The following is a 144,179-nucleotide window of genomic DNA, read 5'->3' as shown; positions in this document are numbered from 1 at the left end:
TCTATTCTTCTTCTTTTCGACAAAAGACAATAGAACCCATTGTAATCAGTCATGTTGTCTAGACTGGATGCAGTGCAAGACACAACAAAATCCTGATGCCTTGTTCTATTTATGACGTACTCCAAGAACTCGCAATACTTCTCATAGGAAGAACAAATGGATTTGCACTGGTCTCGTCCAGTGTAGACGGCTTCTAGCTGTCTTGCGTTTTTGACCGTTGTGCAACGTCTCACAGCTTTTTCAATGTGTCGTGCTCCAGACCCAGCCTTCTTTTCCATTATTCAGCGTTGCGTCTCTCTGTAGTTGGACACAAGCCTATTACGCGAGTGATGTGTTGTTAAGAGCAAACACGTGTTCTGTTTGATCATCTGTTATGCCTGTCACTCAGACGTCATAAAGATGATGTCAGATTGAACAGATAGTGAAACTAAAGCGATTCTCCTCTCGCGGGCGGATGAAGACAATGGCGCAGCGTTTAAAGATCACTTCAGATGACTGACATCACATGATTTATCGATATTTTGCTGCTGATGTGTGAATGGTCTATTATCTGGTAAAAAGCTAGAATGCCGTTGCTTGTGTGAACAGCACAATTTGATGGTAATTTACCGGTATTGCTGTGTGAAAGGTGCTATTGACTGAATGATCAGATTTCAAACTCCAGCTGTCAAAATTCAAATTTAAACTGCTAGAAGCCCATTAGACTAAATTAAGCTGCCATTTCTAAGCCATATAAACTCATTTTAAGCTTCCATTCTATCTAATATTTTCTATCCAAAAAAAATCTATAAATTAAGAGAAAAAAATCTAGTGTTGGGGTAACAGTTTAGGATCCAGGACCAGTAGTGAAAAAAGAAGAACAAGAGTCAGGAGTTAGATTAATTAAAGAAAATTTTACTGAAGAATAGTTTGCAGTTTCATCAGCAGAAGCCAGCGTCAGAGTCTCTCGTGGAATCGCAGGCCAGACTCTACCTTATGGAGATTTTTGCCCACCAGTTATACTGTTTACAAGGACATTGATTACATAAACAATAACAGATGGCCTAAGCCTTGATTGGCTACAGAGACCTAAAAGCCTAAACATTTGTCACACATGTATAGATATGCCGGAATGGCGTAGTTTAGTCAGGATGCTTGTCGCAAAACCCCTCCCAGATGGGTAAGATTGGCCTTGGACCCCGTAAAGGGTGCCTGCATTTCGGGAGGGGGGTCAGGCCCAGATCAGATAGCTCCAACAAACCTGCACAGAACATGTGAAACGCACACACATACAAGCACTAGGGTATCGCAATCTAGTCAAATGTCAGTGGAGTCTGACCTTTTATCAAGAGAACACGCAATACCCAAAACACAGATACAGCCATAGCTGTCCTTCACCAGAGAGAGACATACGCGGCTGGAGGTCAGAACAGCAGCTGAGGAGACTAGATTTAAAACTTCAAAATCATCATCCTTAAACTAAATATGTAAAAGTATAAAATCACACAGAATTACAATCATCTTTAAACTCAATATATGAAAGCAGAGAAAGAGATACATAGATTCATTATCCTTGATTATTCAGGTTATGGAAATAATAAAAAGAAACATTGAGAAGGATAGGTGTATAAAAGAAGAGACACAGGTATCTGACCTGCCCCTTCACTAGCTTTTAGAAGTACTAAACTAAAACTAATTCAAACCTTCAAACTTAAAGCTGTTAAAACTACTTCAAACTTTCCTGCTTTCCTCAAAGTTTGTCTACAAACTTTTCTCTTTAGTTTATTTAGATTCTCTCAGTGAAAGAGAACAAAGAGAAGATGGGAAGAAAAATAGAGACAGAAGAATAGTGCCACAATGCCGAGATTACACTATTAGGTACCACTCTTAAATTTCACCTCAACACCAATTCCAACTAATTCAAATGCAGAACAATTTACTATAACTATTTTTTTAAAGGTGCACGATGTAACTTTTCTGTCCGATAGAGGTCGCCCATTCAAAACAAAGGCGCATTTTAATGGAGCAATTGTTAATAAGATTAACACAACACACGCTTCACGAGCAGCGGGACTTTTATTATGCCACAGTCGCCGACAGTTAGATACATCTGAGTGTGTTGAAAATGATGTTATGACGTTACTCTGTGCGTTCACTCGGCGGCTGCTATGACACGTGTTCACACTGCAGTAAGAGTAAAGCGTTTATGCAAAATAAAAACAGAAACCGAGGGAAACGCAGATATGATGCAATTGACAGGCGACTCCCTCGCACGTCCCGGTTCCTTGGTTAAAATAGCAATTTTTCACAATTTACAAATAGTTGGAAACATTTGGGATATTGTAAGTACTCGACTGAACAAAATATATAACACTGGCCTATTGGTTTTTGGATATTTTACTGCAAAGATTTTTCACATTGCAGCTTTAAGTCATTAAAATAATAAATTAAAAATGTATTCTTAATATTATTAATTATTTAAACATTGCTTCAGAATTACTGTTAATTAGCATTAAAGTAATAAACAAAGAAATGCATTAGCAGGAACAAAACAACTAGAGCTTTTTTTCATTATAGAGGGTTTATTGAAGCAGTTAAAGGGATCCAGACAGGAACCGTGAGACAACTGAGACAACAGATAACTGACTGAACATGAATCAAGGTGGGCATTTTGACCAAGTAATATCATACTGTGAGACAAGCCAACTGTCAGTCAAACACTCTGAATGACTGAATTACTACTGATACTGGTAATGTTAGAAACTTTACAGATTTACTATTGTCAATTGTCAACACTATCAGACGAACATCCCTGATGAAAACTGATGTTGTCTCTATCATTCACGTTATACTTTAAGCTGGTGTTTTCAGCAGGAATTCTTTTATGTTTAAGTCTATGAAGCACTTTGTGTTTTTGTTTGTTTGTGGTACATCACCATTGTGTTCTTGATCAAACTCTGACTCTCAGGAACTGAACCTGTAACGAAAGACACTGTGGATAAAACTGGCAACAAAATACCAAATATGTGTTATTTATTGTATTTAAATTGCAATATATTGTTGTTTTTTATGTTCTATACTTGTTACTGGCTGCTGTGCTAGCACTTTAACTGTTATTAAGTATCTGAGATTTGTCTGAACAAAAAAGACATTCATTTTGCAAATCTCTGTTTGTAAGGTTCATCATGTTTCAGTTACTCGTTCAAAGAGTTCATTGTCTGCCTACAGAACATCAGATCTCACTGAACTCTTGAGTGTTCAGCATGTAGCAACTGAGGCGAAATCAGACACATAATCGCTGTACTAATATGTTTTAAATGCTTGTGCTTAGAAACAGACTCTCCCCCAACACAACAGAGAAAGACCCTGGGTTACCCTGGAAACAATCAGATAAGACGTTTTATGACTCAAAAGAATGTGGCCATGGGAAAGACACAAAGCCTTTAAAACACACGCTTTTGCCTTAAGGTATAGACAAACCGTCTATAAATGAACATGCACCCCAGGACATTGTATGTACACATATAACTGTATTGTAAAGTGTCCGTTGTATTGTCTTTTATGTATGTCTTATGAACAACTTACTATTTCATGTAACCTCATATATGTTGTGTCTCTTATCAAATTAATGCTCGCTTCACGACTTACACTTTCATGTATGTCATGTCCTTGTAGGATTAATTAGAGTATAAATGGGCACAGACCCTTTGATTTTATGCTTGAAACAAAGAGCCATAAATTTCCCGCTTGGAAATCCCAACAATCTCATTGGTCAAGTCTACCTCAGGAGGGTGTGACCACTCCCAGACTATAAAAAGAGATATCTCAGATTCCCTCCTTCTCTTCTTTTTTCCCTGGCTGAAACAACACCTCATCTCGGCCAGCCGGCCTACCGGCCAGATAAGGCCTCCACACACAGCCTCACGTGTGTGTGTGTGTGTGGGACAGAAAACCATCCTGCGGCCGTATATCTGGACGCCTTCCTGGGCAAATGCAAGTAGTGTACTAAGAAATACAAGTCGCTGTGTAGTTAGAAAAACTGTAAAGTTTATCAAAGACGGTTCTTCCCAAGGTTTCGACTCGTTGCATAACTTCATCCATCTGTTCTGACTCTTTTCCCTCCAACCACTTTAACCTTACCTCTTGTCATGTATGTATTGTGTATGTCATGTATGTCTTCTGTTAGTTTTAGTCTTGTTCCGTGATTTAGCTATTAAAGTTTGTGCACAATATATGTTTGGTCCTGACTTCCTGCCTGCAAACAAATTGTCCCTAAAATGATTGATCTTGCTATGCGCTCTAAGCGCTTGCGTAAATTCAAAGAAATAATTATTTTTCTGTAGCCATGAAAAATATCCTTTTCTTAGAATTAATTAATACTGAACGTTCATAGGAACTGATTGATTGATTGATTGATTGTAATGTTAATGTAGCTACATCAAGTTAATATTTAACTTATTCAAATATTCATAATTACTCATTATGAATAATCATAAGTTATGAATAATTATTAATATTTCCCCTCAGAGCTAATTCGCTACAAACAGCAGGATTTAGAAGTGTTGTGCACTTTTATTATACCTCAGTGAAGACAAAACTTGCACTTTAAGTGGATTTTAAGACCTTTTTTGTTTGTTTTCTTTAACTTTTCAACTGCCAAGGAAATGTGCTTTAAAATTTTAGCCCATAAAAACACTTATTTTCTGGAAAATGGAAAGAAACGTGAAAGGTCTTTTGTATGTTCATGTGATTAATTACATTAAACAGATCAGATTCAATCATAACTGCTGGAATCTGTGAGTTTGTTATCAGAAATAAGCGAACTAAGCTAATCATTTATAGAGCGACCGACTCCGTACTTTCTGATGGAGTAAATGTTCACTTTTAATACACTGTAAAAAATCTAACTCACAAACATTTTGACCATGATAATGTTTTAGTTAACTGGACAATTAAATGCAAAAAAGTTGGCTTAACTGGTCAAAATAAGTTGGTTCAACAATTGTTGGACCAACCTAGCATTAATTGTAAATTTGATTTGTAAATGCAAGTTAACAAGCATACAAGTTGCAACAACTTAACAATGCATTCTGGGCGCATCATGCAAAAGTCATCCATGGCACCCAGAATGCATTGCGGTATGAAGCATGTAACCATTGTTGAGATTTATAGGCTGATTCTTGATGTCTGTGTGAGAAAATCTCAAAGGAGGTCAAAGTGCTTAATGTACAATCGGTTTTAAACCTTAGTCAACTATTTTGATTAAAAACATATTTGATCTTTTCTAGAATCACAATAACAAAAAAAAGCTAATAATTTATTGCTCATATTAAACTCATAAAATCTGTGAATTAAGCCACTACACAATGATTATATTCTTATCATCAAGCAGCTGACAGCATTTGATTATCTTTTCTTGCCAAACATTAAAAAGTCGTCAAACTGCCCACCTAAAGAAAACACTCATCACCATGATGGTGACATAAAAAAATTAAAAAAAATAAAAAACTTAGTCAGCTGAACAAAACATCTTAAATTGGGAGACATGTGACCTTACTCAGTTAATTGAGTTAAGTGAACTACTTTATTTAACATTTGAGTAAACTCAAAAAAGCTGTGCAGCAAGTTGCCTTACAATTTTAAGTTATGTCAACTTTTCTTTTTTTACAGTGTACTTTAGGATCCAGAGCTGGACAGAAAGTTTTTTACTTGAGTAGCTACTGTACTTAAGTACGCTTTACTTTACTTGAGTATTCTTATTTTCTGGAAACTTATGACTTTAACTGACAGACAGCCAATCAGTAATCCCTCTTGTAGTGTCATGTGAGGTTTCTGAACACTGATCAGTTTATAGCAAAATGGAAGAAGACGGTTCCTCTGCACAGTGTGCGCAACCATGGCCATACTTAGAAAGTATGTTTCAGTTTTCTGAAAAGATTAAAGGTCAGTTTCATTGGCAACACTTGATGCATGTCTCATAAAATGTTAAGAAATGTAAACATCTGGGAGAACAGGAGCAGGCATATTGATGAATCTGAAAAAGCATGATGATGTGAAAGAGCTCAGTTTAGTCCAGTTCACTGTGCGCACACAGAAAGCTGCCTCTCAGATGCCAGCGCATGAGTACTGAATAGAGCTCTCTTTCACGTCTTTTTGCACTTGAACAGACCAATACACACAAAAACGATGTTAATATGCCTTGGTGAGTATTCCCTTTTGGCGAGTATTCACATAAACAAAGTTGATTGTCTTAAGTGAACGTAAACAGTTGGGAGAATATCGAATTAGGTGTGCAAACATTTATTCGGCAAAGTGACAGCTTTGTAACTTTCAGTGGTGGAGGAAGTACTGAATCTCAGGACTTAAGTAAAAGTACAAATACCCAGAGATATATTTACTTTAGTAAAGGTAGAAGTACCACAATGACAACCCTACTTGAGTAAAAAGTACCTGATTTTAAATGTACTTTAAGTATTAAAAGTACTTGCATAACAATTTATTATCTTAATGTCTATTCTAATAATAATTTTTTAAAAAAATACAGTATGGGCTGTGGCCTTTTAATTAAGTTAGGTTTGGGTTAATGTAATTGTGCTTACCATCTGTGGCCCATTTTACATTCTGACTTACAATTCTGGTTATCTATCAGGGTGATCTGCAGAGTTAAATATTATTATTCTGAAACAATATTCTCACCAGTGTTCAATCAGCTTTATTTTTACCTTTTATGAAGGGTATTCTCCCCCAATCTTATTAAATATAAGATAGGGTAGAGTGGGGGAAAACGCCCCCCACCAGTTTTTCCCAAAATAACCACTAGAGGGAGTCAAGATACAGTTTCACTGTTGCTATGCACTATGTTTGACAACGGGGATAAACAAATCTCCTTGGAGAAGCTGACACCAGCTACGTATTTGAAGAGAAGACGATTACATGGTAAATGCTATAATTTTCAGATATTAGTAAACAAGTGTTTAAGAGAATATTGTTCTGCAGGATATCACAGTGATGTATGATAGATGAGTAGTGAAGTCTGTAGTTTGAGAGGATATGTTATTTATAAGGAATATAATTATATTTAAAAATTTTACTTTTTAAAAAAAAAGTCATAGCTTGTGGGGTAAAACGCCCCCAGGGGGAATAGTTTCTCTCTATCATAATTTCTATACTAACATATTTCTGTCTATCAAATCCTTTGTTTTACACTTAATGCAGTATAACTAGGTGGTAAAATCAAAATATTTGAACAAAATAAAATAAAAAATACCTCAAGTGAGCATTAGGCTAGCTTGATAGCACAGTTAGCTCACTGATGGAAGATGGTTAGGTGACCCAATGATAAAACAGTGGCTTTTAATGCATTTATTGAATATATTTCACTACATAAATATACAAATTTATAAGTTTAATATTTATTTTGCATGACTTAGTTATATGTATAAATTTAAATGTTAAAAAATTGGATATGTTGGACATTCCTCAAATAAATATTAATATATATAGGCCTATACATGTTGATACATTACTTGCCTTTTAGTTTTAGAGATTTAAAATTAGTCTGTTAATTTTGCTGTTGATCTATGAAGCAAACTGGTTGGTAAGAAAGGGGGCATTTTACCCCACCGCTGGGGCAAAACGCCCCCTTTGTACAAAAATATTTTCAGTCAAAATACTAATTAATTATGAAGGCTGAGCAATTTTAATATTTGGTGAATAACTCCTGCCATAGTCACTCAAAACCGGGATGGCTATTCTAGTCACATTTATGTTTTGTTTCACTGTAATGTCACATTTTATAAAGGGGGGCGTTTCCCCCACTCTACCCTATGCTTCAGCTTTGCTTTTATTTTCTTACATTTTATCAATATGTTAAATTAGAAGAAGACAATACCTGATAGCACACTTCTCGGAGACGTCTATTCGATGTGCGTGTTTACATCTGGAAGACGTATTTTTTAGAGTGTTTGCTCATCTGCAATACGTCTATTTGACGTTTCCTGTCAGATGTCAAATAGACGTTTAAACAATGTCTTTAAGATGTTTATGATTTAGAATGTATGTAACTGACATCTTAAAGACGTCTATCAGATGTTTGCAAAAAGCTTTACAGATTAAGTGATCTGTAACAGACATCTTGCAGTCGTGTGCTATCTGGGTATAGGGCTGATACCAATCAAATTAAATATTGGAAAGAATGTTTAAACATGAAACTAAACTGCCATTAGGTGGCGGCAGGTCTTAATGAGTGAATCATTGAGTCGATTCGTTCAAACAGCTGATTTGTTCAGGAATGAGGCGTTTATGAACAGGTCATTGAATCTTTGATTCAACCGCTGAATCAATCACGTCAGTTTCGCGCCAGCCATCCGTCCATAGTATACCCTAATCAAACACACCTGAACAGCTAATCAGGGTCTTCAAGATTAGACCTCATTGGATGTTTAAAACGCGGTTTCGCTTTAAAATCCCCCTGACCCTCTAATTCAACGCATTTCCCCTCAGATTTGTGAGGTCGCTGGTTGAGAAGATGGCAGCTAGACTCTTCTGCTCGTTCATTGTGGTTTTATTGTGTTCCTCTGTATGCTGGAGCGTTAAAGCAGTGAAGGGTAAGTTACTCTAAAATTAGTTACATCTTCAATAGTGCAGGCTAATTCGATTACTGTACAAATTACTCCCTCCAAAAAGTAATTACTTTCTAAACACTATCAACCTCGACTAGTTAAGTGATTCAAGGATAGACATGAAACTGCTTTTAATTAATAAAATAAATAATATAAAATATTCTTATTAACTGACCAAAGTATTACAAATGCTACAGGATGCAAATGAAACATAAATACATGCATTTTAAAGTTAGACTTTAAATTAGAAATGTTAATTCCACTATTGTATTATGTAATAGTTCTTCAGTCTAAACGCAGTATTTAGTTCACTTGCATCAGAAGTAACTAATTAAATTACAGAAAAAATAAGAGTAATCCCTTACTTTTACTCTTCCCTTGAAAAAGTATTAAATTACAGTGACTAATTAGGTTTATTTTGAATGCAGGGAGTCATTCAGTGATCTGTTTTGTTATTCTTGTCTAGGAAAAAGGAAAGGAAAGCTTCAAAGCGATGACCTGGGACTAGGACTGTGTGTCGAGTTGTGTTCCCAGGACAGTGACTGTCCGAACGATGAGAAATGCTACAGCAATGGATGTGGACATCAGTGTATGCCTACAGGTATTTATATTTTAAAGGGTAACTAAACCCTAAACCAACTTTTTTTAGTTAATGATCTGTAATACTGGGGCTTTATTAATGCTGTTCATTGATTCAAGTAAATGTTTTGACATTTGAGTATAAAGTGTTTTTAATTCTATAAAATATGGTGTAAAACCGCCAAAGTGTTGCCCTCTTAAGGTTGAACGGTGGCTACTGCAGTTGAATTTTCCTATTGGACGTTGTGGTACATCGTGACGTAGGATGGTACCTCCAACGGCTCACTATCCGCGCCCCTGGCACGAGCTCACCACGCCCTCAGAAATGTTTCCCCCAATCACATGATGAGAACGGCTTTACTCCAGTATGAACTGTCATATTACATGAAGTGGAAACATTATGAATGAAACTCACTTGACACATGCTTTAACATTGTATTGAAGAAAATGCGGTTAAATAATGAAGTTGTCAGTACACGTCAGGCTTTTCTTGCGATTTTATTGCCGCCCGTCATGTGTACAGAATTTTCATACATGAGACGCGCTTTCAAACCCTGACACGCAAGTGGTTGCCGCGGACGCAGATAGATTAGGTCAGTTCTCTTGCGCGGCTGCTTCACTAGCATCGTCGGCATCGGGAGTTAACGCAGTTTGAGCAGCGGCTCGCATTGATAAGGCTCCGGGTTTGTGTCTACAGACAATCCACCCTCCTCCACTTCAGGTGAAGGTAGGAGAATGAGCGCTCTGTTGCAAAGCTGGCGTCACTCCAGTCATTCTCCATCTTTGCGACTCGCGAGTCTGACAGCTGTCAATCAATCCGTCACTGTGGGTCTCAGGTGCACACCCTCCGCTCAGCCCCGCCCTCGGTTCATCCCCTCTGTGTCCGCTGGGCTCTGCCCACTTTTCCAGCATTTTTTGAAAATTGCCGGTGGGTGGAGTTAAGCTCTGAGCAGGGGTTTAGTTACCCTTTAATATAATAGTGTGTGGGTTATTGCAAATGCAGCTTGTCTGTGAGGCACGACTCTGTGATTGGATTAAAACACTTTAGTCAACATTTTCCTAAATGCTGCTCCAAGCTCATGTGCATTTGAAAACCTCATGTCAAATCTTTCCAAACATTAGAAGCATTTATGAACCTTGTCCAACAAAAGACAACATTTAAAACCATGTTTTTAATCTAAACTCTCTTCATAATGACAGTTGAGCATCCTTCTGTGAGATGATGTGGCGTCTTGCACCAAATAAGGCACAACGTTTCATAGTATTCTATACAGTGATTTTAAGGTTATGTTGATTAGCATTGAAGTTTAAGGCCCGCCCCATCGCCCCAATGACGGCTTGAGATTAGCGGGTGAAGGGTTCTTGCACATTGGGTTTTTTTTCCGCGGGGCAAAGTAATTTAATTCCAATTTACCTTTATCTGACTCCATTTTATCATGACCTCAAATTTAGGTTAGAATGCTGATTGGTTATTTGGTCATTTGTATAACAATTTAACTACACATTTGATTGATTGGTTTAACTCTTATTGAAATCATTCATTCAGTTTTCAGAGTTGCACAGGGTCCTTGCACCGGCCGTTATGCGTTCACAAACTCTCCAGTGCGATCATTAACCAGAGGTCGTGACTAAGGCGATTTAACATGCCGCCCATGCTTGCTATTGTTAAAAAAGTACCCAATGTAGCCCCTACAGTCGCCTATATAACGTAAAGTTGAAACCGTAACCAGAGGCTATGGACAGCACCATAAAATAATGCTGTATTATCTAAATAGTATTTTATCTGGCCCCCTATAATGCGACTGCATGACAACTTAAAGTCGAGCAGTTTAGTCAGAAATCTAGAATCTCGCCAGATGTGCCCCATGCTCCATACAATTGGAGATTTAGTGTGTACTTGACCCTGGTTGCAGCTTCGCGGTAACAAAGGATGCATCATAATGCACTAAAATCAATTTCAGAGCAAGTCAGAATAAATCAAATATAACAATGTATCATTAGTCAGGTAAATGTATCTGTAGTTATGTTTAATCTTCTTTTTATTCAGCTACAGTGATGGTATGATTCCATGGGGATTTCCTGGAGTGACGTGTGCTATCATACTTATGCATGAGCGCCCTCTGGCTCTCAGATTGAGCAGCATTTACTACTCAGAGCCGTGCTTCACTAAAGCTGTGCATAAAAATAAAAAAATCACAGCCTTTGCCAAATCGCGTGCAGTTTAATTGATTAATGATGCGGCCCTATAGTGAGTTATTCAGTGATCTGCTATTATACAAACGCATGACAGGGGAACCAAAGCCAGGAGTGTGTCCAAAAATCAAACCTGGAGTAGATGGAGTGTGTGTAGAGAGGTGTTCCAATGACCGTGACTGTCCGAAAGCTGAGAAATGCTGCAGCAATGGATGTGGACATAAATGTACAGCTCCATATGAAGGTATGTTCTACTGATGCATGGGTCAGTAACCCCTCAATATATAATATAATATAAATCCCATACTGGCAAAAAGTCAGAATATGCACAGGATAATTCTCACTGACTGACAGATCCGACACACACAAACAAAGGCTCTTCGGACACGCACAGAATTACAGTACTTCAAAATATCTGTCTTAGCGAGTTTTAACGCAAACATTATCTGTTATGTCTTAATTGAACGTTTGGTTAATTGTTGTGGAAAACCATCTGTGCAACATTTATTTTAGATCTCTGCTGTACAGTAGGTCTTAATATATTGGCTATAGTCAGATTCATTAATGTTAATCAATCAATTGTGTATCAGGAAAAAAGTTGAATTTTTTTTCCTATAGATATTTGGTTTTGACTTGATGTGCTAAATTTGGTGTTATTACCAGGGATTTTAAGGTGTGGTTGCTACATTTTTGAAGGGGTTTTTAAGAGACTGAAAATAACACCATTATGAAAATTTGCTCATGACTCATTTTGCCAGCTCGGGTCACATGTATGTTTTAAATGCCGAGGCATTCAGTGATATGCTGTTCTACAAACACATGACAGAGAAACCAAAGCCAGGAGTGTGTCCAAAAATCAAACCTGAAGAAGATGGAATGTGTGCAGAGATGTGTTCCCATGACAGTGACTGTCCGAAAGATGAGAAATGCTGCAGCAATGGATGTGGACATACATGTACAGCTCCATATAAAGGTATGTTATACTGATGCATGGGTCCGGTTTGTTTTTCCCCCATTAGAGAACGAGGCATTCAGTGATCTGGTTTCTCTGTGTTTGTATATCAGCAAAGCCAGGAGTGTGTCCAAAAATCAAACCTGGAGAAGTAGGACTGTGTGCAGAGATGTGTTCCCATGACAGCGACTGTCCGAAAGATGAGAAATGCTGCAGCAATGGATGTGGACATCAGTGTATGCCTACAGGTAATTATATTTTAATATAATAGTGTGTGGGTTATTGCAAATGCAGCTTGTCTGTGAAGCACGACTGTGTTTGGATTAAAACACTTTAGTCAACACTTTCCTAAATGCTGCTCCAAGCACATGTGCTCATGTGCATTTGAAAACCTCATGTCAAATCTTTCCAAACATTAGAAGCATTTATGCAAAAGACAACATTTAAGACCATGTTTTTAATCTAAACTCTCTTCATAATGACAGTTGAGCATCCTTCTGTGAGATGATGTGGCGTCTTGCACCAAATAAGGCACAACGTTTCATAGTATTCTATACAGTGATTTAAGGTTATGTTGATTAGCATTGAAGTTTAAGGCCCGCCCCATCGCCCCAATGACTGCTTGAGATTAGCGGGTGAAGGGTTCTTGCACATTGGTTTTTTTTTTTCAGCGGGGCAAAGTAATTTAATTCCAATTTACCTTTATCTGACTCCATTTTATCATGACCTCAAATTTAGGTTAGAATGCTGATTGGTTATTTGGTCATTTGTATAACAATTTAACTACACATTTGATTGATTGGTTTAACTCTTATTGAAATCATTCATTCAGTTTTCAGAGTTGCACAGGGTCCTTGCACCGGCCGTTATGCGTTCACAAACTCTCCAGTGCGATCATTAACCAGAGGTCGTGACTAAGGCGATTTAACATGCCGCCCATGCTTGCTATTGTGAAAAAAGTACCCAATGTAGCCCCTACAGTCGCCTATATAACGTAAAGTTGAAACCGTAACCAGAGGCTATGGACAGCACCATAAAATAATGCTGTATTATCTAAATAGTATTTTATCTGGCCCCCTATAATGCGACTGCATGACAACTTAAAGTTGAGCAGTTTAGTCAGAAATCTAGAATCTCGCCAGATGTGCCTCATGCTTCATACAATTGGAGATTTAGTGTGTACTTGACCCTGGTTGCAGCTTCGCGGTAACAAAGGATGCATCATAATGCACTAAAATCAATAATTTCAGAGCAAGTCAGAATAAATCAAATATAACAATGTATCATTAGTCAGGTAAATGTATCTGTAGTTATGTTTAATCTTCTGTTTATTCAGCTACAGTGATGGTATGATTCCATGGGGATTTCCTGGAGTGACGTGTGCTATCATACTTCTGCATGAGCGCCCTCTGGCTCTCAGATTGAGCAGCATTTACTACTCAGAGCCGTGCTTCACTAACAAGCTGTGCATAAAAATAAAAAAATCACAGCCTTTGCCAAATCGCGTGCAGTTTAATTGATTAATGATGCGGCCCTATAGTGAGTTATTCAGTGATCTGCTATTATACAAACACATGACAGGGGAACCAAAGCCAGGAGTGTGTCCAAAAATCAAACCTGGAGTAGATGGAGTGTGTGTAGAGAGGTGTTCCAATGACCGTGACTGTCCGAAAGCTGAGAAATGCTGCAGCAATGGATGTGGACATAAATGTACAGCTCCATATAAAGGTATGTTATACTGATGCATGGGTCAGGTGTTTGTTTTTCCCCCATTAGAGAACGAGGCATTCAGTGATGTGGTTTCTCTGTGTTTGTATATCAGCAAAGCCAGGAGTGTGTCCAAACAAATTCCCTGTGCTTGGATTGTGTTCCAAGTTGTGTGTCGATGACAGTGACTGTCCGAAAGCTGAGAAATGCTGCAGCAATGGATGTGTACGTAAATGTGTAGCTCCATATAAAGGTATGTTCTACTGATGCATGGGTCAGGTTTGTTTTTCTCCTATTACAGAGAACGAGGCATTCAGTGACGTGGTTTCACTGTGTTTGTATATCAGCAAAGCCAGGAGTGTGTCCAAAAAAATTCCCTGTACCTGGATTGTGTATTAAGTTGTGTGTCGATGACACTGACTGTCTGAAAGCTGAGAAATGCTGCAGCAATGGATGTGTACTTAAATGTGTTGCTCCAAAATGAAGGTATTTGTTAAATTCTCACACACACTTTGTCTTCAGTATTTTATCTCAATAGTACCTGAATTTGGCCCATGGCACCATTTCAAGCACGTGGCTTTACAAAATAAAGATGAATAGAGGGTATGCACGAGACATCACTGTCAGCCGGAGTGACTGCGGTTACACCCCTCTGAGAGGCCGGATTGGTTTACAGCGTGAATGCCGTGAAAAACACAAAACGAGGCCCGGCGCCAGAGGGTTGGGGTGAGATCGGGGGAGGCTTGACCACGGACCCCATGGCATCCCTGTGCCCCGCTCCGAACCGAGGGAGAAGGACTTGATGATGGTGTGTAATTTTCTCGCTCAGACCACTGCTGCTTCTGCTACTGATTGCTTTTAGATGGAAAAGCTGCCCATAACTGCTGGTCTAGGGTCGGATTTCTTCGTAATTGAGTGAACGAGTAGGCAAAAGGTCCTGTGTGTATCTGTCTTTGCGCTTGTCAAATGATTACCTTTCCAGTGTTTTCACTTCAGTGAGTAATGTAGCCAATCACAGACATGTTTGATTTCTAAAACGCAATGGCCAATCACAGGTTATGAAGGTAGAATCCTTTCACCGCTGGAGTTTTTGTCCAGTGTTGAGTTTTGCACGCTCGCCAATCCTCTCTAAGTGTAGACATGATGTAAATAAGAGATTCATTGTGACGTCGCTTCACAGATTAATATAACGGAACTGTGAGATCGCGTTCATTGAATGAGTGACCGCTTTTAGTGATTATAAAGGGAGCGATCTTTGTGCTGTCTAGGCGATATAAAAAAAAAATAATGACTAGGCCTATAATGTATTCAGAATTTGAATAAAATGTTTGGTTTCCATTCTTGACACGCGGCCACACGCTTCAATACATAGACCCATATCTGCACATGCGGTATTCACTCTCGAAACTTATGACTGACAGTGATTTGAATATTATAATCAGGCTCATAAATGTCAGGAAACATAATTCCTGGCTGCATGTCAATATCCATGATCTTTGGTATATTGTAAAGAACACAATATCGAGCCCAAACTTTAGTTTAAACTGATAACCGTCTGTTTTACTCGTGTTTTCCTCTATTAAATCCACTCATGCAGCCGCTCTTCTGCCACTCAGTCCGGCTGAGGGGGTTTGTGCCGGCGGGACAATGGTGTCAATGCATACCCTCTATAATGCATTTCTATAAAAATGTTTTGTGCTCTCAATCTGAGATTGAATGCCGATATATGGACCGACTAAAGCTGTGTATCTGTATCCCTGCAGTGAAGCCTGGTGACCGTCTCAATCCGATTGTGTGCCGAGAACCGTTGCCATGATGTGTTGCCCTGGACAATGCATGCAGTTAACAGTGCTGATTTAACCATCAGAGAGTCCTAAGGAGACTGATTGAGGTCTTGCTTTCACCAAATAAATAGTTTATATCTTATGTGTTTGTTTTTTTTTGTTTTTAAATACTATCCAATACAAGAATACATCGCTGTTTGGATTTAATTTGGCAAATGCTTATGACTCCGTGATTGGACCATTATTGCAGTGATTTTTATAACCTCCTGCTGGAGCAGACTTTACAGAGTGCTGGACTCTTGCATTATCAACATTAGATCTGGGGTCTTTTCTTCGTACGTCGCTCTTCTTGGATTGTTTGGTTCTTAGATGCTTCTTCTGGGGCCAATACCATGAAGCTGGTTTTGGTGGCTAGCCAGGTATGTTTCAGTTTAGTTTGTGCCATCTCTGGGTTTTAAGGACCATGAAATTGGTTTGGATTTTAGCAGTGTTCATTGCCACAGTAACTGTAAACAAGCAGCTTATTTCATGTAAACGGGATTAGATTGCAATTTAAGTGGCGTTGATACTTAAAATTTGTCCCAACCACTGCTACTTTATTACAAGAGTTCCTTACTGAATTGGGGGCAATAATATAAAAATGTATTTGTAAATGTTTTGTATAATACTATAGACTTGATTGAGAGATTTATTTTTGCTAGAATTACTTTAATGTTATTGCAATCTTAAACACATGCTGCTGTACAGTTAATCTGAGCTGTGCATTAAAATAATTTGAGTGGTGACGGATATTATGGGATGGCTTGATGCAGTGCAGAGATGCGTAGAGAACTTGATCTTGACCCTAAAGAAACTTTACTGTCACGTTACAAATCTGCTTCAAATTGAATTAAAAATTAAATTAATTGCGACGTACAACATAGAAATAAAAATGTAAAGGGTGTACAAATACTATAAAATCGTGAATGTAAATAATTGGGAATCATGTCTAATAAACAAAAATAATCTGTTATAATTTATGCTGGTTTGGCTGTTTCCTTATAAAAGTCCAGAAATTCATTGGGGTTTGTGTAATTTGTCAAGGTTTTTTTGCTTTTGCCAGGTGGCTTTATTAATATGATGTCATTACATTGCCTTGACGCCAGCCAATCGCTGATTTACTGATTGTGGTTTCAAGTATCGATGCATCTGCCCTCTTCAGGGAACACAAGAATCTCCATAATCTCATAACTTAATCCAGATATTTGAATCCAATCCGCAAATTTATTAGAAGAACCAAATTAGCCAGAGATCAGTTATCACGATTAAAAGATCTGGGATATGTCAATCTCGGATGTCAACTTTATTTATATAGCGAGTTTAACAATACAGATTGTTTCAAAGCAGCTTTACAATGTTAAACAGGAAAATAATGCAACAATTTTATTCAGCCGTGTAGCCATTCTGGAGAAAATTGTATCTTTTTAAATTATCATAGTGACAGTGTGGGCTTTATAAACTAAATTACTGCTCTAATTACTGATCTATGGTTAATTTAGTTTAATAATTAGATTTCGATATTTAGTTGAAAAATTTAGGATGTATTAAGTGAGGTTTGAAGAACGGACCCCTCTGCTCTGGAGCAGGTTATTTTCTGGACAAGAGATTCAAACTAAATTTGGACCAATCAGCTGTGTGCAAAGTGACACCTCTGATGAAAGAAAGTCACTCCCTGAGTTTCTGCTCCAAATTAAAGGCCACTACATAGCAGATGATTTTTAAAGACAATATTGTCTGGCTTTTAGCAAAGCCTATAATTTTGTTTTATTTAAACATTTTATGTAATTATTATACCCATAATCCGTTACACATGTACAGTTTTAGTTGATCGATTATTAAGCACTTGGGTTAAATGAATATAAATATAGCCTATAAAGGTTATATAGATAAGCTTTAGAATCAGTAGATAAAGCTATAAAAATGACTGCATACATGACTACTTTTACTTGCACTGATATAGCAAGAATTTTTTTTTCTTTTAGTTGTCCCCTTTCATATACAGCTCTCTTCTTCTGGCTGTAAATTTGTTTAACTTGTTTTTCAATCTTGTAATATTCTGCAGAAGAGAGAAGTGAAATGCACTGCTTCTCTCGTTCACTTTTCCACAGCATGATGATGATCAGCTTCATCAACAAAGCCTGATTGGTTTGGTTTTGTCAACTCGAAACTAATCCTGTAAACCCAAGTTTGTTAAACTATCATCATGGTACAGGCCCCTGGTGTCCACTTACGAGGACATAAAATATAGGCTAATTAAAAAAATCCATGGCTGCGTTCGAAACCGCATACTTCCCTACTATATAGTATGTAAAAAGCAGTAGGCGAGCGAGTAGTATTCCTGAATCCTAGTATTCATAAAAGAATAGGCGAGAACTACTGGGATTTTGGACTATATTTCTTGCGAGATTCGGATGTGGGTATACTAATGTTGTTTGAATATGCCTACTGCGGTATGTGAATAGAGTAGCATGTTTGAAACCTCAGTAATCATAAAAGAGTAGGTGTCAAGTTCCCGGATGGTCTACTGCTTCTGGCCAGATTGTGAAGCACTCAGTCGGATACTTTTCTATCCCTGCCTTCACATGAGGCCACAGGAAAGGATACGTCAGGCGGAGAAAAGCAGTGCAGGTGTTTTCAAATGTGAGAATTACAAACCAAAATCACGGTCCCTTGAGTTAAAATGGCATTTGTTGAGCTGCTGTAGAGTAAAGCTGTATAGCTAACAGGGAAGCTCCATTGACACGTCTCCCAAGTGGATTTACATAAACCCATTGGCGGCTGGTCAATAGAGGGCGCTGGGGTGCCGCCCCCATCAAAATTCCAGAAATATACATGTATACAAAAATGAAATAAAAATAAAATAGTTTACTCATACGATGTGCTGGCTGTTAGTAAGAGCCTCAGCATTAAATAAAAACTGGCTTTGATCGGTTAACTTTATGTTCTTCAATGTTTCATGCAGTTTCATGCGCGAGGGACGCCAGACAAATGGATGTCTATCTGAGTCTAAAAATATACAGGCAGCATGTGACCTGAAGCTGGTCTCTAATTGGTTCTTAAAGATCCTCCTCCGGACGCAGGTCGCTGCGTCCCTGGCGAATCAGAATTGGATGCGTGTTATTTTATCCAATCTGATTGGTTCTCGTCACCTGTCATTCAACTTTCCGCTCTTGGCCACTAAGGCGAAAGTGCGCGGGCGACACAGTCACTCCGACTCCGCCAAAACCTTGTTATGGATGATCACTTTCGTAGAGATGGCAGCAGTTAAACCAAATTCTATCGCAAGGCGTTCGCTGGAAGAAAACAAAAGGTACACTAACGACTGCACATCTAAAGACCCCTTTGTCAAGCTCCTGAAGTTTGCGGACGACACCACAGTCATCGGCCTCATCCGGGACGGAGACGAGTTTGCTTACAGACAGGAGGCTAAAGAGCTGGCTGTCTGGTGTAGTCATAACAACTTGGAGCTTAACACGCTCAAAACAATGGAGATGATCGTGGACTTCAGGAGAAACCCCCCACTCACCATCATGGACAGAACTGTAAAAACAGTGGAGTCATTCAGGTTCCTGGGCACCACCATCTCTCAGGACCTGAAGTGGGACATTCACATTGCCTCCATTGGGAAAAAAGCCCAACAGAGGTTGTACTTCCTCTGCCAACTGAGGAAGTTCAATCTGCCACAGGAACTGCTGAAACGGTTTTATTCTGCCGTCATTGAATCCATCCTATGCACTTCAATTACCGTCTGGTACAGCTCAGCTACCAGATCTGACCTCAGGAGACTACAGAGGGTAGTGCGGTCTGCTGAGCGAATCACTGGTACAACCCTCCCCACTCTACAAGATCTGTACTTATCCAGAGTACGTAAAAGGGCTGGCAAAATCTCTCTGGACCCCTCTCATCCAGCACACTCCTTCTTCGAACTGTTGCCATCTGGTCGACGCTACAGAGCCCTTAGCACCAGAACGACCAGGCACAGGAACAGTTTCTTCCCTCAGGCAATCCATCTCATGAACAGTTCACAATAAACGAGAAACACACACACACACACACACAGAGAATTGTACATTCCTTTTATTCACTTATTTTTAACACACTTATTTACATCACTAATTTAATCCTAAAATATGTGTACATAGTATGTTGCTTATATAATTTATTTTTATTGGGTCTATGCTATTTTGCACATTGTCTGTATTTTTGTATATTGTTATTTTTATTATCTGTGTCTTGTCACTGTCATTCTGTGCACTGTGGAGCTTCTGTCACTACAACAAATTCCTAGTATGTGTAAACATACCTGGCAATAAAGCTCATTCTGATTCTGAAAAGGATACCGAACCGGCTTTCCTGTAGCTCAAACAGTAGAGCATGGTGCTAGCAACGCCAAGGTCATGGGTTCGATTCCCAGGGAAAGGAAGAACTGACAAAATGTGTAAAATGTGTACCTTAAATGCAATGTAAATGGACCAACGCGATTTACAAATCCAGCCGCAGGCCAGTGCCAGAGGACGCAGCTGCACTCGGAGCTTCACGTGCTTGTCATGAGAAGCGTAGGTGGCTGGATGGATGTGTTGTTAGCAATGCCCTTTATTGCTTTCCCTGTCTTTTATTTCTAAGTGTCGGTACTGAAGTTTTGTGGACAACAACGGGGGTAAGAGACCTCAAATATCTAACTGAACAATGCAAACGTCATAACACTACTGAGATGACTGACTTTAATCAGAGAGTCATTGAGAAATTTGCTGGCCAGAAAGAAAGGAGAGCAAAATTTATGTTCAAATAGTCAACATGCTAGTCTGTTGTTTCTGTTTTTCCTTTCCTCATTCAATTATATGTGGGAAATGAACGTGCAAAAAGATAAAAGTGAAGACACTGTAAACATCTGTTTAAATCTTAAGTTGTATTTTATTGCAGCACTTTTCTGATTCTTGATGTCTGTGCATTTGCTGTAGAGCTTCTGTTGTGGAGGAGGGCCTGCAAGGCAAGGTAACGGCGGCATGTGTGGGGAAAATAGGAAAACTTGAAACAAAATATAAAGGAAGATAATTATGCTACTTCTAATACAGAAATCAAATGGCATTGTGCTGTTAAAATGACTGCTTTTGTATTATGTTTGTGTATTTTTGTAGGATCTGAAATGTCTGCAGATGGGTGTGAGAGTCCCAGAGTCAGCGAGAGCTTCTAAAAAGAGACTATAGTGCACTTATTACAGGGACGAGCTCCTGGAGTAAAGAGCCTTGCTCAAGGACACGTGTTGATGTTGTGCGCTAGTTTGAGTTATAGTTCAGTAATGGCGGCGGAGAAAGATGCGAGCGAAGCCATTCATTCCATTGTGGCACCGCTGCCGAATATCCAGAAGTTAAAGCCGGAGCAAGAACAATCTTTGAGTTTTGTTGGTGGCCATGATGTTGTGGCCCTCCTCCCCACGGGGTTCGGGAAAAGTTTGATTTTTCCAGCTCGCTCCGTTAGTGGTGAAGGAGTTGGCTGAAGCCCTATTCGGACAGTCATTTTTGTCATTCTAGTCGGAAGGTATTGTCATCATTTACATAGTCAGTGATTTTATTGCCGTCCGTCTCCCACCACCTGCGTAAAAAATCCTTGGCCGAATTACCTACTGTTTTAGACACACACCAAGGTCGTGTGGTCATTTAATTGCTGTCCGAATCCACATCTGAGTTTTCAAGAATGTATAACTTCAAAATTCATAGGTCAGTGTTTTAGGTCAGTGGTAGTGTGCCGTGTTCTTTGTGGCATGTTGTCTTGAAACACGTCTGAATTTGGAGCTTGTCCTCCGACGTCATCTTCGTTATCAGAGGTTTCATTCTGCTCGACCATGAGATGGGAACCTTTTGAAGAACGAGGAATTTCTTGTAATGCATCTTCCTGAACGACTTGCCCTCACCATTGACCCTTTGACCGTGATTACTTTGTAGGGTTTTATTTAATATGGAGTCGTCAACTTTCCTTTAAAGGGTTGTCGGCAGAGCACATCACCTGCCTTGATACTGGATTCTTTCGCTCCGTTCCAAAGATCTGTTTATCTTTTCATTTGTTGCTTCGCAACATGATCAGTGTCGCTGAGTTCAGTTTTTAGCTCGTCCTGTGGATTTGAAGGTAATGTGGTGTTGATCTTTCTACCAAATAGTAGTTCTGCTGGTGGTTTTTGGGTGGTGTTGCTCTGTCATTTCTCAGGAAGCTATACAGGCACTGCTTCCATGGTTTACCTTCTGCATTGGTGGTCATGACTGTCTTTTTAAGTGTTCTTATGAACCGTTCTACTTCTCCGTTTGCTTAAGGCCAGTACGGGGCCATCTTTCTGTGTTTGAAACCAAGATAGGAACCGAAATCTGCAAAACGGTGGGCCATTATCAGTTTTGACTATTCTGGGTATGCCAAAAGTTGAGAATATTTTGTCCAGTTTGGGAATTACGGCAGTGGCTGCAGTAGACTTGACTATCTCCACTTCTGGGTATCTGGAATGATCATCAAGTAGTCACCAGAAGGAAAAAGGCCAGTAAAATCCACAGAGACTTCTGACCATGGTTCTCTTGGTAGATCAGACATCTTAAGGGGTTCTGTATGATGCTGGACCGTGGCTGCTTGACATGTGAACACTACACCGCACATGTTCTACCACTCTTGCTTCAAGGTTGTGGGGTTCAGGGGGCCGTCATTGTGGTCTTCCTCATCCTCTGGATCAACGATGTTCCTGTTGAGAAGAGCAGCAATGAGGGACATGATGGACGGAAAAGACAGACGAAGGTGTTCACGGTGGTCAATCAAAATAAAGCCGCAGAATTGGCACAGCTGTGTTGAGACGGCAGCAGATGTGGGCTTCACCGGCTGTAAATGTGTGATAGTTTGTTAGAACAATAAGTTTGAATAAAGCTTTGTTTCATTCCAGACTTGTCTGACAATAAAGTATTATCATATGTGTTGTTGACTTCTATTAATTTATTGTGATGTTTACTTTTACTCATTTATTCATGTTTCCTATTGTTGTCAGTAAATAAAATATTTTATTAACTCGTGCTTTAATTCATTGCTTGACTGAAAATTGATATGTATTTACATTGGCAGCATTTAGTACTTCTACTTAAGTGTGGTGCTTAAAGAGCACTTCAACTTCTACTCAAGTCACTTTTTTGATAAGGAACTTGTACTTTTACTCAAGTCTGTGTCTCTAGTGCTTTATAGATCTCTGAAAATGAAACCTACTTTCAGACATACAATATAGAACTAGTGTGCAGCTATTAAAAGTAGCCTACTGGTTCATTATTTGGTAACCTTTCTAAACAAATAAGTTATGTTTGGTAAAGTTTATGCTCAGAAAGACACAGATCAAACTGAATATCTAGAACTGAAGAAGAAGATGTGTGACTGTGAGGTTTGTTCCCGCCCATTTCAATCAAACGCAGTATCGCGTCAGCAATCCATACCCTAATCAAACACACCTGAACAGCTAATCAGGGTCTTCAAGATTACACCTCATTGGATGTTTAAAACGCGGTTTCGCTTTAAAATCCCCCTGACCCTCTAATTCAGCGCATTTTCCCTCAGAGTTCATTGTGAGATCGCTGGTTGAGAAGATGGCGGCTCTGGTTGAGAAGATGGCGGCTCGACTGTTCTGCTCGTTGACTGTGGTTTTATTGTGTCTCTCTGTATGCTGTAGCGGAAGCGCAGTGTTGGGTAAGTTACTCGAAAAAAGTTATGAATTACTAGTTACTAATTACATCTTCAATAGTGTAATTAGATTACTGTACAAACTACTCTCTCCAAAAAGTAATTAATTACTTTCTAAACCCTATATCAACCTCGACTAGTTAAGTGATTCAAGGATGAAACGGCTCTTTTAATTAATTCAAAAATAAAATAAAACTACACTTATTCTTATTAACTGACCCAAGTATTACAAATGCTACAGGATGCAAAGGAAACATAAACACATGCATTTTTAATGTTAGACTTTAAATCTTCCACTATTGTATTATATGTAATAGTTCTTCAGCCTAAACACAGTAATTTAGTGCAATTACATTAGAAGTACCTAATTAAATTACAGAGAAATTAAGAGTAATCCCTACTTCCTTTGAAAATATCAAATTCCAGTAACTAGTTACACCCAACACTGTCTAAGAGTCGCAGAAGAAAGATTCACAGGTAAGATCAGAACATTAGTTTGTGAAATATACAGTACAAATGTCCAGTGAATGATAGTTCTAAGTAGTAATTGGTTTTATTTATTTTCTGTTGTACAAGAAAAAACACAATGATGAAGATGGGTGTATATATCTCACACAGTACATTAGGAAAGTAGTATTCACAGCACTTCACTTTTCCCACATTTTATGTTACAGACTTATTCCAAAATGTATTCATTTATTTTTCCTCAATTCTAAAAAGTGAAGTGCTGTGAATACTTTCCGGATGCACTTTATACACACAGCGTTTATTTTAATCAAGAGGTGCATTCCTTTTTGGGTCAAGATCATGTATTGACGATGCAAGAGTCCAGCACTCTGTCAAATCACCTCCAGCACAACCCAAAGACTCAATGCATTTAAGGTCTGGACTCTGAGGGGCCGATTCATGTGTGAAAATGATCCTTCATGCTCCTCAACTATTCTTTCACAGTTTGAGCTGATGAGTCTTGACTTTGTCATCCTGGAATATGACCATGATGTGTCTTCCATGGTGGTTTAAGAAATGAAAAGCAACACTCCATCAATTAGGGTTAGAAGAACTGTTGCCAAACATATAACCTGCTAGAAACACAATCACTGCAGTGATTCAATCATTGTCTCAGTATTTGCCAATTTAAATCCAAACAGCGACTTTTGTCTGACCTGTTGTGGAAATTCTCAATCCGTTTATCTGACTTCACCACGGACAATTCAAAACCATATTATTAGTCAGGTAAATGTATGTAGTTTAATCCGTGTGTCAATCTTCTGTTTATTCAGCTACAGTGATGGTATGATGCCATAGGGATTTCTTGGAATGACATGCTATCATCCTTCTGCGTGAGCGCCCTCTGGCTCAGATTGAGCAGCATTTACTACTCAGAGCCTTGCTTCACTAATAAGCTGCGCATAAAAATCCCAGCCTTTGCCAAATCACGTGCAGTTTAATTGATTAATGGTGCGGCCCTATAGTGAGTAATTCAGCATTCAGTGATCTTGTTTTTTCTGTGTATTTGTATAACAGCAAATCCAGGAGTGTGTCCAAACAAATTCCCTGTACTCGGATTGTGTGCCGAGTTGTGTGCCGACGACAGAGACTGTCCGAAAGCTGAGAAATGCTGCAGCAATGGATGTGTTCGTAAATGTACAGCTCCATATAAAGGTATGTTATACTGATGCATGGGTCAGGTGGTGTCCCCCCCCCCCCCCCCCCCCCATTACAGAGAACGAGACATTCAGCTGCATTCAGTGACCGGTTTCTCTGTATAACAGCAAAGCCAGGAGTGTGTCCAAACAAATTCCCTGTACTTGGATTGTGTGCCGAGTTGTGTGTCGACGACAGTGACTGTCTGAAAGCTGAGAAATGCTGCAGCAATGGATGTGTACGTAAATGTGTAGCTCCATCTGAAGGTATGTTCTACTGATGCATGGGTCAGTAACCCCTCAATAGATAATATCCCATGCTGGCAAAAAATTGGAATATGCACGGGATAATTCTGACTGACAGATCTGACACACGAAAACATTGTCTTAAATTAACGTTTGGTTAACTGTTGTGGAAAACCATCTGATGTGTAACATTTATTTTAGTACAGTAGGTCTTCATATATAGACTGTCAGTTTCATTAATATTAATCAAACAATTGTTTATCTGCAAAAGTTAAACTTTTTCCTATAGAGATTTTGTATTGACTTGATGTGTTATTACCAGGGAGTTTAAGGTGTGGTTGCTACATTTTGAAGGGGTTTTTTATAGAGACTGAAAATAAAACCATTTTGAAAATTTGCTCGTGACTCATTTTGCCAGCTCGGGTCACATGTATGTTTTAATTGCTGAGAGGCATTCAGTGATATGCTGTTCTACAAACACATGACAGAGAAACCAAAGCCAGGAGTGTGTCCAAAAAACAAACCTGGAGTAGTAGGAGTGTGTGCAGAGATGTGTTCCTATGACAGCGACTGTCCGAAAGATGAGAAATGCTGCAGCAATGGATGTGGACATGCATGTACAGCTCCATATAAAGGTATGTTATACTGATGCATGGGTCCTGTGGGTTCCAGACATTCAGCATTCGGTGATCTGGTTTCTCTGTGTGTTTGTGTAACAGCAAAGCCAGGAGTGTGTCCAAACAAATTCCCTGTACTTGGATTGTGTGCTGAGTTGTGTGTCGACGACAGAGACTGTCCGAAAGCTGAGAAATGCTGCAGCACTGGATGTGTACGTAAATGTACACGTCCATATAAAGGTATGTTATACTGATGCATGGATCAGGTGTTTGTTTTCCTCCAATTACAGAGAACGAGACATTCAGCATTCAGTGATCTGGTTTCTGTTTGTATAACAGCAAAGCCAGGAGTGTGTCCAAAGAAATTCCCTGTACTTGGATTGTGTGATGAGTTGTGTGTTGATGACAGCGACTGTCTGAAAGCTGAGAAATGCTGCAGCAATAGATGTGGACATACATGTACAGCTCCAAAATAAAGGTATTTGTTATATTCACACACTTTATCCTGTAGTACCTAAATTTGGCCCATGGCACCATTTCATGCACGTGGCTTTACAAAATAAAGATGAATAGAAGGTATGCAAGTGACTGCCGTTACACCCCTCTGAGTGGCAAAAAGACTGAGAGGCTGCATTGGTTTACAGTGTGAATGCCACAAAACGAGGCCCGGCGCCAGAGGGGGGGGAATCGGGAGGCTTGTCCACGGACCCCATGGACATCCCTGTGCCCCCCTCCGGACCGAGGGAGAAGGACTTTATGGCGTGTAATTTTCTCACTCGGACCACTGCTGCTTCTGCTACTGATTGCTTTTAGATGGAAAAGTTTTCTTCGTAATCGCATATTAGTGAACAGGAGTAGGCGAAAGATCCTGGGTGTGTCTGTTTGCGCTCGTTAAATGATAACATTTCCAGCGTGTTTTCACTTCAGTGAGTAATGTAGCCAATCACAGACATGTTTGTTGATTTCTAAAACGCAATGGCCAATCACAGGTGATGAAGGTAGAATCCTTTCACCGCTGGAGTTTTTGTCCAGTGTTGAGTTCTGCACGCTCGCCAATCCTCTCTAAGTGTAGACATGATGTAAATAAAAGATTCATTGTGCCGTCGCTTCACAGATTAATATAACGGAACTGTGTGAGATCGCGTTAATTGAATGAGTGACAGCTTTTAGTGATTATAAAGGGAGCGCTCTTTGTGCTGTCTAGGCGATATAAAAAAAAATATTAATTGGCCTATTAAGTAGATTTAGAATTTGAATAAAACATTTGTTTCCATTCTTGACAAGCGGCCACACGCTTCAATACATAGACCCAAATCTGCATATACATGTGGGATTCACTCTTGAAACTGTTTACTGACAGTGATTTGAATATTATAATCAGGCTCATAAATGTCAGGAAACATGATTCCTGGCTGCATGTCAATATCCATGATCACTGGATCTTTGGTAAGTTGTAAAGAACACTATGGAGCCCAACCTTTAGTTTAAACTGATAACCGTCTGTTTTACTCGTGTTTTCCTCTATTAAATCCACTCATGCAGCCGCTCTTCTGCCACTCAGTCCGGCTGAGGGGGTTTGTGCCGGCGGGACAATGGCGTCGATGCATACCCTCTATATAATATTTGGAATACAACTCGCTCTAGAAGCAAAATGTTTTGTGCTCTGTATCTGCGATTGAATGCTGATATATGGACTGACTAAAGCTGTGTATCTGTATCCCTGCAGTGAAGCCTGGTGACCGTCTCAATCCGATTGTGTGCCAAGAACCGTTGTCATGATGACTGTGTTGCCCTGGACAATGCATGCAGTTAACAGTGCTGATTTAACCATCAGAAAGTCCTCAGGAGATTGATTGAGGTCTTACTTTCAGTAAATAAATCTCATAGTTTATCTTCTGTGTTTGTTTTGTTTAATACAATACACATCGCTGTTTGGATTTAATTTGGCAAATGCTTAAAAAAAAAAAAGAGTCGATGATTGGAATTTTTTTTTATTTTATTTTTTTTTTTACCTCAAACTTTAATACTGTCACTGCTTCAATGAATTAAAAATTACATTGTGCAAAAACATTTTGGCAGGTAAATGTAATCACTAGCCTGACCGGGCCTGTAAAAAAATAGTATTAGTATTTACAACTGTCACTTTGACAACATCATCCACACTAAAACCCTAAAATTATTTTAAACAGTTTTACAGCTCATATATATATATATATATATATATATATATATATATATATATATATATATATATATATATATATATATATATATATAATTTGTGGTGTTCTTAATAAATAACTAATTTCTGCTTCTAAACCTCAATATTCCCATTCACTTGTAAGTGGATCAAACTCCATTTTTGGGAAAATGAGGGACGACTCATTTTTGCTTTGTGTGCATGTGTTGATCACTATATTAATGTGTGTGTGTATAGGGTGAATGGACTTTTTTTTTTTTTCAAGTCATCACAATGGCAAAAAGTGTCACAATCAACCTGAATTCACCACTATAAATCTATCCCACAAATGATCTACTCACCATGGACCGAAACATTGAGTGTTGCTGCAGTTCTGTAGTTTAGAGTCCAGCATGTTCAGCCAATCCTGATTTGTTCCGGAGTTAATCAGCTGTTTAAAAGAATCGTTTGAATGAAGAACTCAATAACTCACTCATTAAGACAATGACTTGCCTGTTTAAGTTTCATATTTAGAGTATTTCATGTTTATTTTCTTTAATGCTTTAAAAACATTAACCTCAGAGAATTATTTGTGCAGTTTCAGTGTTAATGTATCTACAGTGATCAAAATTAGAGAACAATTTAAAAGCACTTAGTACTGTTAATCTTCATTGGTTGGAATTTAAAGGAATGTTAGGATGAATGAAGGGGTAGACGGGTGGATGTATGGGTGTAGACGGTACCAGAGCATCAAAGCTCGCTCCACCAGAATGCTCAACAGCTTTGTCCCCAAGGCTGTGAGAGCCCTGAACTCAAATCACACCCACCCACCTCTGAAAACATGCACTGTCTCAACTCTGCCCCCAAACGCCCCAACCCTACCACATTTCATGGCAAACAAAAAATTGTGCAATTCTGAGAGTGCTACACTTAGGTGAGTGGGCCTTACAAACCAGCTGTAACACACACTCTCTGTGCTGACGCTTTCTACAATCATACAAAAAAAATGTCTGTTTACGTGCTCATGCACTGAAAATCATCTTGCACTGTTCCCCAGCCAGCTGCTTGCTTTACAATGTTTCCCTTTGCACATGTACAGTTTATGTGAAAGTATTTGTATATTTTTATGTATGGGTAAATATTTTTATAAAGTAAATTTAAAGTTAGACTCCCTCAGTATATTAGTTGTGTATAGGTTTATATTGTCTGTATGTAGCACCGTGGTCCTACGAGCCACGACATTTCGTTCCACTGTATGTCACAACATGTAGCGGAATGACAAAGCTCAACTTGAACTTGAACTGTATGGATGGGTTTCTGTTTTGAACCCACGTGATGAATCGGCATCCAAACTGCACAATTCATCTGATGCACGACTGCGAACATTTTCCATCATGTGTTGCGTTCATCCAGTCAATGACACTGACACAGCAAATATGCAAATAAGAACTTTATTTACTGGATGGATGGGATGGGTGGATGGACACTGCAAATAAGAACTTTATTTACAAAACTGCTGATGCTGCTTGATATGGCAAACTGGTATTTCTTACTACAGTGTACATATTTATCTGTTGATGCCTTCAGCATACGATGACATCAAGGGTCGACATATTCTGAGATCTCTTGTCAGTGTTTCCCTCAGATAAGAAACCAATTTGTGGGGGGTGGGTATTTGGGGTTTGGTGGTTGGTGATTGGCACTAATTTTGATCTTGATTCAGTATCAATACATATGTATATAGCCTACTGTACATATAGGGAAAAATAAGTTTGCCTTTTTAGCACTATTTTAAACTTTTCTTGGGTTAAATTATATTTGCTCGCATTCATTAATATTCACTTGTGTGTGCTTATATAAGTATCATTAAAAAATATTAGGATGTAACGTTTTAAAATTTCACATTTAAAAAATCTACGGCTTGATCATGTCTAAATGTCCAAATATGTATTCAAATGCAAAACCTAAAAATAAGTAAGCAGTTATGATCTGCAATACTTTTTTGAGCAACTAGATACATGTATATTTATTAAAGAGCTTATAGTGGATAAACCATGGCATTACAAATGAAATGTATTATTTTTCCAGCCACAAAATGACTCTAATTTGCCTCTTTGCATTGGAATTCTCTATTTTAACCTTAATTACACTAATTGTAATATAAATAAGAAAAATATTAGAAGAAAAATATTTTAATTCATTAAATGGTCATTAATGGACCATAATTATTGCACAAATAGTAGGCCTATTTAGTACCAAAAGGTCTCCTCAAAATATTCAATAAATATTATTAAACTAAAATATAGAACATTTATTTAATTGAAAAATAGTTAAGGTGTATGGTCACATTTGACCACCAATGAGTATGAGCAACTAGTAAGGATAAGGAATACCTGAGGGCAAAATACAAGAAAAACATTAACTTTAATGTTAACAATGTTGCATCTCCATCACTCTCCATAATAAAATGATACTGTAAATGGTTGACGTAATAATCAATGCACACTATGCTGTACTGTTTTCCCAAAAATTGCTGCAAATACCTGTATAGTGAAACTGTCGTCTATCTATTCAAATGCATTGACAGCGCAGGTTTGTGTGGAACCATGGGCGCCACTAAGGGGGGAAAGTTAGGACGATTCCAAGGGCCTCCGCACTTTTGGGGCCCCCAGAGATTGGTTTTATTAGTAGTAACAGTACTAGTAGTAATGTAATAGAAATTATAAATGAATAATCTACCCAAATATAACAAAATGATGTCTTAATTCTTATTATCCTGGCAAAATTCAGCAAAACGCTCCACTCATGAACCACTCACACTCATGGGTAAAACAACATTTGCTCAAATCCCACTTCAACAAGAAATTTCTCTGTACTGTAGGCTACTATACTTGTTGTAGCCATTAAGAAAAGGTATTTAGTTTTATATTTATGTTTAAATATTATAATGTAATTTTTTTTATGTCTATGTTGATTATGAAAAGTGAACAGCATGAGTGAGAAAGGACAGATCATAAGATGTGCAATGCCAGGAGAGTGGGAGTGAGTCAGACATGATTTTGACCACTTCATTAAGTTTTGTTTTGTAGAAAGCCTTTATTTAAAGTAAATTTTCATTTTGTATAAATTTTAATCAATGTTTCATCAGCCAATTGGGGCTTTCTGGGTTGAGCGAGCGGAGCTTATTGGTCAGTATTACTAAATTGCAGACCTATTTTACCGCTTTTCCATTACCAGTACCAGCTCGACTCGGCTCGCTTTTCGCTCCGTTTTCCATTGCAGATAGTACCTCCACAATAGTACCTGGTCGTCATAGCGACGCCGCAGGAAACTTTTTCGTTCCTAGTTGCCGGATCAAGCTCTCACTGGATCCTCTCTTCGGCAACCAAACAAAGGAAACCTCCTCGTTTGACCACGGCGTATTTTTCCCCAAGTTGCCATAATAATGGTGGGTATATCGTGCAATCTCTGGCCAAACTATTTAAAAATGGCGGGGTTATTCAGGATACTCCGTCTGGTGCGTGTAATGATGACGCAGTGAATAGTGACGATTCTCTCTGACCAATCAGCAGTCTGCTGTGTTTTCACGTCACATTTTAGTATCGCCTCAGCTTGCTTAGAACCTCACCTCAACAACTCTGTTTTTCAGCGCCTCTGATGGCTCCTGTCTGTATACGCGTAATGTACTGTCTTTATAAAGTATCTTCTTATTAAACGGTTTGTATACTTCCAAAGTTCTAAATGCTTCGGTTTGCATGTAGGGACCCTCATTATGCTACCGTGTTAGTGTGAGGCTATTTTGAGCCTTGTTAGTGGTATTAACTAGCAATTTAATTTGACTTATTCTATGCCCCATTTAGCGTTATAAGCTAATCTGTTTTTAGAGATAAAACTCTTTACATTCGATTTTCATGAAAACGCATCCCAGAGAACGATCTTCTCGGTAACCATGTGTTAATTACCCCTAGGTTCATTTTTCACCGGAGTTGTCCTTTAAGACTTTAACCAGACATATCACTAAGTAAAGCAGAAATGAAAGGGATAGTTAGATATGATTAGGACATGGCAAAAGATGTGGGATGGGGAGGTAAAAGGTCGTCATCTGTACAACATTCAAAGACAAGTTGGAAATGGAAGGAAAAACTTTGGAAGTAGGAAGGAGGACACTATAATACTCCGTATTGGTCACACATGCCTTAATCATTCATTGTTTATTATTGGCAAACATGAATCAGGCAATTGCTAAATGTTGTTTACCAGAGAAATATATTGATATATTTATATATATAATTAAATTGTGTAGCATGAAAGAGAACAAATTCAACTAGTAGAAGAATAAAGTTTATTGAATATTGAAAGTGTGACACTTGAGACAATACTAAATAATGCCTCAGCGCAGTGTATATATATATATATATATATATATATATATATATATAAATTATTAGAACACTTGGCATCTGGGAATCGTCTTATTGGGCCTGGACTTATTTTCCAAGAGGACAATGACCCGAAATATTCTTCTAACTTTTGCCGGAACCACAAATATTATTTCAGCTATTTAAACAAAACCCATTAAAAAAAAAACATTGACTTCCGGACGATGGAACCGGAAGTGCTAAAATGCTAATTCGCTTCCTTGTTTTGGCCATAGACTGTAAAAAAAAATATGGACGTAGTGTCCGTGACGTCACCTATAGGATTCTGATGAGTATTGAATCTTGGCAGCGTGTCATTGCGCATCACTCCCGGATAACAGAAAATTGGCAAAAAGGCGGGACGTGGGCGGAGCTGAAGTGACGGGATTACTAACAGACAGCAGATAAATGGCTTTCCACCTGTCACTCGAAGTGACCACGCCCTTAATTATGCAGAACTTTAATACTTTATATAATGTAAACGAATGAGTTATAAAAAAAATAGGCCTTCATGTGACACATGTAATGTTATAATTAACGGTCAATGTCAGGGGCAGGGGTGTCACTAGGCCCACTTAAGGAGGGCTTTAGCCTAAACGAGCGTCAGGTGCAATGACACAATGTACACTTAATAATTTAGTAACATTTACAAATCTTGTTTTACAATATATTTTGAGAGAGGTAATTTTCTGCTTTCAACACTAGAGTGCGATGATGTGCTTGTGTTGCATTTGCCAAAATGTCCATCAGAGACCAGCAGTCAATGGGATCAGTATTTAATAATGAAATATAGATTTATACATTTACACATTTGCATGTGATAAACTAAAAATGTAACATTTTAGTATTCTAGTATACATACATAGTATGTATTTTCTGTATCCTATGCTTTTTGTGAACCACTAAATTAACTAAAACAACATTAAAAAAATTAAATCGAAAGATTTGATACGAAAATCAAAAACAAAGCAGAGAGAACAGAAAAAGCAGAGAGAACAGAAAAACATCCTGGAAGAGATTATGGCCACATCCACACGAAGCCAGAGCTTTTCCCTATCCAGTTTCAGATTTATCCACTCCGGGACCCGGTTTCAAAAAATATCGGTTTCAGGCTCTCAAAACGCCAGATCCGTGTGGACGAAAAGCTGATACGATACAAAAAGTTTAGGTATACAGCTAAACGCGTCTCTGTGTGGACGGGGCCTAAATATGAGCAAAACCAAAAATTGAGACGTATTGCCCTGTATGAACTTTAACATTAATTCTTGTAGATTCAGTATTTGATCATCGTTTTTTGGGGAGATTTACATACACAGCGTCCGTCGTTGATTTCTGAAAGGAAACACAAAAACTCAATCAGAAATCTGCTGATGTGACAGAGATGGCAATTGTTGTTAAATTTCTAAGTTCTAAGTCTGAGTAACTTCACAACAAGAACATGTTTCTATATTTTTAAGGTGCAAAGCTTAATCTACATATACTGATCATTTTGTTTTTCAAAGAACTACTACTGAACAAATGCTAAGATGCATGGAGCAGCAAAGAGAAAAATCACATCAATCATCTAGAACATCACATGACTTTTTAAACCGTTAAATCATCAAACAGCTAAAGTTCTGAAGGTTTGCCACGACAGCTTCTGCTCTGAGAATGATTGTCTTTCACACTAAAGCAACAGCTCAGACACTTGTAGCAGCACGTCTACAAAACAACCAATGGCTGCTAAAGCTGTGTTTCAGCTCAGATAATCATGAACCGCAGAGACGCTGCAGCTCCAGGACAGACTTCAGCACAGCTGGGTAACAACTTTATATCCTACTTTCTTTCCAAAGACAATGGTGTAAAAACTGACTTTGTATGGGTGAACTGAATAATAAATAAACGTTACAACTATTCATGGCTTGAAAAAGATTATTCAAATATCATGTTTAATATAAAGTTTGCACCTTGATCTTACCCCATGTTATCCTATGCGTTCCCGCAGGCAGGGGCGCCGCTAAGGGGGGGAAAATTAGGACGATTCTAAGGGCCCACGCACATTTGGGGCCCCCAGAGATTGGTTTTATTAGTAGTAACAGTACTAGTAGTAATGCAATAGAAATTATAAATGTATAATCTACCAAAGAGTTACAAATATAACAAAATTATGGCTTATTTCTGCATTTCTGGCAAAATCCAGCAAAACGCTCCACTCATGAACCGCTCACACTCACGGGACATTTGCTCAAATCCCACTCCGACATGAAATTTCTCTGCACTGTAGTATAGCTACTTTAATTGTTGTAGCCATTAAGAAAATGGATTTAGTTTTATATTTATGTTTAAATATTATAATGTAATTTTTATTTTATTTTATCTCTATCTATGTTGTCAATCTGTCAATGTTGATTATGAAAAGTGAACAGCATGAGTTAGAAAGGAAACATCATAAGATGCACGATGCCAGGAGAGTGGGAGTGAGTCAGACATGATTGTGACCACTTCATTAAGTTTTGTTCTGTAGAAAGCCTTTCTTTAAAGTAAATTTAATTTTGTATAAATTGTATCTTAATTTTAAACAATGTTTCATCGGCCAATTGAGGCATTCTGGGTTGAGCGAGTGGTATTCTGATATTTATATATCAGATTTTGGATAGCTAGGTTGGTGCGGTAGGGGGCCCAACATCATATTCTTTCATAGGGCCCAAAATTGCTAGCGGCGCCCCTGCCCGCAGGTCACTGTATCTCCCATTGGCTAGTTGCTGTATCGTGCATTCACATTGCCGCTGATAATTGTGATAGTGTGAAACCCTTTTAACGTTAAAATGGCCCTTAAATGTATGGGAAAATCAAATTCTTTTGCATGTAGCCTCCTTACATTATTGTGTCAGCGCTCTTTGCGTTAAGAGAGAATCTACATAAGAATAAATCCACAACTGACTTAAAAAGTGTCAGGTCAAATGTCAAATTGAGAAAACATATTTCGGTGGTGATTGAATGTCTCATGTCTCCTCGACCACGGCAAACACGAAAGTCTACCATTTTCAATGGATTAAAAAATCAGTTGGCTTATATATGACCAAAGTTTGAAAGATGCAGAATGTTATTGACAGTCACCAGTGATTTTTAAAAAATGTATGAAAAAAGATGCAATGAATGTGAATATTTTAGGTCTGCAAAATGAAAATAGCCCTGCTAAATGGAAAAACAGTTTACACTGAGGTACAAACAGTACATACACAGTGTAAAAGCATAAAAAAACATGCTTAAACAGTCCCTTTTATCTGCTTTTGAGCTGATAAACCACAAACGTCTGTTCGCTGACCGTCGGATGCTGCAAACTGCAATCACACTGACTGCAACTCTGTCATGAATGTTCTTACCTTTTTTCGTTTTGTTGGTTTACAGGATGCTGAATCGGTTCTGTCTTCCTCCCAGTTAACTGCTTTAACAATAATCACAAACATGTTGAAACAAATATTAAAATTTGTCTGTAAAAGTACATATACACTCACCTAAAGGATTATTAGGAACACCATACTAATACTGTGTTTGACCCCCTTTCGCCTTCTGAACTGCCTTAATTCTACGTGGCATTGATTCAACAAGGTGCTGAAAGCATTCTTTAGAAATGTTGGCCCATATTGATAGGATAGCATCTTGCAGTTGATGGAGATTTGTGGGATGCACATCCAGGGCACGAAGCTCCCGTTCCACCACATCCCAAAGATGCTCTATTGGGTTGAGATCTGGGGCCTCATTTATAAACGTTGCGTACGCACAAAAGAAGGCGTACGCCACTCTCTACGCAATAATTGGTATTTATAAAAAGCAAACTTGACGAGAAAATGTGCGGTCCTTCACGCAAGCTCTGACCCAGGCGTACGCACAAAAACGGGTGAAATGAGAAATGGCGACACCGTCGGCAGATGGAAGAAACACGTGAAAGTGTGTGAAACTGTAGACCGTTGTGTAAAAGAAATGGCAATACTGCCTCTCATAAATAACATGAAGACTTCACAAAGTAAGTCTTACAATTAACAGCCTACACGAACACCCGTTAATCGATCTGCAGTATAAAACAAACAAAATCAAACGAAAATTACAACAGAAATGCAAATTAACACATATTTGCAAAAAGAAAAGAGAAATATGTTCTGCAATAATATTGGCATGTTATGCAATTCATCCTCATAAATAATATGATAGGCTAAACAGAACGAAATAGCTCATGTATAAAACTGATATTCTCGTCAATGTGTCCGTCTGACGGAGCAGATATAGATGCAATTAGATAGATAGACAGATAATTAGGGAGATATATAGATAGATAGATGTATTAATTGTCTGGGGAAAGTTGTTTTCATAGTAACATTTCTTCATCAGCTACGGAATCATGGTATTCATGTATATACCTTTAGTTTTATTTTTGATAAAATAACGTATAACGTGTCTCAACCATTCAGAAAGCTGCAAGACATTACATTTGCACTGAACTATTTCCCATTTCCACGTAGATTATAACCGACATCTATAGCTTGTCAGATGCAATTAAATGGATGGAAATAAAATGCCCCATCACAATGCGTAATGACGCACAATGGCTGATCTTGCACTCTTAGAAGATGTGGCAAATGGAAGGATTCGTAGTGAACGCATCTTCAGACAGCAAGAAGACTTGCTGGCAAACGAGGACACACTCTGGCGATGGAGCGCTAGACGCTTTTTTGCCTCGACTTTGATGTCCGACCATTTATTTTTTATTTCGGCCATGGTCCGAGGTTGTGAGGCTACAGCATTTACGGCGTCTGCAACCTTTTGCACCTCAAGTGCCTTTTTGGCATTAGTAATGCCCACACTGTGCCCTCCAAAGCAAAATTTTTCTCCTCTTTTCAACCTCGCCAACGATCACTTCTATTTCACATTGAGTGAAGTTACGTTTTTTTTATTTCCTCTCTGTGTTTGCCATGATTTCACAATCGATGAATATTAACTTGTGGGCGTTTCACGGACTATTTATGGGCAACTATGGGCGTGACATGAAGCCGCAAAAGCTGCGCTACATTTAGAATTGATTGTGATTTATTAAGGGAAAACTGCTTAGGATGTGCGTGCGCACGGTTTTATAAATCTGAATATTTCTGTGCGTACGCACGTCCTATGTTTCATCCGTACGCCACTTCTGACGCAAATCCTACGCAAAGTTTTATAAATGAGGCCCCTGGTGACTGTGGGGGCCATTTTAGTCCAGTGAACTCATTGTCATGTTCAAGAAACCAATTTGAAATGATTCGAGCTTTGTGACATGGTGCATTATCCTGCTGGAAGTAGCCATCAGAGGATGGGTACATGGTGGTCATAAAGGGATGGACATGGTCAGAAACAATGCTCAGGTAGGCCGTGGCATTTAAACGATGCCCAATTGGCACTAAGGGGCCTAAAGTGTGCCAAGAAAACATCCCCCACACCATTACACCACCACCACCAGCCTGCACAGTGGTAACAAGGCATGATGGATCCATGTTTTCATTCTGTTTACGCGAAATTCTGACTCTACCATCTGAATGTCTCAACAGAAATTGAGACTCATCAGACCAGGCAACATTTTTCCAGTCTTCAACTGTCCAATTTTGGTGAGCTCGTCCAAATTGTAACCTCTTTTTCCTATTTGTAGTGGAGATGAGTGGTACCCGGTGGGGTCTTCTGCTGTTGTAGACCATCCGCCTCAAGGTTGTGCGTGTTTTGGCTTCACAAATGCTTTGCTGCATACCTCGGTTGTAACGAGTGATTATTTCAGTCAAAGTTGCTCTTCTATCAGCTTGAATAAGTCAGCCCATTCTCCTCTGACCTCTAGCATCAACAAGGCATTTTCGCCCACAGGACTGCCGCGGATGTTTTCCCTTCTCACACCATTCTTTGTAAACCCTAGAAATGGTTGTGCGTGAAAATCCCAGTAACTGAGCAGATTGTGAAATACTCAGACCAGCCCGTCTGGCACCCACAACAATGCCACGCTCAAAATTGCTTCAATCACATTTCTTTCCCATTCTGACATTCAGTTTGGAGTTCAGGAGATTGTCTTGACCAGGACCACAACCCTAAATGCATTGAAGCAACTGCCATGTGATTGGTTGATTAGATAATTGCATTAATGAGAAATTGAACAGGTGTTCCTAATAATCCTTTAGGTGAGTGTATGTACAAATTAATTTCTTGTTCTCCTGACCTGTTTTTCTACATTTCTTGCAGATGCAGCACATCATGAATACAGCAACAATCAGCAGAGATCCAGCGGTAGCAGCAGAGATCAGCACTATCAGAGAGTGTGAAGGAGACTGTGTGTCCAGTGCTGTAATGATAAAGAAAGAAGTGAGTGCATCAGTCTGATCTACAACAGAAGACAGAGATCCGGTCAGTGAATAAACACACATTATATCAGCCGTGCTGCCGTACCTGCACATGTGTGACAAAGTTGCGTGATGTCCAGATGTTTAGTCTGGTTGCCGATGGGATTGTTGAGCACACAGCTGTAGGTGTTTTTATCCTGATATTTCACCTCCAGAGGTAGAGAGAGACTGATGCTGAGATCAGACACACTGATGCTGGACAATAAACTGTTCCCTTTGTACCAGGAGAGAGTCACATGACCCACATTCAACACTGAACACACCAGTGAACAATTTGATGATGATGATGATGATGATGAACAATCTCTGTTAATGTTAGGAGTGACGAGAGGAGCTGGAAAACATGAGAGAATAAACAGAAATATGTTTAAATATAAACAACAATCTTATATTGGGCTCTATGTTTTGTGTGATGATGATCATTAAGTTATAAAATGAGCAAACATTTCAATAAGTAAATATTAAAGAAAAATTCAGAGTTCATAAAGTTTACAAAGATTACAAATTGATTTCCACAAATATGGAAGTGAATTGGGTCAATCCATGAATGTTAAGCTAACTGTTTCAATAATACAACAAGATGCCAGAACAAGGTGAATAACGCGCTGGAAATTTGAACTGTCGCTTCCCCGATTGGGCCAGAGTTGCATCGTCATGAAGTTTATCAACTGCACATATAAGCCATGCCAATTTAAATATTTAAGCACAAGAGGATGTGAAAGATAACTCAATTCGGTACTTGTGCTCAAATGGCCTTTTCTTCTTTTCTCAAAATAAATCTCTCCACATCACACGAAGCCAGAGCTTTCCCCATCCAATCTTTTTTTTTTTCTCATCTCAAGAAATATTTGCGTACACACAAAACCACTGAATCCGACTCAAAATGATGCAGTATACATGCCAGACCAGTATGAGGCGCTGTAATTCTGCCACAGAGATGCACTAAAAACAGAGAAGACTTGGAGCATGCGCATATACCTCGAGACGTGGGTTGATGGCATCATGGTTTAACAAAATATACGGATTGGCTGTACACACGAAAACGCAAGGAGGTTGTTTTCAGATTTATCCACTCTGGGACCCGGTTTCAAAAAATAGCGGTTTCAGGCTCCCAAAACGGCGGATCCGTCTGGACGAAATGCCGATACGATACAAAAATTTTACGTATGACAGGCCCTCAGAGTAGAAGTTTCAAGTTTTCAAGGTGTCAGGGCATTCTCGCACCTGGTTCGTTTGGAGCGTTTGTTTCGGGACCTGGTGCGTTTTCAGTTCATTTAAGCACACTATGTGAACACAGAGCAAAGACAAAGTGAAATGCCTTGGTCAGACGATTTCAGAACAACTGTCCAAAACACGTAAAAATACAGACGAAGCCTTGATTCTTGCTACAAATGATGAAGTAATATAATCACAGCTAAAAGAAAGCCACAATCAGCTCACGGAGCTGTAGTCTATCCATCCTGACTGATGACCGCTATGAGCCGAATCCTGGATTTGTATCATATCGGCATTTCGTCCAGACGGATCCGCCGTTTTGGGAGCCTGAAACCGCTATTTTTTTAAACCGGGTCCCAGAGTGGATGAATCTTAAAACAACCCCCTTGCGTTTTCGTGTGTACAGCCAATCCGTATATTTTGTTAAACGATGATGTCATCAACCCACGTCTTGAGGTTTATGCGCATGCTCCAAGTCTTCTCTGTTTTTAGTGTATTCCTGTGGCAGAATTACAGCGCCTCATACTGGTCTGGCATGTATACTACATCGTTTTGAGTCGGATTCAGTGGTTTCGTGTGTACGCAGATATTTCTTGAGATGAGGAAAAAAAAAGATTGGATAGGGAAAGCTATGGCTTTGTGTGGATGTGGCCTGAGAGATTTATTTTGAGAAAATAAGTAAAGGTCACTTGAGCACAAGTACCGAATAGAGTTATCTTTCACATCTTCTTAAATATTTAAATTGGCACGGCTTATATGTATGTGTAATTGATAAACTTCATGACGATGCACGCTGACCAAGAGTTTAGAGGAGAGTTTACTCGCACTTGACTCGTATTAAGTCATTTTGGTCCATTTTGAAATGTTGCCTTGTGAAAGCGAACTGAAAAAAAAGGGAAAAAAAGCATTATTGTGTCAGCGCTCTGTGTGTTAAGAGAGAATCTACATAAGAATAAATCCACAACTGATTTAAAAAGTGTCAGGTCAAATGTCAAATTGAGAAAACAACATATTTCGGTGGTGATTGAATGTCTCCTCGACCACGGCAAACATGAAAGTCTACCGTTTTCAATGGATTAAAAATTAGTTGGTTTATATATAACCAAAGTTTGAAAGATAGAGAATGGAAAAAAAAGCAAAGTCGAACAAAGTCGAGATGCAAGCTGTTCATCTGACCCCCTCAATGCAAACTCATACAATTATAACATTCTATTGTCAGCGTAAATCAAACTGATGCTTTCCCAGCTATCTTTCCCTTTTTGCTCCATTTTCCACCTTCTTTCTAAAGATGGAAAGTTACCTTTCCCAATTTTTAAAAAGCTTTATGTAAACATTATAATGCGTATATTGACTGATAATATATACTTTTCTAGTGTTTGTTTTAACATCTTTTTGCAGTAGGCCATTTCCTTTTTCCATATGATAAGATAGTACAGATTTTAGGTTTTTCCGTACCATAACTGGCCTCTGCAGATTTTCCTGGTCAGATAATATCCAGACTATTGGGATCTACGCTAATATTAGTCTCTCTGTTTATCCCGAGTTTTACAGTAGTCTGCCGGATCCAGGCCGTATCCAGATCAGATGGTGGACCTATCTGCGGAAACGACGTAATTTGGTCACTTTGTAAAGAAAAACTATGCGCCTGCACACATACACATTCAAACGCGCTTGCCTATAAACTAAACACGTAATGCTTACGTGCATGCCGTCATAGTTCTCACAGATTCACGTTTTTTACACGAAAATAACGGTATCATTTCAAAACTATTTCAAAACCTATTTCAAAGTTTGCGTTCTCTAGCCGCCGGGCGCTGTCGCTGTGCAGATGAGCTGCCGGGAACACATTAAAAGTGTTCTGTTTTAGTTGAAAATGGTGTTGTTTAAGTAGCCCCAAAGTAAATAACTAATGATTTTTTTACAACAGAAATGAATCAATAAAAAACGTACTTTAGCTGATGCGGGGGAGACATGGGATGGTTGTAACACTTTTTGTTTGAGCATCAGTAACTCAGTGGTTATTTGTGCTAGATGTCTCAAATTTTCATACATGGTAGCCACATTTGTCCACAAATATAACTCACTTGGACGTGCTACACAATCACAGATTATGTGAGTTAATGTCAAATACAAAGAGTTCCGTTGTTACAACCTACCCCACTACTGGGCTGAGTTGTAACACTACCCGAGGGTTGATGTGAGGTCATTTGCTGAAATAACACTCACACCATCCAATTTTTGCATAAACATAATTGAAAAAAAATGAAAAAACAGTTTAGAACAACGTTGACAGTTTAACCTGACAAAAAGAAAAACATTATATTGCTTTTTTTTTTTTACTTTAAATTTAGTGCAAAACAGTTGTCGAGCGTGTATGTGTGTATTCATGTCACATAAGGGTTCAGTCACTAGCTATGTGTCCGTGATCCACCTATTTTTATGTGAATTTTGAGATATTGCATAAAAAACACTGGATGGAAACATCAAGATGCGCATAAATTCTAATAATGTGCACAAAAAACTTCAAAATTGAGGCGTTCAATTGAGGCAGATAATTTTTTATCAGAAGCGCATAAACTATGATGGAAACACATTTGAACAAATCCCTCAATATGCAATAAAACACTCACATGACTTCCTCAACAGAGGATGTGATTGATAACTGGACTTATTGGAATCATCATAGGGGTTGGTTGTAACATTTTTAATAAACTGTTACAACTATCTCCACTCCTAACAGCCATAACTTAGCTAACTGTTTTAGCATGTGGGTTTGAAGTTAGCATAAATACAAAGCATCAAAATAAACTACTGAAATAGCTACTTCAGGTCATGCAAGTTAAATTATTGTACCTACAATTAATAATAATAATAATAATAATAATTAATAACCTTAAAATCACTTTTTGGGTCATAAAATCTACAAATTTGCTCACAGTCACATGCAATTTCTCCTGTGAGCTCTAAAAGAAGATGGGGTTTATGATATTAAAGACATTACCACAGCTCTTTTCTGACCTGTCAAACAACTGACCCAGTGTTACAACCCTCCCCTGTCTCCATACAGCCAAAACAATCTCTGTTCCGATTAATTTCCTATTATCACTCTAAAGCTGCTTTGAAACAATCTACACTCAAAAAAATGCTGGGTTAAAAATAACCCAAGTTGGGTTGAAAATGGACTAACCCAGCATTTGGGTTGTTTTAACCCAGGGATTGGGTTGTTTTAACCCAGCAATTGGGTTGTTTTAAGCAAACATTTAACCCAACCGCTGGGTTAAAACAACCCAAATGCTGGGTTAAAACAACTCATTTGCTGGGTTAGTCCATTTTCAACCCAACTTGGGTTATTTTTAACCCAGCATTTTTTAGAGTGTATATTGTGAAATGAGTTACCGTATATAAATGAAGGTGATTTGACGACTTCTACGATTACCTTTTATAAATCAATAGAAATAGTGTGAGAAGTTGTGTGCGCAAACATCCAAAGCCATAATCCTGCTTCGGATTATAATAATCTGCATTTTTAAATGTTAATAAATCGCTCGCTGTTCTTAACTGTTCTCCTAACTTTATTAAGGAACAATCTATGATTTATTTATCTAGTGAAGACTATGCAGTGTTAATTTACATTTGATTACTTTTACTTTTCTGTTCCTGAAAACATCTCGGTTACGCATGTAATCCTCATTCCCTGAAGGAGGGAATGGAGACGTACTTCAGAATGTGAACCGACAAATTAGGATATCAATTCAAATTCGTCGGTTCACATTCTAAAGTATGTCTCCATTCCCTCCTTCAGGGAACGAGGTTAGACCAACCTGAAAAACATGTAAAGCTCTGTTTTGTGTATGTTTGATTTATTGTATTTATTTGTGCTATTGCTCGTAATTTGATTATTTGTTCTTATTTTATTACTGACTGTTTACTTTGAGTACTTTTATTTAGTGATTTAAAGTTTATTTAGTAGTAATTTTTTGTGTCGTACTTTATTTATTAAGGTTACATGGGTCAAAAAACAATAACTAGGCCTATTTTATTTGATTTATTTAGAACTTTTTTGTGTGTGTGTGTGTGGGGACGCAAAAACATTTTTCAGGGGAAGTAAAAAATTGAACCACTAGCCCGACCGGGCCTGTAGAAAAAATCCTTAGCATTTTCCCTGACACTTTGACAACGCAACACCATCCACACTAAAACCCTAAAACGACTATAACAATGATTTAAACAGCTTTACAGCTCAAATGATACACCTCAAAATACTTAGTTAAACCTCAAAATACTTCCATTGTAAGTGAATTTTGGGAAAACGGGGGACGACTCAAAATTGTGGTTTTGTGTGTGTGTGTGTGTGTGTTAATCAATATTATCCCACAAATGTTGTGGACAAATGATCTCTACTCACCATAGACAGAAACATTGAATGTTTTTGATGTTAGTTTTGCTGCAGTTATCTGTAGTTTATAGAATCCAGCATGTTCGGTTGTGATGTTTGTGATGGTCAGAGATCCAGTTTGATCGTCCAGCTTCAGTCTGTCTCTGAATCTCCCATCAGTGCCTTTATATGTGGAGAAGATTCCAGCAGCTTTGCTGATTTCAGCTATGAGGGACGTTTCAGCTCCAAAATTCCACAGTATGTCTTCATCTTTACGTATTTTAGTAACACCAGAGTTTAGAGTGACAGAATCTCCCTCCATCACTGACACTGACTTCACTTCATCAACACCAAACACACCTGCAAAACAGGTTTTGTCACAGATTAAGACTCCTGTTGGTTTACAAAATCTCAAATCTGCTGTAGTTTTTAACTTAATGTAATTTGAATAAGAGATGTTTAGTTTCATGTTTTTTTTAAGGGACATTCTTCTTGGCTCAATGAAAGAATTGAAAAGTAGAATTTAAAGTAGATGTCATAATCATTTTGTTTTAATTTATCTGGGAATAATATAGCAAATGCAAATCTGAACAATAGTAGGAGCTTTATTATTTTGAAACAAAATAAATTTGGCCAAAAAAAGATATAGTCATTAACTTACCAATCAGACTCCAGCAGCACAAACAGAACAAAACAAACATGTGAAACATTTTCTTCAATGGTTCTGTGAAAGTCTGATAAAACGGTCCGCTCAAAGCAGTCTGGAGTGTGAACCCTCCCACAACAGCGTTTGACCCTCCTAGTTCACACACAAATGCTATTGCGTCTTATGATTATATATTTAACATATAAGTGCTCTTCTGATCTTGTGAAGGCTTTAACAGTTTTTAATACTGGAAAACAATCTTTATCAAATGTAAAACATAATTTAATACAAATTATAATTAAGTAATTATCTGATTGTGGTAAATACTGTATTTAAAATTAGAATAGTGGAATATTGTGTGATAATATTAGTCAACAGATTTAATAATAAAAGAAATCTGATGGATTTTAAAATGTTTTTGGAAATATTCATTTGTTGTGAGTGGCAAAAACTACCATCTCACACTATCATTCTCCCTGAGGTAAGACGCAAGCAGCTCATCTGAGTCAAACTGAAACCTGCTGCGGTCGGGTTTCTACAGAAACATGTTTGATGTGTTGGGTGGACAAACAGCTTTTGCATGACTGTGGCCATTTGTTTGATGTGTGTTCAGTTTATAGGTGAAGGGCTTCTTCCTGTCCTGCTGTTATGCACCTCACAGTTTGACAGCTTTAGGCCGCATTTACACTGCAGGGCCCATATTCATAAAGAATCCTAATGCAAAGAGTAGCTCCTAGTGACAAAATTCTAAGAAAATTCTTAGAAATGTGGGTGTTTACTCTTAAAATCAACTAAAAAATCCTAGTAAAGAAAAAAGTAATTCAGAAAGGATCTTAACCCTTAAAAGAGGTCTTAAGATCAAATTTGTTAGGAGCACGGATGAGGACTTTTAAGAGGCTTAAGAGTTTCTTTAGCAGCGGAGAAAATGGCAGAAAGACGAAGAGGGAGAAGAAATGTGTTGCAGACAATGGATGACAGTGACTTAATAAGACGATAGATTAGATCGTGCAGGGATCATGTTTGTTGCATTAAATCCAACTTTCAAACCACAATTTAAATAGACATGCCAGCAATCAGTGTAATTGGAAAGAGTGGAACAATGTTTATAATTCTAAGCCAATCAAATACCTTATAGGAAATTAACAGCATGGTAAATAATAAAAGGATTTATATACATATATATAATGTGTGTGTGTGTGTGTGTGTGTGTGTGTGTGTGTGTGTGTGTGTGTGTGTGTGTGTGTGTGTGTGTGTGTGTGTGTGTGTGTGTGTGTGTGTGTGTGTGTGTGTGTGTGTGTGTGTGTGTGAGTAAGAGAGAACGGTAAAATAGGACAATTTGTGCTTGTAATTTCAAAGTGAAGGCTTAGAATAGACCCTATATTTAAAAGCACTCCTTTTTTCCCCTTTTTGGACAACCAACCAATCACAGTCTTCAAAAGACTGTGTCATACGTAGCAACGGGGTCAGCCCCGCCTCTTCACTAAGATAAAAGTTTTTGTATTTTCCTTGCTCAGAGTTGCTCTCAGATCGGTCCCGAATAGCTCTTAAGCTAAGACTCCTACGTAAACGTTTTTAAGCTAAATTAGGAGTTTTCTGAGAGGACTCTTAGAATCTTTATGAATACGGGCCCTGGTCTTGATGCTCAATTCCAATTTGTTGACTACATCCAATTTGTTGACGACCATTTTACACATTTTATAAGCGACCCATATCCGATATATGCATTTACAGAATACACTTAAAGGGGTCATATAATGGTACATGCACTTTTACAAGTTGATTATACGGAAATGTGTGTTGGCAGTGCCTGTAAGCACAATCATTTCTCAGCAGACTGCTTTATAAACGAGGGTCAGTATAAAGCAGGTTTTGCTAATAAGCTGCTCTTGAACAAAGTGTCATGTTCCTGCTGCACCTCAGGAAGAAGTGAGTGTAACGTTTTATTAACCTTTATATTAATCTTTGCAAATCGCTTGTACGCATCACGATGAATGAGGCTAAAGTTTACAGGGTAAGTTACAAATACGGCATGCTTTCTGTGTATGACGTTCTCAATATAATTCATAATCCCACGTTTATAATGAACAACGGGTTATGGTTATTACAAACTGTGTACTCGGGTGATACGAAGTTAACGTGGTAACACTACACTAAGCTTACTTTTGTACATGGTTTATAACGGTGTCTGTTACTGATTTAGAAGTAATGTAAAAAAAAAAATCTTATAACATAACATCAATCTGTCAATTAACTAACATCAGTAAACACATAGCAACTACGCTACTCTGCCAGTACAAAGATAGATCAAAGTGACATGACGTTAACCAACCATTCAGAAACGTCCTGTTCGAACTTCGTTGGGTTCCTCATCTTGTTCCTGGTCCGACTCCGGTTCAAAATGATAAGGTTGCTCAGATGTGTCCTCAAGATTCAAGATTCAAGATTCATGAGTTTTATTTGTCACATACACAGTTATATACACAATATACAACTGGCAGTGAAATGTAAACAGGTCCGCTCCATGGACAGTGCAAATAACAGTTACAAGAACACAAGGGGAAATTAAAATAGAAATAGAATAAAATTAGAATAAAAAGTATTAACATAAGTAGAGTTATAAATAAATCAAGTAAGATAAAAATAGGAAATAAGATAAAAATAAAAAAATAAAATAAAAATATAAAATATAAAATAAAATAAAATAAGTGGATATGATAAGTGAGATAAACTGTAGACTTAAAAATAAGTGGTTAACATAAAATATATATATATATTTATATATAGAGAAGTATGATGTGCATGCAATAGGTATAATTGCAAATGGAGTATAATGTGCAAACAGGAGTATGATGTGCAAACAGGTTGCAACAAAGACTCCTGTTGCCATTATTTCTCGAAAATATACCCTCAACTGTTGTCAAGGCAACACTCCACGTGTTAAAATTAGTGTTTTCTTACAATACTAATGAGAATTTTAATTAAAGTATATTACAAACTTTTCATTTAGACACTAAAGAATCATATTAACTTGTACAAAAATGGCATTCTATGACCCCTTTAATGAAACAACCCACGGTAGTGGTTCTGACCTGGAAAAGAAGTAAAAACAGCCAGAGAAGAACCCTGCAATATTGTCTCTTTTCCCCAAATGTTTAAAAGACATATAACTTCAGCATGACTCTACTGGGTTTAGCCTCCATTGCACCACGGAAAAGAGTCATGTGATCGTGTTAGAGTCCACCTGAGTTGACGTCATTCGCCACTGTCACTTTTTCAGTGACGTACAACTCACATTGACAGGGAAATATCAGATCTGTCCCCTTACACAAATGCACATATCCGTTTATTTCAAATCAGGTTTATTTCCGCACATGAATTTCCACATAGGAGGCCTGAAACCAATCTGAGAATATCGGAACTCATGTGCATTCCTGCGTGCTTACACATCTGATCTGTGCCACATGGGAGGAAATTGTGTCACTTGAACCATGTAATGTAAATGCGGCCTTACTCTCAAATAAATTGATTCTGTCAAATCAGTCACAGGTCAGAGGTCAAACTGGATTCTTACTCATCATGGATCATTGAATGCTCTGCTTATTATTTATAAAGATGATATTTAGTGCAACTTTACAAAGCTGACAAAAATGAGAAAGTGTACAAAATATCTCATTATTTGATCTTGCACAGAGATGCTTCTTTTACCTCAAGACCAAGTTAAATTTGTATCATTAATCGTGCGCTTACTATCTTACATATTACAACACTGTCACTGATTTAATTGCTAGTTGAAATCATTTTTAGAAAACGGTACACGGATATATGAAAAAGTAGAAACAAAATGGCAAAAAAGTCTCTGCGCTTAAAGGGATAGTTCACCCAAAAATGAAAATTCTGTCATCATTTACTCGCCCTCAAATTGTTCCAAACCTGTATGAGTTTCTTTGTTCTGCTGAACACAAAAGATTTTTCGAAGAACGTTTGTAACCAAGCTGAGAGAGCAACCATTAACTACCATAGTATTTTTCCCCTACTATGGTAGTCAATAGTTGCTCTATCTGCTTGGTTACAAACATTCTTCACTCTATCTTATTTTGTGTTCAGCGGAACAAAGAAACTCATACAGGTTTGGAACAACTTGAGGGTGAGTAAATGATGACAGAATTTTCATTTTTGATTGAACTATCCCTTTAAGACTTCATTACTCAAAGCTTTTCAACTCTAACATTGTGGCCACCATGTGGTCAAAACTATGAATAGCACCAACCAAACCTTTCTAACTGAACAAACTTCTTGAACACTTGTCCTTTTAATTTTATTACATTTTATTGTAAAGGGGGAAAAAAGCAACCGTCTAAGTGATTAATAAAGAAATTATCTCAAAGAATCAATCGCGATTTACTCCGAAAGAATGGAAGTGAAATGTGACAAGATGCCCCGTAGGTGAGGTACATTGTGACATGACAATCTGACAGCTTAAAGTGTTCTGATAAAAACAAAATATACAAGATCAAATAAAATATGTTGTCAATACAATTATCACCTTTTTCATATAAATATTTTTTTTAATTTTTACAACAAACACAATGCAAAAAGCTATATAGATCAAAAAATAAAAATAATAATGAATAATTTCTGAACATTTAACCCTGGCTCGTGTCTTCTGCTGATTAGATCAGCATTAAAAAACTATCTCAACTGTTAAATAACAGATATATAATTAGAATAATATCAGATTTGTCTAATTTTAAATAAACACAAAAAACAGAGATGAAAAATAAGCAAATTTACTTTTGCTAAGGTTAAATAAATCTTCAGTGATATCTTCCAAAGATTTTTTTAATTTTGGTGCAATTTTCTCTAGTGTTGATATCATCGACATATCAATGATAGAAAGTCGCCAATGAAGCATCTACGTACATATACATATCTATGGTTGATATGGCAACGAGTGGTCACTGCTGTGTGAAAACCCCCCAAAAATATGTATTATTAATCACACTAATTTAAATATGATTTATTATATTAATTATTATTATTTTATTTATTGATTATTTTATAGATTCAGCGAAAATAAAACATGGACAATTTAATTTGTATATTTCACTTGATTATATAATTAGTTGTAGCTGATTGTCAAACATGTAAATAATATCACTAATATTAGCATTTTTGCATCCACCGTTGGAAAGACGTTTAAAAAGAAATACGAATGTGTGAATATCGTGAATATGAAAGCACTACAGGAAAATAGCTTTAATCAACACCAGATCCAAGTTACCAGCAGATGGCAGTAATGCACTGCTCGCGAATGCGATTTGTCAAAGAAGAAGCAACCTCAGAAGCCACGCTACTTTCGTTTTCACTACATGCTAAAAAGCTCTTTAATTATACAAATACTTCATTATTTTTTTCGGTGGATATGTGAAAATGAAGGTCTTTGTGCTCTCATTGATATTCATTGTGTCTGGTAAGATATTTATTTCTACACATGCACTATCTCTCGCTTCGGTCACTGTAAACGATAAAAAACATGGCGTTGTGGGGCATTTGTGTTATTTTTCGTATTATTTTACTTTATACTCAAAATAAATTGGTTGTTTTAAACGATTACTGCAGCTGAGTGATTAAGATTATATTGTTATAGTCATCATGACCGGATTTATGCATAGTAGGCACTTATCAATATAGATCAGTGATAGAAGGCCTAGTGGTGGAGTTATGACGTCACTTTGTAGGCTAACCGGCAGTTAGCATCGCTCTGTGATCAACACAAGTTTATGAAACTTACACGTTTTGTCAATCAAGATAATTATCACAGATGAACACAACTTTTATTAATTGTGAAGCTTAAATGCAAAGAGTGTCTGCAGGTTTTACCAAGTCAAATTTAAGACTTTTCAAGACCTTTTAAAGACCATTATGAACTAAATTTAACTTATATCACGAAAAAAAAAAAAACATAAAGAAAATGCAGAATCACAAAATTACTTGCAAATTAATGTATTAAAATTGAACAACTTGCTAACTATATATATATATATATATATATATACATACATACTAGAGCCCGACTGATAAAGGATTTTTAAGGCCGATACGATACAAATATTTGGTGATTTAAAAATACGATATTCCGATATATCGGCCGATATATTATATTATATTATATATATATATATATATATATATTAGGGATGCCACAATTCTCAATATAATATTGAACCGTTCGGTATGGGCTTCACGGTTCAATACACGCCTGTGAATTGCGGTTTTTCGGTTTTGCATTTAATTAAGTATTTTTCTGCAAATTCTATAATTTGCCTCCATCCCAATATACTGAACAATGCGACATACATTCACATCACACGTTAGTGGTAGAGTTATACTCACGGAACTCTATAGTAATTCACAATCACGAAAGTTCATTATTTGCATGTGTTTTAAAGCCTTGCCGGCGTGTGCACGGTTTTAACATGCGCTTTTCCGAGCGCGCGCACTAAACGCTTGTCAAACACGTGATTACTGGACTAAGTCAAGACGACTGCGCTAATACTGTCAAATACACACAAGGTTAACATAAACACAGTCGGTTATGTCTAAAGTGAAAGTAAAATCGGTGTGTGTCTGATGCAGGGAGATGCACGGACGATGGGTATCTCGGGAGTCGGGACGGCACGTGCTGGTTCTCAGCGCCCCGCCCCAGTGCCTTTCTTTCCGGAAGTGCATCAGGAGCTCACGAAGTCGTGGACAGCACCCTACTGCGCTCGTTCACGATCAGCGAATTCCTCCGTCTTCACTACCCTCGATGGAGGCGCGGCTAAGGGTTACGTGGAGGTCCCTCCCCGGTTGCGATGCAACTGTGTCCTAAGACCGGCTCCGACTGGCGGGGCCATCCACGTCTCCCCTCCCGGGCGTGTAGGTTCTCGTCCAGCCTAACGGGCAAGACCTACACAGCCTGTGGAGAAGCCGCGTCTTCTCTGCATGCCATGGCGCTCCTGCAGGTCTACCAGGCCAAAGCGCTCAAGGAATTGCACGAGGGTAGTTCCGACCCAGGGGTTATGCAGGAACTGCGTACCGCAACGGACCTCGCCCTCCGGGCGACGAAAGTTGCCGCACGCACCCTGGGTCGGGCGATGTCCACTCTGGTGGTCCAGGAACGGCTGAACTTGGCAGATATGCGTGAGACCGACAAAGTGCGGTTCCTCAACGCCCCTGTCTGTCAGGCCGGCCTCTTCGGCGACGCCATCGAGAGCTTCGCCCAGCAGTTCTTGGTGGCACAGAAGCAGACGGAGGCCATCAAGAACATCCTGCCCCGGCGACCTGCTGCTGCCTCCACCCAGTCGCCGGCTGCACCTCCGCCTGCTCGTCGCCGAGGGTATCCCCCTGCGGCCGCCTCCGCCCCTGCTAAACCCGAGCAGCAGCCTTCACCATCGGGGAAGCAGGGTGCCGGCCGTAAGGGTGCCGCCCAACCCGTGTCGGGGCCTGCTAAGTCGGCAGGCAAGCACAAGGGCAAGCGGCCCTGACACGGGGAGCCCAGGGAGAAGAGGAGCTGCTCCAGGGGAGGTGGTGTCCGCACCCCTCCCCCCCCCGGAGGAGGACCGGGGGGGGAATGTCCCTCCGGGGTCCAGCGGTACCCACATTCTCAATAAAAGAGCAGTTTCCTCCCTCCCTGAGCTCCGAGAGGGACAGGTTGGCAGTGCGCGACGCCCCCGGGCCTTGCCACTCCTTTCCTTCCCTCTCACCCCTCGCCAGGGGGCAGCAGAGTGGGCACCGAGGACGCCCCCGGGCCTTCTCACCCACTCTCTGCCCCACCTGGAGTATTCAGTCAACACTCCGGGCCGCCTCCGGGCCTCCCGAGTCGGGTCTGAATACTCCACCTCGCTGCCTCACCCCGGGTACGTCTGTGGTGCCGTTGATCCCGCTTGTTCAGTCTCTGGGGGCCTAGCTAGGTCTCCCCAGGCCGCCTCGCTGGCTCATCCGTACCATCAGACTCGGCTATGTGATTCAATTCGCACGCCGGCCTCCCATGTTCAAGGGCATCCTCTTCACCTCCGTGCGGAGCAGCGATGCCCATGTCTTGCGGTCCGAGATCGATGTCCTGCTGGCGAAGGGCGCGGTCGAGCCGGTTCCTCCTGCCGATATGAGGTCGGGGTTCTACAGCCCCTACTTCATTGTACCCAAGAAAGGGGGTGGGTTAAGGCCAATCTTGGACCTGCGCATTCTGAATCGGGCCCTGCACAAGCTTCCGTTCAAAATGTTAACGCAGAAACGCATTTTCCAATGCATCCGTCCCCAAGATTGGTTCGCAGCGATCGACCTGAAGGATGCGTACTTTCATGTCTCTATCCTTCCTCGACACAGACCGTTCCTGCGCTTTGCGTTCGAGGGGAGGGCATATCAGTACAAAGTCTTGCCCTTCGGGCTGTCCCTGTCGCCTCGCGTCTTCACGAAGGTCGTCGAGGCAGCCATTGTTCCGCTCAGAGAACGCGGCGTTCGCTTACTCAACTATCTCGACGACTGGCTCATACTCGCCCAGTCTCGGGAGCAGTTGTGCGAACACAGGGACATGGTGCTCGGTCACCTCAGCCTGTTGGGACTTCGGGTCAACCGAGAGAAGAGCAAACTCTCCCCTGCGTAGAGGATCTCTTATCTCGGTATGGAGCTGGATTCGGTCAGCCGGACAGCGCGCCTCACTCCAGAGCGCGTCCGGTCAGTGTTGAACTGCTTGAATACGTTCAAAGGCAGGACAGCGGTCCCACTGAAATTATTTCAGAGGCTCCTGGGGCATATGGCATCTGCAGCCCCGGTAACGCCGCTCGGATTGCATATGAGACCGCTTCAACGCTGGTTGCACGACCGAGTCCCGAGATGGGCGTGGCAGAGCGGTCAGTACCGGGTCCTAGTTACTCCTTACTATCGCCAAACCTTCAGTCCGTGGTCAGACCCCTCGTTTTTCCGGGCCGGAGTGTCCCTAGAACAGGTGTCGAGGCATGCTGTGGTCTTCACGGATGCCTCATCCACGGGCTGGGGGGCCACGTACAACGGGCACGCAGTTTCGGGTCTGTGGACGGGGCCCCAACTGCGTTGGCATATCAATTGCCTAGAGTTACTGGCGGTACGTCTTGCCCTGGCCCGGTTCAAGAAACCGCTTCGGGGCAAGCACGTACTGGTCCGTTCGGACAGCACTGCGGTCGTTGCGTACATCAACCGTCAGGGTGGTCTACGCTCCCGTTGCATGCTCCGGCTCGCCAGCCATCTCCTCCTGTGGAGTCAGAAGTTTATGAGGTCACTTCGTGCCATTCACATCCCAGGTGCGCTGAACCAGACAGCCGACGAGCTCTCTCGCCAGTCGACACCCCCGGGCGAATGGCGACTCCACCCCCGGAGCGTCCAGCTGATATGGGACCACTTCGGAGTTGCACAGGTAGACCTGTTCGCTTCTCCGGACTCGACCCATTGCCAGTGGTACTACTCCCTGACCGGAGGTACCTTAGGCATAGATGCAATGGCGCACAGCTGGCCCCGGGACCTACGCAAGTATGCATTCCCCCCAGTGAGCCTTCTCGCACAGACACTGTGCAAGGTCAGGGAGGACGAGGAGCAGGTCTTGTTAGTTGTGCTAGGGCTGCTCGATTATGGAAAAAAATCATAATCACGATTATTTTGGTCAATATTGAAATCACGATTATGTAACACGATTATTTCACATGACATTGGGAATGTGTTGTATTTATTAAAAATACACCTTTCAACAATTCAATTGAAATTGTAACATTTGTTGTACTTTTGAACTATTAAAATAAATAATATAACATATATTCAAATCAAAGTATAAAAGTATTCACGTAAAAATGATAACCACAAATAAATAAGATCAACAATATGGTTCGGCTAGATATGCTTTTCAAGTACGTCTAACATTGGTTTTCAGGTACAGAAATGTATCAAATGTAAAATAACAATTGCATATTTGAAGATTAATTAAAGATTAATCCTATTAAACTTACAAAAGCTATTCAATCAAGAGCGGTGAGTGATGTCCTTGTCTTTTGTTGTTTGACATTAAACAGACAGCAGTAAAGGCTACAGCCTCTTTAAGACCTAATGATCGGATATGCGTCGTCTTTATCGACTGTATAAAGTTCACTTAAGGCATATACAGACTATTTCTGCTAGGATACTCATCAAGATGGACATGTTGACATACGTTTTGTGTGAGTTTGTCCGTTCAAGAGCAAGACTTGAAAGAGAACTCAATATTTGCGCGCTGAGAGACGTGTGCGCGCTCTCGGATGAGCGCACAGAGAAACATTTTCTCACAGCGCGCGCGGCTTCTCATTCGCGTCTTCTGGCACTAAACCCGGGTGATGAGGGGGAAAACGACTGGTCATATTCGAAAATATGGCAGCACTCGCATGCATTGAACAAAGTTTACAAAGAGAGAATTATTTGAAAAATATGAGGGGAAAAAAGGACGTTTACACGGCACCCCTGCTCTCGTCAGTTTTTGTTTCTTTATTAGATTGTCATAGGTCACTCTGTTTAATTTTCAAGTGGTTAAACAAATTCGTGATGTTCCCTTGCGTTGCAGCCACTACCATGTAGCAAATCTTGCACGTTGCATGTTTCTGCTCGTCGTCTGATTCCTCGAAGCCAAACTGTTCCCAGACAACGGAGTTGGTTTTGCCTTTTTTGCTCACCAAACGCTGCTGTAACTGCCCTCCTTCTGCCATCTTTACTCGCGCCGAGTATTTAAATTCCAGCGGATGATATGCACACGAGACTCGCTACCTGAGAGAGATTTGTGGCTTCGGGAGGAGCGGATGAGCGCGTGCACGTTTCATTCAGAACGCAAGACAAAATAAGAGTGTTCTTGCAAAACTGAACATGGCAAAATAATCGTTTTTTCTCGATTGTACTATTTTGGTGATCGTTGGGAGGCAAAATCGAAATCGAAATTCGATTAATTGCAACGCCCTAAGTTGTGCCCTACTGGCCCAACCGGACCTGGTTCCCAGAACTCACACTCCTCGCGACAGCCCCTCCCTGGCCGATCCCCCTGAGGAAGGACCTGCTTTCTCAGGGGCGGGGCACTCTATGGCACCCGCGTCCAGACCTCTGGAATCTCCATGTCTGGTCCCTGGACGGGACGCGGAGGTTCTAGGTGGCCTACCACAAGCAGTGGTAGACACCATCGCTTCAGCTAGAGCCTACGAGGCGCCTCTACTCTCTGAAGTGGAACCTGTTCGTCGAGTGGTGCTCTTCCCGCCGGGAAGACCCCCGAAAGTGTTCGATTAACGTTGTGCTTTCCTTCCTGCAGGATGGGTTGGATCGAAGGCTGTCTCCCTCCACCCTCAAAGTGTATGTCGCAGCAATAGCGGCGTATCACGATGCAGTAGATGGTAAATCCTTAGGTAAGCACGACTTAATCGTCAGGTTCCTCAGAGGTGCGAGGAGACTAAATCCTCCTCGTTCTACCTCGATACCCTCTTGGGACTTAGCCCTGGTGCTCAGAGCACTTCAGGGTCCCCCATTTGAGCCTTTGCAGTCTGTTGAGCTAAAAATCCTGTCCATGAAGACAGTTCTCCTGATTGCATTGGCTTCAATCAAGAGGGTAGGGGACCTGCATGCACTCTCGGTCGACGAATCGTGCCTAGAATTCGGGCCGGCCAACTCTCACGTTGTCCTGAGACCCCGGCCTGGATACGTGCCCAAGGTTCCTACCACTCCCTTTCGGGACCAGGTGGTGAACCTGCAAGCGCTGCCTTCGGAGGAGGCAGACCCAGCCCTAGCTTTGTTGTGTCCCGTCCGCGCTCTTCGCGCTTACGTTGACCGGACTCAGAGCTTCAGATCCTCACAGCAGCTCTTCATCTGTTACGGAGGCCAGCAGAAGGGAAAGGCTGTCTCCAAGCAGAGGTTGGCCCACTGGATAGTGGATGCCATTGTCTTGGCTTACCAGTCCCAAGACGTACCTTGCCCGTTCGGGTTGCGAGCACACTCAACAAGGAGTGTTGCTTCTTCCTGGGCGTTGGCTCAAGGCGCCTCGCTGACAGATATATGTAGAGCTGCGGGCTGGGCGACACCTAACACGTTCGCTAGATTTTATAGCCTCCGTGTAGAGCCGGTATCTTCCCGCATTCTCGCCCCCAGTGGCCAGCAGCGCTAAGTGCCCGTTCTAGTGTCGGCTTGCATATGCCACTCCCGCCCTCTGGGCCGGATACGTGCGTCTATTTGCTCCAGTCGTGTTCCCCGAAATTCGGCTAACCCTGTGAGTTCCTCCGTCACCCCTTCGGTGTCAGACGTGGCAGCCGTCTGATGCCAGGCCTGCACCCGTATGCTTGTGGAACGTGTGTGTAGGCTGGGTTCCATATGTTGCGGTCCCCTCAAGGCTACCCCATATGTGTATTTTCCACGGTACCAGCTACCCTACTCGGCTAGCCCCGTGTCTTTCCCTCGACAGAGCTTCCTCTGTCGTCTCTGGGTGTGTTCTTCCCCCCTGGAACCAGGTTGGGTCCACTCCAGAGACTGCCATTTGTTGCACTACCCTGTTAGGTTAGTCCTTATGTGTATTCCACCTCTCCTTCCATTGAAGGATGTGGTCCGCAGCGTACCATCTCCCGAGACGGGCACGCTTTCCCAGCATTATCCAATAGTCACGCTGAGGGGGTCTTGCAGGAACAGCAGTGACTGTCCTTCCCTGCCCGGATCCCTGACTCCCACTCTAACATAGGAGTGGTCCAGCGAGCTCAGGCAGGACGCTGGAAGGGCCAGCCTCCTGGCGTGTTGGTAGGGATCCCAATTCGTCGGTCAGTTCCGACGTACGTCGAACGTGACCGACTGAAAGGGAACGTCTCGGTTACGTATGTAACCCTCGTTCCCTGAAGGAGGGAACGGAGACGTACGTCCCGTCGCCAGGTGCTGTGCTTCAGCTGAAGGCCCGAGCCACTTATCTCGGCTCCTCAGTTGAAAACGGTATGCGGCACTTCCACTTCCTTATTTATACCCGCAAACGCGGGGCGGTGCGTGGAATGCGTGATCGCATGCCAATGTTCATTGGCTCGTTTTAATTACTCGAAGTAGGTCGGTCTCTGAAAACAGATCCCAATTCGTTGGTCAGTTCCGACGTACGTCTCCGTTCCCTCCTTCAGGGAACGAGGGTTACATACGTAACCGAGACGATATATATATATTTGATGTGAAAATCATACTAACAATATAAGTGCACCTCAGGAAACATTATAAAATAATCGAAAATGCCATGCCATGGGACCTTTAAAAATTAACATCTTTCTCTCTTTTGACTGCCTTTATCAATTGCACTCTATTTTGTCCCTCTTTTTGAAAGTTGTGAAATCACTATTGTGGAGTTTTTCTTTTGCTAGTTGAGCAAATGGGGACACAAAAAATATATTTAATGGATTCTCTCATTCACCGCTATAAAAGTTAACCCAACTATGACGACTTCCGATTTGAGAAACCAAGAAATGTGAAAAGGGTCTATAGGACATCTAAACACTTGATCATTTAACTCCACTTTTAGACATACACCCGCAAACTTCCCTAAGTACTTCCCCTGCCATTTTGAAGTTTATTCAACTTCAAGTGGGCAAGGGAAGTTTATTTGATCAGAACCTCGACTCCTCGATTTTGAGTGAGTGAGTCCATTTCGAAGGCTGTGTCCTCTGGAGGTCACAGTTGTCGGCCGCATACAGTTGGATTCAAAATAAAAGCAGTCCAACATCACTAACCAGATCAGTCACGGTTTTTGGTAGAAATTATATTTCTACATGGCAAATATTTTACTAGTAGGTGTAGTAGAGTAATAGAAAACCAACAGACCCAGCAGTCATGACATGCATGCTGCTGATTTTGTGTAATTGAATCATCATTTGAAAAGGGGCGTGTTCAAAAAAATTGCAGTGTGGAGTCCAATTAGTGATCAATTAGAGGTTATTTATTCTGTGAAGAAACTGGTGTCAAAAAAGTGGCCCTTATTTAAGGACAAAGGCAGCAAATGTTGTACTGTGCATTTCTCTCTGAAAATCTGAGTAAAATGGGTCGTTCCAGACATTGTTCAGAAGAACAGCGTACTTTGATTAAAACGTTGCTTAGAGAGGGGAAAACAAATAAAAAAAGTGCAGAAAATGATAGGCTGCTCAGCTAAAATGATATCAAATGCTTTAAAATGGCAACCAAAACCAGAAAGACGTGGAAGAAAGCGGAAAACAGCCAAAATGGCAAAGATCAGCTCGAGGGTTGATCAAAGAAAATCTAAAGTTACCTGTGAGTACTGTAACAATTAGACAACACCTACGTGAAGCCAAGCTATCGGCAAGAAGCCCCTCAAAGTCCCATTGTTGAAGTGCAAGCATCATGATATGGGGATGTTTCTCATACTATGGTGTTGGGCCTATTTATCGCGTTCCAGGGATCATGGATCAGTTTGAGTATGTCGAAGAGGAAATGCCCTTGAAATGGGTGTTTCAACAAGACAACGACCCCAAACACATGTTATAACACATGTTATAAAAAACATTTTAGTGGAACTGAAGGGTGATCGCTGTCATGCGGTGAATCTAGGCAAATCGTGGAACAGCTGCTCGTCCGTGCAGTCTTGTGCAGCCGCTCTCAAGAAACTGCACCGGCTGTATTAGCCGACTGCTCTCGAATCGCTTTCACGGTACTTTGATGCCATACGTCACTGTCACATGGCGTCCGCGGACCAAATTTCTAACCGGCACGCACTGCTTCAAGTCAGTCGCCGTCGGTCTGTGCATCACTGCATCAAGTCGAACAAGCCTAATATGTACTCTTCAGGCAGATCTATAGACCTCGATGCAACACTTGTGATGTCACAGCAGATTGCGCTTAATTTACCCTCTCTGTAACGCAGCTGTCGACACTGTAATCAGTGCCGCCACTCTGAAAATGCTCTCTCTACCCCCCCCCCCCCCCCCCCCCCCTTTAAGCACTACATAATTAGCGAACGCCGCCACCGTGGGCATCATAAAGTGATTGTGTATAGGTCATCAAAACGGCCAGCGGCGGTACCGACTGTAATTACTTTTGTTTTAACTTTTTTTTTTCTTAAAGGGTTAGTTCACCCAAAAATGAAAATTCTGTCATTAATTACTTACCCTCATGTTGTTCGACACCCATAAGACCTCCGTTCATCTTCGGAACAGAAATTAAGATATTTTAGTTGAAATCTGAGGGCTCTGAAAGTCCTCCATTGGCTCAGTGGCACCCTTCACTCTCAAGACCCTTAAAAGGTACTAAAGACGTCGTTACAAAGTCCATATCACTACAGTGGTTCTAAAATAACTTTATGAATCGGCGACAATAGTTTTTGTGCGCAAAAAAACCCTATATAACGACTTACATAGTGATGACGATTTCAAAACAAAGCATCATGAAGCTTCGAAGCGTTATGAATCACTGAGTCGATTCAGCGGTTTGAATCGCCAAATTTCAGCAGTTTGGCGGTTTGACACGCGATCCGAATCATCATTCGGCTCAGTGATTCATAACGCTTCGAAGCTTCATGATTCACTTTCAGAGCCCTCAGATTTCAACTAAAATATCTTAAAGGGTTAGTTCACCCAAAAATGAAAATAAAGTCAGTAATTACTCACCCTCATGTTGTTCCAACCATGTAAGACCTTCGTTCATCTTCGGAACATAATTTAGTATATTTTTGATGAATTCTGAGAGCTGTCTCACTCCTCCATAGGCTTTCAGAGGGAATGAAACTTGATGGCCCAGAATAGTAAGTAAAAACGTAATTTAAGGAGTCCAAATGACTACAGTGGCTCTGTATTAAGTCTATCATGCGACGAAAATACTCATTTTATACTCAAACGCCGTAATCTCAGTTCTCGCGCATGCGTCGTGGCACTCCTGCGAACTCTCGTCAGAGGCTCAAATTGAACAACAATAATAGTGGGATAAAGTCGTTATTTTTGTTGTTTTTCCGCTCAAAAAGTATTTTCGTCGCATGATAGACTTAATACAGAGCCACTGTAGTCATTTGGACTCCTTTAATGACGTTTTTACTTACTATTCTGGGCCATCAAGTTTCATTCCCTCTGAAAGCCTATGGAGGAGTGAGACAGCTCTCAGATTTCATCAAAAATATACTAAATTATGTTCCGAAGATGAACGAAGGTCTTACATGGTTGGAACAACATGAGGGTGAGTAATTACTGACTTTATTTTCATTTTTGGGTGAACTAACCCTTTAATTTCTGTTCCGAAGATGAACGGAGGTCTGACGGGTGTCGAACGACATGAGGGTAAGTAATTAATGACAGAATTTTCATTTTTGGGTGAACTAACCCTTTAAGGATTAAGCTTGAGTAATATAGGCCTATTATAGCTGCATTTTACATTATGATTTCCAGTGTGCAATGAAACATGAATGTGCAAATCATATATCCAGACATATTTCTCTGCTCACAATCTTTATGATCTGTAGAAAAACATTTCACAGCACTTTCCAGTTTGTCACACTATTACAGATGTGATTTATTATTAACTGTTAATTTCTTCTTTAGGTGGTTCTGATCCTGTAATAGAGACCGTGTCAGTGAAGGAGGGAGATTCACTCACTCTACAGACTGATGTCACAACAAACCAACAAGGGAGAATTAAATGGTATTTTAATGACAATCGTATAGCTCAAATGTATGGAGATCTCAGTACTGCCTGTACAGATGTTCAGTGTAATGAAGGTACTGAGAGATTCAGAGACAGACTGAAGCTGGATCATCAGACTGGATCTCTGACCATCACAAACATCACAAACACAGACTCTGGACTCTATGAACTACAGATCAACAGCAGCATTAAAAGCTTCATAGTTACAGTCACTAGTGAGTATTATTGAGTTATTCAGTGCCTTTTCCCTACAGTTTTAGAATACAGTTCAGTATTTTTTTTTTTTTATAGGGGCCTGTTTGAAAAAGTGAGCTTTGGCTCAGTATTAAAATATAATTGAGATCATCTCTATTACCTTAGCATAAATGTCTAAATGAAACGCTTTTAACAAAACCACATGGTGTTCACACAAGTTATATTAAAGGAATAGTTCACACAAAATATATATTTACTTGCTCTCACGTTGGTCCAAACCCATAAGACTTTTGTTCATATTCAAAACACAAATTTGAGAGATTTCTAACCTGGATGCCAGCCTAATTTAGCCCCGCCCACAACATTTGAGGTCAGGGAGTTCGGTCTGGACTTGATCCGTTGTGGCGCTTGGGTTGAATTCGTTTGAATCTGAGTATGACGACCTCAGGCTAAAGTACTCTGTGTATTGTTATTTATTTTTAAATTATTTTTACAACACTGGCAAAGATCAATTACAATTTCTTTTTCTTCTTCTTCTTTTTCTTTTTCTTCTTCTTCTTCTTCTTCTTCTAGCGTGTGCAGTTGAGGTCTCTTGACAACTGTGCGTTTTTTTATTTATTTGTATTAAACATTACAAAACATCACAGTATTAAAGCAGTACAGATAGACATCTATGCATTAGTGATGTGTCGTTCATGAAGGATTTGTTCTTTTTTTAACTAATATTTAATGACTCAGAAACAACGAGTTGTTTCAGACAGTGTTCCCGCGGGGTCTTAAAAAGTGTCAAGGCTAAAATTTCAAAATCTAAATTTTAGGCCTTAAAAAGTCATAAATTAGCTGAAGTATTGAGTTCTAGGTCTTAAATAATTGTAAACTGGTCTTAATTTTCTAACGTCCATGTAACTGAGGTCCATGCTACCTCTATTGCTCAATGAAATGTTCCCGCAGCGCTTTAGTGTGTGTGTTTATTCCGGGGTGTTGTAGTTCTTTCTTTAGCTAGTCCAACTACAGTTCGCTGTATTACAACTACAAATGAGACCAACATGCATCTTATATTGCAGCCAATCAGCTTTTGTGTTATTGGCAAGAGTCTCTTTCGGATTGTACCACAGGCACATCAAACGGATTTTATTCTTCAGCTAACAGTTCTCCAGTTCTTCGATCGTGAAAGCAAAGGAAAATCTTTCTCACCTGACATTTCGTATAATGACCAAATAAAAGCATGATATGCCTGATACTGATAGCACTAAAAAAAAACACAAACTCAGTTTGTTACTGTCCGATGTCAGACTGACTGGATTCTGTGCACGTGTTTGCCGCCTGTCGGCGCTCGTGCGAAACTGCGAATGTGTTCTATTTCTAGGCTTATTGGGGGGGGGGGGGGGGGGGGGGGCTTTGGGTGCTTGAGCCCCTGCCCTTTTTCAAAATGAATCAAAAGTGCCCCTCTCAGACAAATATCAATGATAATATCATGGTCAATAAAACTAAATAAATGTGATTATTATAACATGGCAATGTATACAATAGTAACGAACGGCTCAAAAGTCGGACAATTTCTGTTGAGGCGTTGCCATAACGCGTTGCTATGGGTTGCGTGCGTTTTGATTGACAGCTGATTTTCCACTGTTCGGAAACGACTCTCGAGCCAAATATGGTCCTTTCAGAGAGTGTGTGGCCTCACGGGAAAAAAGTAAACCAATAATTTTTTTTTTCATCCATAATCAGAGCTAATGTGTTGATTTAATTACACATCTATATATTATATATTTTAAAGTATTACACAATGCCCGTTTGTTAGTGTATAATACACCAACCAATCGTGATCTGGCAAAGCACGTTCAAATTCCATTGGGCATGTGGAGCGGTAATTTTCTGTTCTTATTCATAAATCGGTTGAAAATTACATGGACAGACGAACTAACGTTTGTGGAACAATTTCCTGTGGTTTGTCTCATTTTATTAATTGCATCACTGACAAAATGGATTTTAACTGACAACAAACAAATCACTGTACAAAACCACAGCAGCAACAGTCGCATTAATGGTAAGTGTTAAATTCACTTGTATTTATGCATATTGATACACCGTTTACTATTTCATGAAACTATCAAAGTTAACAAAACCCAAGTGCCACCGGCACCTACAGGTTACGTGAAAGGACTTTATTATATTAACGTTAACGTTTTTTTATATTATGCAGCATTATGAAAGAAGTCTCTTATGTTCTTCAAGCCTGCATTTATTTGATAAAAACAGCAATATTGTGAAATATTATTAAAATAATGGTTTTCTATTTTAAAATAATTTAAAATATAATTTATTCCTGTGATCACAGCTGGATTTTCAGCATAGTGTCACATGATCATTCAGAAATCATTCTAATATGAGGATTTCATGTCAATGATGGAAACTGTCATACTCTTTTCAAGATTGTTGGATTAATAAAAAGTTAAAAAGAACATAATGTAATAACATTTCACAATATTAGGCTACTTTTTTTCTGTATTTTTGATTAAATAAATGCAGGCTTGATGAGCATAAGGATATATATATATATAAATATATATATATATATATATATATATATATATATATATATATATATATATATATATATAATATATAATATATAATATATAATATATATATATATATATATATATATATATATAATATAATATATCTAGCACTGATAAAAGGTGTTGTCGCCTCACATCACTTGTTGGGGCAAAAAAGGTGTGCTTGAACACACCGAAAAGGACTAAAGGCGACTCAACTAGAATGTGTGTTCTGTTAGTAAAAAGGTGTTTACAAACTGGAGCGAACTTTTCCAGAAAGTTGTAACGTGAAGCTGTTTCGAACTCCCAAAATTAACTTCAAATGAAGCTCGTTTTGGCCTGAATTTGTTCGAAATGACGTCACTTCAGTAATTTCTTCATTTTAACTTGAAGTATATTGGGTCCTTTAGAAGACTGAAACTAGTCTCATCTTGACCTGCTTGATTTGTGAATTGTTTTCATGGCAAAGCTCTTTTCTATAAAGCCCTTGGTAAGTCCGCTAGTCAGGAATGTGCCAAATAGGTTTAATGTCCATTTCCAATGAATACGCAGACCACATTAATGCATAAATCACCTGTTTTAGATTGAACCTGATTTGTGAATCACATTTTATTTCACACTGCTTCATCCTATATTTCTTGTGTAATAATGACATGGTCTGTTTACCCTTCCTTGAGTCCTTAACTTCACTATTGAGATTTGTCAAATCTTTAACCCTTCCCTGAGTGCAGAACTTTGAGAAAACTTTCTATTGTGACAGTTTTGATCAGTTAGCCCTTCCCTGAATATGCTTGTTAACCATACTGATTTGTGAAATCTTTCAAATTTGAAATTTATATTTTAGTAGATTTGGCTGTGGAAATCTTCTAAAAAAATGCATTGTCTTCTTTATAATCCTTTGTGATATAGATGTGAGAATGACATTTTATAATACAAAAAAAAAAAACATAAAAAAAAAAAATACAAAAATTGTCTGAAAATACAAAATTAAAGCAGTGATACCAGATGCAAAAAGATGACAGTGACACTGCTGTAGCTATCACTGTCATCACAATTTCACATGAAGTAATAATTTTGTGGATTCACTTCTGAATCTTTGCAGTGTATACATTATTATTATTATTATTATTATTATTATTATTATTATTAGGGGCCAAGCACCGAAGGTGCGAAGGCACCTATTGAAACCGTTCCCGTTCTTATTATTATTATTCCTCCGATTCTTCTTCTTCCGCCACGAAGTCTATGGCAGCCCATAGAACCGTATGGTAAAAAGTTGTGAAATTTGGCACACTCATAGAGGACAGTCTGAAAAGTCACCATAGCAAATTTGGAGTCTCTAACTCAATCCCTCTAGCGCCACCATCAGTCCAAAATTTGACTCATGTTTATGCTAATAACTTTTGAACCATAAGGGCTAGAAACAAAATTCAAGACGATTCGATTGCACCCTATGCCGTCATTTTCCGTCATAAAGATTTTCCCGCCATTTTTAATTTTCCGAAAAACCTACTTTTACGAACTCGTCCTAGACGGTTCATCTGATTTGCACGAAAATTGAACCAGATTATCTTCAGACCATGCTGACAAAAAATCTTGCAAATCAAGTTGATTCGTCAAATCATTTGCGATAAACGCGCAAACAAATTTTACGTAGCGGTTGCAAAAACACACTTAAGGCAATATCTCCGCAACGCTTTATCGTATTCAAACCAAACTTGGTACATGTCATCACAAGCATGACTTGAGGCAACATACAGCGTTTCGGCGCAGCGCCACCTACTGGTCCGGAGATACGAAAAATTGCTATTTTTGCTTATAACTTCTGAACTGTTTGTCCAAAAATCATAAAAGTGGTCTCGTTACATTCAGGACGGCATGCCGAGTCGTCTGATATTCAATTTTACCATATCGGCCATTTTGGCTGTCGGCCATTTTGAATTATTATGTGCTAAAATGCTGTATTTTATGAACACATGAACGGATTGTTACGAAACTCGGTTTGGGTCATCAACACGGTGCCCTGAATGAGCCCAAGAAGTTTCGAAACAGCGCCACCTAGTGGAGAATTTTTTTTTTCAAATGCTTATAACTTTAGGTGAGATTGACTTATTTTCATGAGAGTAACTTTTTTTGTCTCCTGAATCCTCGCCGAGTCCAACGATACCAGACTTGCCAGGTTTCGGCGTATTATTTGTGCAGCGTTGTAATTTAGCACTTTAAAAACATTAGCTGATATCTTCGAAACCGCTAGTCCGATCGAGACGAAACCAGCATCAGAAGTTCGGAAACATAGGTCGATAGCTATACAATAATGCCCAAATGTCAAAATATTGATAGTAAGGGGGTGTAAAATCCAATCAAAGTCAGGTGTCAGTCATTTTTCATGTGTTTTTTCATATAAATGTATATAACTCCAAAACTAAACAAGATATTTTCACCAAAATTGACACAGACATGTATGGGCTCACTCCAAGGACACATAAAAAAAATGATAGGATTGTGCCACTTGGTGGCGCTATAATAGAACAAAACATGAAATTCCCATTGACTACAATGCAGTATTGTGATATAAAATGCTATGCTTCACAAATGAATTGGTGTATCATTACGAAACTTGAAATTGGCCATCAGCACCATGCCTTTAAGCTGCTTAAACGGTTTCAAAACAGCACCGCCATGTGGTCCATACTTATAATGAAAAGGCCTCTTGAGGCTATATCTCTGCAATGACATATTGACACTATATTGACACCCTGCTTTGATATATTGACACCAATCTTTGTATGTGTCATTGTTCCCTTATTCTGACCACATCACATCAATTTCGTAACTGTGCCACCTATTGGTTGAAAGTGATAAATCATTAAATCATTATTATCGACTGTATTTATCATTTTACAGCTATTTTGCCTAAAATCACCTTAATAGGTCTTTAATTGCTCATTGCTGCCGTTGATCTGACATTGCCAGCATTTTTGGCATGTCTTGTCTTCTTCTTTGCGCTTGGCCCCGATAATGGCTGCTTGCAGCTATATTTATTATTATTATTATTATTATTATTATTATTATTATTATTTATATAGAGTTATATACAGAAATTAAGCAAACATTACTTGCATTATAATCAATGAAACTCACCATGATGCATAATGAATCGTTTTATTTGTGTCTCCACATTGTTTGATATAATCAGAAGCTATAATTGTCATTACATTTTTTTAATCTGTTGATTTGGTTTCAGGTGTTCCTGAATTAGATAAAATGAAGAGAAAGTCAGTGAAGGAGGGAGAATCTGTTACTTTAGATCCCGAAGAAATTAAATACCCAAATTATGTGATGACGTGGTATTTTAATGAGATTCTTATTGCTGAAATCACTGGAGATCAGAGTCAGATCTGTACAGATGATCAGTGTAAAGAGATATTCAGAGACAGACTGAAAATGAATCAGACTGGATCTCTGACCATCACAAACACCAGAAACACAGACTCTGGACTTTATGAACTGAAGATCATCAGCAGCAGCATTGGTCGTCGTTGCCGCAGCATCAGCATCACCAATGTGAAGAGCTTCAGTGTTACTGTTATTGGTGAGTATAAGTGAATTTTCTTAAGGCATTTTAAAATGTTTTCAACATTTTTAAAGGTCCCATGGCATGGCATTTTTCTATTATTTTATAATGTTTCCTGAGGTGCACTTACATTGTTAGTATGATTTTTACATCAAAAAATGTCATAATTTAGAAATAAAATGCATTTTTTCTATACTGTTATTACCCCTCTGGCTTGAATGCTCTGTTTCAAGGGGCGTGTCTGCTGTGAGACTTCACTGAAAACGCCCACTGTTGTGATTGGCTGACATCTTTGCATTTGAAATGAGTGTTAGATTATGTTGCGGAGGGGGCGTGGTTTAGCAAGGCACTGCATGCATGAGAGAGAGAGACTGACTGGGCACTCGTGAACCATGGAGAGCTGGAGGAAGTTTTATTGTAACAAACTTCATTGTAATATATCTTTATAATTTGTTTTTGTGTACATTTTTGACATTTCTGAGCGTTTAAATAGGTTTTAGGTCTGTATTATCTGTGTAAATAAGTAGGGACTTTTATTTTGTCGGGTGTTGCAGTCTACGGAGCGATATGAAAAAAGAGGGAGCGCTCATGAGAGCTTGCGGTTCATCATTCAGTGGGTTTAAGCAGATTTAAAGTTTACAGTTTGTTTAGCACCCCCCGAAAAGACAATAGGTGTGTATGTTTACTGTCATTTGTAATGAGGATTTTTTATGTATTTCGCTGTATTGTTTGTTATTGATAATGCTATGGAGAGAGAGTTTGTGTACGAGGTGTTTATGCGCACTTCTTTGTTTTTTGTTCAGCTCTTACGGTGATTTTTGGAGATAAACGGTTTCAATAAACTCCTGAAACTTCAGTAAAGTCTAGCCATCATTCAGACGGGGTCCGCTACATTTATTGTAACGTAACGAGTTGTTGAGAGTGCTGTGCTGCGTTCTGAATAGTTCTGAATAAACAGTCCCAGTCACGTAGACTCTCTGTCTTCCACCTTTGTAACACATGTAATGTACCATTACAGCCGTCGAGAGGAACGAATCATCAAAGTGTGGATTATAGCATTATTTTATGATCTATTCCTATCACATGAAAACCTGCAGTGATGAGCATTGAGTACACAGGCAGTCTGTTGATCGCGTGAATGCAGTGATCTCGTCATTGCAACGCGTTTTCTCTCACAAAATGCTTTCACCACAACGAACAGCAAACACAATATCGACAGGAATACAGTAAGAGCTTTGTGCAGCATAACAGCGTCATACATTATAACGGCAGTTTGGGCAAGTGTGCAGATACTCTCGCGACGTGTGATTGACAGCTTCGGACATTATAAACAGAGTGTTCTTTGATCGCTCTCTGTAGTTTAATCACTTAAATAACGGATTTGTTTCATGCTACTAACAGAAACGATCGTTTTAGTCACTGGCTTGATTCACTGATGCATTACGCTTAGGGCATCAAGACGGCGATCATTAAACGATCTAGAAAGAAAGTCTGAGTGAACTTGAATGATTAGCTACACATCAGAAATCACTGATTACAGATCAGGCATTAATGAACACTGTTACTCACTGTTTGTCGCGGTGCTGTCGATATCGTAAAGTCTGTTTGTAAAGCCTGTGCTGACATAAACTGAATCCATTTTCTCCGAGTGCTCTGGGCGCGCAAAGCAGAGGAAAGGGGAGGTAACCTTTCCTGGTATGACGACATAACAGGAAAATTCAAGATCAGCTCGTCTGAGCTGTCATTTTCTCAAAGGCAGAGAAAGACAGCCAGAACTCTGTTTACATCCATCAAAATTTCTAGCCACTTGGGGACAATATTCAGGCTAGGGGAACTCATATTAATGTAAAAAGAAACTCATAAAATGAAATTTTCATGCAATGGGACCTTTAAATCTAGTAGTAATTTCTGTTCCTTTTTATCTGCCCAGGTTCAGGTCCGTCTTCAGGTGCTGTAGCAGCAATGGCTGTTGTTGTTCTGCTGGTGTTTGCAGCTCTAACTGCTGCTGTGGTCTATAGACTAGCAAGACAGAATGTAAGTGTTACATACAGCTGATTTAACAAAAAATGTGTGATGTATTGTGCAAAGTAAACATTTAAAAGAACAGTGATATGAATACATTGATATATTATTTGTAAGCAATTATAATTATTTCTATTAAATAATTAACAGATGGTGTTGCAACACATCTAAGATCAGGATGGAATGTAAATGTACATTGCAAAATGTCTTTTTTTAATTTATTTTTTTATCATGCAAACGAAGTTCACAGGTTAAAGACAACATAAACTCTAATTATCTCCCAAATAAAAAATATGAAAAAATTTGGGCAACTTTATTCAAATAGCTAGTAAGGAATTCAATAACCAGTGCTAGTTATTTATACTTACCAGCAGTGTTGGGGGAAACGCATTACAAGTAACTTGAGTTACGTAATAATATTACTTTTTCAAGTAACTAGTTAAGTAACGCATTACTTTTCAAATTTACAACAAAATATCTGAGTTACTTTTTCACATTTATTTGACTGACAGCTCTCCTGCCCCCATGTTGTGAAAAATAAGGCGTTGTGTGTGAACATGATGGTTATTGTAGTTCTAGACTAAATGTGAGCATTTATTTATCTCACTTGCACAATAAAGATTCTGTACTCCTCAAAATGAATAAAATCAGTCAAATGCTAAATCAGAGTACTCAAACCTCAAATATATAAATGTTAAATAGAACAAATATTTGTATGCATTTAATCTACCTTCATTGACCAATGTCGTGCTGCTGACCTTTGATGATTCAGTTAAGCCATGAGCAAAAATTACTAGATTTTTTGTTTTTATTGGTAAAACGTTTTTCTCCTGCGTCCTATTCTTCCATTATCCAGAATGGCAGCACATTTATACCTCAGCCTGAGGCCTATTATTTCAATTTTGGTATGAAGAGGTCTTTACATTTGCACAAAAAAGGACTTTTTTTGCTATTAAAAAACAAAACTAAAAAGCAAGCCCAGCCCAGGTGAGAAAAAGTAACGCAAAAGTAACGCAAAAGTAACGTAACGCATTACTTTTCTTAAAAAGTAACCAAGTAACTCAATTAGTTATTTTTTAAGGGAGTAATGCATTACTTTTCAAAGTAACTTTCCCCAACACTGCTTACCAGTATAATATTTCAAGCATTTTAGATTATCCATGTGAATTTTTAACATCAAAATGTAAATGTTCAGTGAAAAAACAAAAGTATTATTGTCTTTCTGAATAGTCTGTGATATTTAAATTACAATATATAACAGTATAAATTTTGTGCGTTTGTGAAACATCCATCCTGTTCATTTCTTTTACCTTCTGTGAATCTGTGTTTTCTTACAGGAGGATGTGATCTGAAGAAGACTCAACTGAGGGGCTGGGCGACATGGACAAAATATATCTGCATTTCCTCTGATTTGGATAAAATAAGGCTAATTTTATTTATTTAAAGCTGCAAACCTGCAAGCAAAATATTAGACTGGACAGAAATTAAAATCTACAGGTAAAGCTAATACACACAAAATACACTTATTAAATATGATCTGGTCAGAGGTCAGATCAAGTCAAGTCACCTTTATTTATATAGTACTTTTTACAATGAAGAAAACAGTGATGTCATCAGCTCATTTCAATAATCATATGTTAATGCGGGTGGATCAGTAATATAGTTATTATAAATGTAATATAATAATTTATAATATAAAAAAATATATATATATTTTTAGTGTCCCCAACTGAGCATGCCACAAGCCAAAGGCAATGGTGGTAAGGAACCAAAACTCCATCATCAATAGTAATTATAGCCTACTTTTGATTACCCCATTACAACACAGGTACTGCTATCATAAAACTTTACTTTAAAATTCTACAAATGGCACATTTAATGTCCAACAAATATTGTAGCAAAATTTAGCTATATTTTAGTCAGAAATACAAATGCAAGTTATGCACGGGAAAAAAAATGCATTATTCAAATGCATTATTAAGCACAGACTATATGTCAGCACACGCATACAGAGCACCTGACGGCTCTCTGCATTAAGTTATTTTGAAGCTATTAATATAAAGGTTGTCTTATGTTTAGGACAAATTGGATAATGCACTTTCCCCGCAGCAGCTCACATGGTCCTCTGCTTTTTTTTCATATACGCTCATATATAACATCAAACTGCTTTATTTTGATATTAATGGTAATGCCTCATCTTATATTGTTTATAAAAATATTAATGGAACATTTCCTGATCGGCTGAGACTAAAGCCTCAGTCACACCACTAACAACATGCAGTGACAAGTGACATGATGACTGCCGACTAGGCATGTGCCGGTATCAAATTTTCATGTTGCGATTAATTGCTGAAGCTTTTATCACGGTATACGGTATTATCACGATATTTAAAAAAAGTTGCAAAAAAAGTGTTGTCATACTATAACAGGTTTAAAAACTTTCTTATAACAAAAGAACCAAACATTTAAATACAATAAAGCAATACACAAAAATGTATAAAGTAAACAAATATTTGAAACAGATTAAAGTGCTAAAGAATTATAAAGAACAATAGGTAACACTTTACAATAATGTCTCGCCAGTTAATGCATTAACATTAACAAAGAGCGAATAGCTACATTTTTACAGAAGTTATTCTTCTTTGATAATGTTAGTTTAAAAAAGCAACTGTTAGTGTAAGCTCAGGTCCATTAAATAATACAGTTACAACTTTTGATTTTAATAATGTGTTATTAAATGCTGAAATGTACATTTAACTAAGATTAATACATGCTTTAGAAGTATTTTTCATTGTCAGTTTGTTAATGAATGAACTAATGTTAAATAATGGAGCCATATTGTAAAGTGTGTGATTGAACAACAGTCAGAACATATTCAAACAATATCTACACTCTAAAAAAAAAAGGTTCTATATGGCACCAAAAATAGTTCTTGGCTCGTAATCATAGGGGAACCTTTTTTAGTGCTATATAGCACCATTTTTGGTGCTTCAGTGGTTCTTCAGCGGTTCTTCAGAGGTTCTTCACCGGTTCTTCAGAGGTTCTTCACCGGTTCTTTGACTAAGGTGCTATATAGCACCTCTGAAGAACCGCTGAAGAACCACTGAAGCACCAAAATTGGTGCTATATAGCACTAAAAAAGGTTCCCCTATGATTACGAGCCTTTTTTTTTAGAGTGTAGGGCATGTAATTTAAAACTTAAAAAAAAAATTAAGTTTGAAAATGACTTTAAGTCTTTAAGTATTAGGTTATGTGATGACGAGCACCGGATTGTGGTTACTGGGGAAACGGCTGTATTTCTGCTGTTCCATCAGCGCCCTCTGCTGTCTGAAAGTGAATGTGCACTTCAGTGCGTCTTCACGCCTTCCGCCATGTGCTCGGCTCATGAACGGTCTGTTTACATCAGTGCGCGTTCCTCTTTGACGCGTTGTTCATTTTAAACGGTTGATGGGTAAAGTATTCTTAAAATACATTCTAAAAATCTGAATAATTCGTAATAAATAATTATTCACGGTATTTTGAAGTGCCCACGATAACAATATTGTGCATGTTCATTATTGCGGTATATCGTATTACCGTTTACCGGCACATGTCTACTGCCGACTACTGGTGACATGAGCAACAGTGACATTTGGCAACAGGATGTAGGTGTGTCCAGTGATGAGAAAATATCAACTTTATGCAAATGAGCAGCAACTTTCAGGAGCGTCTACCAATGGAAGTGAAGTTAATAGAGTTGTCTCCTGTCAGAAACTGTAATGTGTCAGCAAGATGAAGTCAATCTGACCGTAGTAAATGAAGTTATTTGTATCAAGGCTATACTCGCCACAAACAAACTGCCAGCTGTTTGTCAGGGGAAATGACTGCTTGTTTTCTCCTTTTTAATCAAACTGAGTTCTCTCCAGCCTGCAGTGCTGGAAATGGATCTAATGACCGCTCATGCACCAGCTGATGGTTTCCACCATAAGGTCTTGTGAGCTTAAATGGACCTGTGAACACTGATAGCCTGTTTCTTTTAGAGTTTTTAATGTCTTGTATAGCAATTTTATAATTGTAAGTTTTTTTTGTTGTTTGGTATTTTCTGTCGACAATTCCTTTGAATTGGTTCTTTTTGGTTAGTTTTCGGGGAACTGTTTTATAATTACCTATTTAGAAAAAAATGAAATGTCTTGTATGCTGCTGCAATGTAATCCTGCTACTTTCTCTAAAGGAAAATGTATAGGTCATCCTATCGGTCAATGGTAGAGCAATTACTGTTTGTCTCAGGTGAAGTCTTATTTTGGACACTAAATGGTGCGCTGTGCTGTAGTGCATGAAATACCAGAGGGGCAGGGTTTGTCTTGTGAATGGGCGGTGTGGGAATACAAATTTTAGAAAGTACATTGCATTTAGCATTTTGGGTAAAAATGATGATATTAGATGAATTAGTCTGCTATGCAAAATCTTCCAGACCTGTTTTACTGATTTCAGAGGCTCTAGCAAGAGTCTCTTTCCTGCCAGACCTGTTTTTCTCTATTGTGTTTTAAATGAGTCAGATCACTGAGATCCCACCTTTCGGAGCCCAGACGTTGCCCCTTTTGTCTTTAATGGCTCTGGGATGGCTCTTGGAATTGGAGTTCCTGGCCAGTATCAGCATGCAAATAGTTATGCTGATTCAATGGGACTGGTAGGGATTTCATAGTAGGGTGTGTCCTTTACCTACACAACATATGCATTCCTTTTGTTTGAATGTCTCCTCCTCTGCTGTATAACCACTCCCCCTAAAATGTAGATAAATTGCATTATTTTGTACTGTTAAATCAGACTGTTTTCGGACGACCTGCAGCACAGAGAGTTCTCATTAAAAGAATCACTTCTGTTTTGATCCCGACGTCTCCTGGTCTCTACTTCAAGAAACAACAGAAGTTCACAACAGCGGCGTTCCACTACAAATTTGTATGCCCTTCACTAGGCGATTTGGCGAGTTATGTTTCGCAAATCAGTCAATAAGAAAATTAAATATAGCTGAATTGAGAAGCACCTGCATATTTGTGGCTTACTTAAACACAAACATCACCAAGCAGCAAATAAAAGCACTTGGCTGTAAAGGGAATAACTTAAGAATTAATGTTACGCTTCAAATAAAGATTGTATCTTTTACATTGTGATGCCAGTAAGTGGCGACCAGTGACTGTTAAAATGTATTTGATAGAGAACTCAGGACAAACTTAATTCATTGTTTTCAAACGATAATGAAGTAATTTAAAGTTGTTAAAATATGTTCATAATGTCGTATATTAATGTAATGCTGTACTGTTCTGTATATGCATATGTATATGCCACAAGGCACTAAAGTGTAAACTACAAAAGATGCGGTTTGCGTTCTGTTTGTCCCAGTTGATTTACGGCTGTCTGACCGTGAGACTGATGTGTCGGCAGCTAGAAAAATAAATATGCTAAACATGATCCATCTCTATCGTCTACGCTTTTCCTCCGAATGCAACGCTAGCTGCAACAGTAGCGTAGCATAACTCAACAAAGGTATTTTAAATATACTAATTTATAAAATTTTAGACATTTATAAATAGATTCATTTATAACATTAACTAGAAAATTTTGTCAGAACATCAAGTAAATTACATTTTATTTTGTTTAGTTGTCTATAGTTTTGTGTAGTACAAATACCACTTGTGGGGCTGCCTCTAGTGGTACACAGAGGAATCACTAAATAAATTAAGAATACATTTATAAATGTAATCTTTATTTGGGTAAAAAATATGTTTTTACATTTAAGTACAGTGCAGTTTTAATTTAACTTTACAACACATTTGAATTGAATCATTATTTAATTATTTTATTTACCTGAATGTAAGCGCAGTGCAGAAAAAAACCCTGCGTATATTAAAAAGGTCCTGTTCTTCGTGATCCCATTTTTCAAACTTTAGTTAGTGTGTAATGTTGCTGTTAGAGCATAAATAATACCTGTAAAATTATAAAGCTCAAAGTTCAATGCCAAGCGAGATATTTTATTTAACAGAAGTTCCCTTTCAAAGCCTACAGCGAACGGCCGGTTTGGACTACATCCCTGTACTTCATGCTTTAATGACGTCAATAGAACAGTTTGTTGACTAACCTCCGCCCACAAGAAAAAAAGGGGGCGTGGTCTTGTTGCTCTCCCACGTGGAGAAGAGCTAGTGTTGCGTTTGTAGAGTGTGTTTGTCGCCTGTCACTTTCATCCCGGAGTCAAATCACCTTTGTTTGGCCAGGGACGCTGTACTTTGAGCGCATACATCTCCCCGTTATGGTAAGAAGCTTGACCTTTCCGGGCAACGTGCGCTAAGCTGCTGTCGAATCACAACACGGGAACCGCTGGCACAATAAGAACTCGTTACGTATTTCTGAAGGAGGGACTTCATCAGGGCCGTGCAGAGAGTTCGTCAGGGGCAGGGGCTCAAATGTAAAAAAGGGGCAATATGTATATATATATATATATATATATATATATATATATATATATATATATATATATATATATATATATATATATATATATATATATATATATATATATATATATATATATATATATATATATATATATATATATATATATATATATATATATATATATATATATATATATATATATATACACACACATATATATATATATATATATATATATATATATATGTATATGTGTATATATATATATATATATATATATTTATATGTATATATATCCTTACGCTCATCAAGCCTGCATTTATTTAATCAAAAATACAGAAAAAACAGTAGCCTAATATTGTGAAATATTATTACATTGTGTTCTTTTTAACTTTTTATTAATCAAAGAATCTTTAAAAGAGTATCACAGTTTCCATCATTGACATTAAATCCTCATATTAGAATGATTTCTGAATGATCATGTGACACTGAAGAGTGGAGTAATGATGCTGAAAATACAGCTGTGATCACAGGAATAAATTATATTTTAAATTATTTTAAAATAGAAAACCATTATTTAATATATTTCGCAATATTGCTGTTTTTTATCAAATAAATGCAGGCTTGATGAACATAAGAGACTTATTTCATAATGCTGCATAATATTAAAAAATGGTAATATAATAAAGTCCTTTCATGTAACCATTTCGCCACACTTCACTTAATAGGCCTGTAGGTGCCGGTGGCACTTGGGTTTTGTTAACTTTGATTGTTTCATGAAATAGTAAACGATGTATCAATATAGGCTACATAAACACAAGTGAATTTAACACTACTTACCATTAATGCGACTTTTGCTGCTGTGGTTTTGTGCAGGGATTTGTTTGTTGTCTGTTAAAATCCATTTTGTCAGTGATGCAATTTATAAAATGAGCCAAACCGCAGGAAATTGTTCCACAAACGTTAGTTCGTCTGTCCATGTAATTTTCAGCCGATTTATGAATAATAACAGAAAATTACCGCTTCACATCGCCCAATGGAATTTGAACTTGCTTTGCCAGATCACGATTGGTTGGTGTATAGCCTATACATGACAAACGGACATTGGTGAATTGTGTAATACTTTAAAATAAATAGCTCATATATAGCTTTGTAATTAAATCAACACATTAGCTCTGATTATGGATAAAAAAAAAATATTGGTTTACTTTTTTCCCGTGAGGCCACACACTCTCTGAAAGGACCATATTTGGCTCGAGAGCCGCTTCCGAACAGTGGAAAATCAGCTGTCAATCAAAACGTACGCAACCCATAGCAACGCGTTAAGGCAACGCCTCAACAGAAATTGTCCGACTTTTGAGCCGTTCGTTACTATTGTATGCATTGTCATGATATAATAATCACATTTATTTAGTTTTATTGACCACAATATTATCATTGATATTTGTCTGAGAGGGGCACTTTTGATTCATTTTGAAAAAGGGCAGGGGCTCGAGCACCCAAAGCCCCCCCCTCTGCACGTGCCTGGACTTCATACAGTGTTCCCACGCTTCTTGAAAGTACTTAGAAGAATTTTAGACACATGGATTCAAGGCCTGGAAAGTACTTGAAAGCAAACATAGGTCCTTGAAAGTTCTTGAATTAAGCATGAACTGCATTTTGTTAGAGTAGCGTGGTGCTATTACAAAAATTGGCTTTCATGCGCTGCCAAAGCCAGAACAAAACAGCATTATGGGAGGAAGGATTATATTTCTGCTGTTCCATAAGCACTATCTGTCAAAAGCCCTATTTGGGTGGTAATTGTTTCTCGTGGGGTCATAAGGTATTGTCATCCTTGACAGGGGCTAGTCTGAGATTTTATTGCCGCCCGAATCCAGAAGGTCAGTGTTTTTCTCCCACCACATGCGTAAAAATCCCCGGCCGAATGACCTACTGTTTTTAGACAAACACCAAGGACGTGTGGTCATTTAATTGCCGTCCGATGAGATCACTTCAAAATACACTAATATCCTTTTTGACCACTGCAGGCCACCGTACGGTTGCGTTTTGCTGTAATTTGGATGCATTTTAAAGATCTAGACTTTCATTACTGAAATGCTGGCAAGTATTTACAAGATATTTCCTCACCGCTCAAAAAAGAAAAAGAATAGCACGTAAACATTTGACATCTTTTCATTGAATTGGAAAATTCATGTATACAATATTATCTCTATATTTTGATATTTTAATTAAGTAATGATTTATAAAAAAGAAAACTAAAACTAGTGTGAAATAAATGTTGAAAGCAGGAATAAGAGCGCTGCAAACTGCATCTCTCGTTAAAACTTGCTCGCTCTTGTACACCAGCCTCTTTCCTCATTGGATTTTGTAAAATTGCTAATTTTTCCTCATTGGAAATTGTATTTTAGTTGTCAGTATATGCCTTAGCGTTACTGCATTAATGATAGACACAGGTACAGTAGGTATTTGATATATTGGCAATAACACACCCACCTTTATAGTATTTATTGTGCTTGATTTAAAATAAATGGTGCTTTAAAAAGTCTTTGAATCTCGTGTTCATGAAAGAGTGGGAACCCTGTTCATAGAATAAGGAAATCCTCAAGCCGTTTTTAGGACAGTGAAAACAGCGGTGAATTGTGTGAAAAATACTGTGTTTTTTTACACGCGAAACATGAACACGTTATATTTGCACACTGTAAACACAATCAAAGCTTCAAAAACACAGGAAAAACGGGACCTTTATTTAAAAAAACGAATAATACGGATGACACAAAATACTCACATTAATAAATAAAAAATCTTTGGAAGTTCCCCTTTAAAAGAATGCTCAGTTTGTGGTTCACTATTATTTGATTGAAAACAACAACAATAAAACAAAGACTGATGACGTCACATGCTCAGGTTTGCTTGACCAATCAGCGGAAAGGGGCGTCTCATGACCGCCCACACGTGGAAAACGAATTTTGAAGTCATTTATCCGTTTTTTTAGCCTGGATGCCAGCCGAATTTAGCCCCGTCCACAAAATGTTTTGCTCGGGCAATTCGGTCTGGACTCGCTCCATAGAGGAGGAATTATGCCCGAACAGAAACTGTTCGGACCAATGAAATCATCAGGGCGGGCTTTAGACGATGATGGACAGATGATCAACAGTACGTAATCATCCACGTCATCGAAGGCTCTTGGGTTGAATTTGCTCTTATCCTAAACGGAGAACTTGTTCGTATATGCATTCACCTTCACTATTTCTCTCAGAAACGATGATCGTGTTGGTAAGTACTCTGTGTATCCTTAAATTATTTTATTACTGGCAAAGATCGTTTACACATCTTTTTCTTGTAACGTTACTTACTCCAGCGTGCGTGCAGACAGGGTTGCCAAGTGTTTTTGCAATGTCGCACACAATTGCTACTCAATACTATAGCCCAAAACAATAACTTTCCGGGGGGGTTCTCCGGAAAAAAATGGCGTTTGGTTGGCAAAATATGTTATTTTGGCAAGGTTGCCTGCTAAAATTCGCATTCCTGGGTTTATATAATCACATAATTGGGGTCGCTTCAACCCGCGGACATGGAGAAAAACACGGACTTGGTAACACAGTGCAGTTGAGTTCTGTTGACATTTGACAACTAACGTTACGTGTCGCTCCGTTGCTCTGATTGGTTGTGGGTCTATCCAATTGAGGTCTTTCCTGGCTCGGTTGAAACACGCCCCATAATCAAAGCTCAATGGAGCGGTACCAGACTCATATTCTGACTAGAATTGAGTATGGCCACGCCAGGCTACCGTTTTTTACCCGTGAAACGAAAAATCAAGCCGAAATCTTGTTTTTTCGGGGTTTTTTTAAACGAAAAAACGAATAAAGGAGCCATTTTCTCATTTATGCTTATTTCATTTCAAATAGGAAATCAAACTATCAAAACGTACACGGACCAGGTTGTATTTTGATTTCCGATTTCCATCTATAAACACAATCGGATAAGGAGATTGTTTTCCGTCTTTTAATATCAAAAGAAAAAAAGAAAAATGGATTGTTTTCCGGTTTTTGTAATTACTAATGGTTGTTCGTTTTTGTTTTTTTCCTTTTAAAACGAAAATCCGTTGGCCACCAAGTACACGGACCCGGGTGGTACCGGGGAGCGAACCACCAACCTTCCAGTTTGTAGACAACCTACATGAACCACTGAGCCACTACCGCCCTGAAGATGGCAGTAGGCCAATGCAATGTCAACGATGCACGCTGCCCTGAAAAACCCAAAGAAGAAGAACATCTTCATGAAGCAGTGTTGTTGTTTTTAAAGCGATAATCACTGAACAGAACACTTTCATGGATTAGAATCTAACGAACATAAATTTTTTTTTATGAAAAGCCGTGGAAATGCTCTTCTTTATTTTGCCATCATTGCTTTGGTGTTTACGTGACCATGGTAAGACTTAGATTTATGTTTCTCTTCCGGCAACAAAAAGAATGAAGGCGGAAGTGTTGGTTTGTTTTGAATGTGCTCTAACCGCTTTATATCGTGTGGCTGCGTTTACATTTGTCATAACGTGCATCGTGCGATCATAGTTAGGCCTATGTGAAGCGTATCAACAGTCAATCCGACCACGGCGTTTATATATTTAAGCGATCGACAAGAGGAAGCTTCTGCATTTATATTGCATCTATGCTTCATTATACTGCAAATCTACAGCTGTACTTCATTGAACTGCAGTTATACTACATTATACTGCAGTTTTACTGCAATTTTACTTCAATGTACTGCAGTTATTTTGATTATGAACAGGATGTTTTGACTTTAGGGTGCGGGGCGTGTGTCACGGTGGGGAATTGATGTCCGTCCATACTCTCTATTTAAGAAAAGAGCCTCTTGCAAATTCAAGTTTACATTAAAGCTTTGATTTTCAAGTTGCTGGATTTATATTCATTTTGTGATATATATATATATATATATATATATATATATATATATATATATATATATATATATATATATATATATATATATATATATATATATATATATAATGTACATGTATATATATATATATATATAATGTACATGTATATATATATATATATATATATATATATATATATATATATATATATATATATATATATATATATATATATATATATATATATATATAATGTACATGTATATATATATATATATATATATATATATATATATATATATATATATATATATATATATATATAATGATGCACACACACATGCTCACTGTACACCTTTTGTTACATCAATACAAATACCTGTCCCTGTAACTCCTGAATGGATTGCAAACAAAATTAGATTATGTCCACAAGGACAACATTTTTGCATTGTATGGAAAATGTGGCATTTTGACTGTTTAATTTATAAATGTATGTAAAATTATCATATTTATATGGAAGCACACATGTGAAATATACTAAAAAGCAACATCAATTAAATAATTGAATATTTAGAAATAGATTTACATATACATAAAACTAATAAAATAACAAATATTACAAATGAATATATGTACATATATTGCAAATTAATGTATTTACATAGATGGCTAAACTTATTTAATTATAAAGGCAATGCGTATATGTAAATTTTCCAATACAATATATAGTCATAAATGGGAAAAATATTAAAAAGGATCAATTATTAAAATATATAATTTCAAACATATTAATTTTTGTTTTACGAAGATGAACGAAGGAGTTTGGAACGACATGAGAGTGAGGAATTGCAGAATTTTCATTTTGGGTGAACTAATCCTTTAAACTACTTAGTTTCCCACCATTAATCTTCTGTGATGAAACAAAGAAACATGTTGTGACCACACCAGCAGCGCCACTGGATTACTTGCATATACTTCCGCGTTCTAGGCTACTACTTGAAACTCGGGAGTTTTCGATAACAGCGTTTAGCGCACATACACATGAGAACACAGATTACTACTACGTTTTAAGGCTGTCAATTGATTAAAACAATGGATCATGTTCTCTGTGTTAACATTAATTAACTTGAACCTGCCATGTTCCTAAATAGCCTATATTTTATTTCCAGCTGTGCATTCTTAATAATAAATAGGCCTACATTTATTTCCCCACTAACCTACAGCAGTGTTTTTCTCGTAATGGTCATATTTCACACCCGTTGAGTTTAAATGTTTTAATGAATAAGACTGATAAAAAGGATTTCTGTGCTTATTCCAGTCTTAAAAAAATATTTGAATGAATGAATGTGCGGTACATGCCTAAAATATTTAACATTCATGGGCGTCTCTAGGCCTTTTTTAGGGGGGCTTCAGCCCCCCCTAAACTTCTGCCCAGCCCCCCTTAAAAAAATTTGTGAATAACCTTTTATAACATATGAAACTGGCGGGAGGCTTCGTCCTGTCTTGTAATGAATGTTCTTCAATCCACAGTGGCGTCGAATAGAGCGCACATCAGAAGTAGAGGCAGTGTTTCCCACAGATTAAAAACCAATTTGTGGTGGTGGTGGGCGGGCGGCGATTAGGGTGGGGTATTTGGGGTTGGTGATTGGCACAAATATCGATTTATTTCGATTTTGATTCAGTATCAATTCATATGTATATAGCCTACTGTACATATAAGGAAAAATAAGTTTGCCATTTTAGCACTATTTCAAACTATTTTAAATTATATTTGCTCACATTCATTAATATTCACTTGTGTGTGTGCTTGTATAAGTATCATTAAAAATATTAGGATGCAAGTTATTAATATTTTAAACTTTCACATTTAAAGAAATCTAGTGTTTGATCATGTCTAAATGTATTCAAATGCAAAACCTAAAAATAAGTAAGCAGTTATGATCTGCAATACCTTTTTTTTAGCAACTAGACTAGATACATGTATATTGATTAAAGAGCCATACAGACACCAGTGGGTAAACCATGGCATTACAAATTAAATTAATTATTTTTCCAGACACATAATGACTCTAATTTGCATTTGATTTCTCCATTTTAACATTAATTACTACACTAATTGTAATATAAATAAGAAAAAATATATTAGAAGTATTTATTTTTATTTAATTCATTAAATGGTCATTAATGGACCATAATTATTGCACAAATAATAGGCCTATTTAGTACCAAAAGATCTCCTCGAAATATTCAATAAATATTATTGAACTAAAATATAGAACATTTATTTAATTGAAAAATAGTTAACGTGTATGGTCACATTTGACCACCAATGAGTACAAGTGTAACCAATAAGTGAGGAATAGCTGAGGGCTAAATACAAGAATAACATTAATGTTAAGCCAAAACTTGCTGCAAATACCTGAATAGTGAAACTGTCATCTATGCATTCAAATGTATTGACCCAGCGCTAGAAGTATAGAGATTGCTAATGTGTCATCATCATGACGTATTCCCAGTGGTAAACGCAAAGCATTTTGGGAATCCGCGGCACAAACAGGCGCCAGTCGCCAGACTTCTTTGCATGGAGGGAAGAACGCAGTGTTCAAGATGCCGTCTACCTGCTGTGTTATAAACTGCAATAGTCGTTCTCACGATAGAAGTGGCATAAAGCTTAAGAACGGGATATACAAATATAAGTGAACACTTTGCAGTTTGAATGATGTCCTGCATGAACAAAATGACGGAGTATATTTTTATGTGTCCATTGTTCGATACTATGTTAAAATAATATGCAACACAACCTTTTTCACAATGTAAATTCAAACATAAAAATGGGAAATATAAAAATGATTAAATCCCGAATTAAGAACACGTAAGGCCCTGGGGCTATAACAAACCCTTGTTTAGGCAAACCCACCAAATCCACAACGTTTTCTACCACAGAAATAATTAGTATTTTTTTTATAAAAACAAAATCGTCAAAGCACAGAGATACAATGAGTATATACTGTCTGAATATTCAATTTTAATATTAAGTAGGCCTATATATAAATATTCCAGGCTGCAACACATTAACAGCATAAACGCATTAACTCCAGATACGAGGTCAAAGCAAACAGGTTTCCAGAAACAGAAACAACTTTTGAGTATACAATACTGCCTTAAGGAGTTTTACAACCAGTGAGGTCCCAAATTTGAGCTATTTTGGGGGCTTGGTCCCCCAATAATTTTTTTTATTTTTCTGATCTAACTATGTGCATTTTAGGATGTTTGAAGGCTAAACATAAACAAACCATGTTTGTGGTTTATCATCTTGTCATACCTACTCTCTCCTCATTTCATCCCTCTCTCATTTCCATCTTTCCTCTTTATTTTTCTCTCAGTCTCCTTCTCTTGCCAAAAAGCTGAGCTCTGGCTGATAGTCTATTAATTTTCGTCTGTCAGTGAAGAAAGGGTTAACTGAAGTTAATTCACTGAAGGCTACGAACGCTATAAAGTTTAATAAATTAATTCACAATATGTACACACACACACACATTCGTTATTTTATGAGTGTGTATTTTATGATTTGTGCGTGAGACGATCCAGCTGCTCTCGCGCTGCGACTGCTGGATATATTTATTAATTTATCTGAGGTGCCGGGACGCAGTAACGGACCATTCTGGCCCACTTTAACCCCTGCTACTAATATGTGTGAGACCATTTCTTTTAAGAAGGCAGGTTAATAGTTTGCTTAGGAAAATAATTAAATGAATAATAAAAGTCGAAAAAATAATAAAAGTCGAAATAATCAAATATAATGTTTCTCAGATGCATTGAGAAGCCTGGCATGTTACACATTTTCGATTCGATAGCTTCTCCAATTCAATTAAATTCAATTAAATTCACATTTATTTGTAGCACTTTTCACAAATATCGTTTCAAAGCAGCTTCACAGAAAAATGCCCGCGTCTACATTACAATTTAAAGTGATTTGTCCTCTTTATGTATTTCAGAAATGCACATATACAAAGCACACATTAGCTAACAATGTGTATTATTAATCAATATAATAATTAAGGCACAGAAATAAGTGAAATAAGAATACATGTTAATGACTTACTCCAGAGCCGTGGCACGAGCTCCGTTTGATGCTCACAAATATGTAATATTAAAGTAATGTTGTGTTTATCAAAAATAAAACTGATTTTAAATTTAATCACTTTATTGGCATTTTAATAGTATTGGCTTGTGTGTGCACCAAGTCAGACACTTTCAGCTTCCCAATCTCGCCTCAGTTATAATTTGTAAGCACAGTCAGAGAGGCATGCAGAAAAATATTGATTATATATATATGTATATATAACCTTTTTAGCTATATATATATATATTGCCTCTGGTCTCGTCCTTGTCTCTTTTCTCTACCAGGCCTTGCCAGATAGCCGGCTTCCAGATCTCCCTCTCTCTCCCTCTGAAGTAATACACAGTGGGACTCTCCATTCCACTTTTGCCTCTGCTACCTGCCCAGGTAGTAAGATGACATTGATACAATTTTGAGTTTATCACATACTGATCAGGCGTAACATTATGAATATTGTGTTGTGTTGGTCTCCCTTTTGCTGCCAAAACAGCCCTGACCCTTTGAGGCATGGACTCCACTAGACCCCTGAAGGTGTCCTGTGGTATCTGGCACCAAGTTGTTAGCAGCAGATCCTTTAAGTCCTGTTAGTTGCGAGGTGGGGCCTCCATGGATTGGAACAAATTGTGATGCACTGTGTATTCTTACACCTTTCTATCAGAACCAGTATTGACTTCTTGAGAAATTTGAGTTACACTAGCTCATCTGTTTGATCGGACTACACGGGCCAGCCTTCGCTCCCCACTTTTGATAGATACTGACCACTGCAGACCGGGAACACCCCACAAGAGCTGCAGTTTTGGAGATGCTCTGCCCTAGTTGTCTAGCCACAATTTGCCCCCTTTCAAACTTGCTCAAATCCTTACGCCTGCCCATTTTTTCTGCTTCTTACACATCAACTTTGAGGACAAAATGTTCTCTTGCTGCCTAATATATCCCACCCACTAACAGGTGCCGTGATGAAGAGATCATCAGTGTTATTCACTTCACCTGTCATAATATTTTGCCTGATCGGTGTATATATATATATATACATACAACCCCAAATCAGAAAAAGTTGGGACAGTATGGAAAACGCAAATAAAAAAAGAAGAAGTGATTTCTAAATTTACTTTGACTTGTATTTCATTGCAGACAATATGAACACAAATATTTCAAGTTTTGTCTGGTCAACTTCATGTCATTTGTAAATATGCATCCTTTCCTGTCATTCAGACCTGCAACACATTTAAAAAAAAGTTGGGACAGTAAAGCATTTACCACTTTGTAATGTTGCCATTCCTTTTCACAACACTTAAAAGACGTTTAGGGACTGAAGACACCAAGTGATGAAGTGTTTCAGGTGTAATTTTGTCCCATTCTTCCTGCAAACAAGTCTTAAGGTGGGCAACAGTACGGGGTCTTCGTTGTCGCATTTTGCGCTTCAAAATGCACCACACATTCTCTATTGGAGACAGGTCGTGACTGCAGGCAGGCCAGTCAAGTACCCGTACCCTCTTCCTCCGCAGCCAGGACTTTGTAATGTGTGCAGAATGTGGTTTTGCATTGTCTTGTTGAAATATGCATGGACGTCCCTGGAAAAGATGTCTTCTTGAAGGCAGCATATTATGCTCCAAAATCTCTATGTACTTTTCAGCATTAATGGTGCCTTCACAGAAGTGCAAATTACCTTTGCCAAGGGCACTGACACAACCCCATACCATGACAGACCCTGGCTTTTGGACTTGTTGCTGGTAACAGTCTGGATGATCCTTTTCTTCCTTGGTCCGGAGCACACGGCGTCCATTCCTCCCAAAAAATACCTGAAATACTGATTCATCTGACCACAGTACACATTTCCACTGTGTGATGGTCCATCCCAGATGCCTCCGAGCCCAGAGAAGTCGACGGCGCTTCTGGACACTGTTAACATAGGGCTTCCTTTTGGCACAGTACAGTTTTAACTGGCATTTGTGGATGTAACTACGTATTGTGGTACTTGACAAAGGTTTGCCAAAGTAGTCCTGAGCCCATGTGGTGATATCGCTTATAGATGAGTGACGATTCTTGATGCAGTGCCGTCTGAGGGATCGGAGATCACGGTTGTTCAGCTTAGGCTTGCGCCGTTGTCTTTGAATTATGTTATGCACTGTTGAATGTGAAATATCCAAATCTCTTCCTATCTTTCTTTGAGGAACAATGTTTTTAAACATTTCAATAATTTTCTCACGTATTTGTTGGCAAACTGGCGATCCTCGGCCCATCTTTGCTCCTAAAGGATTAGACCTTTCTTGGATGCTGCTTTTGTACCAAATCATAATTACAATCACCTGTTGACATCACCTGTTTCAAATCACATCATTATTTTACCATTTTACCTCATTACTAGCCCTAAATTGCTCCTGTCCCAACTTTTTTTGAAATGTGTTGCAGGTCTGAATGACAAGAAAGGATGCATATTTACAAATGACATGAAGTTGACCAGACAAAACATGAAATATTTAGTGTTCATATTGTCTGCAATGAAATACAAGTCAAAGTAAATTTAGAAATCACTTCTTTTTTCTTGCGTTTTCCATACTGTCCCAACTTTTTCTGATTTGGGGTTGTATATATATATATATATAAACTACATCATCCTGTTCAAATGCTTTTAATGCTTTCTCTAGCTTTTAATGCATCATGTTTCTTTCTTGGGGATCAGTGAATGTTTGCAGTTTTTGTATTATTTGTGTAAAAATCAGTGTAAAAGATGGCTCTCAAAATCATACAGTAGCATAAAGTCGTGTTCCGCATTCTGCAACAAAAAATTGGATTCAATCTGCAATCGGGTCAGTAGCTAGTTGGCATGTCTGTTCATATGTGGAATAGTGTATCCAAAAAAACAATTTAACTACCCGGAATTACTCCATAAATTCAGGGAAGTACTATAAATAAAATACTATTGATAAAAAAATTATGATCCTTTTATTTAATAAAATTATGAATATTATGCATATTCTGCAAGGGGTATGTAAATGTATGCAGAACTGTCTCTGAATCAGGATGTGTTGTAGGGGTGAGCGACTAATGCAAGCTTAGTTGTAACACACATTGTTTAAACATTTCCACACATAACAAAACTTACGATATTTACTAGTTTCCATATCATCACTATAAAGGTTGTGCCAAAATTCTAAAATCTTTGGAAGGTATCCAAATAAATGTTCAACATTTTGCATCACACTAACCAGGTTTAAATCCCAGTTGCGCATGTGGGGCATTTTGTAACACTGCATTACCATGTGACCCTATTAGAACTATGTTATTCTATGATGTTAGTGACATAATTCACATTAACAACTTTTATTTTATTGAGAAACCATGAGAAAAAGGTGAATAAAGACTGTAGTGTGTAGATGGAGGGGAGTGTTGTGTTCAGCTCTGAATTTCTGAATCTTCAATCTGCCCACATTGTTTTGAACTATGCTGTATAGCCAACCCAATGTCACGGTAATTTGTTCGTATTTTACGAGGTGGCTAATTCGAATGAATTTGTACGACCTCACTCAACATTTTGCTAAATCGTAAGTATTTGACGAGTTGCCCGAATGACCGAATGACCTAGTCTCAGCCTCAAACATCGCCCATGGGCTGTTGGCTGAACATCTGATGCATATGGCACACTTATCTGGAAACACTTCAGGAGTTTTAAAGTCGTCATCTGATTGGATGCATTTTACAGGATGTCCGCATGACGAGTGTGCCGCTTTCTTTTATTGTCCGCCTGGAAACAAATGCCTCGACTCCAAACTCCTTTGTCGTGTTTACGTGTTGACAACGAGCGCTTATCAGGATCAGCTAAACGCTGGATTTTCAAAATTAGGTGAAGTTCGCGGCTCCATTATTGCAAGAAAACTTGAAAAACGCTCATGAATTAATAATTTGTAGATGCTCGCCGGTCTGTTATTGCAGGGACATCGACCCTAACGAAACACGGAACAAAACGAACTGTGATTGGTTGCATTACATTGCCTTGACCAATGAAAGCTGCGATGGAGTCCAGACCTTCTGCCATCAGTATGAAGGTCTGACTACGTGAGACTACTAATGACTTACCTCTAATCCCGCCCCTAAAGCCATCACTTCGGTTTAGACAAATCGTGTGCGATCAGGGCAAGCATGGGACCATGTTTGCAATGTGTTCATTGTCAAACTCCAAAATTAGTTTATTTTTAATTCTTAAAAAACGCCATTATTTTGAGTTTATAATTTGATTTCATTGACAAAATATTTTAGTTTGTCTTTTTTTTTTTTTCATTATATCAGATAACATTTTAAGCTGTCATATGGTCATGTTACAATGTGCCCCTCACATGCTAAAATGTACTCCACATGGGGCATGTTGTCGCATTTTCAGGGTAAATACAAGTATACACTGTAATTATGAACCAAAACCACATATTTGTATTAGACGTGTGAAATTAATGTGAAAAAAAATATATTTACTTTGAACCTGTGTAGATTTACAAAAGCTGAAAAAGTCAAAAAGTGTTGGGTTGTGCCCCGCTCTCCCGATGTTCACGAAGCTGTTCATGAGACACCATGAGACTTGTGTGTGTTTGTCTGATGAGTGAATGTATAGGCTAAATCAATGATGTTCTTCTGCCTTTTGTTTACATGTGTTGCATTATGAATCCAGAAATATTTCTCTGCTCACAAACTTTATGATCTCTAGAAAAACATTTTCACTGCACTTTCCTGTTGTGTGATTTTGTTTGTCTTATTTATTTAACTGTTCATTTCTTTTCCAGGTGTTTCTGGTGTTGATACAGAGAGATTGTCAGTGCATGAGGGAGAATCAATCACTCTACACACTGGTGTTAAAACAAACCAACAAGAAAAGATTGTGTGGTATTTGACATGGGTGGATGACATCCGCATTGCTGAAATCACCGGAGATCTCAGTTACAGATGTACAGATGTTCAGTGTAAAGACAGTGATGGGAGATTCCAAAAGAGACTGCAGCTGGATTATCAGACTGGATCTCTGACCATCAAAGGCACCAGACCTACAGACTCTGGAGTTTATAAACTAAAGATCAACAGCAGCAGCATCAGTACAAAGATCTTCATTGTTGCTGTTCATAGTGAGTCTTTATGTTTAAATGCAAGTACATCACGTCACATCTTTAATGTGTTTAGTGACATTCAGAGGTGTTTTTTCTCTTGTATAATTATCTACATATAGTAGAGAATTCAAGAATGTTGCTGCATATTTGTTGTTTAGCAGCTATTGTGCTAAATATTCCTGACCCTGAAGAACTACGTTGAAATAAATTGTTATTAGTTATTGATAAATTCATTATTCGGGGTTTAAGTGTGTAGAGCTGAAACCCTATTGTAATTGTTACAATTTCCAAGGATCAGCATTCTCACCTAAAACTCGTCGGGCAGATCAAACCGTAATTCGTAGAGACTTAAACTTTGAGGGCTGGTAGTACAAGGCTCGCACCAATTGGTCTGATACTTAAAAGTGCAAAATGGCTCATAACTAAACCATTAGGCGTAGGCTCAAGTGTCTTACATCGTCAGAAGTCCACCCAAAATCCTATCATTCCTAAATGAAAACTCAAAACATGTGAGACATATGATTCCAAAAAAGCATGCAGACTTATATGGAGATCGCCCCATAGGTGGGGCTAATAACTGTAAAAAATCTTTAAAAATGGCCATTGGCTATAAATGGTCTTTTCCATCTATGAACTAAGGGTGCTTTCACATCTCTAGTTCGGTTCATTTGGTTCCGAACCAAGGGCAGACAATTATACATTGTAGCATTTTTCAGCTTTTTTGGTTCCTTTTCACACCACACTGATTGCTTTGGTCCTAACCACTTGAAACGAACCAAAATGCAGTCACATGACAACATCCACATCACTCATTGGCCATGGTGTATTTCCTAAACTGCAACTGCATGGGTTTTGTCTGGTTTTGTCCCTGGCCATAATCTATTACATTGTTTGTATACACCAAACAATGTAAACAATACATTTCTATAATGAAGCGCGGATCCGGCTTGAAAACTACGTTCTAATGCACTGCAAACGGCGAGCGCGCATCGCTCGTCACTTCAAGCGAAGATCGCGCTGTTCTTGTGAGTTTTCGAAAGTTGGGACCTAATATGGTCATCGGACCAAATTTCTATGAGGCTCCACACCTCCTCACAACTCCAAGTTTGTCCGCGAGCTGCCATGCTAAAGTGCAAACTGTCAATAAACACTTCCTCATCACATAATGCACAGCGCAGCTCACTACGGCAGCTGGTTTAGTCCAAAAATGATCAGGACTTTTTGCAGTTGGGTCTGTTCGAGGTCGGATCACGTTCTCCAGAGCTGCCAACTTTTCGAAAAATCTTGGAGTGAGATTTGGTGGGGCCAACCAAAATTTTGTCGCCGTACAAAGCAAATTTTTTTTTTCAGGGTTATTGGGACACTTTTTTCCCAGTCATTTCAATGGCAAAGTTTTTCTATTTGGAAAAAATAAATGTGTACTTATTTTAATAATTTTATTTCACATCCTGCCCACTGATGTCCTAAAAGCAATGTTGCTATTGAAATACAGTGAATGTAATGTAGGCTATGCAATACATTGTGCAAAAAGGGGGTTTATACGGTGGCCAAAAACAAAATTAATAATTTTGAAAAAGCATTAGAATAGCCTACTTGATTACCCCATAATGGTCACTTTAATAAAAATATATTTACTTATGGGTTTCAAATTCCACATATGGCACATTTACTGTCCAACAACAAATATTTTAGAAATGTGTATATTTTAGTCAGAATTATTGAGCTATTTGCAGGTGGCGGCGCTCGATCACGGAATCTTGAGATTCACTTGCAGAAGCTCGTCCTCTCCAGACAGCAAAATTGACATATTTGCACGACTTTCTAACATTTACAGATGGAGAATATAATGTGAAATGTAAGTTATGCACTGAGGAAAGCACCACATCTCACCACAAACACCGCAAGTAGGCTATTTGTAAAGATATCTGTCAGCCTATCTCTCAGAGCATCTGAAAGGGCAAGCTGCTTTAAACTTTACATGTGAAATATCTTACCAGTTATTTTGAAGCCCTCAATATAAAACATGTGTCATGTTTAGGACGAATTGTAACATTTCAAGCTTTCTATAGGCCTACTTCTCATGTCTGTGAGGCAAGTAGGCTAGCTGCTGAGTTTGGGTTTATTTGAGACGCGCTCCAGTTCATCTGCAAAGTGAACACTGATTAAAATTAAGATAGGCTACAATTTATACAAAACGAAATTAACTTTACATAAATTAAAAATCATTTCTGACCCTATGTCTTTGACTTTGTCTATGCACTTTTCATAATAGCCTAGATGAAATTTAAAATAGCACTGGCTAATATTTAAACATAAATATTAAACAAAATAGCTACATTTAATAGCTACAACAAATACAGGCAAATTTCATGTCAGAACTGGATTTGAGCGGACGTTGTTTTACTGGTGAGCACGCTCATGAGTGGAGTTCATGAGTGGAGCATTCGCTTGAGCCGTGAGATTTGAGCTGAGCGTCACACCGCACCGCTTCCGGAATGTAGCTTTTGGGCGCACTACGCCGCCGTAGCCTATTTATTTGCACATTTATCTTGAACCCCCAAACTGAAAGCATAAACCTACCATAGTCGATAACGAGTAGCTGGTAACTGGTAGATCTATAAACTCATCTTTGAGGCATTTGACCGACCAGGTTGACACTTCAGCGTGAGAAATCAGGGGTGTGGGGTGTGAGCGTGTGAAACCATTCAAATGCGTGTGTCTCACGGCCAATGCGTGAGAGTTGGCAGCTCTGCGTTCTCACCAAAAACGAACCGCTCCAGAGTTCGTTTGAAAGCGTACCGAGACCACCTCTTCAAGGAGGTCTCGGTACGCTTGTTTGGTCCGCTTTTGGTGCACACTCAAGTGTGATTACTGCTTTCACACCTGACCAAACGAACCGCACCAAAAGGGAAAACCAACTCTAGTACGATTCAATCGAACTAAATGAGGCAGGTGTGAAAGCACCCTAAGTGGTTACATGCTTGCTGAATAAAACTTAAAAATCCTTTTACACATGTGCTTAAAGGCCTTAAAGGTGCCCTAGATTGAGTTGAAATAATATTTTAAATTGTTCTATGATATCTACATAGAGGCTATGTAAGTTATTTAAGGGTAAAAATTGTCCAGATACGGTTTTACAGGTCCATTTACAACAACAGAAATAGAATACATGAAATAATGCATGAATATTAATGTAGAGTTCTGCTCTGATTGGCTGTTTCACTGCGGCTGATTTCAGTAGCTTCAGTGACAACAAACAGATCTATACTGTCCGTCATGAAAATGGAGAGATTATGCATCCAACCTTATATGTTTGATCCTGTTTCTGACGAAGATGCTTTTTTTGAGGAACAGCCAATTGTTTTGAGATTGGAAATGGACGCTTCTGAGTGGTAAGTTTAGTCTTTATTTTCAAAAGAAGACCCGCAAAACGTAGCGTCAGTACTATAACTTCAGCCTGACATGTGAACTAGCATATAACATTAACTTTACACGTTAACGCATAACGTCAGCAGTCACAACTTTGTTTTTAGCATTGTGAAAATATTTTAATCATTGTAATGCGTCACCGTATGATTTTACAATGATAACTTCTTCCCTTTGACAAACTCAAAACAGCAAACAGGGTAGGGCGTAAATATGTTGTTTGTACAATACAGTAAGGTTTTTTTTTTTTACAAATTGGCTAGATGCCTTGTCAAATGACTATCGTTTCAACTAAAGTGGTGGAGAAGGTGACGTTAGTAGAATGATCGAGTGAGCTATAAGCATCTAAACTAACATAGTTAGCTCCTGAGTTATGTGTTGTTGATTAAATATAGGCTAAATTATAATTCTATCAGACAAAAGGGATTGCCATATGTATCTATGGTAGTATTTTGTAGATTTATATGACAACACTGGCAGGAAATAATATTAACCTTTGTCATTTTACATACTATGTATGCTACTTGGAGTTTCCTACTGTACTAGCATCTTGCGTTGATATTATCGTTAATGTTGTCTCACTAAGAAACTTTCGATTTAATCAGAAATTGTTTAGACCGTCAATAAGTGGATAAAATCACTACTTACTGCTTGCGGGAATATAGTTTGAATTGCCACTTCTCCAGTATCAGACGCTGAGTGAAGCCTGTTTGATATTGACCCAGGTTAGAAAAACTGTCCGTGGTGAAATGCGCAGAGCAAACGAACAAATTTGAATTAAATTGTCTCGTATCCGGTTATAGATAAACATCAACCATGCCTGTTGACAGTTTTGTTCTGTGGGAAGGGTATGAAAAGTCCTCACATCCCCTGCACAGCCTTGAACATAACATTTATTTCCATGATCTGCCATTTTCGCTATCCTCGCGTGACGCTTGTTTCTTCACAATACCTGCAGAACTCTCGATGATTCGGCTGTGCAGTTCCGCTTGGCCTTACATGTGCTGCCAGCATATGCAAATGTTGAGATTCGCCTGTTTTTCCATGGTGTTTTTCACAAACAAGATTTACATATGAAGGAGGAAGCAATGGTGTTTGAGACTCACTGTATGTGATGTCCATGTACTGAACTCTTGTTATTCAACTATGCCAAAGTTAATTCAATTTTTCATTCTAGGGCACCTTTAAAATGCTTGAACCCCGATAATTGCTGCTCGCAGCTATGTTAAATTAAGTTTTTGTTGCTGTGTGATTGTTTTATGAAAACTTGTCAGGTATAGGTTGTAACCATTTTATAAAAGAAATAGTCCCATTGGCTGTTGGACTGTAAACCACGGCCTAATCTCAGCCTCAGACGTCCTGCTACGCGGACCGATGGCCGAACGTCTGATGCATATGGCACACTTATCTAGAAACACTTACAACTGTGACAATGAGCGCTTACCAGTATCAACTAAATGCTGGATTTTAAAAAGTATGTGAAGTTCGCAGCTCCATTGTTGCAGTACAGTACGTGCATTCTTAAATTAATAATTTAGAGATTACTTTACATTTTCACGCCCCTAAACATGACACAGAACAAAACTAACTGTGATTGGTTGCTTTCAATCAAACATCCTCTGGGCGGTCCTTGACCAATGAAAGCTGTGATGGAGTCCAGACCTTCTAGCCTGGTCCTACCTGTCTCTCATACATTTCATTTTTACAGAGAGTCTGGCCCCTCTCCATTGACAAGCACTAACTTCCTTGAAGGCGGGTACTTTGTTGAAGTTTATAACTATTGAATCTGCCCAGAGCCACTCTGGATCTGCCATAACCAATCGCTAACGTTTGGTCGTGATGCATGTCATCTCAAACTAGTGCACGATATCAACGTCTTCGTTCTTAGCCACTCCCTCTGTTCGCTGATTGGACCGGTTTAAATTTTACCAGAGAAAACCAGAGAATATACCGCAATCCCAGATGGAGTACTGAAAGAAAATGAAAATTGAGCGGAAGTGGGTGGGTGGTTGGGTTGGTAGTAAAATCAAAAGAGTTTAGTGTTTTGCACTTGATTTTCATATTATACATGTAACCTGGAATTCTTAATAAAAATTTGATCACAAAACAATGTATGTAGGAGGGCAGAGCCAGGCTACAGACCTTCTGCCATCAGTCTGAAGGTCTGGCTACGTGTCCTCTTCGGCGCACCTTGACCAATAAAAGCTGCAATAGAGTCCAGACCTTCTGCCATCAGTCTGAAGGTCTGGCTACGCATCCTCTTCGGCGGACCTTGACCAATGAAAGCTTCAATAGAGTCCAGACCTTCTGCCATCAGTCTGAAGGTCTGGCTACGCATCCTCTTCGGCGGACCTTGACTGATGAAAGCTGCAATAGAGTCCAGACCTTCTGCCATCAGTCTGAAGGTCTGGCTACGCGTCCTCTTCGGCGGACCTTGACTGATGAAAGCTGCAATAGAGTCCAGACCTTCTGCCATCAGTCTGAAGGTCTGGCTACGCGTCCTCTTCGGCGGACCTTGACTGATGAAAGCTGCAATAGAGTCCAGACCTTCTGCCATCAGTCTGAAGGTCTGGCTACGCGTCCTCTTTGGCGGACCTTGACCGATGAAAGCTGCAATAGAGTCCAGACCTTCTGCCATCAGTCTGAAGGTCTGGCTACGCATCCTCTTCGGCGGACCTTGACTGATGAAAGCTGCAATAGAGTCCAGACCTTCTGCCATCAGTCTGAAGGTCTGGCTACGCATCCTCTTCGGCGGACCTTGACTGATGAAAGCTGCAATAGAGTCCAGACCTTCTGCCATCAGTCTGAAGGTCTGGCTACGCGTCCTCTTCGGCGGACCTTGACCGATGAAAGCTGCAATAGAGTCCAGACCTTCTGCCATCAGTCTGAAGGTCTGGCTATGCATCCTCTTCTGCGGACCTTGACCGATGAAAGCTGCAATAGAGTCCAGACCTTCTGCTATCAGTCTGAAGGTCTGGCTACGCATTCTCTTCGGCGGACTTTGACCGATGAAAGCTGCAATAGAGTCCAGACCTTTTGCCATCAGTCTGAAGGTCTGGCTACCCGTCCTGTTCGGCGGACCTTGACTAATGAAAGCTGCAATAGAGTCCAGACCTTCTGCCATCAGTCTGAAGGTCTGGCTACGTGTCCTCTTCGGCGGACCTTGACCAAAGAAAGCTGCAATAGAGTCCAGACATTCTACCATCAGTCTGGCTACGCATCCTCTTGGTGTAAATCAAATATATTGGTAAAATCGATTTCAGATTAAAATCAGATAAAAATCTAATTATGTGCCAGATTTACTAAACAGGGCAAATTTGCATGAGAGTGCAATTCCAAAAAAGAGCCAATGGGACTGAAATTTCATCATGTTATCTACTGATGGCAAGCAAATTAAAGAACGCAGACACAGATGGATCATTTACACAATGACCAACACAAAAATGGCGCAAAAAACAGTAAATTGACGAGTGCAAACCTTGCATGATTCATTTAAATACTCTCCTCCCATAAATGTTGCATCTGAACGGGAAACTCCTACAAATGCATATGCAATAGGATCAAAAATAACCCTGTCCACGCCTTTTCAGCGCTAATTTTTCACTGTGTGTCTTTGGTAAATCCTGACAGTAGTTTTTTAACGGCAAAAGAGGGTTTGCGCTGGCGCAAGCTGTTAGTAAATCTGGCCCTATGACTTTTTTAGCTGTTAAAGATTTAAGTCTGTTTATTGAAATGATAGGCTTGTTTAAGATGGGCTTAATCTGCGCAGAACGCATCACCCGTAAACACAGCTACACAACTTTAAAGATGAAGCATTCTGCATTTTCACAGTACCTTCCTGTTGTTTAATTTTGTTTGGGTTATATTTATCTGTTCACTTTTTCTACAGGCTTTTTCAGCGTTGACACAGATGAAGAGTCAGCTTTTGTGATGGAGGAAGATTCAGTCACTCTAAACACTGATGTTACAACAAACCAACAAGAGAAGATTAGATGGTATTTTAATGGCATTCGCATCGCCCAAATCAGTGGAGATCTCAGTACAATCTGTACAGACATTCAGTGTAATAATGGCACTGAGAGATTCAGAGGCAGACTGAAGCTGGATCATGTGACTGGATCTCTGACCATCACAAACACCAGGAACACAGACGCTGGAGTGTATCAACTACGGATAACCAACATCAGCAGCAGTACAAAGCGCTTCATTGTTGCTGTATATGGTGAGTCATTGTTTAAGACCAAGTCTTTAGTGACATTTTTTTCTGTATTTTTTTTTCTCTGTATCTGTATATAAATTCACATACAGATCACAAACACATTTACTGTTGAAGTGGAATTTGTAGATTTAAATATAAACTTATTTTATTATTACTTATTTTGATTTACCATTGGTTATTGTCATTGAACCAGAATTAAATCTAGCAGTTAGTTTTTTTCTGATGACAGTAAAGATGACAGTTTAGCATTTGTTTAAATCCATATATTATATAATACATGGTATTTTCTAATCTAGTTCATCACCAGGAATCCAAAGTGCAGTGGTTTTGATGAAAAGTGTGCTTATTAGCTCAAAATGTGGATAAATGTTGCTTTTTAGACTAAAAGTAAAGGGTGTTCCACAGTTCTCTCGTGATATGTAGTGTTCCCCCCTAAAAAGGTGGTTTGTGTTTGGTTTGTGTTTCAGATTTCCCTGTTGTTGAAGTAGATAAAATAAAAAGAAAGTCAGTGAAGGAGGGAGAATCTGTTACTTTAGATACCTGTGTAATAAAAACCACAAATGATTTGATGACATGGTATTTCAATGGCACTCTCATCGCTGAAATCACTGGATCTCCCAATAAAACCTGTACTGAAAATCAGTGTGAAGAGAGATTTAGAGACAGACTGAAGCTGGATCATCAGACTGGATCTCTGACCATCACAAACATCAACACCACAGACTCTGGACTCTATAGGCTACAGATCAACAGCAGCAGAATCTGCATCATTAGGATCTTCAGTGTTACTATCAGCATAAAGAGTGTTAATGTCACTGGTGAGTATCATTTATTCATTTAGTGCACTTTCCGTAGGAGTTTTAGAAAACAGTTTGAAATCTATAAATCAACCTGTACATGTACATCAGTTGTACAAAAAGTGAGATATGATGGTGCAGGTGTGACATCACTTTGTAGGCCAAAATGCGGAAGCGAGTTAACATTTTAGCACTTTAGCACCTCGTCCCAAAGTCAATGGGTTATTTGAATGGGATGACCCATTTTGGGTCAATGACTGAAATAAGGTCTATGGTGAACTTTCACGTTTTATTGTACGACATAAAATACATCAGTATTACCCTACTTATGATTTTTTGAAGCTGTTATGTGTCTTGAAAAAGGCGGTTGCTAACAAGTGGCTAAATGGACTACAGAGGCTGTCGAGGAGATTAAACGTCATCACGCCAAACAGGTTAGATCAGCCTCATTACGCTCTTAATTGTGCTCATATAAACTAGTCTAACTCAAATGAAAAGAACTGAAAGAGTTTTAGGAAGCTTAGTGATGGTGACATTGTAATCGCGGGACCGTGGTGTAGTGCGTTTATAGCCTACCTTTAGCCTTTTACTTCTGGCGACTGCATTTAGCATTCACAACTTTTATCAAAATGCATAAAAGTTGTGTTCATCTGTGATAATTATCTTGATGGACAAACGTGTAAGTATCAAACTTTTGTTGAACACAGAGATTGTTAATCCAAAAGCCTATGGGAAAATCCTATTGGGTTTTTCTTGAGGGAACCAGTGTGATGGTAACGACTGGTTGGCCTGCAAAGTGACGCCATAACTGCAACACTCTTATCTAGAAAAATGCATAATATTGTCCGTTTTTCGTTATTTATTAAATAAATCAATATAATACTGTCAAACGTATTGTTAAAGTTGATTAGTGGTCAGTCTCTGGAAATAATGTCTGTCTGTCTTTAGCTGTTCCAGGTTCAGGTCTGTCTTCAGCTGCTGTAGCAGGAATAGTTGTTGTTGTTGTTCTGCTGGTGTTTGCAGCTGCTGCTGTGATTTTCCATCGCCACAGGAAATCTACACAAGCAAGACAATATGGCAAGTTTTACATATAGCTGATCTGACAAAATGGAAATATGAGGTTAATTGTGCAAAAAGAATCTTTAGAAATGTGTATTTTTATTCAAATTAACCAAAGTAATCTGTTTTTCATTGAGTTTGTTGCTATTGTTGTTCAAACAGACGCAACGAGGCAGAACAGCCATGAGGTAAGATACTATGTGCACTGAATCTGCCTGAAAAAAAAAAGAATTTACAATGGATTCTGATTTGTGAGATCTGCTAGTCTCACAAGTGTAAGGCAACATTCACACTTTCAGTCCAAATCTGATTATTTACCGATTGCAATCTGATCTAAGCTATTGACTGTCCACACTGAGTACAGGCCCGGTTCTACGGGGGGTGCTAGAGGGTGCAAACGTCAAACGCAGGCAAAAGCACCCTCTGTTGATACCGTAATAATATTGGCGAAACAGATTTGGCAGATTCAAATGCATCTATTTACAGCATGTTTTTGCAGCGGTGAGTAAAGTAGCCAATCACAGATAGTTGTTAATTTCTGGAACGCGATCAGAATCTCACCGCTCAAAACGTAAGATTTTTTATTAAGTGCTGAGTTAATGCAGGCTCGCGAAACCTCTCATTAACAAACAAAGTCAAATACCGTGTTTTTCCAACCTTCTACCCGTGAAAGTGGACTGGAACGGCAGTCAAACCCGTGACTTCCCACCCGTGAACTCGTACTAGATCGATGTACTCCCAGTTACGAGTTTTGACGTCACATAGCCCGCGAAGCAACAATGGCAGCCCCCTACGAATGCAGTGTTTATGAAACAAATAAACAAATAACGTAAAATAAAAGGTATAACAGCTTTTCTTGCCGTCTGTGCTGTTTTTCTCCTCCGTTTCCCTCAAATAAGCAAGGAGTAAGCACCTTTGGCGATAGAAATAATTGTAAATGAGCATACACCCAGTACGGTCCGCCACGCTTTGTTTACATCAAACTACCACACAATTCCTTGCGCTCAGGCAGTTTGGTGTGACTTTGCCTGGAACACTACAAAGTCGTGAGTCGTGGTTTGAAGTTGTAATTTACGGGCTCAAAAACCTGCTTGGAACGCAGCATTAATCTTGTCCCAAAACCCTTTAATATGCAAATTAGATACAGTGTATAGATGCATTGCCTAGAATGGGAATGGCATTTATGGCCATGTCTACACACATATTGCATAAAGTAAAATGGTATATCAAATTATTCTGTATCTTTCATTACATTGAGAATCATAAAACAAACTTGAAGCATAAAAATTGATTGGTGAATAAAAACAAAAATCCCATTGTTTGTCTATTCATGTCTTTTACCGTTCTGGTGTCCTCTACAGAGCAGAGGATATAGCATATAACATAGAATTAAAAAAAATATGTATAAATTAGTTTGTTATGCTCCAAACAATAATGACCGGGAAAAACTAATCTAAATTCACAAAACCTTTTTTTCTGGTTCTCTGGTTAATAGACAATTTGTAGCAAAATATTTTTGGATTTCCTATTATAGGTAAATGACTTGTAAATAAATAATCATACATTTCTCACTGTACACTGCTGTGGTGGAGCCGTTGCTTAGCCTATCTGCACTTTACTAGAGCACCCTCAGTAATTTCAGAAGCACCCTCAATGATTTGATTCTGGAACTGGGCCTGACTGAGTATCACAAATGTTCAGATCCAATTTGTGAGTCCCGTGGCTTTTTTGTTTTCTAGAATATCTGCATTGGTTTCTATGGCCATGACGTTGTGTTGGGGGGCCAAAAACAACAACATATTGTCGTTTTGTAAATAATACTATCTATATGTGTATCCACCGTGCTATTGCGTCTTCTGAGGCAGAACCATAGGAGACTGGTATGCAGTACTTTATTCAATGCTGTCCTCTCCGCTGGTCTCAAACCTTTCCATTATCTTGTGATTTTCTACTTTTGCGGCACTTTGCAACAATACAACCTTGTTTCTGCAGCGACTTTAAGCACGTTTACTAATACAACGTCTGACGTTTACACTTTACGTGGCGTGAGAAAATGACAACCCACGCAAAATCCGATTAGAGTGGTCAGACTGAAATGGACTTCCAGAAATGTGATTTGAATAGGATTTCAGACTGTCAGTCCAAATCCAATTTTTGTGCATATCTGATTTGGCCTGACAAGCCAGACCCACATCAAGATGTTGGGTCTGGAAACTCACCATTGACAGGGCTCAATCCGAGGGGCGGGATAAACGGTTGTCTTTCAAATTCCCTCTGCACGCAATTGGATAGCGCTATGAGTGCCACAACCAACCAGAGCAAAGAAGGTGAAGCCGAGCTAACGTTAGTTGATAGACTTTCGCCGTATCTCTTACTTACATCGTGTCTTTGACTTTGTTTGTTAATGAGAGGTTTCGCGAGCCTGCGTTAACTCAGCACTTAATAAAAAATCTTACGTTTTGAGCGGTGAGATTCTGATCGTGTTCGAGAAATCAACAACTATCTGTGATTGGCTACATTACTCACCGCTGCAAAAACACGCTGTAAATAGATGCATTTGAATCTGCCAAATCTGTTTCGCCAATATTATAGGCAAAACAAAAATATAGGCAAAACTTCGAACATATCTTCTTTTCTTAAGAATGACTTCAGTGCTGTTCTTTGTTCTTTTCTCAAAGAAAAGCTTAACTCCAAGTCTTCCAGAGTCGCGGCCAAAGCCGATTTCGAAAGGCCGCTGTTCACCAGCTGCTTTGTTTACGAGTAGCACGCAGAACCTCCGCAACTCTGCCGTGACGGAGTGACGTGCCGTCATTATGTTAAGCCCGCCCACCGACTCTACACACTCTGTGATTGGCCTGACCAGAGTTTGGTTTTTCCAGCTCTCAGGTCTACTGAGAGTTGCTAGACTACACTCGCGGCAAAATACATTTTCTGCCACTAGGGTGCGTCTAGATTTCTAGGCTATATCTGATTAAAATCCGATCAGATTTAGCAAGTGTGAATGGCAAAAAACATAAAAATGCAATGTTTTTTTGTTTTGTTTTTTACAATGGAGTGTCTATATTTACACTAAGTGCAAATAGCCTGCCTTTTTGGCTATTTACACTAACTCCGCCCACTGACGTCTGTTGGACCAAACAAAATTTAGCAGTAGTGTAGGGGTAAGGCGCATGGCAGAACATTTTGATACAGATCAACTCGAATTTGAATTCGCCTTTAACTAAACTGTACTCCTTTTCCCCCATCACATATAAGATCGGAAAGGCATTTATTTTCAATAAATGTTTTTGTTGTGTACTTTTTTTTGTTTTGTTTTTTATAGAAAAATGTCTAATGTGTTTTTAATAACAAAGTTATTAGTTAGGGGTAGGTGTAGGGAGGGCTTTATTGTCCCAATAAGGCATCTATTCAATAATTTTAATAAATATAAGCATTTACACTCTTAAATCCGTTTTGAGCTACATTCATATGTGGTTTGAGTTTCCTATTCGAATCACATTTCTGGAAACCTCAGACGTTGTTATAGGAAACACACTGAAAGTCGCTGCAGAAAAAGGTTGTGTTGTAGCAAAGCGCGGTACGAGCAGAAAATTACAATATGACGTGTTTTGAAACCGGCGGAGACGACAGCGTGGAATAAAGCTGCTCATACCAGCCTCCTACAGTTCTGCCGCTGCCTCAGAAGACGCAGTAGTCCAGCGCGGTGGATACACACACAGTATTGCAAACTCCTCCATGTTGCGGTTGCTGTTGTTGTTTTTGGTGCATACCTACCAATGTCTGCGCCATAGAAACCAATGCAGATATTCGGGGAAATTAAATGTGGTACACAATGTGTACAGTCATTAATTTAGATCAGATTTCAATCGGATACACAAATAATCAGATTTAGACAGTGTGAACGAGGCTTAAAGTGTCATCATTTACTCACAAAGTTTCTTTCTTCTCTTGAACACAAAAGATGAAATTTTGAAGAATGTTGGTAATCAAACAGGTGATGGTAGCCATCGACTTCCATGGTATTTTTTTCCTACTATGGAAGTCAATGGCTACTGTGAACTCATTGATTACCAACATTCTTAAAAATTTCTTCTTCTGTGTTCAATAGAGGAAGAAAAACGCATACAGGTTTTGAAAACTCGAGGGTAAGTAAATGATGACAGAATTTCAATTTTTGGGTGAACTGTCCCTTTAAGTGTTCTTTATGTGTTTCTGCATTCAGAAATCATTACATAGAAACACCAATCATTTATATAGACATTTAAGAAAGTGTTTCTCTCTTGTGATAGTTTACTTTAGAATATAGAGCATTTAGCAAACATTAGAGGGAAAAAAATAATTTTTAACCTTCTGTGAATGTGTTTTCTTACAGAATGGTGTGGAAGTCTCAATTCCCTTATCAGTTAAGGATTCCATTGATCGCTGCTGATAATGGTTTTCCGGTATGTAATGGTGGAGGGGATTTTTTGAGGAGCTAAAGGGATCCAGACAAGAACAGTGCAAGATTCTCTCTATATTGCGAGTTTTGCTGTTTCTCTAACCATTAGCAGCAGCATTTCTCTGGAAGGTATATAATAAGGCACTCATCTACTTTGATCAGATTCATAATCAATATTGCAGGATGCAAGCACTCCTCACAGACCATGTGTGCAAATGCCACAAGGCAACTGTCAGTTAAACATTTACATTTATGCATTTGGCAGACGCTTTTATCAAAAGCGACTTACAGTGCCCTTATTACAGGGACAATCCCCCTGGAGCAACATGGAGTAAAGGGCCTTGCTCAAGGACACACTGGTGGTGACCGCTGGGATTGAACCAGCAACCTTCTGCATATCAGTTCCATGGTTTAACCCACTGGACCACCATCTCACAATGGGCTTGTGTGTCTAAACAACACACAGGGCTTGCTACAGTCTGTTAATGTTACACCTTTACAATTTTAGTCTTGACATTGACAGTGCCAGTATGTTGAGTTGTAAATGCTACATCTGTTTTAACCAGAAAGTGTCCATTTTTCAACCAGATTGGTTGTACTAAAGTGAGGGCCAGTCATGAATATTGGTGTCCGAAGTCATTTGTTACTCATCATCAAGGATCATAATTTATATTGGTCAACCGTTTTTTATATAACTTTTCGATATGCCAAATGTATCTCCAATTATACAATCACTAAAATGTTCATACAGTTCTTTGTATATGTGTAATATAGTTCCATTGATCACTTTCCACACTTCTCTCCTGAAGCACTGCAGATGCGCCTAAAGGATCGGAATCTGAGAACCTTCAACCTTCAGAACACTCTGCAGCCCACTCTTCAAGGCCACTAGTTATTTCGCCCAGGCACTCAACGCTTAAGGATCGAGTCTCTGCCTCACCGTCACACCACAGAGTAACATCAAAAAGAGTTCAAAGAGATCCACATTATCAAAGAGATTAGTCAGTGAAATGCAGTGAGGATAAATACATGCAGAACGGCAACGTGACAGAATAGATGAGGTTGTCCACAAGCTTCTGGTGAGTTCCAAACCATCAGGATCAACTTCGGCCATCGTCAGAGCGTGCATCAACACCCCAGAGGGCTCAGCATGCTGAGGAACGCTACCAACACCCAAGTTAGCCATCAGAAACTCTTCACACCCAATCAAGAGAACAATTGTCCTGGTCCAACCCCTACCATTGCTAAAGGTAGGGATGGGGAAATGAAGCCTCATAAAGCACTGATAATGAATTCAGGACCAAAATACCAGCACACTATTATACTTACTATTTTTGTCATAGAAGGATACAGTAAAAGTACCCTGGTAAAAAAAAAAACTTTATTGTATTTCAAATATATTCCCTTTCCAGCAGTATATTGCAAATATACTAACAAAAATGTTTACCATCTTTAAAGCAGCACTAGGTAACTTTTCAACCTTTATAATATATATTCAAGACTCTTGTGATGATACATCGACTTACAATAGGTTGAATGACACGTCTGCCATAGCCTGACGGGGTCTGTATCGTTTTTAATCGTACTTTTAAACTTCAGGTTTCGGGTAGTAACCCGAGAACAAAAAGAACTACAAAATTTGACTGCTTTACGGCATATACGTCACTTCCACCACCACCCCCACTTCCTTAAATTCGGACGTGCGAGCCCAACTATTATTTGTTTGCCGAATGTTATAGTCATGGCCGAAGCAGCACAGAAAAATAAGAAAGCAAAGGTTTTGTCGGAGGAAAGCAAAAAGAGGAAACGAGAAAGTGATTGGATTAAAGGCAGGACGAGGATTAACATTGGGCCAGCGTTTGCTCGTTGGCGTGAGCTGAAGGAGGAGGGGCTACATTCTTGCAAGTAAATACATAAGACGTACAAAATCATATTTTAGGATACCTAACATGTCTGTGATATTGGTTTATTTGTCTTGCCTCAAGCTATAATGCAAATCGATTATTCAAATTTGCAGATTCATCTATGGTAGCTTGATATTATAATATTGACGATATATGGTTATTACCTACCACTCAAACATTGAATTGAAGTATCATATAGATTCTGTAAAACGGGAACCAATAGACCAGGCTACTATAATAACGCTGGCTTGTAAACGTGAGCATCACGATCATTTGGCGTTTGAAAAAAATAAAACCCATGAAATTATATTCATATGACATGCTGAAACATATGCCACTGTACCTGGGATGAAGACATTTCACACGCGACGCAAGCAGAACACCTGCATGTGAACTCCAGCTGTGTTCAGGGCTATCATGGTTGTCATGTCAACAAATGCACGTGCGAAGCATTCACTGATGTAGGATGACAGAGTTTACGACAGTAGTAGAGGACAATACTGTTTCCCAACTGTAGGGGGACCCCGAGAGCAAAACCTACCTAGTGCTGCTTTAAATATATAAAAAGTATATTAGCATCATCTTTTCACAATACAACTTTTAACAGACTAACAAAATAATTTTATTTTAGTATATTTTCTAAGAAATATACTTGAAATGAAAATTCTGTGTTCTTTTTTTTAAATGTTTGAACATTACTTTTACATATATTTTAAGTATTTTTGAAACTTTATGCTCAAAATTGTCACTGTAACTAAAAGTATATTATTTTAATATCCTGAAGTTTGTAAGTAAAATTTGAGTATCATTTTTAAGTTTACTTATTCATGCGTTAAATTCACTTCCTTACTTTATTGCATATTACTTTCAGGAAGTGTTGTATGACTAATGCATTAAAAGTAGGGCTGGGTAAAAAATATCGATTTCTCGATTTTAATCGTGTCTCACTTTTACAAAACAATATCGATTCTTAAATCCCAAGAATCGATTAGTCATCCTGTTTTAAGTGATGAATGAATAAACATTGCAGCGCACCTCGCATTCAATAAATTGCAATAATCTTTGTGCTTTATTACTATTGATATGAAACTAAGTCTCAGATTTCAGATTACGTCTATTTTTTACAAAATTCAAAAGCATAAATGCCGCTTTGGCTCGAGATCGCTCTGCCGCAGCTCAGCTCAAGAGAACCGGCAGCACGAAGCGCACATGAACGGATCTTCTCTTCCGCCTTAATACCATAGCACACAACATGCTGAGATTAAGACTAAAATACATTATTGTAAAGATCCAATCTCTAGGATGCTGTTCCACTCCTAGCCTGCAGGGGGCGCCCTCCTTAAGCGTCCATGTCATGCTCCCTCCAGGTCTCCAGATGGCACTTTAACCCCATGCTCAGTGCTCTCCACTCCTGCAGATGGTGCCAGTGTGTTTAATGGTTACTCAGAACTCTCCTCATTAGCCTTGATTCCCTTCACCTGTGTCTTGCCCTTTATAAGTGTGCTTGTTCCTTGCCATTATGTTCAGTCTTGAACCTATGTCCTCCTGTCTCCAGATCTCAAGATAAGTTTTGTGCCTTTATTGTACATTTTTTGACCCTTGTGTCTATTTTTGTTTCTCTGTTTTATGGAAGCTCTGCTCTCCTAGTTCATTTGTACTTTGTGCTTTGGTTTCTCAAGTAAAGACTATTTTTATTTTTTGGAAGACTCAAGTCTCTTGACTCTTTACTCTTCTGCTCTTGGGTTCCATTGTCTGGGAGTTAGCTCAGTGGAGAACACACCACACTTAGAACACCAGAGACCCGGGTTCAAGTCCAGCCAAGGGCGACATCCTTACAATTATAGTATTACAGTTTTTTAACACTAACATAATTTGTATTACTTAAACGTGGTTAAAGACCACGTTAACGTAACATAAATCCGCGTTTCCACCGCAGTAACTTTCCCCAGGAACTAGGAACACTTGGTGTGTTTCGACCACAGGAACCAGGGTCTAAATTAAGTTCCTGGTAAATATTTCCCCCTCCGAACGGCCCTGCTCCCGAGGTAGTACTTTTTCAAAGTTAGGGAACTTTCGGTGGTGAGACTTGAGCCGCGTTTCCACCGAAATTACCCGGAACAATTTGTACCAGTAACTTTTTTTTACAGGAACTTTCCCCCCCCAGACCTGCTACTGTCTGCGTTTCCACTGCGGTCTAAAGTACCTGGAAGATTAGGAAAATTAGTCATGTAGGTGATGTAGGTGATGTAGGACTGCGTGCGGCTGCTGGTGGAAACGCGGCTTAAATAACGTTCGCTCTCATTGACATGGGACATATCGTTAACGTTACCTCATAAAACGCTGATAAATACTAAAACATTGAATATGTTCAACTTTGTACGTTTTTACATAAAATAATTAACGTTAACGTTAGTTTTATATGAGCATTTTTTCGGTGACGAGTGAACTTGACATAGACATCACTTAAATATCCCCATTTCCCTTGGATGTATAACTTACAAAACACTTCTAACGTTAAATATCCACACAAATATCATTAAATATAGTTTACGCTTTTATCAACACATTATGCTGCTGATATGCTGTCTCCTGCTGAAAGAAACCCGCGAACTGCGCGAAGTCCTTTGATCTGTAACAATCCTTCCGCGAAGTCAAACGAGCAATACAGATCCTTCCGCGAAGTCAAACGAGCAATACAGATCCTTCCGCGAAGTCAAATTAACTACATATGTTAATGAACTATATATTTATATTAAATATGTATATAGAAGTGTAAAGTGTTACCATCTTCTCATCATAATGCAGATAAGCCTACCATCATAAACAAAACATCAAAAATACATCTAATTTCACAAATGTTGTTTTAATATATAATATCAAATATTTCTAACAGCCCATTTCAACAGCACAAACTAAAATATATTTTCCATAGTAAAATATTGTGTGTAAAATATTGTGTTGGCCTTAATAGCCTACTTTTTATAAAATATTGACTGGATTTGCGTTTTTTAGTCCAGTCAACATTTGCAATTCTAAATGTTAACTGGATTTGAAAATATCAATTAATTGAATGTTTTTCAAATATATTTCTGCAGACTTAATATAATATGTCTTCTTAACTAAGCACAAGAAAGAAAATTAGTTCAACATATTTTTTTTTGCTCTTCCAACATTTTATTAATTGGCGTTTTTAGAGTGTAGCCATTTTACTTCCTTCTTTCTGCGGTTAAAACACATGAGCTATTCTGTGACATGATATGGATTTCAGTCAGTTGTCCTGTATCTTTTAACACACTTTCAGATGCTTATTCATGTTTATTTTGCGCTGTTACTGTATTAATTCTTCTTAAAAGGATCCCATGGTGTTAAGTACTATTGACTTGTATTATTTACTTTTCACTTTAGATATAAACAACTGTGTTTATGTAAACCTTGTGTGTATTTGACAGTATTAGCATGAATGATAACTTTGTCCAGTAAATATACTGTACTTTTTAATTGACCTGACAACAGCACATTATTAATAAACATTTATAACACAGAATTTCTCCCCCAGGGGATTCCGACTCCACCCGACCCCCACCATCCCAGCCAACAGAGCCATGTGGGGCCCAAATGGGTTTGACCTGGGCTATCTAACTGGGACCCAGCCAGTTTTGCACCCAGTTTCCATGTAGGCCCCACATGGATTTGCCCAGATGAAATGAACACTGCTTAGTATGCACACTACAGGCTTATTAATGTAACACTTAATCAGTGTTGGAGGCAATGAGATAATTAAGTGATTGAATAATGATTTTGTATTAGTGAAGAACACCTGCTGTTAACAAGCATAATCACTGAAGGAAAGAGAAACACAAGAACTACTTCCAGCCACAGCCTTGGATGAAATCAACTGAAGATAAAATACATTACATCTCTCAAGATCTGATTAAACAACTCCACAAACAACATTAGCTTCACTTATTACTAACCAGACTGACTTTATTTCTGTCAGACATCTACAGAAGTTCGTATTAAGAATTAAGAAGAGGCTTTGATGTTGATTACTTATTTGAAAGTATAATAGTTTGATTTGATGTTACCATTGTGGCGATCAGTGTGTGCTTTAGTCCGGCTCTTGACTTTTTAACATTAGTTTTTCTCTTGACAGCTGTGTCTGTTTGTTATGGCGAGAACAGCAAGATAAAATATAATCAGATGCTGTAAGCTGATTGATGATAAAAATATAGTCATCATATATTGGCTTAACTCATTGATATTATGTGGGAGGTTTATATGGGTAGTATGTTATTAATTCTGTTTTATTGTTATGATTCTACATTTTGTAACTAGTTCCACAGCAATTTCTAGTAATGATTAAAACAATTTAAAAATGTTTCATTAATTATGAAACAATTTGAATAAACTTACATTTTAATGTTGAAGTCAAGTTTAAGCCAACTAAAAAATATTAATTCAACTAACTTTAAAACTAATTGAGTAAACATACATTTTAATGTTGAAGTCAAGTTTGAGGCAATTAAAAATAATTAATTCAAGTAATTTTGAAACTAATTGAGTAAACGTACATTTTAAAGTTTAAGTCAAGTTTGAGCCAATTAAAAAATATTAATTCAGGTAACAATTTGTAGCATGAAATTGAGTGAACTTAAAAAAATCTGTGGAACTAGTTACTAAATAATAATTCGTTGAAAGCACTTGAAATTTTTTACAGCGTAGTAAACAATGGCATGTAACGTCATTTACCTCAGAAAAACCATATCCAGTGTCCATAAACTCGTAAGTCAGCTTTAGTCAGCTAGAAAAATGAACTCTAGAGAGGAGCATTTTGCTAATTATATGCACCACATTACACAGGATATTGATTGTCATTTTTAATGTTCTTCAATATTTAATGCGTGTAGCCTATGAATAAATCTGGCAAGTTTTTATGACTGCCAAATGTTTATATTTAAAAAAAACTAATTGGAGTAGAAATATGATTATGTAATTGTAAAGTTAATATTATAACTTTATTATTATAAAAACAAAAATAATTTAGTGTAATTTAAGTGTTTGTATAAAAAACAGTTAATTTGTACCTTCAATATTAGTAGGCTAATGTAGTACCAACTGACTCCCATAGTTTACAACATTAGTTCAGATTTGTTTTCATTGAGAAAATTGTCCATGTTTTATACCTGATATATATCTAAAATAATCGATATTGAATTGAATGGAATCGAATCGAAAATCGAATCGAATCGAAAGCTTGTGAATCGAAATCGAATCGAATTGTGAAATTTGTGTCAATACCCAGCCCTAATTAAAAGCCAATGCAGTGTACAGTTGGCTACTGTAGTTGTGATATAAGTGTAAATATGTTTAATAAGTTCACACTGGCAGAGAAGAATTGTTACAATACACACAAATCAATATTAAACCAACAGCACAAAATACATGCAAAAAAATATGAGTTGAGTCTTATCGTAATTCAAATGTCAAATCAGATTTTGTTGCTCACTGCCTGCAGCCAATCAGAGGCAGAGCTGCTGACGGTATTCGTCTGACTCTGCCTCGCTCACTCATGGGAGGTTTGCAGGTGAAGTACAATGTCGCCATATATTATTTATTTAATAAAACATTGAAAGCGGAAAGTACATCGCTCATTCTTGGGAATTCGGACCAGTTCAATCAAGTGACATCGCAGCCTGACCTTGATGGCGACGATAAACTGGATCGGAATAAAATGGCCTACGCGATCCCGAAAAGTCCTGTTATTTGGAGTAATTCAAATCCAAGGTTGTCTGACCTTATCTCTTGTAAATTCTGTTAACAGATGCTGTTCTTCACAGGTTTCTGCCAGCTGAGATTGACGGCTTCTCTGAGTGAAGTTGTCACTGAGGCACCAACAGGCTTTTTTCGGGAGAAGAGTTGAGCTTTAGACTTAATTTCTACATTTCCATAACTGTTTACTCACACCGACATAATTAATTGTTCTGCATCTGCGTGAGTGTTGACAGGCTTTTGATATCACGGCTCTACTTCCTGCTCTCTACTGTGCAGATTCCGGTCCCAAGGTCACTACTGTACAGACTCGGTCCCAAATCTGCGCAAGATGTCAGCGCCATATTCGGACGTTGGCGGCTTCAGTTTTCATTAGAGGAAGGTAGTGAAGACGCGTCATCCATTTTTTTTTTAATGGTCTATGGTTTCTGCACTGTCACTGATCTCGTCAACTGCCATCAGACGCATGTGTAACAATGAGCAACTCATCAGAAGATGGATTATAATGTGTTATTTATATTTGTGCATCAGTATATGGTCAGTATATGGCATTGGTCCAATATATATTTTTTAATCTTCCAGTGTTCTTTTAATGAAAAGCATGGTAGGTTTTGCTGAAAACATGTGAAGTTTAAATAACAACCATTGGGCTTGTTAATGAAATATGTCTCTTCATTAGTTACATTGTTACATTTCATTTATGAATGGCCTTGAAAACAAATGCATTCAACATTGGGAAAATGTCTCCTAAGTAATTAATCAGTCCCTCCAGAAAAACGCGATCGCATGATTTAATGCATAATCAGCCAAAGTCCGCATATTTATGCAGGGGCCACATTTTTTCAAATACGCCACACTTTCGCCGCACAAATTGCCAATTTCCGTGTGCGAAATATGCGGGGCTAGCATGATTTCATAATCCCCGCATTTTCGTTGCAAAAAAGTCATATATATTAACAGAAAGTTGAAATTTTTTTGTTTACTTCACACAAGAGCCGCCATTTCCCCCTATTGCCATGGGAAAGTTTTGAAGTAACATAATTACCCGACGCGAACGTCATCGAAAAGCTGCACGCAAATTCCCATTTGCCAACAAAAATAACTGCAAAAGATCGCGCAAAGCAGTTTCCCGGTGTGTTGACCGATTTCAAAACACAGCATCATGAAGCTTCGAAGCGTTATGAATCAGTGAGTCGATTCAGCGGTTTGGATCGCCAAAGTCACATATTTCAGCAGTTTGACACGTGATCCGAATCATGAATCGACTCGCTGATTCATAACGCTTCGAGGCTTCATGATGCCGTGTTTTGAAATCGGGCATCACTATTTAAGTCGTCATTTAGGGTTTTTTTGCGCACAAAAACTACTCTCGTCGCTTCATAACGTTATTGTAGAACCACTGTAGTGAGATGGACTTTGTAACGACGTCTTTAGTACCTTTTATGGGTCTTGAGAGTGCACAGTGCATTGTGCCAATGGAGGCCCTGCTGTTTCTGAGCCATCGGATTTCAACTAAAATATCTTCATTTGTGTTCCGAAGATGAACGGAGGTCTTACGGGTGTCCAACGACATGAGGGGAAGTCATTAATGACAGAATTTTCATTTTTGGGTGAACTAACCTTTAAGAGATTGCACTTTGTTACCACAACAAACACCTCTACAGACTCGGCAACTTCTTATAGGGGATGTCCCATACTATATATAGAGGTATATGCATACCTCATATAAAACCATGTAAGTGGACAGTTATGACTCTGGTGTCGTGCTACAAGCCTACAAAGCCAAAATGCAGTAACAATGGCATAATACTGAAAAAAATTAAATATAGATACATTTATTAACCTCTTATGCTTTTGGCTGACCCAAATCGAAAAGCTTCCCATACCAACATACATGGTCTAAATACACAATTCTGGTTTAATTTTACAGGAAACCCTTTGAAGTTTCATAAACCACTGCTAAAAGCGATAAACATGTAAGTATATGTTGTCTGAGCTGTAATAATACATTTTTGATTTGTTTGGGTATAAATTCATTTTTGAAAGTGTGTAACTGTGTGCTCTAGCACCCTGCAGACAGTTTGGGCTGTTTCCACTAAATTCCAGAAAATACTGGAAAAAAGAATTTTGTCTGTATCATGTTGTATGCAAGATTTATTCAAATGGATCTGAAGGGATGACTATTACCTTTTTTATGTCATTTCCGCCTATCTTAAAATTTAAGTATATACCTGATCAGGGTCTGCAGAGTTTAAGCTATATTGAAGCATTTTCCATATGTCACATTCACACAGATCTCACAGTAGCTAATATCACTGTTTGATTTGAGATGATGTTTTATGTTGGATGTAGTATTTTGTAAAGCTGTTTTGTCTAAAGCAGAAGTCAAACGGTTTCATGTTAGCAGGAATGGAAAAAAAAGCCCTTCAACCACATGCTATTGACACTGACATTAAACACGCACACATCTAGCAGTTACAAGCTCATGCATAACCTGTCTACACTCATTTTGGTGATTATTTTGTATCTACATTTTGCACTTTTTTAAATGAGATTTACACACATGGTCTCTTTAAAACTTTAATAGTCAAACATGAAAAAGCTCCAATGTGCCATATGATTTGTTAAAAAGTCCTTGTATTACAAGGAAAATTCATTTGAAGTTTTTAGGAGACCATTTCAAGAATCCATCTTTAAGTACCACACTTCAAGAATGATCTCACTGCACGTCCGCTGTGATTTCCTGATGCCACGTAGGGATTCTCATCAATCCTAAAACTCTAAAAAGTCATTGACTCTGAACCTGAGGTTGTCGCAGGAGCTCCTGGTCTTGCACTTAGAGAAGGATTGAAGTTTGATCATCATCTCATGGCAATAGGCGCATACTCGACATGATCTTCCTCTTTAACATTCTGTAAAATAACACCACACAAGATGATAATACATCAGAAGTGTGACCCTCAGAACAGACAGAGAGATATCTTAGGCAGATTTACATTTATTCATTTAGCAGACGCTTTTATCAAAAGCGACTTACAACTGAGGAATACAGGAAGCGATCCGTCATGAAGAGGAGAAAAATCACAAAAAGTGCATGAAATACTATGTTTTTGGACATTGCTTAGAGTAGCATAAGCTAGAATAGGGAGGGGATAGAGGAAAATGTAGGTTTTTTTTCTTTTAAAAGATGAGGTTAAAGGGTTAGTTCACCCAAAAATGAAAATTCTGTCATTAATTACTTACCCTCATGTCGTTCGACACCCGTAAGACCTCCGTTCATCAGCGAGTCGATTCAGCGGTTTGGATCGCCAAAGTCACGTGATTTCAGAAGTTTGGCGGTTTGACGCGTGATCCGAATCATAATTCGACTCGCTGATTCATAACGCTTCGAAGCTTCATGATGCAGTGTTTTGAAATCGGTCATCACTATATACATCGTTATTTAGGTTTTTTTTGCGCACAAAAACTATTCTCGTCGCTTTATAAAGTTATTGTAGAACCACTGTAGTGAGATGGACTTTGTAACGACGTCTTTAGTACCTTTTATGGGTCTTGAGAGTGTTAAGTGTATTGTGCCAATGGAGGCCTTTCTGAGCCATCAGATTTCAACTAAAATATCTTCATTTGTGTTCCGAAGATGAACGGAGGTCTTATGGGTGTCAAACGACATGAGGGTAAGTAATTAATGACAGAATTCTTATTTTTGGGTGAACTAACCCTTTAAGTGCTCATGAGTTTTCAGCTGTCTTTTGAATGTTGACAGTGATTCTGCATTCCGGATCATCCGGATGGAGGTGTGGAGATCGTTCCACCAGCAAGGAACGGTGAATGAAAATGTTCTGGAAAGGGATTTCATGCCTCTCTGTGATTGTACCACGAGCCATCGCTCCTTAGCTGAGTGGAGGCTTCTGGTGGGGGTGTAGACTCGTAGGAGCGAGTGGAAGTATGCGGGAGCCATATTTATTTCGGTTGTGATGTAGCATATGACTTTCTGACTTCAGTGTTTCACAGATGCATTGAAGTAATGCCAAATTGGACACTAAAATTCTGATCTGATATGTGATTTTGCTGTAACAATATGGACAATATCAGATGCTGTTGATCGTTCATTATACAATCGATCACTTGTATACAGAGACACAGAACATAAATTAGGAATAAATTCCCTTACCATATGTTTTTCTTTTGTGGAATGTGGGATCAGCGTATGTTATCTCTTCTTCACGAGTCTGAACTGTTTTAGCAACAACAAAAATAGATGCATTAAAACAAGAAAACTCATTGACTTATAGGGCTGTCAAAGTTAAACCATTAATGTATGCTATTAATTATTTAATGCTGAAGTTTTTTAAACTACTAATTGATGGAGTGTGTGGCTTTTAATTTAGGAAGACACATCATGGCCACATTTCATGATGACAATTCACGATTCATCAGGCTCAAACTGTGAAAGAATAGTTAGGAGAATGAGTGCTGGACTCTTACATTGTCAATACAAGGTCTTGACCAAAAATGTATGTGCACCTCTTGATGGAATAATGTGATGTTATTTCTCAAGAGCTTGAAATATATGATGAATAATGAATTATTTAAATTATAATACTATTGTTATTTGTTATAATACTTCTTAAAAGTAGGTAACACTTGCCTCCTTGATCAGTTTTTCTGTGTTTCCTGCAGATGCACCACATCACGACAGCAACTACAATCAACAGAGATCCAGCAGAGATCAGCACTATCAGAGAGACTGAGAGTGAGACTGTAGTGATATTAAAGGAAAAAGAGAGAATTTGTTAAAAGGATAGCCCCTTGAGATGTAACATCATTTTCAAGGAGGTCCCGATAACACATACAAAATACAACACATTTTCATTAATATAAGTAAATATGTCCGTCCGGGGCCGTATTCACAAAACATTTTATCTTAGCACTAAGAGTTCTCCTAAATAGCAGTAAAAGTTCTTAGCTTAGACTTTTCTCTTAAAACACAAAACTGCTGTGAGCAACTTTTACTAAGGAATAGAGAGATGTCTGTGTTTTGTTGACTTGCCTTTTTATTATGATAGGACATTGACTAGACAGGAAGCGAAGTGGAAAAGAGAAAGGGGAGAAAGGTCCGCAACACCCATTAGGATTGTTTGTGATTTGGTCTAAGTGACTTAGAAGTCCTATTGACTACTCCTAATGTTTCACAAATTTAAGAGCTTGGTTTAGCTCTAAAATGCTTTGTGAAATACTCTTAGAGCAAAAATGTAGGACATAATAGTATTATAATACTAAAAAAATTATAATAGTTCCTCCTAAATCGGAAAGTTAGGAGCTCATTTAAGCCTTAAATTCTTTTTGTGAATACGGCCCCAGGGCCCGTATGTATAAATCTTCTCAGAAATGCTCTTAAGAACAGTCTTCAGCTTTGACTTAAGTGTCAAAAAATTCTTAGTAAAAAGTAGGAGTGGGTCTAAAAGTGGGAGACTTTTATAAAGAAGCAACTTTCAGTAAAGTCAAAGACTGATTCTTAAGTGTTAACTGAGGTGGCACTTAAGTGTTGCAAACTACGGACTACAATCAACCCAAAATGGCACACTTCTATGTGGACTTAGAACGGCTGCCGCGTATCCGTTAAGTCCACAAGATATAGGGCAGGGGTGTCCAAAGTCCGGCCCGGGGATGAATTTCAAACGGCCCACTGCGTGTCTATTAAAATATATTATATGTGGCCCGCCACGGATAATGTACAATCTTTCAGTTTCACGCTGTCAACGCAAGGTGGCAGTACTAGATTTTAGGCCAGGGAAACAGCGCCCAAAGCGGAACGAAACAGCGCTACTTGTGCTTTCCGTGAGAAGTGTTGGAGTTCGGCGCAGAGGTCTCCGGTACGAACTGCAAATCTCTCTGTGATTTGTTTTAATTTAAATCCAGTTAAACAGCGCTGACTTAAATATACAAGTATAAAAAATACTTGTTAATAATAATAATTACTTGTTAATAATGAATAATATTGACCCTGACCCTGGGTCCAAGTCAACACCGCTGCATTTTTTTCTGTCACCAAAATATGTAATTATTACTTTTATATTCCTGCAGACGAGCATTGATTGGTAGAGTAAGAGAAAATCAATTTCTAACGGTCACTTACAAAAAGAATATCTTGACGATCAAGCTTTTATCATTTTATAAATTCCCTGTCAGCATTTAACTCCAATACATTATATTTCCGTTGGAAAGTGTGTGTCTCCTCTTCTCTGCTGCCATCGTGTTACTCTTAACTAGGTTAGGATACCTCTCCGGCTCTCTTAAATAATTTAGGAGCTGAGAGCTTACTCATAAAGGAACATTTATGAACCACACATATTCTGAAGTCTAGGAATAAGAGTAAGATTACATCATTCTTAGAATTCTGACACACTTAAGAGTAAAATTTTACTCTGAGCGGCTTTAAACATACGGCCCCAGGTCAGTAAATAATCACTAATATCAGCTGTGCTGGCGTACCTGCACATGTGTGACAGAGTTGAGTGATGTTGGGATGTCTGGTCTGGTTGCTGATGGGATTGTTGAGCACACAGCTGTAGGTGTTTTTATCCTGATATTCCACCTCCAGAGGTAGAGAGAGACTGATGCTGAGATCAGACACACTGATGCTGGACAATAAACTGTTTCCTTTGTACCAGGAGAGAGTCACATGACTCACATTCACCACTGAACACACCAGAGAACAATTTGATGATGATGATGACGATGAAGAACATTGTGAAGAAATACTGCTGATGACAGGAACAGGCAGACGAGCTGAAAAACATCAGAAAAAAATGGTAAATCAATAGAACAATCTTATTTTTGTTTCAGTATGTTGAGTGAGTGTTTAGTGTGTCATTTCAACATGTAAATATAAAATAAGAATAATTTAAGGACTGGACAAATGATCTCACCATAGACAGAAACATTGAATCTTTTTGATGTCAGGCTTACTCCATCTATCTCTAGTTGATAAACTCCAGCATGTTCAGTTGTGATGTTTGTGATGGTCAGAGATCCAGTTTGATCGTACAGCTTCAGTCTGTCTCTGAATCTCCCAGATGTGGAGAAGATTAGTTTTTCAATGCTGATTTTAGCTATTTGAGACTTTTCAGCTGTGAATCTCCACACTATGTTATCGTCTTTAGATAGTGTAGTAACATCAGAGTTTAGAGTGACTGAATCTCCCTCCATCACTGACTTCTCTTCATCAGCACCATAAACACCTGCAGAACATGAACAGGTTTTGTCACAGATAAAGCCTCCTGTTGGTTTAGCTTACGAAAAAGAAGTATATTTCAAGTTCATTTTAAGCAGTACTTAAGTTGTTCAAGTATATTTGTAAGCACTTCAGTATACTATGTTCAAATGTAGCTATTGTTTTTTTTATACTTGAAATATACATTTAACTAATTTAAAAAAAATGTCATTATAGCTTTATGCATCCTTTTTTATCAACACTTGAATGTGGGTAAGTTTCATAACATTGAAAACATTTTTTGTCAAAGTCTATGCCTTGACCTGGGGCCGTATGTATAAAGTAACATTTTACTCTTAAGTGTGTCAGAATTCTAAGAATGATGTAATCTTACTCTTATTCCTAGACTTCAGAATATGTGTGGTTCATAAAGGTTCCTAAGTGTTAAGACTAGTTCCCAGCTCCTAAATTATTTTAGAGAGCCGGAGATGTATCCTAACCTAGTTAAGAGCACACAGTATACAGTGTCTTAAATATCACTATTGTGGCACTAACCACACCAAACACACATTAGTGGCCAAAAGTGATGTGTGGAAGTTTAAAAAAAGACCCTACAAGTTTGCTTAAACCATCAAAATATGAGGAAAATATTTTTATACTTGTATATTTTAAATATTTTACAATATGAGGGAATAACAAAACACTAAACTTAGTGAAGGTATTTATCTGACAAAATAATGTGGCAAAAAAGGCAAACTACAGCTACTAGAAAAACAAAAAGCTCACAGGACAAAAAAAGCTTACATTGACTGCAACATAATCAGTTTTTAATATTTCATTGGTCTTCTTTTGTTGTTGCATGTGTTCATAATTTCTTTGTATAACAGCCTGAACATTTTCTCCATACAATTTGGCATGTTTCATTGCGCGCAAATAAAACAATTGACTCCAATCACAACTACGCAACATTCGAAAATCTTTAACACATTTTAATAATATTTCCATAAAGGGTGAAGATCACTTTTGGCCACTACTGTACGGCAGTTCATTGATTTTCCCAACTAACATTCAAATCATGGGGCAAAAGCAAGACACTTTTAAGGGGATTTCAGGCTTCCCTGGAGTTGTTGGAGCCGTTGATGGAACTCGTGTAAACATCATTGCTCCGACTGTAAATGAGGAGACGGATATCAATACAAAAGGATCCCACAGCATCAAAACCAATTCATGATCATTTTGCACATGCCATTTTGGATTGATATCATTGTAGTCCGTAGTTTGCAACACTTAAGTGCCACCTCAGTTAACACTTAAGAATCAGTCTTTGACTTTACTGAAAGTTGCTTTTAGCTTCAAAGTCTCTTACTCTAAGACAAGTCCTACTTTTTACCAAGAATGTTTTGACACTTAAGTCAAAGCTTAAGACTTTTCTTAAGAGCATTTCTGAGAAGATTCATACATAAGGGCCCACAAACAAAATCATGATCAAAACTAGTAGATCGAGTCCATCAACACCCCCAAAGCTTCACAGTCGTTTCCTCTTCCTCTATGTACACATACCAGAGACTCGCCTACACAAATATTCAGATACGCAGAATTAGGAACACTCAAATCAATATTCTAATCAATATTTTCAAACAATGTAAGTTTTATAAGACCATATGTAAAACTATGTAAATAGGGGATATTTAATAGGCTACTCAATCAAAAGATTAAACACAATTACAAGCCAAGTATACTTTGAAAATGTAATTATACTTTTAAGTATATCTTGAGTACAAGTATAAGCCAAATATACTTAGACTTTTCTATCAGTATAAGTCAAGTATGCTTAAGTGCAATTTTATTATATAATAAGTATATAAAAAGTAGACTTGAAAGCATACTTTCTTATTTTTGTTTAAAATACGTATACTAATAAAACACTTGCGTACACTTATTTCTCATAAGGGTTACAATGGCTGAAATCAGCTGTCGTTTCTGTCATTTACCAAGCAGATCTCGGCAGCCATTGACTACCATTATTCTCCCCACTGGTAGTCAATGGCTGCCGAGATCTGCAAACATTCTTCCAAATATCTTCATCGGGTCCTGAATTCAAAGCTAGCAGATCTAGCAATAATTTTTCATCTGGTACATATTGCAGCAGCTGAAAATGATCTAATTGGAACAATAGCAGATGCTTTATTACTCCACAATGGAAAGAAATTAAACAATTAAAATGCTTTTATAACTTACCAATGAGACTCCAGCAGCACAAACAGAACAAAACTAACATGTGAAACATTGTCTTTAACTGTTCTGCATCTGATGTAATAACACTGTTCATCAAAACACCTACACTATGTGAATCCTCCCACAACAGAGTTTGACCCTCCTATTGTTTCACATGCTGTATTTACATATGATATAATGTTATAGTTTATCTGGGACCTATTAACACTTTAACCCCCGGTTTCCGAGTCAAGGCTTAAGCTAGTCCAAGACTAAAATGCATTATTGAGCTTGTTTTAACTTTTATCTTAAAATATGTCAGTGCCTTTGTTTTGTCTCGGGATGCACATCAGTAACGTTTATAAAAGCTACTTAAATGTCCTAATTGAACTAAAGCCTAATCCTGGCTAAATCTAAGCCCTGTCTGTGAAACCAGGCCTTACTGTCTTTAATGGATGGAAATATGTTTTTATCAGTTAAATACTTTTTGAAAGGTAGTTCTCAGGCTGTTAAATGGCTAAAAGTAGAAAACTAACATTGAATGTCAGATTAACTTCATAGTGAAATGGAGCCTAACCCTAGTGATTTTATAATGGTTGTATTTATTCAATTCTCAATTATAGTGTGTGCAATGACCAAAATAAAAATACAGAGTGAAACCCATCAGGTATCTCACAGTGCCAGTTTCCCTGTGGTTCACCGTCTGAGTCAAACTGAAACCTGCAGCGGCAGGTTTTCTAAATTAGGTGTGATCTGTTGGGTGGGCAAACGTCTTGTAGGTGCATGTGCATGTGCATATTCAGAGCATGTGTGTGTTTTGGTGAAGAGTTTCTTCCTGTCTTGCTAGCAGCTTTTTAAGACTCTTTCATTTACAAGAAAAAAAGACACTTTTTCTGACACGTGGAGAGAAACTATAACAAACAGAACCAGAGGTATAATGAGAGGTGTTGTTAGCAAACTCTCATCTGTTGTAACGGACTTTGTGAAGTTTCCACCCACTGTGCAAAAAACAACAACAACTTGTGGCCTTTAACCCTTTCATCTACTGTTTTTATGTTATAGACTATGTTAATAATATGTTATTTTCTAATGGGTTTAGGTTCCCAGTGCAAATGTATGAGAAGCAGGATATGAATCAGGATTAAGATCATTAAGCTAATTAAAATCATCCATGAGACATGTAGTTATATAACAAATAATATGACTGAGATCATCTCGATCACCTTCAGGGACACATTAACTGTGGAACATTGCTGTGGTTACCACGGTGTCATGGCAATTTCGGGAGTTGTGTACTCACACAAATTATAATTCACTTCTGTGATTAAAGGTCCTGTTCTTCGTGATCCCATTTTTCAAACTTTAGTTAGTGTGTAATGTTGCTGTTAGAGCATAAATAATACCTGTACAATTATAAAGCTCAAAGTTCAATGCCAAGTGAGATATTTTATTTAACAGAAGTTCCCTTTCAAAGCCTACAGCGAACGTCCGGTTTGGACTACATCCCTGTACTTCCTGCTTTAAAGAGCAGTTTGTTGACTAACCTCCGCCCACAAGAATACGCAAAAAAGGGGGCGTGGTCTTGTTGCTCCCACCTGGAGAAGAGGAAGTGTTGCGTTTGTAGAGTGTGTTTGTCGCCATGTCGTCGAGACGCTGTTATTTTCATCCCGGAGTCAAATCACCTTTGTGTGGCCTTCCCAGGGACGCTGTACTTTGAGCGCATGCATCTCCCCGTTATGGTAAGAGGCGTGACCTTTCCGGGCAACGTGCGCTAAGCTGCTGTCGAATCACGACACGGGAACCGCTGGCACAATCAGAACTCGTTACGTATTTCTGAACGAGGGACTTCATAGAACTTCATCAGGCCGTTTTTAGGACAGTGAAAACAGCGGTATACAGATAAGTAAATTGTGTGAAAAATACTGTGTTTTTTTACATGCGAAACATGAACACATGTTATATTGCACACTGTAAACACAATCAAAGCTTCAAAAAAACAGGACAAACTGGACCTTTAAATGCAGTTGTCACTGAAACTTTACAGTGTGTACGTGGCCACATCAAAACAGACAGCAGTGATACAATCCATTGAAATGTTCAAGTAGGTCTATTAAAACTATATCTTGCTATATCTTCACCAGGTGTGTGCGGTGTATCATTTGATTGAACTGGATCACTTCCGAGTTGTTGTATTGTCTTTATAATTCACAGAGAGCCTTTTTCTATGTTTGAGGGGCTGCCATCTGGCTGATGTTTCCTACTGTGATGATGTTTTAGCTGCTGTTTCTCAAAAACCCACTAGATGGCACCATTTATCAATTAAATCATTAAATCCAACGGATGATCAAGAAAGGTGTAAATACACTATAATGCCAAAAGTTTTGGGACGCCTACTTTTACATGCACATGAACTTTAATGACATCCCACTCTTAATATGGAGTTGGCCCACCCTTTGCAGCTATAACAGCTTCAACTCTTCTGGGAAGGCTTTCCACAAGGTTTAGGAGTGTGTTTATGGGACTTTTTGACCATTCTTCTAGAAGTGACCATTCTTCTTGGCACAATCCAGTCAGGCAAGTACCGTTCTCCTGGCAACCGATAAACACAGACTTGTCCATCGGATTGCCAGACAGGGAAGCGTGATTGGTCACTCCAGAGAACACGTCTCCACTGCTCTAGAGTCCAGTGGTGGCGTGCTTTACAGCACTGCATCCGACGCTTTGCATTGCACTTGGTGATGGGCTTGGATGAGCTGCTCGGCCATGGAAACCATTCCATGAAGCTTTCTGTGCACTGTTCTTGAGCTAATCTGAAGGCCACATGAAGTTTGCAGGTCTGTAGCTTTTGACTCTACAGAAAGTTGGCGACTTTGCGCACTGTTTGCCTCAGCATGCGCTGACCCCGCTCTGTGATGTTACATGGCCTACCACTTCGTGGCTGAGTTGCTGTTGTTCCCAATTGCTTCCACTTTGTTTTAATACCACTAACAGTTGACTGTAGAATATTTAGTAGTGAGGACATTTCACGAATGGACTGATTGCACAGGTGGCAACCTATCACAGTACCACGCTTGAATTCCCTGAGCTCCTGAGAGCGACACATTCTTTCACAAATGTTTGTAGAAGCGTCTGCATGCCAAGGTGCTTGATTTTATGCACCTGTGACCATGGAAGTGATTGGAACTCCTGAACTCAATTAGAGCTGCCGCTAACGACTATTTTTATATTGATTAATCTATCGACTAATTTATCGATTAATCTATCGACTAATTTATTACGATATTGTTTCCCAAAATTTTACTTAAAAACATTTAATTTAACTTGCAACGTTGGCTTTTAGTAGTGTACTATAAAACAGTATAAATGTAAACAAGCCCTTGACAAAATAAAGAGTAAAAGAGTAAAAATGTATACGGACATTGGATACGATACCAGATTAAAATACCTCAATACCGATACTGAATTGATATCATGGCATAAAAACTGTAAAAGTAATTGAATAATATGACAGAACTTACTATTCTTACAGAATTCGTTCCTGTCCTGCTTCACACAGAATATTAGGTCCGGCCCTTTAAAAGCTGTACGGAACAAATTCATTGTAACACCTGATTTCTCATTCAACTCTAGTCTGTATATGTTCACTATAGACATACCCAACTGCGTTTACCCGAATACTCGACAGGACGTGCATTTTTACATGTTTTTTGCCATTCAAACCCAATAATCCACGAAACTGGCGTCGCGATCTGTCTGAGTGAAAGACGTGTGCGCATGCGCTTCAGGTCAGAGTCATGCAGCGCGCGCGAGCACGTCCCGGCCGCGGCACACTTTTCTGTTGCGTTTTTTCCTGAGCTGCGCATATATTTGACTGTTCTGCTTCCATTGTTTAGTGAACGGTGGAAGCAGAGCTCACACACGTCCTCACTCCTGCTGTCACACATCGACACACATTAAGAAATCCTGCTCTTATTAGAGTCCTGTCATTTTTAAAGTACCGGTACTAATACAATTTCCTATCGTAACCAACTTACCCAGTCGACTAAAAATATTGATGTCGACTAATTAACAGCGTCGACTCAGTCGATTGTATCGACCAATCGCGACAGGCCTAAACTAAATTATTTTAGAGGGGTGTCCATGTCCCAATACTTTTGGCAATATATTGGCTGTGTCCGAAAACCTAGGCAGCTGACTCGTTGCCTTGCTGCCTTATCAGACATTGGCTTGTAAGGCAGCGTTTGTGTATGAAGGCACCTCACAAAACTGATTTCGGACAGACTTCTTAGACAGTGTAACCATTTAATGATCTACAGTGAAATAGAGAAAGCTTCCCACCGGCTCCTACAGGCCTATTATGTGAAGTGTAGGCTGGCGACATGGTTACGTGAAATGACTTTATTATATTAACTTACCATTTTTGAATATTATGCCGCATTATAAGTCTCTTATGTTCATCAAGCCTGCATTTATTTGATAAAAAACAGCAATATTGTGAAATATTACTAAAATAATGGTTTTCTATTTTAAAATAATTTAAAATATAATTTATTCCTGTGATCATAGCTGGATTTTCAGCATCATTACTCCACTGGTCACATGATCATTCAGAAATCATTCTAATATGAGGATTTAATGTCAATGATGGAAACTGTGATACTCTTTTCAAGATTCTTTGATTAATAAAAAGTTAAAAAGAACATAATGTAATAATATTTCACAATATTAGGATACTGTTTTTTCTGTATTTTTGATTAAATAAATGCAGGCTTGATGAGCATAAGGATATATATATATATAGACTACGTTAATAGTTATATTCTAATGGGTTTACGGCAACCAGGGACACAAGTCGGCAGCACAAGTTTCGAGCAAAATGAGAATGAAGTGGGGTTTTTTTTTTTCAAAATTGGTGATTTTCGCTTTTTTGCCGAATCTGTTAGTTGAGATCATGAAGAAGCCTCTCCATGTTTGAGATAGTAGTATTGTTATATTTAAAAGCATACACTTTGAGGTTGAAATCGCCTAGTTTTTAGGAGATTCTAGCATGCAGCAGAGGCGTGTTTCTCTTTTGTTATTGTCCCGCCCTCTATGGGTGGCTCAGTGTTGCCAAGTCCGCGGGTTGAAGCGACCCCAATTATGTAATATTTAGCCCCGGGAATGTGGATTTTAGTAGGCAACCATGCCAAAAAAAAACACATATTTTACCCCCTGTAATGCGATTTTTACCGGAGAAGCCCCCCTGAAACGCGATTGGGCTTGTTTTTGGCTAGTTTTGAGTAGCAATTGTGTGGGTTTTTTGTGAAAACCTGGCAACCCTGGTGGCTGATACACGAGCAGCGAGACGAAGTGCAAACCTCCCAGATAACACAATGTCTGAAGCAGTAAAGAACCAACACGATCATTTTTCCCTTGTGCAGAAAGAGAGGGCTGAGTACAATGACATGACTGAAAATAAACATACATACAGGTCCTTGAAAGTGCTTGAATTTATTTTGTGCAAGAAGTTTTCTGGAAGAAATTTCATATTATTCTCTCCGGTCCGATAATGTGTTATTTCGCCAACACTTCGTGGACTATGCTTGATTTACGTTTGCTACCTACATTTATGCATTACATGAAGTGTTTCCCGCGTGAGGTAGTGAAACCCATCAGGTATCTCACAGTGCCAGTTTCCCTGTGGTTCATCGTCTGAGTCAAACTGAAACCTGCAGCGGCTGGTTTTCTCAATTTGGTGTGATCTGTTGGGTGGGCAAACGTCTTGTAGGTGAGAGTGTGCATTCAGAGCATGTGTGTGTTTAGGTGAAGAGTTTCTTCCTGTCTTGCTAGCAGCTTTTTAAGACTCTTTCATTTACAAAAAAAAAAACAAGATGACACTTTTTCTGACACAGGGAGAGAAACTATATAACAAACAGAAACAGAGGTATAATGAGTGGTGTTGTTAGCAAACTCTCATCTGTTGTAACAGACTTTGTGAAGTTTCCACCCACTGTGCAAAAAACAACAACAACTTGTGGCCTTTAACCCTTTCATCTACTCTAATGTTATAGACTATGTTAATAATATGTTATATTCTAATGGTTTTAGGTTCCCAGTGCAAATGTATGAGAAGCAGGATATGAATCAGGATTAAGATCATTAAGCTAATCAAAATCATCCATGAGACATGTAGTTATATAACAAATAATATAACTGAGATCATCTCGATCACCTTCAGGGACACAATAACTGTGGAACATTGCTGTGGTTACCACGGTGTCATGGCAATTTCGGGAGTTGTGTACTCACACGAAATGATAATTCACTTCTGTGTTTAAATGCAGTTGTCACTCCTGAAACTTTACAGTGTGTAGACATGGCCATATTTAAACAGACAGCAGTGATCATTAAACAATATAATCCATTGAAATGTTGTAGGTCTATTAAAACTATATCTTGCTATATCTTCACCAGGTGTGTGCGGTGTATCATTTGACTGAACTGGATCACTTCCGAGTTGTTGTATTGTCTTTATAATTCACAGAGAGCCTATTTCTATGTTTGAGGGGCTGCCATCTGGCTGATGTTTCCTGTTGAGCTCGCACTACTGTGATGATGTTTTAGCACTGTTTCTCAAAAACCCACTAGATGGCACCATTTATCATTTAAAGCTACACTGTGTAACTTTTTTAGTTTATTCTTAGCTAAAAACACTTAGTTCTTATATTTAATATATGTGCTCATTAATGTATATTTACTTCTTTCAAGTAATAAAGCATTCTCGTAAGTTTATAATATGCCATTGAAAATACATACGGGTAAGGGGTTCGAATGCCGGTCGCCATGTTGCCCCTCCATCTTGAAAGTACATTAGCCAAAGAGGGACATACCCGTAAATTCAAGCTTCGCCTTTCGCGTTTTAACACTCGATGGCACCGTGTCGAATGTGGACGAGGTCGAACTGGAAGCCATGTTAATCTTGGACTAAATCGGCCACCGTATAGGAGTTAAAACGAAATCGGAATTGAGAGGAACAGAAACTAAAATTCACTGGATGGTCATATACCTTTTCACCACTAGATGGGGGAAAATATCACACAGTGTAGCTTTAAATCAGTCTCATCCAACGGATGATCAAGAAAGGTGCCAAAAGTTTTTGGACGGCTGCCTTTACATGGACATGAACTTTAATGACATCCCATTACATTACATTCTTAATATGTAGTTAGCCCACCCTTTGCAGCTATAACAGCTTCAACTCTTCTGGGAAGGCTTTCCACAAGGTTTAGGAGTGTTTATGGGACTTTTTGACCATTCTTCTAGAAGTGACCATTCTTCTTGGCACAATGCAGTCAGGCAAGTAGCTACCGTTCTCCTGGCAACCGATAACCCAGACTCCTCTGTCACTCCAGAGAACACGTCTCCACTGCTCTAGAGTCCAGTGGTGGCATGCTTTACCCCACTGCATCCCACGCTTTGCATTGCACTCGGTGATGTAAGGCTTGGATGAGCTGCTCGGCCATGGAAACCCTTTCCATGTAGCTTTCTGCGCACTGTTCTTGAACCAATCTGAAGGCCACACAAGGTTTGGAGGTCTGTAGCTATTGACTCTGCAGAAAGTTGGAGACTTCTGTGCACTGTGTGCCTCAGCATGCGCTGACCCCGCTCTGTGATTAGTCCTTTTGCTTCGACTTTGTTATAATACCACTAAGAGTTGAGGGTGGAATATTTAGTAGTGAGGAAATTTCACAAATGGACTTATTGCTCAGTAGTGTTGTCAATTTCAAAACACTGCTTCATGAAGCTTCGAAGCTTTCCGAATGAAGTTCGAATCAATTGGTTCAGAGCGCGTATCAAACTGCCAAAGTCACGTGATTTCAGTTAACGAGGCTTCATTATGTCATCACTGAAGTGTTTCTGTTGAAACACTTCGAAATGGTTCACCGCTAGGGGGCGATGATCTCTGTGAACCCATGAATCATGAGGAGTCACTGAGAACCATTGAACCATTGAAGTGTCTGTGGGTTTTACCTGATCTCTGATCAGTTTTATACATTTGTAGATGTTTTAATTAGACATTAGTATAATTAAAAGGAATAATAGTAGCTAGTTAATAGTCTTGTATTGGCCTGTTTATCTGAGCCATCCAGGGAATAAACAAAACAAGCCCTGACAATTGATAAAATAACACAGACAATTCATATTTAACTGTATTAGACGATTAGTTAATTGCATTAGAAAGATTTTACTTTGTCAACATTATTTATATAGCACAATGCAGATTGTTTCAAGGCAGCTTGTCAGTGTTAAACAGGAAAATAATGCAACAGAATTTTATTCAGCCGCACAGCCGCTCCGGAGAAAACGGTGATGTCATCGGTTCATTTCAATTATCATACAGTGACAATGTAGGCAGATCAGTAATTTAGTTTATATGGTTAATTTAGTTTACTAATTAGAATTAGAAAATTTTAATGTCCCCAACTGAGCAAGCCAAGCCAAAGACGACAGAGGCAAGGAAACCAAAACTCCATCAAGTGTCCTAATGGAGAAAAATAAACCTTGGGAGAAACCAGGCTCAGTCGGGATGCCAGTTCTCCTCTGGCCAATTAACAAACACCATATGATTATTATTCTGGCAACTTTACAGGTCAGGGGTCATATTAGATCGAAATATTTGAATGATCGGAGTCATCACACCAGAGATGGGTTGATTGAGGATGCGTGTCTGTGAGGCAATTTCAGGGGGAGTGTAATTGACACTTTGTCTCTGCAGACACTTCAGGGATGCGTTGGTCATGTCTGGGCGCAGGTCCACCATCTGGATACGGCCTGGATACGGCTGACTGCAGTAAACCTCGGGATAAAACAGAGAGACTAAAATTGGCATAGATGCCATTTTTTTTATGATGTAACGAATACATCAGGTGTTATTGTTAATGCAGCCTAACAAGACCTACTTGAGACTGCAGTAGATGTGATGGAGTATAATGTGTTAAGAGCTCGCTCAAGTTTTGTGGAGCTAAACCATTTAGTGCGTTGTAAGTAATAAGCAGTTCAATAAAACATTTGCAATAGATTTGTAAAAGGTGTTTTTATGTATGTTTGACTTGGGTTTTTGTTGCATTTACACTGTTCTGATCAGCAGGGGTCGCCGTGGAGACGTGTCGGATTATTTTGAAGCTTTGACACAATATGGCACATATTCTTAAACTGTTTCTGTGTTTCAGGAAGCCTCGGTCTGCCCATCACTATTGCACATGTGGCAACCTATCACAGTACCACGCTTGAATTCACTGAGCTCCCGAGAGTGTCCATTTCTTTCACAAATGTTTGTAGAAAGGTACTTGATTATACACCTGTGGTCATGGAAGTGATCGGAGCACCTGAATTCATTGATTTGGAGGGGTGTCCCAATACATTTGGCAATATAGTGTATAATAGGCATAATTTGCAGCATGTCCCCACCACTTTTTGAAACATTTTTCATACTGTATAACTATACTACTAGCATACTCTTACTAGTTTCCCCATAGCTATCTTTCTTAGGAAAAAAACTGTAAAGTCCCGTTCACACTAAGAACTATAACTATAAATATAACTATATTAGCATCCACATCAGCAGACAATAGCGTTCTGTTTATTTTAAGGTTGTGCTTGTCTGCCACTTAAGGCCCGGGATACACTGCATGATTTTCTGCTGTCCCAGATGAAAGATTGCCATCTGTGATCGTGTATCCTAATTGGTTGTCCCATGTCGTTCAGTGAGAGAGGTACAAAGACGGCCATTGTCACAGTCTTGAGACCAAAGATAGCTATACGATAATTATCTGACAGTGTCAGAAATTCAGCATGATCACCGCAGTCTGTTAGCTGCTATGGCCTATGTCTACTGACCAGCCAATAAAAATGCGACATGAAATCAATGCAACATGGCGCTAAAACTTAAAACTGCTTACCGCAAGCTCTTTTCCCTTCCCTTCATCATGGTCTTTTTGTTTACCTCTAGCACACGCTTATTCTTCTATAGAAACTTGCATAATACCCTACGAGTTATAGGTGTCATCATCGCACATGTTGTACCCAAGTTTAAAGGGGTGGTAAACCACGATTTCACTATTCTGACTTTAGCTAGCGTGTAATGTTGCTGCTTGAGCATAAACAACATCTGCAAAGTTACAACGTTCAAAGTTTAAAGCAAAGGGAGATATTTGCTTTTAAAGAAATCAATTTCTAAGAACTACAGCAAACGGCCAGTAGGCGACTACAGACATTCCTCCAGGGTTGGTGACATCTCCAGTCCCAACATTTACATAAACCCCTCCTCCGAGAATATTAAATAAGGGGGGGTGAGGCCATTTTGTATCGCGGCGCTGTTGTGGTATAGTTAGGCTGGAGTGGTGTTGTGGTATAGTTAGGCTGGAGTGTTGTTGCCGCGATGCCGAGGAAACGCTGTTATTTTCATCCGGATTTCAGGTCTGGGGTACTTGCTTTGTTCAGCCTTCCTTGGGACGGGGGTGCGTTGCAGAGCGTTTAACATACAACATGTTATATGCACATGTGTGTATGAGACCGAGGGGAACAGGCGCGTGCGGGGCTCCCGCAGCACATCTCATGGAGGAAAACTTCCACAATGTTTGCGAGTTCAATGCAGGATATGCACAACGGCTTGTCCTGAAAGCTGGATTTACAAACAGAAGCTGTTTACGGGCCACAACCTGTAAGTCTGATTTATTTTTCATCGATGTGTTTTCCTGTAATAGGTTGTAGCAAGGAAGTAAACAGATGACAACACTGTTCTGCAAACCAGTCTGTTAAATGCTCATTCATACTTAACGTTATCCGACGAACACCTAACGTTACAAACACTAACGTTAAAATCTCAACAGCGAACTTGGCATTAGTGTAAATGATTCTTTGATTAGAGCTTTTATGTATTATTTATCTACAGGCTTGCTAAACATGGTTCTGTGTGTGATTTGGCTAACTTACTAGTAAAGCCAATGTTTAGTGTTCTTTTTGGGTTAATAGTTCTTGCGACAGATATTTGGCTATAATCGTTCTAAAAATACAAAAGTAACAGTGCCATTCAGTAGCGATCACAATAGATCTGCAGTCTTTACTCTTGAGGAATGAACAGGTTGAACAGGTTCTGCTCGATCATCTTCACTAAAATGTTCTGGGTCTGATTCGGGCTCAGATTGGTATGGTTTTATTGACGCCATTGTTTCTATTACTGACCAAAGCACAGCCTCCAGGTAAGGGGCGTCACGTGTCCGATAAACGTGCACTGCGTTTAGTGAATCACAACACACTGGGCCAGCTAACCAATCTGAGCCCATCGCGTATTTTTGAGGGACTGGCTTCATTCAACCCAGAAACCTTCAGACCGTTTTACAAGGAGGGACAGAGCAGTGTAGAATAAAGGTCATTTTTTTTTTAAACGAAGCATGAACACATGTTACAGTGCACCCCACAAACACAATCAAGACTTCAAAAGAATGTGTTTTGCCACCCCTTTAATAGATCCATGTCGCACAATGTGATTTGTAATGATCTTATAGGATTGCTAAAATCTGGCAGTGTATCCCGGGCTACCTCGGGCCACGCCAAAATGAATGGGAGTCAATGGGATGCTAACAGCAGGTGATGGCTTGGTTAGCATGGCTGCCCCTATGGAAGGTATGCTTTCCGGGTGCTGGATTACCCCCTTGGACGCAACTGATGCTGGTAGGTCACATGATCATGACAACATGACGGCTGTAGTACGTCCGGATTACATTCATACTTCATTCATTTATACTATATAGAACGTGCTTTTTTAACAGTCGTATAGTTTGTTTAAATTCAAATGTAGTATCTACTCACATAGTACGCAATTTCGGACGCAGACTATGAGTCTGATACTGCTCCATTGGGCTGTGATTATGAGGTGTGTTTCTACCGAATCAGGAAAGAAAATGCCTCTGCACTCAATTGACCTATCGACGCGCAAAACGGCAGGCGTAAAAGCGTAATTAAAAAAAATTGCATTATCATTAACATACACAGCAAATTACACAAAAACACGCATACAACAAACATATACCTATACATATACCATATTATACATGTAATAAACTGTAAACTTTATTATCTGCAAAACAACTGTTGAGCTCTCCCTCTCACTCTGTATCACTCCTTAGACTATAATACCCATCAAAATAGGAGTCCCTCCTTAGTAAGACAGATAATGCAGACCTTATCTAAACTCACAGAATTTGGAAGCGAGGGTTTACAGATCTCAATGCAAGTGGGAGAAGCCTCTTGTTATGGTCGTCATGATGGTCGCAGATGACAACATCCAGGATCAACACTAATGTAAGGTAAAATTAAATTAATCTACATTTAACCAGTTTAATATGGAGAGGAAACGAAATGTAGACCTTTGTTTATGTGTTTTTGACCTACACTGTACATGACGCGAGAACAGTTAGTTATTTCGGTTTGTACATTAGCAGGGACTCACTAACTTTAATCGTAACTTAAAGAAAATAAGGGTGCTTTCACATCTCTAGTTCGGTTCATTAAAGTGCAAACTGTCAACAAACACTTCCTCATCACATAATACACAGCGCAGCTAACTACGGCAGCTGGTTTAGTCCAAAAATGATCAGGACTTTTTGCAGTTGGGTCTGTTCGAGGTCGGATCACGTTCTCACCAAAAACGAACCGCTCCAGAGTTTGTTTGAAACCGAGACCACCTCTTCAAGGAGGTCTCGGTACGCTTGTTTGGTGCGCATCCGAGTGCGATTGCTGCTTTCACACCTGACCAAACGAGCCGCACCAAACAGGAAAACGAACTCTAGTACATTCAACCGAACTGTAATGTGGTTTGTTCATGTGGGAAGAACGAGGCGGGAACCGGCGAACATTTAAAATACTTTAATTCCAAAATAAACACAAAATAACATAACCGGCGGCAGCCCCTCACAGACGACTGCCGCCTACGTACAAAACAAACATACAAAACACAACTTAAAATCCAGGCCTGGTCCTCTCTCATCCTTCACTGGAGTCGCTCGTCCTTATATGCCTCTGTGCTCCTGCATGAGAGGACTCGAGACCGGTGTGCCTCGCAGGTGACCTCATTCTCAATCAAGCACACCGATCTCACTCGCTCCTCCCATGTCTCTCGCTCGTCCACCCCCCCACATACCCCCAACACCCCTCATAGGCCGGGGAGTACCCCACACCCACACCTACGCCTACTCCCCCCCCCCCCCGGGAGCCCAATCTCTGTGTTCGGGGATATGGGCTGGCAAGACGAGAGAACGGGAGACGGAGACCCCCAGAGCGACCGGACAAGAGAGTGAAGAGAGGGAGAAAAAAAAATCTGCTCTGGTTCCTCAGCCAGCCGAGAGGCTCTTCCTCGCGGTGCCATGCAATGGTACTGGACGATCGGTGGACGGCTCGATCCTCCTCCGCCCCCTGGCGGCCGGCGGTGGCTCCTCCTATTGAGGGAGCTGGCAGCGAGTCCCGCGCTTCCTGCTCCTCCCCGAAATGGCGGACGGCAGCAGGCTCCGGGCCACAGCAAGCGCCGGCAACTCCTCCGCTCCCTCTCGGACAGCAGCCACCCCACCTCGACCCAGGGGCACGGCAGTGAGCTCTCCGTCTCACCGGATATTCACTCTCTCCAGCAGCACTGCCTCGGGCAGCCACTTGTGGTCCTCATCCATCCGCACAGCCCGACCTCATCAGCACCGCGGTCCCCCTCAGGAGCGAGGGCTCTTCGACAGCATGTCCCTCCTTCCTCCCAGGTTTCGGCACCAATGTAACGTTGATTGTTCGTGTGGGAAGAAGGAGGCGGGAACCGGCGAACATTTAAAAGACTTTAATTCCAAAATAAACAAAAAATAACATGACTGGCGGCAGCAAACATAAACCAAACACAACTTAAAATCCAGGCATGGTCCTCTCTCGTCCTTCACTGGAGTCGCTAGTCCTTATATGCCTCCATGCTCCCTCATGAGAGGACTCGAGACCGGTGTGCCTCGCAGGTGACGCTCATTCTCAATCACGCACACCGATCTCTCTCGCTCGCTCCTCCCATGTCTCTCGCTCGTCCACCTCGCCACACAAACTAAATGAGGCAGGTGTGAAAGCACCCTAAGTAATGACAACCAGAAAATTCTCTCAGGATACCTGGAATCAGTGTTACAGTACCCCAGGCACATCCTTTTACCATTTTTGTAGCATAAATACCACCAAACCGATGCGAGCTTCAGATTTTCCATTGTTTCTCAATAGCGCTGAAACTTAAAGATGTCCGAGTTCCAGTCCCAGTGCAACTGATACTCAACTGCCATTGGCTCATCTGCGTTCGAGGGGAGGGGCTTACCGATAGGTCAATTGGATAGGCCTACAACCAATAGGAAGTGACGTATGTTGAGGGACACATAGTTGTCAACAGAACTCAAATGCACGCACACTGAAAGAAGTAGAGGAAGATGAGTGTAAACTATGTTTGCCGGTGTTGTAAAAAGAGTTTAAGGATACACAGAGTGCTTAACAACACGATCATCAGTTTTGAGAGAAATAGTAAAGGTGAATGCATATACGAGTTCTCCGTTTAGGATTAGAACAAATTCAACCCAAGCGCTCTTTGATGACGTGGATGATTACGTTACTGTTGATCATCTCTCCATCATTGTATAAAGCCAGCTCTGGTTCAATCATAGTTGCTCCACAATGGATCAAGTCCAGACCGAACTTCCTGAAATCAAATGTTGTGGGCGGGGCTAAGTTCGGCTGGCACCCAGGCTAGTCCTGTCGGACCTCCACCACTGCACCTTTTGGATGTCTCTCATTGGTGACACTCAATTCAGGTCTTGCCTCTACTGATGAGCTGCACGATGAGTTGACTCAGGTGTGTTAGATGTGGGAGACATCCAAAATGTGCAGTGCAGAATTCCAGGTTAAGGGAACGATCACTTCTACCTGTAATCAGCAATCATAGGATTCATTAATGCACCTTAGATGCTGTTGACTAAATTTAATCTAAAAATAGGGCATCTCCCTGTGATCCAACTACAACCTTTTGAATGTGAAAATGTTTGTGCTTTTTTACTACCTTGATATAGACGTATCAATTCCTTTTAAAACACAAAACAAAACGAGACAACTTTTACAAAATAAACATAGTTAAATATGATCATCATGTTTCTGTTTTTCTCCTTTTGTGTCAAACAGTTTCTCATCTTGGCTGAACGTTTCCTCATAGTTTTTTAGAAAAGCAAGAAGAAGCCCTTCACCTATGGCTTAACTTACACAAGCTGTCTGTCCATGCGACAGATCAAACAGCATTTCTGAAGAAAACCAACCGCAGTGACTTTCGGTCTGACTCAGAAGCTGAACTTCAGTGAAACTGATACAGTGAGCTGACAGAGGCTTTTAACCTTGTACTTTTGGATTTTCCGTACACAAAAACTGAAAACTGAGTAAATATATACAACCATTTTTGTTAGGCTTTATTTTTGCATGAAATACTTCATCCAATATTCACACAATAATCTACTTTTACATACTTTTACACAGTCAGACAACAACCTTTCAAAAACTATAAATGTTAAATGATAAAAATGAAGAATGCTCACTACAGTTAAAGAACAGTTAAAGCCGTAATAAGTGCCAGAAGAGCATCTGCATGTAACTATACACTAGACATGCGTTCAGTCTGTGTTCAAGTGTGTGTGTCAGTGTGTGTGCATGAGGAAGGTCGTCAGATTCTGTTGGGGGAGGAGGATTTACACACCATGAACATGTTTCAGCGAATTGTAGGTCAGACTTTTCACTAAACTATTGAAGGCAATGTTTCACATGCTTGTTTTGTTCTGTTTGTGCTGGTGGAGTCTGATTGGTAAGTTATAAAAACTCTTTTACAACATAATTTCTTTCCGTTTCAGGGTAATATAGCTTCTGCTACTGTCAGAATCAGCCTATTTTCACCTGCTGTTATCAGATTAATCATTATTGTGACATCTACTAACTTAGGATTCAGGTCTCTGTTTGCGATCAGAAACTTAAACTTTGTGATTTCTAGGCCTGGAATAGTCATGTAAATGTAATACGTTATGGAAAATAATGCCGATTTCTACACTGAATGTAAATATACCTGGCTGAGAAAGAGTGAAAACAATTTCAAGGATTCAAATTGCAAACCCTCCCTAGCTATTTCTATCTGTGCTGATGTTCTAGATGGTCTTCAGTTCACATTTACATGTTACAAACTAGAACTGATTTCAGGCTTTTTAAGCCAATAGGAGCCTTAATCCATTCTTCTTCATGTTCTCCAGGTGTGTTTGGTGAGTCAGTGTCAGTGATGGAGGGAGATTCTGTTCTTCTAGAGGCTAATGTTACTGTAATACATGAAGACGAAGACATACTGTGGAGATTTGGAGCTGAAAAGTCTCTGATAGCTAAAATCAGAAGAAAGAAGCAAATCTTCCCCACATCCGATGTTCCTGATGGGAGATTCAGAGACAGACTGAAGCTGGACAATCAAACTGGATCTCTGACCATCACAAACATCACGACTGAACATGCTGGAGTTTATCAACTAGATATAAGTGGAGCGAAATCGTCACCAAAATCATTCAGTGTTTCTGTCTATGGTGAGTAGAGATCAATTGTCCTGTCCTTCACATACTCTTATTTTATATTTACATATTGAAATGATACACTAAACACTCGTGTTCTCCAGCTCGTCTGCCTGTTCCTGTCATCAGCAGTAACTCTTCACAATGTTCTTCATCATCATCAAATTGTTCACTGGTGTGTTCAGTGGTGAATGTGAGTCATGTGACTCTCTCCTGGTACAAAGGAAACAGTTTATTGTCCAGCATCAGTGTGTCTGATCTCAGCATCAGTTTCTCTCTACCTCTGGAGGTGGAATATCAGGATAAAAACACCTACAGCTGTGTGCTCAACAATCCCATCAGCAACCAGACCAGACATCTGGACATCACTCAACTCTGTGACACCTGTCCAGGTATGCCAGTGATCATTTACTCAGCTGATCTCTGTCTTGTGATCATATTGATATGTTTCTCTTTGTCATTACAACACCACAGAGCCTTCAAACCCCTCAGTCTCAGTGTCTCTGATAGTGCTGATCTCTGCTGGATCTCTGATGATTGTAGCAGGATTTGGGATCTTCAGGATCTACAGGAAACACACAAAAAAAGATCAAGAAGGCGAGTGCTACCTACTGATTTTAACAAGTATTATAAAAAAAAATACTCTAAATATTTAAATTTATTGAATTATTGATTGATTAATCAGTTATTCTCGTAATTTTTGTAGTCAAGACAAATTACCATATATATATATATATACCTATTTATATAGTGCTTTTCACAATATAGATTGTTTCAAAGCAGCTTTGGGAATTCATGGAAGAGAGATTTTTTTTCGATTAATTTCTGTTGTAAAAATCATTAGTTATTTACTTTGGGTCACTTACACAACACCATTTAAACTAAAATAGAAAACTCTCAATGCGTTCCAGCAGCTCATCCGCACGGCAACAGCGCCCGGCGGCTAGAGAATGCATACCTTGAAACAGGTTTTGAAATAGTTTTGAAACGATACCGTTAACAACCTCTAGTTCCTTTACCAAACTAAAATGTGTAGTTATTGTGTTTGCCAACTTCTGTAGATTACACTCATAACAGAATAGATATGCATATAATGACATTGGTTTGTTCTCTTTGCTTGTCGCACAAAACAAGAGTGAATTAGAACCCACAGGTAATACAAACCCAGAAATGCAAATCTGCATTAATTCAATAGTAAAACAACTTTCTCTAATTTATGAACATAATCTTACCTATGCAAAGCTGCAAACTGCCAGTGTTCAAATAAATATCTCTATGAATAATGATGTTTCACCGGGTGACATTTCAACATAATCCAATATAATTCAACATAAAATTTCTAAAGATTTAATGAAAATTGTGTAAAAAATTATTATTGCATACTCTAAGGACATTTTTGTGTGCGTAAAACAAGTACAAATTTAAAAAACACTAATGCTGCTTAGAAAAAAAAATGCAGTATTAAGTATTTTAATTAAAGGTGCAGTGTGTGAATTCTCAAGTTTCAAGTTAGGGCTGTAACGATTTGACCAAAAATAAAAACCTCGATTAATTGAACATTTGACCTCGATTACGATTAATGAACGATTATTTGCCTTTTTTTTTTTTTTTTTTAGGTTTTTGAGAAAGTTCACTGATAAGGTTTGTACAGTAAATATTTTCTACTATTAAAGGTGGAATTTTTTTTTCTAATGAAAAAGTGCATTGTGATTTTAAAATACTTGAAGGAAACGGTTCACTTTCAGCAGTTATTGTCTATGGAGCAGATTTCTGTTTGTTGTACATCAGATACAGATAAATTAACACTGTAGGCCTACATTACATTTATTTGAATGCATTAATGAGAGAGTGATAGTGTGTGTGAATTACTCTTACTGTCTCTATTCATTATGAAGCTATGGTTTGTACTGACTTCAAAGGTATTAAAATGTATGCCTATAACGGTTGAGTTTCTAAGCTACTTTAGTGACTTTACTTTAGTCACAGCTTCTGTCTGAGTGTTCGTTTGTCAAAATATATCAGGCATTAGTTCAACATAATACACATATTATGGTCGAAACTCGCTTTAATGTTCAAACTGGCAGGGCTTAAACCACATACAAATGACAAAGCTTTGTGAGGATGCAGGTGAAAGAGGTCTGCCTTCAGGGCGCGCGCGTTTTCAGAGACGCGACACGGCTCGGCTCTGTGTCACTGAAAAAAGCTGAGCCCTGACCGGAGAAGTTTTCCGTATTGTTGTTTTTGAATAGTTCACAATCGCTTTAAATGTTGAAACTGGCAAGCCTTTAAATGCATTTACTTGACAAACTTTATGAGCACGAAAGTGAAAGCGGCTTCAGGGCTTGCGCGCGCCGTCTGTGTGTGTGTGTGTGTGTGTGTGTGTCAGCGCGTAGGCTATAAGAACAGCAATTAACTGACCTGTATAAACTGTGTAAAAGATGCAGTTACTATAGTGATTCTGGGCATCTATAAACACAGATAACCGCTCCTGCATCTGTCTGTGTGCCTTCAAACTGCACTAGATGTGACTGACGGGTTGGAGTCACGTGAAAACCGAAATAACCGACATGGGAAAAATACGTCGGTTAGAGGTTCTGAATGTCGGTTTCGGTTATTTTTCAATTAATCGTACAGCCCTATTTCAAGTTTATTATATTTATTGAGCACATTTAAAACAACCTTGGTTGACCAAAGTGCTGTACAGAAATTACCTATGTCCATTACTGAAATTTAAAAATAGCATTCACAAGACATTAAACGCTCAAGAAAACAGATAGGTTTTCAAAAGACTTTTGAACTCAGATACTGTGGGTGCAATTTTGATAGATAAAAGCAGTTTGTTCCATAACTTTGGGCCAGCTACAGCCAGGGCTCTGTCCCCCTGCATCTCAGTCTAGATCTGGGTACCCGTAATAGGTGACTATAGTCTGTGATCTGAGTGCTCTGAGTGTATTATGCGCAGTAAACAAATCTGACAGGTATTGAGGAGCAAGATTGTTTATGGCTTTGTAGACAAATAGTAAGATTTTAATTTCAATACGATATTGAATCGGTAGCCAGTGCAATGAAGGTAAGATTGGCGTAATGTGGTTCCTTTTTCGACTGCCCGTGAGCAAGCGGGCTTGCAGCATTTTGGACCAGTTGAAGTCTATGAATAGACGAGACAGGCAGCCCATGATACAGCGAATTGCAGTAATCAAGCCGTGATGAAATAAAAGCATGAATTACTATCTCAAAACTCTTCCTACTTAGGAATTTTTGTGGCATCTAGTGGTGAAGTTGTGAATTGCAATAACACACCGCTCACCCCTGCATTTCGAAGCACATATACCCCTTTTCCACCAGCATGTACCGGGTGCTAGTTCAGAGCTAGTGCCAGTTCGGCGTTGGTTCGACTGACAAACCTTCTAAGAACTGGTTTGCTTTCCACATGCTAGAGAGCCACCACAGAGCCAGTTCTTACGTCACTGTATACGTCTCATCTTTCTCAGCAACGCTGATGCATCTGCGCTGCGCAGACCGATCCGCGTATGATATAAAAAACACAAGAACAATTCAAAAGCATAAGAAGTCGTATGCTCTCGTTGTACTTCAAACAGCGATCGGTCTGCACAGCGTCTTAAACAAGCCTTCCATCAACAATGGCAAACATTGTGTTATTATTAATGCACATGGCGTTACAATCCTACATCGGCATCAAAACACAGTCAATCCAACACATTGAATGGGGATTACAATCGAGCAGCTATTAGCTCCATTAGCTGCTATTTCAAAAATGGCGGTCAGGAGTTTGTTTGTGTTTGTCACGGTAACCCCGCCCCCAGCCCCTGACACAAGCGGTTCTTACTTCTAGACCAGCAATGTTTTGGTGCTACTTAAAGGAACACTCCACCGTTTTTAGAAATAGGGCTTATTCAACTTCTTTCCTACATTTAGATATGAGGGCAAATGCATTTTTGTCTCAGTGCATGCATTGTTTCAGTTTGGCAGGGTCGTCGCTAGCTTAGCTTAGCATAATGAATGGAATCCTATGTTGCCAGCTAGCATGTCCCGAATAAAAGTGATCAAAAAAACAAAAAAACACCTAATTTCTTTTTGAGGCCTGCGTTTTCACAACGAGTATAAATAGCGATGCAGATTAAGACTAGGCGATTTCCTAGGCAGATATTGATTTGGGACTATATTATGGGGAAGCACAGGCGAAGCACTGCTACTTGGGCACAGAGATACACGCAACACATGAAATCCCCAAACTTCCGTCAACATACCGGCGTGAATAGTAGCTGGCTATTTTTCATACAGTACATGAATGGTGATGAACATGGCTGATTTTGTGAGAGACGAAGAGGGTTACTTCAGTCAAGATTTTAAGAAGACAAGCTAACGTTACGCCTGCGTGCTATGGAAATAGAACGACAGGAGGAGAAGGTTGCGATCGCTCAACAGCTGGAGGACGTGAGGATGCGAGCCAACACGAACTGGTGGTAAGGAAGAGTAATAAAAAACAACTTACAAGTGCACTTTGTTCTGCCTGTGCTTTGAAAATGGATGGGACGACCGAATCAAAGTAGTCCTCCAGTGCAAAATGCTCTTCGCATACACGATACTTTTTCATTTATTTATCAGTTCCACATTCGATGGAATTCTGTGAAACATTACATTAGTGTATGTCCGTTGCTTGTTCTCACAACCTTTTACTACCCAGGCAATTACCAGGCAATTACCAGTTTGCTGTAACTTCTCAAAATAAACAATCCAAAAGATAAGACCCTTGGTGCAGGTCACGCCGGTGTTATACTTTTCCCCCCGTTTTTTGTCGCGTTGCACGCCGGTATGTTGACGGAACTTGGGGATTTCATGTGTTGCGTGTATCTCTGCGCCCAAGTAGCAGTGCTTCGACTGTGCTTCCCCATAATATAGTCCCAAGTCAATATCTGCCTAGGAAATCGCCTAGTCTTAATCTGCATCGCTATTTGTACTCGTTGTAAATACGCAGGCCACAAGAAGAAATTAGGTGGGGGTTGTTTTGTTTTTTTTATCACTTTTACTCGGGACATGCCAGCTGGCAACATAGGATTTCATTAATTAAGCTAAGCTAAGCTAGCGGCGACCCTGCCAAACTAAAACAATACATGCACTGAGACAAAAATGCATTTTCCCACATATCTAAATGTAGGAAAGATGTTGAATAAGCCCTATTTCTAAAAACGGTGGAGTGTTCCTTTAAGAACCACTTTTCCTGGTTCGGAGCTGGTGCTTTGGCTGTCAAAAGACAAAGAACCAATTGGAAACTAGGCTCTGGCTCCGAACCAGCACCAGCACTGCCTTGGTGGAAAAGGGGTAATAGAGAAGCAGCGGGGCCAAAAATTTTGTCATCTGAGACAGCAGTTTGTCCGTTTAGGGCTACTGTAGAAACATGACGCCGCAAAATGGCGATTTCACTGTAAGGGGACCCGCGGTGTATGGAGATAGAAATGGCTCATTCTAAGGTAATAAAAACATAATGGTTCATTAGGTAAGGTCTTTATACGCAACTGAAAACATAGTTAAGTACATTATATTGCATTTCTGTCAATAGAGCCTCATAATTACTACACACTGCACCTTTAAGTGTGTGTGTTAATGCTTACATTTGAGCCTTGATAAAAATAATACATAATATTTTATGAAGTAAAAGAATAGGTTCATTTTGAGTTTCGCTGTTTTAAT

At 38.8% G+C, this 144,179-nt stretch overlaps 5 protein-coding genes across 10 annotated transcripts in view; 3 read left to right on the top strand and 2 right to left on the bottom strand.

Moving 5' to 3' along the window:
• Positions 1–33,407: 33,407 nt before the first annotated feature.
• Positions 33,408–95,214, bottom strand: LOC307120383 (SLAM family member 5-like). The gene is made up of 6 exons (XM_079807401.1): positions 94,890–95,214; positions 44,653–44,982; positions 39,079–39,366; positions 38,852–38,974; positions 36,009–36,070; positions 33,408–33,978 (listed from the first exon to the last, which is right to left on the bottom strand). Exons 2-6 carry the CDS (start codon positions 44,942–44,944, stop codon positions 33,931–33,933), a joined length of 813 nt encoding a protein of 270 aa, XP_079663527.1. The 5' UTR covers positions 44,945–44,982; positions 94,890–95,214; the 3' UTR covers positions 33,408–33,930.
• Positions 50,674–71,755, top strand: LOC307120382 (uncharacterized protein). Its single transcript, XM_079807400.1, has 5 exons — positions 50,674–50,738; positions 61,828–62,145; positions 67,931–68,278; positions 70,191–70,294; positions 71,620–71,755. The coding sequence occupies exons 1-5, from the start codon at positions 50,699–50,701 to the stop codon at positions 71,632–71,634; spliced, it is 825 nt and encodes a 274-aa protein (XP_079663526.1). The 5' UTR covers positions 50,674–50,698; the 3' UTR covers positions 71,635–71,755.
• LOC307120351 (uncharacterized protein) lies at positions 80,947–110,603 on the top strand. 6 transcript variants are annotated; one of them, XR_013815776.1, is made up of 10 exons: positions 80,952–81,136; positions 86,016–86,115; positions 90,498–90,833; positions 98,131–98,463; positions 98,928–99,278; positions 100,206–100,334; positions 100,479–100,504; positions 104,689–104,758; positions 105,564–106,004; positions 110,215–110,603. XR_013815776.1 is itself a non-coding variant. In XM_079807358.1 (9 exons), exons 1-8 carry the CDS (start codon positions 81,134–81,136, stop codon positions 104,743–104,745), a joined length of 1,335 nt encoding a protein of 444 aa, XP_079663484.1. In that variant the 5' UTR covers positions 80,952–81,133; the 3' UTR covers positions 104,746–104,758; positions 105,564–108,360. The 6 variants fall into 6 exon arrangements, 2 of the variants coding, with proteins under 2 accessions (XP_079663485.1, XP_079663484.1); XR_013815775.1 differs by lacking the exon at positions 86,016–86,115 and having other exon boundaries at positions 80,947–81,136; positions 104,689–104,883; positions 105,060–106,004; XM_079807358.1 differs by lacking the exon at positions 110,215–110,603 and having other exon boundaries at positions 105,564–108,360.
• A 4,390-nt stretch (positions 110,604–114,993) lies between these two features.
• LOC307120379 (SLAM family member 5-like) lies at positions 114,994–121,948 on the bottom strand. The gene is made up of 6 exons (XM_079807397.1): positions 121,879–121,948; positions 119,357–119,668; positions 118,920–119,216; positions 117,076–117,186; positions 116,599–116,661; positions 114,994–115,339 (listed from the first exon to the last, which is right to left on the bottom strand). Exons 1-6 carry the CDS (start codon positions 121,925–121,927, stop codon positions 115,332–115,334), a joined length of 840 nt encoding a protein of 279 aa, XP_079663523.1. The 5' UTR covers positions 121,928–121,948; the 3' UTR covers positions 114,994–115,331.
• Positions 121,949–137,945: 15,997 nt separating this feature from the next.
• LOC307120152 (SLAM family member 9-like) overlaps positions 137,946–144,179 on the top strand; it is a gene marked incomplete at both ends in the record, with an annotated part of 7,861 nt that continues 1,627 nt past the window's right edge. Inside the window, 4 exons of the mRNA XM_079807039.1 lie at positions 137,946–137,976; positions 138,168–138,485; positions 138,575–138,862; positions 138,945–139,067. Coding sequence (XP_079663165.1) covers positions 137,946–137,976; positions 138,168–138,485; positions 138,575–138,862; positions 138,945–139,067 — 760 coding nt within the window. The remainder of the gene's footprint in view (positions 137,977–138,167; positions 138,486–138,574; positions 138,863–138,944; positions 139,068–144,179) is intronic.

The sequence above is a fragment of the Gobio gobio genome, assembly GCF_949357685.1.
Source record: "Gobio gobio genome assembly, chromosome: 24".
In the NCBI taxonomy this organism is placed as follows: domain Eukaryota; kingdom Metazoa; phylum Chordata; class Actinopteri; order Cypriniformes; family Gobionidae; genus Gobio; species Gobio gobio.
Note: the sequence above shows the minus strand (reverse complement) of the source record. Positions and strands in the feature narration are given on the sequence as shown.

Excerpts from the sequence above, each read along its gene's own strand:
- LOC307120383 (XM_079807401.1), bottom strand. The coding sequence starts at position 44,944 with ATGGAGGGAGATTCTGTCACTCTAAACTCTGGTGTTACTAAAATACGT. Across the intron at positions 39,367-44,652 it reads ATTCAATGTTTCTGTCTATG|CTCCTCTCGTCACTCCTAAC; the intron begins GTGAGTAGAGAT and ends CATGTTTTCCAG. Across the intron at positions 33,979-36,008 it reads AACCAACAAAACGAAAAAAG|AAATCAACGACGGACGCTGT; the intron begins GTAAGAACATTC and ends GTTTCCTTTCAG.
- LOC307120382 (XM_079807400.1), top strand. The coding sequence starts at position 50,699 with ATGAAGGTCTTTGTGCTCTCATTGATATTCATTGTGTCTG. Across the intron at positions 50,739-61,827 it reads ATTGATATTCATTGTGTCTG|GTGGTTCTGATCCTGTAATA; the intron begins GTAAGATATTTA and ends TTTCTTCTTTAG. Across the intron at positions 68,279-70,190 it reads CTTCAGTGTTACTGTTATTG|GTTCAGGTCCGTCTTCAGGT; the intron begins GTGAGTATAAGT and ends TTATCTGCCCAG.
- LOC307120351 (XM_079807358.1), top strand. Across the intron at positions 99,279-100,205 it reads AAAGAGTGTTAATGTCACTG|CTGTTCCAGGTTCAGGTCTG; the intron begins GTGAGTATCATT and ends GTCTGTCTTTAG. Across the intron at positions 100,505-104,688 it reads CGAGGCAGAACAGCCATGAG|AATGGTGTGGAAGTCTCAAT; the intron begins GTAAGATACTAT and ends GTTTTCTTACAG.
- LOC307120379 (XM_079807397.1), bottom strand. The coding sequence starts at position 121,927 with ATGTTTCACATGTTAGTTTTGTTCTGTTTGTGCTGCTGGAGTCTCATT. Across the intron at positions 119,669-121,878 it reads GTGCTGCTGGAGTCTCATTG|GTGTTTATGGTGCTGATGAA; the intron begins GTAAGTTATAAA and ends CATGTTCTGCAG. Across the intron at positions 116,662-117,075 it reads CAGAAAAACTGATCAAGGAG|TTCAGACTCGTGAAGAAGAG; the intron begins GCAAGTGTTACC and ends TTGCTAAAACAG.